At 45.1% G+C, this 135,408-nt stretch overlaps 3 protein-coding genes and 3 pseudogenes across 11 annotated transcripts; all 6 read left to right on the top strand.

Moving 5' to 3' along the window:
- The first annotated feature begins 2,537 nt into the window (after positions 1–2,537).
- Positions 2,538–15,312, top strand: LOC133381605 (zinc finger protein 660-like; annotated as a pseudogene).
- An 8,967-nt stretch (positions 15,313–24,279) lies between these two features.
- On the top strand, positions 24,280–50,820 carry LOC133381647 (zinc finger protein 436-like). The gene is made up of 6 exons (XM_061620993.1): positions 24,280–25,652; positions 25,849–25,930; positions 26,485–26,567; positions 28,544–28,670; positions 32,896–33,712; positions 48,737–50,820. Exons 1-6 carry the CDS (start codon positions 25,236–25,238, stop codon positions 49,536–49,538), a joined length of 2,328 nt encoding a protein of 775 aa, XP_061476977.1. The 5' UTR covers positions 24,280–25,235; the 3' UTR covers positions 49,539–50,820.
- Positions 26,049–26,163, top strand: LOC133382578 (5S ribosomal RNA; annotated as a pseudogene).
- Positions 50,821–57,845: 7,025 nt separating the features above from the next.
- LOC133381579 (zinc finger protein ZFP2-like) lies at positions 57,846–88,763 on the top strand (annotated as a pseudogene).
- Positions 88,764–95,630: 6,867 nt separating this feature from the next.
- Positions 95,631–123,576, top strand: LOC133381584 (gastrula zinc finger protein XlCGF26.1-like). 8 transcript variants are annotated; one of them, XM_061620886.1, is made up of 8 exons: positions 95,631–95,982; positions 100,120–100,539; positions 100,737–100,818; positions 101,108–101,190; positions 101,958–102,084; positions 104,419–105,321; positions 117,572–117,578; positions 120,324–123,576. In XM_061620886.1, the coding sequence occupies exons 2-8, from the start codon at positions 100,213–100,215 to the stop codon at positions 121,639–121,641; spliced, it is 2,847 nt and encodes a 948-aa protein (XP_061476870.1). In that variant the 5' UTR covers positions 95,631–95,982; positions 100,120–100,212; the 3' UTR covers positions 121,642–123,576. The 8 variants fall into 8 exon arrangements, with proteins under 8 accessions (XP_061476870.1, XP_061476865.1, XP_061476868.1 ...); XM_061620881.1 differs by lacking the exons at positions 95,631–95,982; positions 100,120–100,539; positions 100,737–100,818; ... (2 more) ...; positions 104,419–105,321; positions 117,572–117,578 and adding exons at positions 114,292–114,435; positions 115,785–116,312; positions 116,480–116,561; positions 116,861–116,940; positions 117,743–117,869 and having other exon boundaries at positions 120,167–123,576; XM_061620884.1 differs by lacking the exons at positions 95,631–95,982; positions 100,120–100,539; positions 100,737–100,818; ... (2 more) ...; positions 104,419–105,321; positions 117,572–117,578 and adding exons at positions 114,466–114,576; positions 115,785–116,312; positions 116,480–116,561; positions 116,861–116,940; positions 117,743–117,869 and having other exon boundaries at positions 120,170–123,576.
- A 1,616-nt stretch (positions 123,577–125,192) lies between these two features.
- On the top strand, positions 125,193–134,225 carry LOC133381607 (zinc finger protein 660-like). 2 transcript variants are annotated; one of them, XM_061620948.1, is made up of 6 exons: positions 125,193–125,263; positions 127,961–128,488; positions 128,680–128,761; positions 131,032–131,114; positions 131,917–132,025; positions 133,337–134,225. In XM_061620948.1, the coding sequence occupies exons 2-6, from the start codon at positions 128,072–128,074 to the stop codon at positions 134,212–134,214; spliced, it is 1,569 nt and encodes a 522-aa protein (XP_061476932.1). In that variant the 5' UTR covers positions 125,193–125,263; positions 127,961–128,071; the 3' UTR covers positions 134,215–134,225. The 2 variants fall into 2 exon arrangements, with proteins under 2 accessions (XP_061476932.1, XP_061476931.1); XM_061620947.1 differs by lacking the exon at positions 125,193–125,263 and adding an exon at positions 125,287–125,461.
- Positions 134,226–135,408: the final 1,183 nt, after the last annotated feature.

The following is a 135,408-nucleotide window of genomic DNA, read 5'->3' as shown; positions in this document are numbered from 1 at the left end:
ATTGTGGATGACTTCTCCAGATGTACACATGTGTTCTTATTGAAAAAGAAAAGTGAAGCAGAAGAGAAATTAAAGGCATTTATACAGAGGACAGAGACACAATATGGGGTTGTTATCAAAAATATCAGATCAGATCGGGGTGGAGAATTTACCAGTAATTCATTTAAAACATATTTGGAAAAGAAGGGAATAATACAGAGTCTCACTGCTCCCTTCAGCCCATCCTCCAACGGAACTGCAGAGAGGAGGAACCGGTCATTGCAGGATTCAATGAGAGCCATGCTAGCAGATGCAGATATGAATAACACTTATTGGGGTGAATGTATTGTGTACACTGTTTATATTCAGAACCGCCTCATGCACAGAACAATAGGCATGTCTCCCTATGAGAAACTGACTGGAAGAAAACCCAGGGTGAAACACATAGAACGTTTTGGGGCAAAATGCTGGGTACATGTTGCAAAACAGAAAAGGCATGGTAAATTAGGCTCAAGAGCTCAGGCAGGACGCATTTTGGGATTTCAGAATTCATACTATAGAGTTTGGTTGCCTGAGAAACAACAAGTAGTGTTAAGCAGAAGCATAAAGGTGATAGATAAACCTTGGAGAGACAGTCAAACAGTTATACTAGATAGTGCAAGCAAGCAGGAAGCAGCAGATGTTCCTTTTGGGCAGCAAATTCCATTAAGAACTGCGTTGACTGATCTAATACACGGTGGCAAACGTACTGTAAAAAGGCTGAGAAGTGAAGACATGGCAATGCAAGATACAGAAATGCCAAGTACAAGTGCAGACACAGGTGCAGGTCCAAGTAAAATAGAAAGTGAGGAAGAAATGGAAATAGATAATGTTAGAAGATCAGAAAGAAAAACAAAAGGTCAACCACCTCAGAGATTCACATTTAATGTTACACAACAGAATAATGAAACAGACATATATCCAGTAGAATGGGAAAAAGAAGGACCAATAGATAAAGAAACAATGGATCTCATGTGGAAATTTTGTGTTGAGGAATGAAATATAAATGTATTATCAAATAAAAGTGAACAAAATGAATCTGTGAAACTTGTGTGAATAAAGAAATAAAGAAACAAGAACTGAACTGAAAATGTAAATAGAAACTGTAAGAAAACAAACCATGTACTGATATGTATTGTAATGAAAAGTTAATATTGTAGAAATGTAATAATGAACAATTTGTAATCTGTGAATCTGTGAGTCTCAGGTGGGGGCTGTTGGTCAGTGAAGCATGCTGTGAGACTCACAGACAGGGTTTTTAGCAGAGAGAGTGAAACCTGAAGCAGAAGGGTTAAGCTGTGAGAACAGAGCGCCAGGTTTGCCAAGGTCAGTAGCTGGCTGGGAAAGCTGATAAGGTGGGAAGCTTGGAAAAACTGAGTGTGGGGGAAACTGTCTGTGGAGAGAACTGTGTCTAATGTCTTTGCCTAGTAAAGACTCTTACAAGAAACTTGCCTGGCCTAGCTTATTCCTGTTCTATGCGGCTCTTGGATTCCATCCTTGTATGATCTACACACGCACACACGCAACAAATATAGCATACCTGGGCTGCTGCCTTTTTGGTCTGAAAAAAGAAGGGATCATCCTGTCTCTGCAGAGACCAGCAGATCTTATAGTGCTCCTAGTGGGAAGAAGAGTAAACTGCAGCTATTCTCTAGCACCAAAAGCTACCTGTAGTTGCATACAATACTAGTATAGATGTATTATTGCATGGAACGTGGCTTATGTGGAAGTTTTGTGTCTTATTGCATGCATCCCATATAGTCATGTGGAAGTGGTGAATTTGGGAGGTCTGGCTCACTGGGAAGTCACTGTTCCGGGCTGTTGTTGCTCTCAAGTGTCTCTAACAATTTCTTTTATTAAGGGCTCATTCCAGCCTGTTCCGTTCCGGCTTTTACACCGTCCCGTTTAAAACTGCTTTGAAATTGTGTTTAGGTAAGAAAGTGATAGTTCAATGTTAGTAGGTAGATGCAGATGTGCTCAGACCTGATTTGTTCCAAAAATATTTTATCTCAAAGAACCATTAACATCAAAAGTATAAAGGGAGGGCCTGTTCAGATACCTTTAGCCAGAGTTACAGTAAGCTAGAAAAGTTTTGAGGGAGAATACGAGGTAGGGGTTAACAATGGGCAAAGGGAATGTTTTATTCTGGGGAAAGACATTATGTCTCATGCAGAGCTCGGAAAAGTTACATTTTTAAACTACAACTCCCATCAGCCCCAGCCAGCATGGCCACTGGATTGGGCTGATGGGAGATGTAGTTCAAAAAAGTAATTTTTTCAAGCTGGGAGGCAGGCATGGGAGGTAGTCGTATTGACCCCCCTTCCCACCCTTGCAACGAATAGGTTCATTTGGGAACCTGAAGTGTCGGAAGTCTTAGCAAGAGGCCAAATCTCCCCCCTCTGCGTGCAGCGCAATGTTGCTCTCCTGCTTGGAGAGCGACGCGGGGAGGGTTAAAAAGAAGTGGCCTAGACTCCTAGAGCGGAAGGGAGTTTAGGAGGAGGGGAGAAGGCGTATGGATCTCCCCATTCCCCTTAAATCGTCACTTCCTTTGGGAACCTGAAGTGTCCGGAGTCTCATCCAGAGGCCCAAACTCCCAACTCTGTGCGTGCAGTGCAAGATTCCTCTTTGGCTCCTCCTCTGAGAGCGACGCGGAGAGAGAGAGAGAGAGAGAGAGAGAGAGAGAGGAGGGATCCTGCCGCTTGGCTGTCTAGGGGTTAAAACTCGTTTCCTAGAGAGGAAGGGAGGGGGGATGAAGGGGCGGGGTCCTGCAGAAGAAGAAGAAGAAGAAAACACCTCCCTGCAAAGTCCTTTCCTTCCTGGCTTCTCACGTGCGGCTTGAAAGTGGCCTTTGCCTTTCCCGAGCGCTGCGTCGGTGGCCCCGTTGGGGATCTGGTGAGTCTCTCTCCCGCCCCGTGTTGTGCATTGGGGTGAATGGGGGTCCCAGGGCTGCAGGGGGCGGGTGCATAGAGGGCCTGCTCCGCTGATCCATCCGGGATCCGCTCCGTGGTTCCTTATCAAAGTGCCGGGAGGTAATGAGTGAAGTACCGCAGGGCTCAGTGGTGGGCCAAGTGCTCTTCAGTATTTTTATGAACGACTTGGATGAGGAGGTGCAGGAAATGCTTATCAAATTTGATGATGATACCCAATTGGGAGGGATAGTTAATACCTTAGAAGGCAGAAAGAAAATTCAAAGGGATCTTTACAGGTTGGAGCACTGGGCTGAAAATAACAGAATAAAATTTAACAGAGATAAGTGCAAAGTTCTACACCTTGGAAAAAGAAACCAAATGCACAGTTATAAGATGGGGGATACTTGGCTCAGCAATACTACGTGCGGGAAAGGGCTTGGAATGGTTATTGATCACAAGCTGAATGAGTCAACTACAACGTAGCTGCAGAAAAAAATGCTGTTTTAGACTGCACTGTATTGTTCCCAGATCACATTAAGTACTTGTTCCTCTCTGTATGACACTGGTTTGGTTTCATGCTGAGTATGGCATCCACTTCTGGATGCCACATTTAAAGAAGGATGCAGACAAACTGGAACAGGTTCAGAGAAGGGCAGCAAGGGTGATCGGGACTGGAAACAAAGCCCTGTTAGGAGAGACTGAAAGAACTGGGCATGTTTAGCCTGGAGAAGAGAAGACTGAGGGGAGATATGATAGCACTGTTCACGTACTTGAAAGGTTGTCACACAGAGGGGGGCCAGGATCTCTTCTCGAGCGTCCAGAGTGCAGGACATGGAATAATAGGCTCAAGTTGCAGGAAGCCAGATGTTGACTGAACATGTGGAACCACTTACCTTCAGAGGTGGTTTGTTCTCCAACACTGGAGGCATTCAAGAGCCAACTGTACAGAATGAAATTTAACAAGATAATTGCAAAGTTGTACACCCAGGAAAAAGAAACCATATGCACAATTATTAGATGGGGGATACTTGGCTCAGCAATACTACATGCGAGAAGGATATGAGCCAATAGTGCAATATAGCTGCAAAACAAAACAAATGCTATTTTAGGCTGCATTAAGTCTTGTTTCCAAATTGCTAATTACTAGTTCTCCTCTATTTGGCACTGGTTAGGCCTCATCTTGAGTACTGCATCGAGTTCCGGACACCACGTTTTAAGAAGGATGCAGACAAACTGGAACGGGTTCAGAGAAGGGCAACGAGGATGATCGGGGGACTGGAAAGAAAGCCCCATGAGGAGAGACTGAAAGAACTGGGCATGCTTAGCCTTGAGAGGACTGAGGGGAGATATGATAGCACTGTTCATGTACTTGAAAGGTTGTCACACAGAGGAGGGCCAGGATCTCTTCTCGAGCATCCCAGAGTGCAGGACATGGAATCCTGGGCTCAAGTTGCAGGAAGCCAGATGTTGATTGAACATCTGGAACCAATGACCTAGGGAGGTGATGAGCTGTCCAATACGAGCCATTCAATTGGCAGCTGGACAGCCACCTGTTGGCTATGGTTTATTTATTTTTATTTATGTATTTATTTATTCGATTTATTAGTCGCCCATCTGGCTGGATTAACCAGCCACTCTGAGCGACGTACAAAGCAAAAACATATAAAACATCAAAACATCAAAAAACTAGACAGTAGAAACTAAACAGTAAGGTAGAGGCAACTGAGTTTCAACAATAGGGCTTCTCGCCTCTATAGTCCGAAGGTGTAACTGCAGATGGAAGCTCCTGGTGTAAGTCTTCCCACATTGGCATAGAAACCAGTGTGGGTGATAGTCCGTTTGCAGGATCTAAAACGGCATCTTTCCCCCTCCCCGATCTTAGCGTCCAGCAACTCCAGCAGGGAGAGGGGCGGGACAAAGAGGCCCCTCAAAATCGAAACCAACAGGGCAGTTCTTCTCAAAGAAGCCAAGGCGAAGGAGCCAGGGTGCAAACGCAACCGGTATCAGGCAAAGTGGACGAGGCCATAAGGTAGGACGACCGCCGCTGCAGGGGCGCTTCCTAACCCTCAGAAGGCAAAAGATCTTCATAGCAAAGCGGCGTCTTCCAAGGACAGGCCGCAGCACCAGGCCCTCCGAGAGGCCGCAGCACAACTCCCATCAGCCTCAGCCAGCATCGCCAATGGTCAGGAAAGATGGGAGTTGTGGTCCAACAACATCTGGAGGCACACTGGTTAGGAAAGGCTGAGGTAGAGTATCACATCGCGTCCCTGGGTCATACCGATCGCTGGCGTCCAAGTCCAGGTCAAATATCGAGGGAGGCAGCATAGAGAAAGAGAGGGGGGACTCCACCACTCTGTGCGTTGTAGCCTTCAGCCGAGGGGGAATTACCCCGTAAAAGCCATCGGTGGTGGAGCTCCATCGCCCGTAGCTGTTGCCTCTACCGCCATCTTTATGCAACTTGGATACCTGCATTGAGCAGGGGGGTGGGCTCGATGGCCTTAGAGGCCCCTTCCAAATCTACTATTCTGTGATTCCAGAAACGCCCAAATCAGGGAGCAGATCTTCTTCCACTTGTCTGCCTCTCTGCAAAGCCAGGAGGCCCTTTTTGATATATATATATAGGGGGCTGGAGAGGATTTAAAGTAGGTCCGCAATGCTGATTTGATCTCATGGCAGTGAATCCTCAATTGCACTTCCCTTGGAATTCCTGCCTCCCCCCCATGATCAGACTGTGCTATTATCAGTCCTCCTGACTGACGCGCCCATTCAGACATGTAACCCCTGTGATGCTGTGGGGATATTTTGAGATTGGACAGAAAGCACTACTGAGAATAACTGGTGGTTTTTCATTCGAAGGAATCAAATTCAGGAGACCTCAAATGAAAGTAAATAAATGTAGCATTAATTGGACATGAAAACAAAGTAGATTATTATTATCATTCATTTGTATACTGTTTAATTGCCAACACGGCTTCTAAGTGTTTACAACTCTAAAAGCAATTCAAAAATATGAACAGACATATAAGTAAAAATAAAGTAAAAAAACACGGTAGAACATTTCATCCGAACTTAAGAGATAAACATCCACCATTGAAATGTACAATTAAGCCCATTAAAACAGCCCTTATTAAGAGAGGAACCAAACTGCGTCCACATCTGCAGATCAATCGTTCATGCTTGCTAGGGCAGAAAATAATTAGGAAAGGTACTGAAAATAAAACAGCCGATATCATAATGCCGTTGTATAAATCTATGGTGCGGCCGCATTTGGAATACTGTGTACAGTTCTGGTCGCCTCACCTCAAAAAGGATATTATAGAGTTGGAAAAGGTTCAGAAGAGGGCAACCAGAATGATCAAGGGGATGGAGCGACTCCCTTACGAGGAAAGGTTGCAGCATTTGGGGCTTTTTAGTTTAGAGAAAAGGCGGGTCAGAGGAGACATGATAGAAGTGTATAAAATTATGCATGGCATTGAGAAAGTGGATAGAGAAAAGTTCTTCTCCCTCTCTCATAATACTAGAACTCGTGGACATTTAAATAAGCTGAATGTTGGAAGATTCAGGACAGACAAAAGGAAGTACTTCTTTACTCAGCGCATAGTTAAACTATGGAATTTGCTCCCACAAGATGCAGTAATGGCCACCAGCTTGGATGGCTTTAAAAGAAGATTAGACAAATTCATGGAGGACAGGGCTATCAATGGCTACTAGCCATGATGGCTGTGCTCTGCCACCCTAGTCAGAGGCAGCATGCTTCTAAAGACCAGTTGCCGGAAGCCTCAGGAGGGGAGAGTGTTCTTGCACTCGGGTCCTGCTTGCGGGCTTTCCCCAGGCACCTGATTGGCCATTGTGAGAACAGGATGCTGGACTAGATGGGCTACTGGCCTGATCCAGCAGGCTCTTCTCATGTTCTTATGTTCTTAAAATACGGGGGACAGACAAAAGCCTTCTGCCTGCACTTTTGACATGTTGGGGTTTTGGATTGCAGCTTAAAGAAGGGAAGCAGGGTTCTAGAGGGTGGAAATGAAGCTTACAAAGCATACATGAGGACCCTCATAGTTGCTGATACATCTGTGTAACGGTGGAAGGCGACTTTTGGAGCACAGCTGGCTGGAGATGTGGCGTGTTTTTCTCTGTCCGTTGAGTCTGTGTAAGAGAATACAGAGAAAGGGAGGGGAATGAAAAGATGGAGAAGGTTCTGCCCCAATTAATGAAATAATTGGGTCACGGATATGCTAAATAGTTGGTGTGAGAGCAACATGAGTAGCTGTGTGGGGAATAAAACTTCCATATGCAGAAGCAGTATATCTGATCTCGGATCCAAGGAAGAAATGTTAATTTGTCTTCCAGCAAATACTGGCTGTTAGAGCTCATCTGGCCTTGTAGCAGGAGGCTGTGAGCAGTGAGGAATTCTGGGAAAGAACCATGCAGAAGGTCCCAGCTGAGGAGGACACCCTCAGCTCAGATGTGCACGGACTGCATTTCAGGCAGTTCTGCTACCAGGAGGCCGAGGGCCCCCGAGAAGTTTGTAACCGACTCCACAATCTCTGCTGTCTGTGGCTGAAGCCGGAGCGACACACAAAGAACCAAATCCTGGACCTGGTGATCCTGGAGCAGTTCTTGGCTGTCCTTCCACCGGAGATGGAGGACTGGGTGAGGGAATGTGGAGCAGAGACCAGTTCCCAGGCGGTGGCCCTGGCAGAAGGTTTCCTCCTGAGCCAGGCAGAGGACAAGAAACAGGCCAAGCAGCAGGTGAGAGCATTTCTTCAGATACTTTCAGGGGGCTCAAAATGTGAAGGAGGATATTCCAAAATTCTCTGCTAATTGCCCAGCTACCTTGGAAATCATCCAAGGAAGGATGTCCAATAACCTCCTAGGTTTGTGCCTCTGACATTCCTTTTCTAACCCTTTCCCCCAATTCCTGTTTTGACCCTTTGTTACTTTTTCAGGGAAAGGATCTCTTTGCAGAAACGGGCACCAATTTCCTTGATGCCGCAAAGCCTCCATCAGACACCATTCAGGGCCCATTGGGTAAGGATTATTGGGGTTTATCTCAGTTTGGTCCCCCTGTTTTAATTTTGGAGGACGGTTATCTCCAGCCTTTTCCAGAGTACACATTTGTTTACATTTCACTGATTTATAAATGGGGACCAACAGTTTGATTTGTGGAAAATGGCCCAAAGGGTAAAAGATGTGTTTTCATGCAACTGAAATATAAAATGTGTATAAACACTCAACAGATGACCTCTTCTGAGGCCCATGTGCAATAGTTAAACACAGTCATGTACTAATGGCTTCTCACCACCTTTGTCTCTCACAGGGAATGAAATGACACCAGGGAGACGACCTCAGCTGTCTCTCTATTCCGATGGAGGGGAAGCAGTTGCTGCGGAAGCAGATGAGGTAGGGGGCTGGATCAGTGGAGAGAGAAGGCTGGGGACAGCCTGAGTGCTTCTCTACTTGCTCACCTCTCTTGGTCTGAACAAAATCTGCCTCAACGAAGGCTTAAATCTTGATAATGGGGACCAGCCAAATCACTTTCATTATCCCTTTGGATATAGCTAGCGTTATTTATTAGTATGAAGATTCTTTTTAGTAGTGTTTATTAATTTTGCATACTCTTTAATGCCACAGTTAATGCCAAGTACAGAAAGATCAAAATAGAAACACCCATCATTGAAATAAAACAATTTCATTACAATATTAAAATCAATATCCATAGAGAATTGTGCTCACAAACAGCACAGCAACTAATAGTAGATCGTAGGGCTGTGCAGATTCCCTCTGACCTGCTCTGAGGCTATGATCCGAGGACCCCCTAACGGGCCAACCCGGGAACCACCCGCCCTGCATCCCATCCCCCATTAGTCTGGAGGTGGGGCTAATGTTTAATTCAGGATTTTTGAAAACCATTGTTAGACACATGGCTGGGAGGAGGAGGGGGAAGGAGAGTCTACATCTCTTCTGCCCGCCCCCCAGCCTCGAGCAAGGCAGTTCTGCATGGGGCCCCTTCACAAATGATCTCTTGATCCTGCGGGGCATCAGGCAGGAAGGAAAGTCAGGCGATGTTGCACTCCTGCTATCCAGTGGGGTAGAAATGCAGCCCTAGGAGATATTTGTGCTGCTTTCAATGAATTAATCTTTCCATTTTTAGCGTCCAGTGTCCCTTGAGGATGTGGCTGTGTCTTTCACGAAGGAGGAGTGGGCACTGTTGGATCCTGACCAGAAAGCTCTGCATAGGGAAGTCATGGAGGAAAATGGTGGGATTGTGGCCTTTCTCGGTAAGGCTCCCTGGTGGACCATAATATTTGGTTTGGAATTCAATTATTTATATCTGTGATGAACCCCAACATTACGGTTCACAAGCACCACCTACAGCATCTGACATTTTAAGCCCCCTGCCATCTACTCTTTGGTGTCTGAATATACGATCAGACTTTTGAAATACACGTTTTAGAGATGGTGTGGAAATGGAACTAGTTATTTCCTGGTTGGCCACTGGCATCAGAGATGGAGCAGGTCTCTTGATTGGGCCAAACATTCCACCTGAGAAAGGGGGCAGGCTGTACTAATCTTAGATTCCCATAAATATGTGAGGCTTTTGGTTTCCTGCAAACATCAGGTCAGGAGTCCAAAGAAGGAGTCTTTCAGAAGAAGCCTTTTGCCAGGAACTCTGCCATTGTTCTGAATTCCAAGACACTGTTCAGGCAGGTAACATTTAACTATCAAAGACAGATTGACTTTACTATTTTACTTGCAAACCCCTTTTTTGTGTCTGATGGTTGCACCCCCCTGTTTCTTCGCATATTCTCTTCTCCCTCAAAACAAAATTTTTATTGGTGTTTTGATACTTGGCCTCACTGTGTTTTATAGGAAGTTGCACATGGACTTCCAAGTGATGGATCTCAGTGGCCATCAGATGATCAGGTCTGAGAGCCCCTTTGAGAGCAATGTGAGGTTCCTGATGGGGAACTCCTCAATGCAGCCAATCCCAGCAGGGCTCCCTGTCAGGGCTGATCAACTGATGGGTACTGAGAGAAATCTCCGCTTGCCAAGCAACAATTAGGAGTGCACTTTAAGCTCCCAGTCATTTCTTTGCTGCCACATCTTTACCTGCCCACGCTGGAAGTCAGGTCTGGGGAAAACATCCTCACATGCTACATTAGGATGCTGGTGGGCCTAATGATTCCAGAGGGCCAGAGGTCCCCCATTGCTGCGTTAGCTGTAGAGTTTATCTATTGGCCGTGGGTTCTGCTGCATGCAAGGGATCTGACCTTTTTATCATACCTGTATATTTCCATTTGAAATAGACTGAACTGTCTCATTCTAGTGAATGCACAGGATCAAGGGTTCACATGAGTTTCCTTTGAACCTTATGGCCCTCCAGAATGCCACTTTTCAAATATTCTGCTAACCTAAGTGCACCCTGTCTCTGAGCATAGAAGATATCCATAGGGGCAGATGAAAAGAGGAAAATCCCATGTAAGACTAGGGACATCCACAAAAAATAATGGGACTTCATAGCGGAATAACTAATAATGTTTATTTCATACACACTGAATTCTTGGTTACATAAGTAAGATATATTCCTGGCTTTAGCCAGTATACTGAGTTAAATTCTCAAAAGTAAAGCAATATAATATGATATGTCAGGCTATTACACAAAGCCTGTTCAATTAAACATTTCTTAGCATTAATCAAGCTTTAAAGCATGTTGTGAACTTGTGATACTATGATATAGTCATATAAGTCCAGACATCCTATTAGTATCCATCAGGAAAAGGATGAATATTCTCACCTGCTAAGTTCCAAGGCAAAGCAGCAGCAATGATGAGTGACCTCGTCCAAAAGGACTGGTAAATTGAAAGGTAAGTGACCTCATCCAAAAGGACTGGTAGATTGGGAGCCTCAACACACACTTTTATAAGAAAATTGGGAGGGAGCATGAAATGATACTTTGGGAATTTCAGGAGCTTACCTGTCAGGCCCTCTAAATTCACATGGAGACACTCAGATGCACAGCACTAAAGGCGTCAGTCAATCCCCAGTTGGGAACAGGAAAAGCCATAAAAGGCACTCAAGGAGGAAAAGCCATGCATGGCCTGTCAGTCTGCTTACCTAGTGGACATGATATCCCTGAGAGCTTGACCGCCTTCCAAGAATTGGATGAAAAAAGTTGTACAATTAAAATAAAAGGAAAAACTGGTCTCTTTCAACCTGTGGGGCTTCTTTTTAACACTGAACTCTGATGGGAAACATATGTCTAATCAATATTCAGTAAGGGCAGCTTAGCCCATCACACATAGCTCCTAACAGCTCTGGAGAGAATGCAGTGTTGTTCCATTTATCTGCACAACTATCTTGTGAAGTAGGCTAGGCTGAGAGAGAGCATTGGCCCAAGATCAACCAGTGAGATTGATCCCTGAGTCGGAAGCTGAACCCTGGTCTCCATGTCCCAAAGCCAACAGTTTGTAGTATACCACCTGTCCATTAAAAAGAGTTAGTTCACTTTCATCTGCCTCCCACGTGAGTCTTTTCCGTTCTTCATGTATCAGAAGCATTCATTGGCATTGTTCAATAAGTTAGGGTACCATTTCTTCCTAAGGCTCCAGTTGTTTTCTTTCTTTGTTGCAGAAAGTGACAAATTGAAAACCAAGAATAAGAGAGACCGTGGCAAACTTCACACAGTTGGGGAGCGTGCAGAGAACTTAACTCCGAATTCCCAACACAGAATTCACACCGGGGTGAAACCATATAATTGCTTGGAAAGTGGAAAAAGTTTCAGTCTGAGCAGCCATCTCACTAACCATCAAAGAATTAATACAGGTCAGAAACCATATCATTGTGTGGAATGTGGAAAGAGTTTCAGTCGGAGAGACAGTTTTGCTTACCATGAAAAAGTTCACAGCGGGGAGAAACCATATCATTGCTTGGAATGTGGAAAGAGCTTTTGTGCAAGCACAAACCTTTATCGTCATCAAAGAATCCATAGAGGGGAGAAACCATATCATTGCTTCGAATGTGGAAAGAGTTTCAGTCAGAGCACCAATCTCACTTCCCATCAAAACGTTCATACAGGGGAGAAACCATATCACTGCTTGGAATGTGGAAAGAGCTTCAGTCAGAGCAGCAGTCTCACTTCACATCAAAAAGTTCATACAGGGGAGAAACCATACCACTGCTTGGAATGTGGGAAGAGCTTCAGTTGGAGAGACAGTCTCACTTCCCATGAAAAAATTCACAGCAGGAAGAAACCATATCAATGCTTGGAATGTGGAAAGAGCTTCAGCTGGAAGAAAAGTCTCATCTCCCATCAAAGAATTCATACAGGAGAGAAACCATATCAGTGCTTGGAATGTGGAAAGAGCTTCAGCTGGAAGAAAAGTCTCATCTCCCATCAAAGAATTCATGCAAGGCAGAAACCATAGAAATGCTTGGAATGTGGAAAGAGCTTCCGTCAAAGACACCATCTCACTTCCCATGAAAAAGTTCACAGTGGGAAGAAATCCTGTCAATGCTTGGAATGTGGAAAGAACTTCAGCCGGGAGGAAAATCTCACTTCCCATGAAAAAAATCACATAGGAGGGAAACCATAAATGCTGTGGCAGCTGGTGGTCACTGAGCCTGGCAGGGCTGCTAGGATGCCATGGAGACACAGCCAGTGAGGTCACAGAGGTTTAGGCAAGTTGGGAGGTGATTATATACTGATTATGGGGAAGGGTTCAGTCTCAGGATTCACGTGTACCTTTCTGTGCAGAATTGCTCTTTAATTGCTTTAATATATTTTTTAAAAAGTTTGTTTGTTTGGAAAAGGAAAGGAAAGGAAAGCACTGGAAGAAGAAAGTATAAGAATCCATTGCTCTGTTTCCTCAACACATGGTGTCTTAAGGACATCAAAAAATGGCTGCTCATTCACAGTCAAGGCAGGGGAAATACTGGCAATCGGAAGATATCAAGCTGCTTTTTCAATTTACTTCAGCCGAGGGAAGGGCAAGTGGAATTCTGGCCAGCACACCCTAATAAGCAGAACACTATTCTAGCACGTTTTACACACACGTCTTGAGGCAGGATATGTCTGGTCTCCAGGCAGGCCCACTCACGATTTAAATTGTATACAAACATTGTTTTAAAGTTATGCAGCGCCGTAGGGGGTGCCTGTGGCCAAGTCAAGGAGGTTCACATCCTCTGGGTTGCCGGGGGAAGCTGAGCTGAGCTGAGAGGACAGGAGGCCACCAGGTGTGCATCATGCCTTTACTTTCCTCATAGAATCAGAAGAATTAACTTTAGCATTCAGATATAGTAGAAAACCATTCCTTCAGACCATTCATTTTTGCAATGTAATTAAATTGGTAATTTTAATGTATTTATTGCAATATAAATAGTATTTCCTCTTTCTATTTCTGTTAGTGTGCGCTTCTGTGCCTGTAAGAGTTGTATTCAATGCTAGTTCTACTCAGAGTAGACCAACTGAAGTTAAAGGGCATGACTAATTTAGGTTCATTCATTTCAGTGGGTTAGGTGAATATGAATTCAACTGATCCATTGAATGCAACCCTAGGATACTGCAGATCTTAGCTTTTACATCATATAAAAACTAGGGAATGCCTTCTCTAATTTCCTTGGAGGCTTTTTTTGGCAAAGGACCAATCTATTCTAGCAACAAAGCGTTTTATTTAACTAATATATAATATTAATACCAAACTTTTATTATGTGTTTACTCTTTTTTTTAAGGTTCTCCTATGATGCTTTGCATTTCAATGTTATGTTGTTAGGCCAGGGCTCCTTTGGACAGCTGAATAATTTGTAGGGCTGTGCACAGGATTCGGCCGAATCACAAACCCAATCGGGTCGATTTGTGAAGTGTCCAGATTGAGTTGAAGCAGCTACAGATGTCTACCAAATTGATCAGCTGGTGTTGAATTATTTGTAGAGATTTGTACAGATCTATAGCTCAAAACAGTCTCTATTTAAGCCAGAAAGACAGTCATTGTACAACTTTCAGCGAATACGGAAGATGCCACTCTTCACTCTGGCCTTTGACACCTGAGATGTATATTTTTAGGATCCACCCTATTTTCTGTGATGTTGTTTAGGTTGTTTTAAACTGCTCTTAATCATTTGTTTTAAAATTGTTGTAAGCCGCCCTGGAACTCTGGGTGAAGGGCGGGAAATAAATCCTTATAATAATAATAGTCCACCAGCCTGTTTTCCTTTGGCTGGTTGTCGCCTGCCTGCCCATTTGCCTGCTTCTCGCCCTCACCCACCTTGCTGGCTTCAATCTCCCCACCCCTTTCTTGAGTTGTTGTCACTCTTCCCACCTCCTTTCCCTCAGGCAAGCAACCCATCTAAACACTGAGCCTTTCTCCATCTTGAGGACAAGACCCATTGGGAAGGAAAGGAGAAAGGTGCCCTGCTGCTGTCGTTGGGTGGTCCCCAGCCCCAGGGAAGGTCTGATGAATGGATGGGTGAATGATGGCCTCCCAGAGCAGCCACAGCAGTGGGGGGGCATAAGGTGGTGCTGTTGCCACCTCCTCCTCGTCGCCAGCTACTTTGCTGGTAGGGGTTGGTGGGTGGCACAGGTGAGGCAGCTTTGTGCCCCTGGCTTCCACCAGTACGCACTGCTACCACTGACCAAGAGAGGGAGGGGCGAGACGTGGGGACTTCAACGTGGTGGCAGCACAGCAGTGGGAGTGCTTGCTCTTCAGAAGCCAGGGAGCCTCAGGCACCGTGGGGCTGACACTGGGGTCTTGGGCTTCCCTCAGCCTGCTTTCATTGGGTGCACATACACACTCCATTGCCAGCGTGGTGACAGATGAGTACAAATGTACTGAGAGATCCACTGTTTTCATTGACTGTTTCTGTATCTGGGGTATCCCAGGTGCTCCCTGCTAGATGGCGTGTCCAGGATTCTGTGGCCGCCCACCCCATGGGGGAAAGGACAGGGAGAGAGACCCGGATGGAGAACTTTCACTCTGTATCAGAAGATGGGCTCAAGAGCAGGCAGCCTGCACAAGGATTCCCCACCCAGTATTGCAGGAGTGGGAACCTGGTTAGCTCCAAGGGCCACATTTTTGTCTTTGTGAAGTTGCCTGATTGTCAGGTGTGTTCTCCCTCCCAGCTATCAAGATGCCTTGTGCCAGGTTCCCAGGCATGCAACAGCTAGGTGGCTGTCGGGCGCTTTTGAACGACAGCGCAGGGGGCATCACCAGCCCTATGCCTAGGCAGTTTGGGAAGCTCCATGCACGGGGCTGGCAAAGTGCGGCTTTCTCCCCTCTTCATCAGGTGACAGGGAGAGAGAAGCAAGCCTGCATTTTCTTCCTTCTCAAACTGGGGGGGAAGTAACGATAATGGTTACACTGTCTACGAGAGGTGATGTTTCATTTTCTTTTAGGGTGTGGTGTCCTTTGAGGACGTGGCTGTGTATTTCACGGATGAGGAGTGGGCGCTTCTGGATCCTGACCAGAGGGCGCTGCATAATGAAGTCATGGAGGAGAACTGTCGGATTGTGGCCTCTCTCGGTGAGGCTCCCTGTTGAAACAGCCTGTTGTGAAATTCAGTTGTTTATGTGATAAACCTCAATATTCTGATGTAGCTGAACAGCGCCACCTACACCATCTGGGATTCTACCCCCCCTGCAGTTAAGCTTAAGTGGACAGCTATCTACTGTGTTGTCTCTGAACATGCTTCCTCCAGGTTTTACAAACCTGTGTTGCATTTTATTGTCCTTCCCCCCCCTTTCCTCACATTTTCTCCTCGCTCCCCCAAGCAAAATTATTTGTATTTTGATATTTGGCCTCACTGTGCTTTATAGGCAATTGCAGATGGACTTCAAAGTGATGGATCTCAGCAGCCATCATATGATCAGCTCTGAGAGCCCCATTGAGAGCACTGTGGAGTTCCTGATGGGGAACTCCCTAATGCAGCTGATCCCGGTGGAGGAATGCACTTTAAGCTGCCAGTCATCTGTTTGCTGCCACATGTTAACCTGCCCACATCGGAAATCCCAGGTCTGAGGAAAACAGCCTTGCACACCCCATTTTGACCCCTGCTGGGCCTAATTAGGCACATGGGACAAAGGTCCCCCACCGTTGCCTTAGCTGTAGAATTCAGGGATTGGCCTTGGGACCTTCTGCATGCAAATGACATCCTCTGCCAGTGAATGATGGGGTCTAACCTTTGTATTGTTCCATTGCTCCTAACGGTTCAGAAGGGAATACATGGTGTTGTTCCATTTATTTACACAACAACCTTGTGAAATAGGCTAGTCTGAGAGAGAAAGCAGGTGGTCCAAGACCATCCACTGGGCTTCATCCCTGAGTTGGAAGCAGAACCCAGGTCTCCACAGTCCACACCCAGCAATCTGCAGCACACCATCTGTCAGTTAATGCCAGTCAGCAGAGGCAGTTAACTCTGTAATAAGATCCGCCTCCCATCTAAGTCCCTTCAGTTCTTCCTTTATCACAAGGGTTCATTGGCATTGTTCGATAGTTCAGGGTTCCATTGCTTCCCAAGGCTTTAATCAGTTTCTCTCTTTGTTGCAGAAGGTGAGAAATTGCAAACTAGATTTATGGGAGACCACGACTATATTCACACAAATAGGGAGCCGTATAAATATATGGAGATTCGCGCCGGGGAGAAACCATATCAATGCCCTGAATGTGGAAAGAGGTTTAACAGAAGCACAAACTTCCGTCGCCATCAAAGTACTCACAGTGGGGAGAAACCATATCAGTGCCAGGAGTGTGGAAAGAGCTTTTTTCGGAAGTGTGATATGACTTCCCATCAAAGATTAATTTAATTTTTATTAATACAGCCAAAGGCCATTCATATACAACAATACAAAAATAAAAATATTATCAGAATCGGTGATTGACTCAAATCATTAAAATAATTAGCTTCAATTAAAATCATTAAACAGTTTGATTATCAGATAGGTGATTCGTTATTATTTTTCTGGTTTGGATAGCACCCGCAGAGAATTTGGCGACTGCAAAGGTCACCTCTGGTAAGTGGTCACTTAATAAATAGTCTACATAAAAAATTTGAGCCCTTCCTGGAAGAGGTCGTAAGATAGGTGCAATTAATTGGCTTCTCAAGTCCTTATAATGTGTACATCGAAGGAGAACATGCTCATTGGTTTCGGGTTCTTGAATATCACATGAGCACATTCTCTCTGAGTAGGGAGTTTTATTATATCTGCCAGTGAGGATGGCAGATGGTAAGATGTTAAGGCGCATTAAAGTAAATGCTCTGCGATAATTAGGGAGCTCTAGGGTCGACATATATGTCATTAGTGTACAGAACTTTGGGTTATATCTCTGCTTCTTGATGAGAAGTAAGTGAGTCTGGAAGTCGATGTCTTTCAGCCTTTGCTTAACTAGCTGGGTAGCAGATTCAAAACTCAATTGTAATATATAAGAAGGAGAGAGCCCTATACTTAATAATTTTTCATGGATCAATGTCACCCACAAAGAATGGTAATTGTCAAAGAGAACAAGGGGGGCCAGCCCTAAGGGGTTAAAACATAGCTTCAACCAGTATGCTATTCTCAACTTCCATATGTACGATTCTATAGATTGGAGGCCACATTCCAATCTTAGAATGTGGTTGGGTACACAGGTAGGCACTCCTAGAATAGCTCTTAAAAAGGGGTTTTGGGTAGCTTGCAGTTTTGTGAAATTTATAAATGTACTAATCTAAGAAGCAGTGGGCCCGTAAACATTACAGTTATGTAAATACAGTAATACCTCAGTTAACAAATTGTCCAGGAGAGCTCCTTCTAACAAAAAAAAAATTGGGGTGGTGTGGGCATGGGGGGTGTACACTCTGACATAGTCAGAAAGTGTCTACTTTTCTACTGAATGGCAGCTGCTGCAGGCAGTTCCCTCCCACGTGGCTGGAATGCACTCCTTGCCAGGTGACGCAGGCGCCTCCGCAGTAGACAATGCTTCAGGTGCCTTGGAAGCACTGCTTGGAAGGACGTGTCTGCTCGAGTGTAGGGGAGGATGACAGAGACAGAGACCAAGCACAGGGTGGTAGTGATAGTGGCTGCCCCTTGCCTGCCGGCTCGAGTGTATGGAGAGAACTGTGTCAAAGCTTTAGATTGCTATAGCAAGAGGCTGCATGATAAAAGAAAAAAGGCCAGGCAGGCATCCCTGGATGCGTTTTGGAAGAAGCCTTCAAGCGGTCTGTATGCAAGGCTTACCTGACCTGGTTGTTTCATTTCAGACATGTGTATTGTTAGTTTTGAATTAAAAGTTTGCTGAAATATGTGGAACTGCTCTTCTGTCTTGTGGTGTAGAAACCTATCCCTATTCCTTCCGCGTTATTCCTACCTCTGGTACCAAAGTTTCTGTTAAAGAAGTAATGTCCAGGAACGCATCTACTTCGTTAACTGAGGTATTACTGTATTTAGTATGCAGCTGTCTTACCTTGGTTCAGAATTGGTGTCACAATTTCTGTTATTATTTATTAAATTTATATCCTGCCTTTCCTCCCAGTAGGAGCCCAGGGTGGCAAACCAAAACACTAAAAGCACTCTAAAACATCATAAAAACAAACATATATTAGAACAAAACATCTTTAAAAACATTAAAAAAAAAAAAAGCTTTTAAAACATCTTAAAAAGCAATTCCAACACAGAAGCAGACTGGCATACAGTCTTGGCCTGTTGAAAGAGAAAAGTCTTCAGTAGGTGCCAAAAAGATAACAGAGACGGAGCCTGTCTAATATTTAAGGGGAGGGAAATCCAAAGGGTAGATGCCACTACACTAAACGACCATTTCCTATGTTGTGCAGAACGGACCTCCTGATAAGATGGTATCTGCAGGAGGCCGTCACTTGCAGAGCGCAGTGATCAACTGCGTATATAAGGGGTAAGACGGTCTTTCAGGTATCCTGGTCCCAAGCCGTGTAGGGCTTTGTACACCAAAACTGGAACCTTGAACTTGGCCTGGTAGCTAATTTCTAGGGTAGGTTCATGCCACAAGAACTACATTGCACAGAAGTAAGCACCGCTGCATTGTGTAGAGATTTCTCACTAATAAGTATGTACAGAATTGCAGACTGAACTCGTTAGCCTCAAATGTGATGCACAGGACTGTTAAGAAAGGTCTTCATAAATTTCCAGACCTATGGGAAAAGATTATTCCTCTCCCCCAGCTTATGAACATTTATGTCGTCTTTCCAGAATGGAATAAGATAGAAGGATATGAAGTGGATCTGGACCTGGGAGAGAAAAGGGGGAGGGATATAAATCTAATAAATAAATAAATATGGGGGGGAAAGCCACCCTAAAAATAAAATAATCTGGGACACAACCAGATATTCAGGCTTGCAAACATTGGACTTACAAGTAGGTCCTCAGCAAATCCAATTTACAGATGTCTATATATGTACCTAGCTCTCCACACTCTCTCCAACATGATAGATTTGTAGACGTAGTGATTTTGCTACGGGTGTGGGGAATTAGGTACTATCTATAATTTTATAAACTGTAATACAATTTTGTGTATAATAGAAAGTAAGCCTTTTGTCAGTGAATGAATTGTATAAAAATAAAGTCTCAAAGCTTGTTAATGCTCTTGTGGCCTGCGTTTTTACTGCTGATATAAATATACAATACGCAATATTTGGAGGATCTGAAACTGAGTGTAAGGGACTTCTTTAAACTTTCCTAGTGTTTGATAGCTAGTCAGTGGTGCCACCCGTGGGCCTGTGGGTGTGTATTGTGTAGGTTTGGCAGCCGCTGGAGATGTGTGTGACCATTATGCAAAAGTAGCATTGTGTCAGAGAAAGAAGCCCCCTGCCTGCAGCCAAGATAGACGAGCGGGTGAAAGCTGATAGCAGAGTGCATCTAGAGAAAACTGACCCAGATGGGGTTGCCAGGTGTCTAGTTTTTGCCCGGAGACTCTGGATTTTTGGGGTCCTCTCTGGACCTTCAGGTGAGTCACCTTAATCTCCGGACTCTCAGCTTTCTTTTTTTTTAAATTAAGTTACTAGGTGGTCTGGTTCACAAGGTATACACCAAAATGTCCGGGCAACCCCACATCTTCTGTGAAATGATCTCTTAGCAGACTGCGCTAACCCCACCCTGGCAGGTTTGTAGCCAATAAGTGAAGTCAGGGTTGTGATTGACAAGGGATTTCTTGGCCTCCAGGCAGTACCTAGACCCCATTGCAAAGGTAGAAACTTGTTTTTTTTCCTGTTTATCTGAACATCTCAAAAACTGAGTAAGTATATAGCTTTCAGCAGTCTTTTTTTTCTCTTGTGCGCAGGCATCAAACAAGTTGAAATGTTCCTGGGCTGTTGAAGATGGCAGTGTTTTGAAAACCTTCCCAATAACCTTTAATCCAGTACTTGCTTTTCTGGGAGTAAAGCTGCAATGCTAATCCCACATACCCAGAGTAAACCCCTTTGAATTCAATAGGACTTACTTTTGAGTAGACATGATTAGGATTGTGCTGTAAATTAATGGGACTTTTGAGTGAACATAGCAAAGAATTGTGTTTGTGTTGTAAATCTTTCTCTTCCCCCTCCAATCCTATTTTTAAAGCAATTAGGCAGGACTTACATAGGTATCACTGCTTTTATTATGTAGGAAACTAATACTGATCTTTTTTAAAAAAAAAAATGTTCTGCAATGCCCAACTGGTTTTGACAATAAACTATTATATGGGGTCTATGTATTTTTACATCTCCAGTGTGTGCATATATATGGAGTCTTCCCAACAACCCTGTGAGGTAGGGTTGGTGATCGGAAACCAAGGCAGCTCACAAGAAGAAATAAATCCCTTTAAAATCCAATAACCATAAAAGCAAATATAAACAGTTGCAAAACAGCTTAAAGTGGCATGATTTTGAATTTTGGGTTGGGTGAGTGAAGTTCCTTATCTCTTGAGGCTGCAGTTCCGTGCATGCTTCCCTGTTTGAGTAAGCCCTATTGAATACATTGGGATTTCCTTCTGAGTAAACAGTCATAGGATTGCACTACAAATTAGGGTTGCCAGGCTCAGGGCCTGAGAATGATTATCTTTAAGAGAAGAGAAAATTCAGCCAAGTGCAGGTGTTCTTGCAACACTGTAATGGGAAAAACCACAAGGTGAAATTCTCCCTTCCCCCTGCACAACTTTTAAAGATGCAGAAGACCTCTTGGTTGCCAGGCCCAGCCTCCCAGAGGTGTTCTGTATCTTTAAAAGTTGTGCAGGGGGAAGGGAGAATTTCACCTTGTGGTTTTTCCCATTACAGTGTTGCAAGAACACCTGCACTTGGCTGAATTTTCTCTTCTCTTAAAGATACAGAATCAATCTCAGGCCCTGAGCCTAGCAACCCTACTACACTGGTTGTGTAAATAATAAACATCTTTATATAAATATTTCTTCATACTATGTCCCAATAAATATCTGATTTCACACTATGATTCTACAATACTACTTCCTCTACATTTTAAGTGTGCCCTTCTTCCTTGGGGTGTTCATGGTTCCCCTCTGTTGTTTTCATTCTGAGGGGCAGATTAGGCTGAGAGATGGTGAGTCGCCCATGGCCACCCAGTAAACTTTATAGTTCATTTCCATTTGAAATTAATTAAAATGATTTACATGCAGGCAATGTTTATTAAGTAGATCCACACAATCCATTTAAAGCACATCCACCTTGTATTTAAAGCACATGACTTCCCCCCAAAGAATTCTGGGAAATGTAGTTTCCCCCTCACAGTTACGGTTCCCACCACCCTTAACAAACGACAGTTCCCATGATTCTGTGGTGGGATTCATGTGCTTCAATATTTGTTTAATGTGCTTGAAATGAATGGTGTGGATCCGCCCTAGGTATGCTGTGCATTCATTAGTGAATTGAAAAGAACAAATTTAAAAGATCCTTTTTTTAAATGGGAAAGGCTGTAGATCAGTGCCAGGGCATATGCTTTGCATGCAAAGGTCCAAAATTCAATTTCTAGGAAAAGACTATTGCCTGGAATCATAGAGAGCCTATGCTAGTCCATGTGAGCTACATGGTACCAAATGGCCTGAGCCGGTACAAGGCAGATTCTTTTGTTTCTAAAAGTGGAAAGAGACTCAAGGGCCACAGTGACTTCACAATTTATTTATGTATTTTATTTACAAAATGTATATACCGCTTTATGGTACAAAAAAATCTCAAAGCAGTTTACAGAAGGAATTAAAACAAAATTATTGGCAAAAACAGTTAAAGACAGCTATTTAAAACATTCAAAATAATAAAAACCAACCATGAGTTAAAAACAGATAAAAAAACACAACAGCTTCTACCTGCCTGGGTAGGTTTGCCTAAACAAAATGTTTTTAGCAGGTGCTGAAAAGAGTACGATGAAGGCGTCTGCCTAATGTCAATAGGCAGGGAGTTCCAAAGTGTAGGTGCTGCCACACTAAAGGACCGATTTCTTACAAGAGCAGAACAAGTACTATGTGACATCCGTAACATGGAAAGCACACCTTGATCTTGGCCTGGTAGCAAATTGGCAACCAGTGCAGATTTCAGAGCAGAATTATTACGTGTTGATAGGGTCTCACTCATGCCAGCAATCGTGCTACAGCATGCTGCCTTAATTGCAGCCTCCAGGTCAGGCTATTTCTGTGACCTTGTGCTGCAGGGGATTTCTGTGACCTTGGCTAACTGGCTGCCGGGATTTTTTATTTGTGGGTTTTGGTTAGGAATCCTGACTGGTTGTGAGATGCTGAGTTTTCTGCCTTACTCATAGGAATCTTGTGGTTGGTATGGTATTGCTTTTAGGAAATCATCACTGTCTTTCGTTTTTCTATTTGCATTTCATTTATGTTTAACCTCACTCCCTGACATCTATGGAAGCAACAACAGTGTTTCCGTGCGCTCAGCTTAACCCCCTTAATCCCACTGATGATGCACCTTGTTGGTTGCATGCCGGCTTGTTTCTTGTGCAATAGTGGTAAAAGAGGATTCACATACTGGGAAGTGTGGTTGCAATTGCTGTTGGTCCTAAGCTGCTGTCTGTGAAGGTAGACCAAACCATACATTTTTTCTCTCTGTCAATTATTACTCACTGGAATTGGGTTGGCTGTCAAAGTTTATAGCAGCCCACAGGGTAGACAAAAAAGGGTGGAGAATCTTCTTACTCTTATTCTTTTCTCAAACCTCTTTATGAAGTAGGGTTGCCAGGTTCAGGGCCTGAGACTGATCCTGTATCTTTAGGAGAACAGAAAGTCAGCCAAGTGCAGGCGTTCTTGCAACACTGTAATGGGAAAAACCACACGGTGGAATTCTCCTTTCCCCCTGCACAACTTTTAAAGATACAGAAGACCTCTTGGTTGGTTGCCAGGCCCAGCCTCCAAGAGGTCTTCTGTATCTTTAAAAGTTGTGGAGGCAGAAGGGAGAATTCCACCTTGTGGTTTTTCCCGTTACAGTGTTCCAAGAACACCTGCACTTGGCTGAATTTTCTCTTCTCCTAAAGATACAGGATCAGGATCAGGCCCTGAGCCTGGCAACCCTATTCTGAAGTGAAGGGTCAAATCTGTAAAGAAGTTTGGAGCAGCCATGTTAAAAGGGCAGGGCATTCCAAGCAGGGGGTTGCCAACTCTGCTTGGATATGGATATCTTTGCAGAGGATCCCTACTCAAGCCTTACCAACAGCGCACACCAAACCATATCTGCTCAAAAGTAAATCCTGTTGAGTTCTATGGGCTTAATCCCTTAGCAAGTGTGTTCAGAACTGCAGTTTTCAGGAGCATCCATCTTTACTCCTGAGTGCTCCCATGTAACATCTACACAACACTAGGCTCCTTTCTTCCTACAATGGCCTTCTGGTGACTGGGCTGGCCTGAGGGCACTTAAATCCTTCTTGCCAGAATTAAGTAGGCTAGATTAAATGTTCTCTACCCAGGCTCTATGTTTCAACTAAGATTTCTATCTTAATTTCCAATCAGAGAAATGTTTTTGTTTGCGTGGTGTGCTCCAAGCAACTGTGGTTGATGCTTAACGTATCATGCTTATTGACATCATTTGGGCCTGCCCCTGTGACAGCACTGACTCACCTCCTTGCACTCTGATTGGCTCCAATCATCAGGAAAGGACAAGGAAGCATGTGAGAAGACTCTTTTCAGTGGCTAACACACTCCCATTTCATGCTGATCGGCTGGTAGGATGCTGGAGACATACCCTGGCCCAGGACGACTACACCCTAGTCAAGGGTGGGGCAGCAATACTAGCTTGGAGACCAAGATGCGTATGCAGCGCCTGATTCCTGTTTGGCTCCTGCTTTGAGAGAGAGAGAGAGAGATTGTCATAGAGAGAGAGGTGGTCCTACTGTGCAGCATGCTAAGGGTTAAAATGAACTGAACTAGACTCCTAGAGAGGAAGGGAATTGGGGGAGGAGGAAGAGGAGGGGGAAGAATCCAACAGGGCAAAAGCACCTCCCTGCAAAGTCCCTTCCTTCCTGGCTTCTCGTTTGGGGGGGTTGGGGGGAGAAAGTGGCCTTTGTTTCTCCCAAGCGCTTCTGGAATCTGGTGAGCCTCTCCCCACCTCCACCCCAGTTTTGTGCATTTGATTCAAACGGTGCCCCAGGGCTGCAGCGGGAGCACAGGAGGCCTGCTCAGCTGATCCATCCGGGATCTACTGCAACACCCAAATCAGGAAGCGGTGGATCTTCTTCCACCCCTCCTCTCTGCAAAGCCAGAAGACTCCTTTTGAGAGGGGGGGGGGCTTCCTGGCTTTGAGAGAGAGAGAGAGAGATGGGGGAGGGGTTTAAACTAGACCCGCAGTGCTGCTTTGATCTCATGGACCTGCGTCCCTAATCGTGCACCTGGAATCACTTCCTCCCTGCCCCCCACTTAGCCAGGCACAACAGTGTTGTCAGTGCTGCACCACTGAGCCGGGGCCCTCAAGACTCTGAAGGGCTGCCACTGGGAGCGTCGTCCGGCGAGGGAGGGTGCCCCAGCAGGGAAGGAGTGTTAAGGCGCAGACCAGTAGTCCAGATGCTCTACCTTCTCTCTATCAGATTGAAAAAATAGATTCATGGCCCTCACAAGGAGGGACCTGACCCACTCCCCTCCCGCCCACTTTTTGTTTGATTGTCTACAGTCACAAGTGTTTTGTTCTGGGAGAGGACCCGGTTGCTAGCCAGACTTTTTCCTCTCTCCTGATTGTGTAATAATTTCATCACAGAGCAGTATCTTGGCTTTGCAGGACTCGGTAGCACCTGTAATCAGGATAGTCTTAGCCTTCAGACAGAAATTAGAAGACGGGGGGAACAAGGAGTTCATTCACTCCTGTTGGATGATTCTGCAGTGCAGAGATCAAAGATGGAAGAGCAAGGCTCAGCTGGCCCCAAAGCAAGAAGAGGTCCCCACATCACCCAGGCAGGGAGCAGTGGGGGATTCTGGGGAAGAACTGTGCAGAAGGCCCTGAGTGAGGAGGACACCCTCAGCTCAGATGCGCAGCGCCAGCTCTTAAGGCAGTTTTGCTACCAGGATGCTGAGGGCCCCCGAGAGGTCTGCAGCCGACTCCACCACCTTTACCGTCAGTGGCTGAAGCCAGAACAGCACACGAAAGCTCAGATTCTCGACCTGGTGATCCTGGAGCAGTTCTTGACTATCCTTCCAGCGGAGATAGAGAGCTGGGTGAGGGAATGTGGAGCGGAGACCAGTTCCCAGGCGGTGGCCCTGGCAGAAGGTTTCCTCCTGAGCCAGGCAGAGGACAAGAAGCCAGCAAAGCAGAAGGTGAGAGAGAGTTTCATCTGGATAGTCCCAAGGGGCAAAAAATGTAAGGGAGTGTATCCCCCAAAAAACAGTGTAACTAATTGCTAGTCTGTTTGGTAAGCATGCAGGGAAGGATATCCCAACCCCCTGAGGCTTTTGCCCCTTTATTCCTTTTCTAATCCTCATTTGACATTCTAAATCCTCATTACACTTTCAGGTAAAGGATCTGTTTGCAGAAATGGGCACTGATTCCCCTAAGGCAGAGAAGACTCCATCGGACACCGGTCAGAGGCCACTGGGTAAGGATTAAGAGAATGCATCTCAATTTGGTCTCCCTCGGTAATTTTGAAATACATGCTTTAATCTTTCCTATGAAGACACTTCTCTCCAACAGTATGCATTTATTTACATTTCACTTTATACTCGCCATACTACCCTGAACACTCCCGATCTGATCTCAGAAGCTAAGCAGGGTCAGGCCTGGTTAGTACTTGGATGGGAGACTGCCTGGGAATACCAGGTACCGTAGGTTTAGAGGAAGGCAATGGTAAACCTGCTCTGAATACCTCTTACCTTGCAAACCCTAAGAATACATCCAAAAAAGATTCATAGGGTCGCCATAAGTCGTAATCGACTTGAAGGCATATAACAACAAACTTTATACATGGGGACCAGCCCTTTGATTTGTGGCCAAGAGCTCAAAGGGGGGAGGAAGATGCATTTTTCACACAACTGAAATATAAAATGTGTACAAACATGATCAATAGATAAGACTTCTTCTGAGGCCCTTGTGTCGCTGACTCTCTGAGAAGATCACATGCTAATGGCTTCCCACTACCTCTGTCTCTTGCAGGAGATGAAATGATTCTGGCAAGATCTCCTCAGCCCTCTCATCTTCGTGATGGAGGGGAATCAGCTGCTGTGGAGCCAGATCAGGTAGGGGGCTGGATCAGTGGGGAGAGAAGGCTGGGGGCAGCCTGAGTGCGTCTATACTTGCTCAGCTCCCTCAGTGCTTGGAATGTGGAAAGGCTTCGAAGGCCACTCAAGGCCGGCTTAAATCTTGATGATAATAATGACCAGCCACCGCACTTCAACTAGCCTTTTGGATATAGCTAGTGTTATTTATTACTATGAAGATTTTTTTTCAGTATTGTTTGTAAACTTTGTGCATGGTTTAATGCCTCAATATGACCCTCCGTGGTGCAGAGTGGTAAGCGGCATTAACGCAGCCGAAGCTCTGCTCACGGCCGGAGTTTGATTCCAACAGAAGGAGGAAGCCGAATCTCCGGTAAAAGGGGTTGAGGTCCACTCAGCCTTCCATCCATCCGTGGTCGGTAAAATGAGTACCCGGCATATGCTGGGGGGTAAAGAAAGGCCAGGGAAGGAACCGCCAATCCCACCCCATATATACGGTCTGCCTAGTAAACGTCACAAGACGTCACCCTAAGAGTCGGAAACGACTCGCACTATAAGTGCGGGGACACCTTTTTTTAATGCCGCAATGAGCTTCTAAGCCAAATATAGAAACCACTTCCACAAAGATTAAAATCGAAACACCCATCGTTAAAAGAAAACAATTTCATTACAATATTAAAAACAACATCCATAAATAACTGTGCACCAAAACAACCCCATAAAAACAACACAGCAATTAGTAGTAGATATTAGGGCTGTGCAGATTCCCTTCGACCTGCCCTGAAGCTCCAACCTGAGGACCCCCTAACGGGCCAACCGGGGACCACCCACCCTGCATCCCATCCCCAATTAGTCTGGAGATTGGGCTAATGTTTAATTCAGGATTTTTGAAAACCATTTGTAGACGCATGGCTGGGAGGAGGGCGAAGGAGAGTTTACGTCTCTTTCACGCACACACCCCGGGCCTAGAGTAAGGGGGTTCTTCGGGGTGCTCCTGTTGGCTTGTGTGCGTAGTTGTGTGAAACAGCATACATTACGTTGGAGTTAAGTTGAACAAGAAGACTTCTTCAGAGCATGTTAAGAGTCTTTATTGCAAGACATTAAGGCCAGAGGCTTAAGAGTAAATACATGTGGAGATTCTTCTCACCCCCCTTCTGGTACATCTCTCTCCATAGATAAACACAAAGACACAGCCTCTCAGCTCAGAGGCATAATTCAGAAGAACAACAACTCACATAGACTCTGTTACAACTTTCCCAGCTGTTATCAGATGGCTACCATAGCAACGACCCTGGCCGTCCGTTCCCAGACAGGACATAGACATAACTCCCCCTTAACAGTTACGTCTTCACACTTGCAGGCTTCATGGAAAACTACTAGAGACAGTAATGCCTACTGGTCACCAGCCCAACAGCTTCCCTTTTTTCCATTAAGACTGCAAAATACACATGAAATACATCTCCATAATACATAATCATACAGCCATACATTTCTACAATACCTCTTGCAATACATTTCAGTACATTGCATTTTCAGTTCAGTACAGTTCAAAACTTTATTCACTCACACTTTGGTTCATTCCAAGCCTTGTCACCAGTTTGCCAAATTTCTCCTCACACAAAGGCTTGGTCATTATGTCAGCCACCATGTTGTTAGTGTCACAAAATGTTAGGTTAACAAACCCCTGCTGCACACAATCCCTTACGTGAAAGTATCTGACACTAATATGTTTTGTTCTCTTGGTATGAGCTTCTGATGTGGCTATCTTAATGCAGGTCTGATTGTCTTCATATACAGTAATCGGAAATTGCATATCAATTAGTAAGGGGGTTCTTCGGGGTGCTCCTTCACAAGTGGTCTCTTGATCCTAAAGGGCATCAAGCAGGAAGGAAAGTCAGGCGATGTCGGGCTTCTACTATTCAATGCGGTAGACATGCAGCCCTAGGAGATAATATTTATGCTGTCTATGAAGAGCTAATGTTTCCATTTCCTTTTAGGGCCCAGTGTCCTTTGAGGATGTGGCTGTGTCTTTCACGGAGGAGGAGTGGGCACTGTTGGATCCTGACCAGAAAGCTCTGCATACGGAAGTCATGGAGGAAAATTGTGGGATCGTGGCCTTTCTCGGTAAGGCTCCCTGGTGGACCATAATATCTGCTTTGGAATTCAGTTATTTATATCTGTGAGGAATCCCAACGTTCTGGTTCACAAGCACCACCTACAGCATCTGGGATTCTAACCCCCTGCAGTTAACCTTGAGCTATGGACTGTTTACTGTCTGAATACGTGATCAGACTTTTGAAATAAACATTTTAGAGAAGGTGGGGAGATGAAACTAGTTACTTTCTGGTTGCCCACTGGCATCAGAGATGGAGCAGGTCTCTTGATTCCACCTGGAAAGGGGGCAGGCTGTACTAATCTTAGATCCCCATAAATATGTGAGGCTTTTGGTTTCCTGCAAACATCAGGTCAGGAGTCCAAAGATGCTCTTTCAGAAGAAGCCTTTTGCCAGGAACTCTGCCACTGTTCTGAAATCCAAGTCTCTGTTCAGGCAGGTAACATTTAACCAGCAATGGTAGATTGACTGTTATTTTACTTGCAAACCTGTGTTGCGTTTGATGGTTGCCCCCCTGTTTCTTCCCATTTTCTTTTCCCCCCCAAAAAAACATTTTTATTGGTATTTTGATAGTTGACCTCACTGTGTTTTACAGGCAGTTGCAAATTTCATTTATTTATTTATTTATTTATTAAATTTATATACCGCCCCATAGCCGTAGCTCTCTGGACGGTTCAGAACAAACAAAACCAGTAACATACAATTAAAAACCACATATCATCAATTAAAATAGGTTAATTATACAAAAGTTAAGACATAATTAAACACATATTAAATGCATATTAAATACTAAAATCCAGGAATGTTAGAATGCTAAAATGCTAAAAATGCTAAAATGCCTGGGAGAAGAGGAAGGTTTTTACCTGGCGCCGGAAAGATAGTAATGTTGGCGCCAGGCGTATCTCATCAGGAAGAGTATTCCATAATTCGGGGGCCACCACTGAGAAGGCCCTTTTTCTTGTCGTCATCTTCCGGGCTTCTCTCTGAGTAGGCACCCAGAGGAGGGCCTTCGATGCTGAGCGTAGTGTACGGGTAGGTTCATATCGGAAGAGGCGCTGCCTCAGGTATTGTGGTCCCATGCCGTGCAAGGCTTTATAGGTTAAGACCAGCACCTTGAATCGAGCCCGGAAACATATAGGCAACCAGTGCAAGCGGGCCAGAATCGGTGTTATATGTTCGGACCGTCTGGTCCCAGTAATCAGTCTGGCAAATGGACTTCCAAGTGATGGATCTCAGTGGCCATCAGATGATAAGGTCTGAGAGCCCCTTTGAGAGCAATGTGAGGTTCCTGATGGGGAACTCCTCAATGCAGCCAATCCCAGTGGGGCTCCCTGTCAGGGCTGATCAACTGATGGGTACTGAGAGAAAGCTCCGCTTGCCGAGGAACAATTAGGAGTGCACTTTAAGCTCCCAATCATTTCTTTGCTGCCACATCTTTACCTGCCCACGCTGGAAATCAGAGGTCTGGGGAAAACATCCTCACACACTACATTAGGATGCTGGTGGGCCTAATGATTCCTGAGGGCCAGAGGGCCCCCATTGCTGTGTTACCTGTAGAGTTTATCTATTGGCCGTGGGATCTGCTGCATGCCAATGAAATCCTCTGCCAGTGACTGATGGGGTCTACCTTCTTATCATATTTGTATATTTCCATTTGAAATAGTCAGAAGTACCTCATTCTAGTGAATGCACAGGATTGGGGGTTGACATGACTTCCCTTTGAACCTTATGGCCCCCCAGAGCTCCACTTGTCAAACGTTGTGCTCACCTAAGCGCACCCTGTCTCTGAGCATAGAAGATATCCATAGGGGCAGATCAAAAGAGGAAAATCCCCAAGACTAGGGACATCGAGCCTCTGCTTAAAAGCCTCTACAGGAAGGGGAGACCGCTAGTTTCTGAAGCAGCCCACGCTACACATTTCAACCCGGATCACTCCCCTTTCAACAACATTCATGGCTTCCCTGAACCAGAATCCCAGGAGCCATAGTTTGTGAGGGGTGCTGGGAGTTGTTTAGAGACCGACCCATCGTCCCCTCCCAGAGCTACAATTCCCAGAGCTCCTTGGGAAGACTGTCTGTTTTTGGAGATAAATAAATAACTTTTCTCTCTGCTGTTCCTCCCTTTTCCCTGCTTTTTCAGGCAGGCAGGCAGGCAGGCCTGACAATAAAATAAATGATGAAATTCATTTGCTCTCACTAGTGGGTCGTCTAAAGTGTTGACTAATTTAATAATTAAACCAGAACTTGCAGACACAGATAACGTTTAAAAATGTTGTGTAAATTTGTATAACTATTGGCAGAGAACGTCAATGGTCTGAGATGCGTGTGTGCCAGTGTGTGCGTTTACCGAAGTGGCAGGTTTTTATCAGTTCAAGGGGGCACAAAAAAAGGCGAGAGGCCAGGATTTTTTTCTGCAATAAATGTCATTCTTTGTTTTTTGGAAAAATATTTAGGGTGGCCAGAAACATTTTAGGGGGTCATGGCCCACCAACCCCCTCCTACGTTTCTAGTCCCCCCATCAAAATGTTCCTCTTGACCTATCTCTGGGGAAGCCTTGAAGTTCCCCTGAACTCTCCTGCAGGTTGAGAGAGAAGCAAAGAGGGTGGTGGGAAGCCAGGCCAGATGTTGCTGCCCCTCCTGTTCTGCTGGGGGGGGCATTTGAGCAGAATGACCGTTGCTGGAACCGGAGTGTGTCCTGTGACGGGAAGGTGGGGCTGGGGGCTCCAAACCAGACTCAGCTGCTGCTTCTCACTCTGGACTACCTTATCGCAAGCGACAGCATCCCCCCTCCAATATTGATTTATTTTTCCATTAATACCCCCCACTTTCCTCCCAAGAGCTCCAGGGGGTGTGCATGGGTCTGTCCTTCCCCCATTTTATCATCACAAGAACCCTGTGATGTAGCTTAGGCTGAGAGGAGGTGACTGGCCCTCAATATCAGTTAGTGTGGAAGATTTGAACCCGGGACTTCCAGGTCACAGTTCAGCTCTCTAACCACTATGCCATACTGTCTCTCCATGGGGAGAATGGAGTGTAGGTTGATATTCTCAGCTGGTTGAAAACTAAAATGTAAAATAAGCCTCAAGTTAGAAAGAGATTTCCTCTAAATATCAACAGGCCCAAAGTCACAGAACAAGACCTTAGAAGCCTAGAGACAAACGCATCAGAAGGAGAAATAAGAAACACAATTCAGGCACTGGGAAATTAAAAAGCTCCTGGTCCAGATGGATTAATGAGGGAATTCTAAAATATTTGCAGAACTATTAACACCACACTACTTAATAATGATAAGGACCCATTAGGACCCAGGCGTCTGATGGATCCAGATGGATTCCTGAATGCGCTTGGGGATTCTCTGGAGCAGGCCCCCGGCCGCTCGGTTGAGACCCTGGTGGAGGGGTGGAATGGGGTGGAATGCTACAATCACCGGGGCATTACACCAGGTGGCTCCAAAACGCCCTCTCCCCCCTGAATAGAGCTGAGACAGCACCATGGTATACTCCACGGTTGCGAACTCTGAGGTGGGAAGTGAGAAGGCTGTTCCAAGCGGTCCGGAGCCTGGTCAGTCCAGTTGCCCCGGAACTGATGGATCATGTTAAGGCCTCCTGTGATGAGTTTCTCAGATGTGATGGCATCCACCCGAGAGTTCTCAGAGAACTCAAATGTGAAATTACTGATCTGCTAACTCGAACTTTGACAGTTAAACTCTGATATCAACAGAGCTCCCAGAAATATGTTTTCAAAGTACAAATCATGATATAACGATACCTTGCGGAACGCCTCTTCCGATATCAACCGGCCCGTACACTACGTTCTAGTACGAAAGCCCTCCTCCGGGTTCCAACTCATAGGGAGGCCTGGAGGGTGGTGACAAGATCTAGGGCCTTCTCAGTGGTGGCCCCCGAACTATGGAACAGTCTCCCCAAGGAAGTGTGCCTGGCGCCGACTCTGTTCTCTTTTCGGCGCCAGGTTAAAGCCTTCCTATTCTCTGAAGCATTTTAATCTAATTTGATTTAATATTAAAAATGTTATTGTATTGATTTTAGACTGTATTATTTTGTATTATATTGTGTCATTTATTGTATTTCCTATGTTATTCTATTTCTATGTTCACCGCCCAGAGAGCTATTGCTAGTCGGGCGGTATATAAATTTAATAAATAATAATATAATAATAATAATAATATTCACAGGATTTCTCGACAGCATTTTATCTCCTTTCCTTTTCATTCCCTCAGGATACATCTGGGGGGTCAAGGCTGAGGGAGAACCATCTGAAGTATCACTGGAAAAAGCTGAGGAGCAAGTGCAGGAGCAGAAACGGAGGAGTCAAGATGGAGGAAAGAGACAAGAGGAGAGACAGACTCACACAGGGGACGAACCTTATCAATGCTTGGAGTGTGGAAAGATGTTCAGGTGGAGTAGCAACCATATAGTGCATCAAAGAACTCACAGACAGGACAGACCTTATCAATGCTTGGAGTATGGGAAGCGCTTTAGTCAAAATAGCACTCCTAATTCGCATCAAATATGTCACACAGTGGACAAACCTTATAAATGTTTGGAGTGTGGAAAGAGCTTCAGTCAGAGTGGCCCCCTTACTTCGCATCAAAGAACTCACACAGGGGACAAACCTTATACATGCTTGGAGTGTGGAAAGATGTTCAGGTGGAGTAGTGCCCTTACTTCGCATCAAAGAACTCACACAGGGGACAAACCTTATCAATGCTTGGAGTGTGGAAAGAGCTTCAGTCAGAGTAGCACCCTTAGTAAACATGAAAGAACTCACACAGGGGACAAACCTTATCAATGCTTCAAGTGTGGGAAGAGCTTCAGTCAGAGTGGCACCCTTAGTGAACATGAAAGAACTCACACAGGGGGCAAACCTTATCAATGCTTGGAGTGTGGAAAGAGCTTCAGTCGGAGTAGCAACCTTACTTCGCATCAAAGAACTCACACAGGGGACAAACCTCATAAATGCTTGGAGTGTGGAGAGAGCTTCAGTCAGAGTAGCACCCTTACTTCGCATCAAAGAACTCACACATTTCTTTGGAGGTATTTGTCGGCAAAGGACTAATTTCTAGCAACAAATCATAATATAAATACCAAACTTTTATTATGTGTTTACTCTTTTTTTAAGGTACTCCTATAATGCTTTGCTTTTCAATGTTATGTTGTTAGGCCAGGGCTCCTTTGGACAGCTGAATAATTTGTAGGGCTGTGCACAGGATTTGGCCGAATCACAAACCCAATCGGGTCGATTTGTGAAGTGTCCAGATTGAGTTGAAGCAGCTACAGATGTCTACCGAATTGATCAGCTGGTGTTGAATTATTTGTAGAGATTTGTACAGATCTATAGCTCAAAACAGTCTCTATTTAAGCCAGAAAGACAGTCATTGTACAACTTTCAGCGAATACGGAAGATGCCACTCTTCACTCTGGCCTTTGACACCTGAGATGTATATTTTTAGGATCCACCCTATTTTCTGTGATGTTGTTTAGGTTGTTTTAAACTGCTCTTAATCATTTGTTTTAAAATTGTTGTAAACCGCCCTGGAACTCTGGGTGAAGGGCGGGAAATAAATCCTTATAATAATAATAGTCCACCAGCCTGTTTTCCTTTGGCTGGTTGTCGCCTGCCTGCCCATTTGCCTGCTTCTCGCCCTCACCCATCTGGCTGGCTTCAATCTCCCCACCCCTTTCTTGAGTTGTTGTCACTCTTCCCACCTCCTTTCCCTCAGGCAAGCAACCCATCTAAACACTGAGCCTTTCTCCATCTTGAGGACAAGACCCATTGGGAAGGAAAGGAGAAAGGTGCCCTGCTGCTGTCGTTGGGTGGTCCCCAGCCCCAGGGAAGGTCTGATGAATGGATGGGTGAATGATGGCCTCCCAGAGCAGCCACAGCAGTGGGGGGGCATAAGGTGGTGCTGTTGCCACCTCCTCCTCGTCGCCAGCTACTTTGCTGGTAGGGGTTGGTGGGTGGCACAGGTGAGGCAGCTTTGTGCCCCTGGCTTCCACCAGTACGCACTGCTACCACTGACCAAGAGAGGGAGGGGCGAGACGTGGGGACTTCAACGTGGTGGCAGCACAGCAGTGGGAGTGCTTGCTCTTCAGAAGCCAGGGAGCCTCAGGCACCGTGGGGCTGACACTGGGGTCTTGGGCTTCCCTCAACCTGCTTTCATTGGGTGCACATACACACTCCATTGCCAGCGTGGTGACAGATGAGTACAAATGTACTGAGAGATCCACTGTTTTCATTGACTGTTTCTGTATCTGGGGTATCCCAGGTGCTCCCTGCTAGATGGCGTGTCCAGGATTCTGTGGCCGCCCACCCCATGGGGGAAAGGACAGGGAGAGAGACCCGGATGGAGAACTTTCACTCTGTATCAGAAGATGGGCTCAAGAGCAGGCAGCCTGCACAAGGATTCCCCACCCAGTATTGCAGGAGTGGGAACCTGGTTAGCTCCAAGGGCCACATTTTTGTCTTTGTGAAGTTGCCTGATTGTCAGGTGTGTTCTCCCTCCCAGCTATCAAGATGCCTTGTGCCAGGTTCCCAGGCATGCAACAGCTAGGTGGCTGTCGGGCGCTTTTGAACGACAGCGCAGGGGGCATCACCAGCCCTATGCCTAGGCAGTTTGGGAAGCTCCATGCACGGGGCTGGCAAAGTGCGGCTTTCTCCCCTCTTCATCAGGTGACAGGGAGAGAGAAGCAAGCCTGCATTTTCTTCCTTCTCAAACTGGGGGGGGGAAGTAACGAGCCCAGTGCCCTTCAACATTTTTATGAATGGCTTGGATGAGATGCCGGGAATGCTTATCAGATCTGCAGATGATACAAAATTGGGAGGTATAGCTAATGCCCTGGAGGGCACAAGCAAAATTCATATGGATCTTGATAGGGTGGAGCACTGGGCTGAAAACAACAGGATGAAATTTAACAGGGATAAAGTTCTACAGGTAGGAAAAAGAAATGAATTGGAGAAGAAAACGCTAAAGACAAGTGTCTTCCCCTAAAAGATTAAATGAGCCCATAATGATTTCATAATCGATGGAGGGAGACCAAATTGAGATACATCCCATCAATCCTTACTCAGTGGCTTGGTGAGATCTGATTCATTTCTGAAAATATTTTACCTCAGTATTTTACATCAGGTATATAAACGGAGGGCCCGTTCAAATACCTTTAGCCAGAGTTAACAGTAAACTGGAGAGGTTTTGAGGGAATGTAAAAGGTAGGGGTTAACAATGGGCAAAGGGAATGTTTTATTCTGGGGAAAGAAATTATGTCTCATGGGAGACAGGTATACATTCTCACCAGTTCCCTGAAAGAAACAATGGAGAAAACGAGTGTTGGCTGAGAAAAATGAGACCTGTAACAGTATGACAGAAGTAAATACTCCATTCAATCTGTTGCCTAGCAACCAGGGAGAGGCCCAGTTTTTTGATACAATAGCCTTAGTGCCTTCTAAAGCCCCAGCTCAAGTAGACAGAGAGTTTAAGGTGTCATGGAGGTGGGAAATAGAGTAGGAAAGGGAGGGGAAAAGATTAAAGCTCCCCTACAGCTATTGCCCTTAATTGGGAAAACCTTTTCTAGAGTGGCTGTGCATATATAGTAGGTCCATTCACAGAACCTACTCAGAGTGGGAAACATTTTGTGATTAAAGTGGTTGATTTTGCAACTTGTTTCCCAGATGCTGAAGCTCTCAGAAACATTGGTGCTATGTCAGTGACATAGGCCCTCTTAAAAATATTCTCTCGTTTAGGAACTCATTCACTAGTAGGCAAAAAACCTTGCGGTTTAAGAATGTACCTATAGCCCACAGATATTTCTATCAAACTTTAAAAAAGCAGGGAAATTGGGCAGCTATAGTGAATGCACCAGGGGAGCAGGAGACCTGACCTCTTTTGAGATATTGGACTGCCCTACAAAGTTGTCAAAATGCAAACAATTTGGGTTGGTCTTGCTGTGTAGCTTGGAAGAATTTGGTAACTCTGAGCATTAGGAAGGAATAAAGCATCCAGTAGCCTATATTAGTAAAAAATGGAAAGAGAAAAAAATTACGCTTCCATACAAAAAGAGTGCTTAGCAGTCATCTGGGCACTAGAGAAGATCCAGCCTTACATCTGGAGCCAGAGGTTCCTCATACAGGCAGATCATCACACTCTTCTATGAAGAAGAATCCCAATGAAGAATCCAAATCAAGACTAAATACTGGTTAAAAATACTCTTTTCACCTGTGGGTCTGGCCCTGCCCGTATTGTCAGACGTTTTCCAGTCAAGATGGAAGAAAGCCCTAACTACGAAGCTTACAAGTCTGGGATTCTCCTACTCCGCTATGGTTATGCTAGGCTTTTCAAAAGCGCAGATGACCATTCGTCAACGAATCTTAGACGTTGATTACCAGAACCATCTCACCCTAGCTGCCGCTAAGCCCGATCTCAGATTCAACACAGTGGCTTTTACACCTGCGCATTACTTGGCTTCTCTTTCTACCCCCAGATTTAGAAAATCATTCACGCCAGCCAAGTTTAATGTATTACCATCAGCACTCTTAGACGGCAGATATAAAAAAAACCCATTTGCTGAGCGTGTATGCCCCTGCGAGGCGGGTGCAGTTGAATCCGTGAACCGTGTCCTACTGGATGCCTCATTTTATGTCAGCTATCTGACTAAATCCCCCAAGTCTCATCCAAGGTTGCGAGTTTTTGTGCTGCAGCTATTATATGTAGAAGAGCACTGTTAACCGAACAGCCCACACAAACTTGAGAATTGATTTTTAACTGAGCTTATTTTACCATGTAAAATGTTTACTCTGTATTAATGCTTTTAAGATGATTGTGATTTTTTACTTTCATGCTGGTCTATGACCGTAATAAACCAATTCAGTTCAATTCAACTACTGCAAGTTGGGTCCTGGAAGCTGCAAGGATACCAAGCAGACATTCAACATGAAGCAGGAAAGGCAAATGTCATTGCAGATGGATTGTCCAAAAGGGAGATTGTAAATTCTACAATCAAGTAAGATTCTTCAATCAGCTCAGGACTGAGTACTGGTATCTGGGACTGTGGTACAGGTTTGGGTTTGGAGCAGGGTTTTTTTCCCCTTTTACAATGGATCATCTTACTATCAAGGACTTCTGTTAAGGACTGTTGTCTTTGTTGAGAGATTGGACTCTCTTGCAAACCCTACGGATAGAACTTGGTGGGGTTAAGTTTAGTTACAAGTCAAAACTATATATATATATGCTTAAAACTCTTTTGAAATTGTGTTCAGGTAAGAAAGTGTCAATACAACGTTAGTAGGTGCAGATGAGGTATGACTGACAGGTGGGAGGTGGGTGGGAGTGAGAATTCCAAGGGGAGTTTTAAAAAGAAAAATGTTGGGGCTTGGCAGTTGTTGGTTGGGGGAGTTCGGATTAGGGATCAAGAAGAGAACATCTATTCAGAAGGGATTGGGTTTGGGGGGAGGTTTTCATTGGGATTAGTGGGGTAAGACAGTAGGTAGAATAGGGACATTAACAACTTATTTATTATAACACTTAACATCTTATATATATTCAAGTTCATTTGTTTGATTCAAACCCCAAGTTTCCTCTTGGTCAGGAGTGTTACCAAACTAAGGTCCTATTCTACATCTTTGCGTATACCAATCTTACAGACAGATTACACCTGTGGTCACCTTTTTAGGAGAAGGTGGTGGGGCTGAAGCTGGTGGATCAGAGGGCCTATCTGACCTAGGTGGAGGCGTGCTTCCTGGGGATTTCCTGATCCAGGTGCTTGGGAATTAGGAGGCGGTAATCCCAACATACAGGAACATCACAGTGTCCATTTCTGCAAAGAGATCCTTTCCCCGAAAAAATCATGAGGATTGAAAACGGAATGGCAGAGTCTATCCTTCCTTGGATGCTTTCAAGGGAGCTTGGGCAATCAGTAGAGTACTTGGGGATAGCCTCCATCATATTTTGAACCATAAAGGACAATAATGGCAAATGAATTCTCACTTGCAGACACTCATTCCGATTCTTCTGTGCCTGGTTTCTTCTGTGTGATCAGATGGATGACTTGTATCAAGAGTGGGACAGGGTAAATGCATCTCTTCTGTTACCTGTTTCTGTGGCTTTTGATACTGTTGACGATGGTATGCTCCTGGACCAGATCTGTGGAGTGGATATTGGGAGCACTGTTTGATGGTAGTTCTGTTCCTACCTGCAGGGTCATGACCAGAGAATAGCACTGGGGGATTCAGGATCATGTCTTGGCCCTATGATCTTTGTGCTATCCTGTCACCTTTGTGGTATCTTTGGGCACAATCCTGTCACCAGTGCTGTTTAACTTCTGCATGACTCCATTGGGAGCTCTCAGGAGGATTTTGGAGGCAAAGTGTCATCACTGTCTTGATGATGTACAGGGATAGCCTGGCTGTGGTGATTCATGCATTTATAACCTTGATTATCGCAATGCACTCTATGTGGGGCTACCCTTGCACCTGCCCCAGAAGCTCCAGCTGGTGCAAAATGCTGCAGCTAGACTGTGGATAGGGGCACACTACTACCAGCACATAACTCCAGTGTTTAAAAGTTTGCTCTGACTGCACATATGTTATGGTACCAGGTTCAAGATTCTTGAATTAATTTACAAGGCCCTTAACAACCAGGATTTCTTCAGGACCATCTGAACCCTTATATCCCAGCCTGACCACTGAGATCTTTGCGGGAGTCTCTGTTGGTGCCCCCCATGGCTCACATGCATGGCTCGTAAGAACTAGAAGCTGTGCTTTCAGTGTAGCAGGTCCAAGCCTGTGGAACTTCCTCCCAAGTGGGATCACACAGATACCATCTGTGTTGAACTTCAGGGGCACGTCTATGACTCCCTGGTTCCAGCAAGCATTTTATGGTAGTGTTTGGTTTTATGTTTTTATGTACATCACTTCAATATTGATTGATTGATTGATTTGATTTGATTTATATCCCGCCCTTCCTCCCAGCAGGATCCCAGGGCAGCAAAAGATATATAAAGCTTTCAATAAATAAATAAATAGATAAGCAGTAGGATAATCTCTGTCTAAGCAGGAGCCAAAGAAGAACCATGGACTGCACACACAGAGGGGAGTTTTGGCCTCTCCTGGCCTGGTGGGACTCCTGCCACTTCAGCTTCCCACAGGAACCTGGCAGTGTGGAGGGGCAAGTACAGATGACAGCAATTGACACAGCCTGAGCAAAGGCTGCCTACACATCTCCCCCACCCCGAATCCTGGGAACTGTAGTTTACCCCTCTCAGATCTACAATTCCCAGCACACTTAACGAACTGCAGTCCCTGGGATTTCCCCCCCCCCGGGGGGGGGAAGCGCATTAAAGGCATGCTGTGTACGAACCAGAGACCAAAGAAGCGTTGAGCCAGAGCTGCCCCACTCCCCAAACTGGACATAGTAGACCACAGCATGCAAATGGAAACCTGAAGTAGAGTGCTGTTTTCCTTGGGCAAAAGATGGAGACAGCAAAGAGTTAAAAGCGGTGCTGTGGGGCAGGGAAGGAAAATCTCCCGAAGGTCCCTTTCAGCATCTGAGGGCTTCTACATGCAGCCCAATGCAAAGAGGGCACCCAGACTCCGCAGTCCCCGTTGCAGGAATCTCCGCGAATCTCCTAGTGAGGGAATTTGGGAGGAGGGGAGAAGTCGATCAGAACTCCTCTCCCACATTTGCATGGCTAGGTTCGTTTGGGAACCTGACGTGTCGGAAGTCTTAGCAAGAGGCCAAACCTCCCATCTAGGTGTGCAATGCAGGTTTCCTCTTTGGATCCTGCTTTGAGAGCGACGGGGGAGAGATGAGGGTTCCTGCAGCTTGGCTGCCTAGGGGTTAAAACTAGATTCCTAGAGAGGGGCGTGGTCCTGCAGAAGAAGAAGGAAACACCTTCCAGCAAAGTCGTTCTTTCCTGGGTTCTCACGGGGGGCGGGGGGGAGTGGCCTTGCTTTGACCCTCCCAAGCGCTGTATCGGTGGCCCTTTGGGGATCTGGCGAGTCTCTTTCCTCCCCCTGTTTTGTGCATTGGGGTGAAAGGAAGGGGTCCCAGGGCTGCAGGGGGAGAGTGCCGCCCCAGGCTCCTGCTGAGAGGAAGGGCAGGATATAAATCGATTGACCGATTGATAGAGGGTTTGCTCAGCTTATCCATCCGGGATCCACTCCAACAATGGTTCCTTCTCAAACTGGGGGGAGGTAAGGAGGGGGGCACTGCAGGGCACGGTCCTGGGTGCAGGGATCTTTAATATTTTTATTAATAACTTGGATGAAATAACTTTCAATCGGGTAACAACAAAATATTTTATGCAGGAAATGAGTAATTAAGAAGAAATGGGGTTGCTGCTTTAATAGTGAGAAGTGATGTAGCAAAAACAATTACTGAAGTACTTGAAGAGTGCTATCATATCTCCCCTCGGCCATCTCTTCTCAAGGCTAAATGTGCCCACTTCTTTCAGTATCTCCTCACAGGGCTTTGTTTCCAGTCCCCTGGTCATCCTCATTTCCCATCCATTCCTGTTTGTCTGCAACCTTCTTAAAATGCGGCATCCAGAACTCGATGCAGTCCTCAAGATGAGGCCTAACCAATGTCGAGCAGAAGGGAACAAGTATTTAATATGATTTGGAAACAATGCTTAATGCAGCCTAAAACAGCATTTGCCTTTTTTTTGCAGCTACATTGCACTGTTGACTCATATTCAGCTTGCTATCAACAACTATTCCAAGATCTTTTTTACATGTAGCATTCCTGAGCCAAGTGCTGTTGTTGTTATGTGCCTTCAAGTCGATCATGACTTATGGCGACTCTTGAATCAGTGACCTCCAAGAGCATCTGTCATGAACCACCCTGTTCAGATCTTGTAAGTTCAGGTCTGTGGCTTCCTTTATGGAATTAATCCATCTCTTGTTTGGCCTTCCTCTTTTTCTATTCCCTTCTCTTTTTCCCAGCATTATTGTCTTTTCTAGTGAATCATGTCTTCTCATTATGTGTCCAAAGTATGATAACCTCAATTTCATCATTTTAGATTCTAAAGATAGCTGTAGTTTAATTTATCTTTTTCGCAGTCCACGGTATCCTCAAAGCTCTCCTCCAACACATTTTCAAATTAGAGGGAGTGTGCACGGCAGGAAAGGAGTGGTAAGTCAAAGGGCAGTAGGGCAGATGCTGCACCTTCTGACTCTTGACTGCTTTAACCTGCGGCCCTCACATGAAGGAATGTGGCCCCCCCGTGCTAGCCAGACACATCCACACTTTTTCCTGTCCTGAAAGTGTAATCATTCTATAACAGAACAATGTCTTGGCTTTGCAGGACTGGGAAGCACCTCTAATTAGGAGATTCGTAGGCTTGAGACAGAAATCGGCATAAGACAGAGGAGTTCCTTCAGTCCTGTTGGGGGCTTCCTTCATGCACAGATAAAAGATGGAAGAGGAAGACGCATCTGGCCATGAAGCAGGAAGATGCTCCTATACCACCAAGGCTGGCAGCAGTGAGGAATTCTGGGAAAGAACCATACAGCAAGGCCTGGGTGAGGAGGACACCCTCAGCTCAGATGTGCACGGACTGCATTTCAGGCAGTTCTGCTACCAGGAGGCCAAGGGCCCCCGAGAATTTTGTAACCGACTCCACAATCTCTGCTGTCTGTGGCTGAAGCCGGAGCGACACACAAAGAACCAGATCCTGGACCTGGTGATCCTGGAGCAATTCTTGGCTGTCCTTCCAGCAGAGATGGAGAGCTGGGTGAGGAAATGTGGAGTGGAGACCAGTTCCCAGGCGGTGGCCCTCGCAGAAGGTTTCCTCCTGAGCCGAGCAGAAGACAAGAAACAGGCCAAGCAGCAGGTGAGAGCATTTCTTCAGATACTTTCAGGGGACAAGTTACATATTTTAGTTAGCAGATCAGCAATTTCACCTTTGAGTTCTTTGAGAACTCTCGGGTGGATGCCATCCGGGCCCGGTGATTTGTCAGTTTTTATATTGTCCATTAAGCTTAGAACTTCCTCTCTCGTTACCACTATTTGTCTTAGTTCCTCAGAATCCCTTCCTGCAAATGTTAGTTCAGGTTCAGGGATCTGCCCTATATCTTCCACTGTGAAGACAGATGCAAAGAATTCATTTAGCTTCTCTGCAATCTCCTTATCGTTCTTTAGTACACCTTTGACTCCCTTATCATCCAAGGGTCCAATTGTCTCCCTAGATGGTCTCCTGCTTTGAATGTATTTATAGAATTTTTTGTTGTTGGTTTTTATGTTCTTAGCAATGTGCTCCTCAAATTCTTTTTTAGCATCCCTTATTGTCTTCTTGCATTTCTTTTGCCAGAGTTTGTGTTGTTTTTTATTTTCTTCATTCTAATAAAACAGGAATTATTACCAGTCTCGCCTCTGTTTCCATTGACGTGCTCTGGACAGGACAATACCATGGACTGCGAAAAGGACAAACAATTGGGCGTTAGAACAAATTAAACCAGAACTGTCACTAGAAGGTAAAATGATGAAACTGAGGTTATCCTTCTTTGGACACATAATGAGAAGACATGATTCACTAGAAAAGACAATAATGCTGGGAAAAACAGAAGGGAGTAGAAAAAGAGGAAGACCAAACAAGAGATGGATTGATTCCATAAAGGAAGCCACAGACCTGAACTTACAAGATCTGAACAGGGTGGTTCATGACAGATGCTTTTGGAGGTCGCTGATGTTGGTCAGTGAAGCATGCTGTGAGACTCACAGACAGGGTTTTTAGTGAGAGAGTGAAACCTGAAGCAGAAGGGTTAAGCTGGAAGGACAGAGCGCCAGGTTTGCCAAGGTCAGCAGCTGGCTGGCAAGCAGATAAGGAGGGATTCTTGCAAAAGCTCAGTGTGGGGGAATAGTCGTTTGTGGAGAGAACTGTGTCTAATGTCTTTTGCTAAGTAAAGACTCTTACAAGAAACTTGCCTGGCCTGGCTTATTTACTGTTCTATGCGACACTTGGATTTCTTCCTTGTATGATCTATATATGCACACGCCAACAGGGGTTATGGGCCCAGCTTATCATACAAGGTAACGGGTTCGAGAGTCGTTGACGTGACGTTGTTGCAGAGAGAAAAGAAAGTGCAAGAAAGAGGCAAGTAAGAGTGGACAACATGGCTGTAAACCTGTCATCCGGGATGCCGATGGAGAGACTGAATGCTGTAAACTACTCCAGCTGGAAGTGGAGAATGAGAGCAGTTCTGATTATAGAGGATTTGAATGATGTCGTAGAAAACCCCCCTCCGGCAGCTCCTTCAGCAGCGTGGTTGAAGAAAGATGAGAAAGCGAAGGCTTTTATTACTCTGGGGCTGTCTGATTCACAACTGTTGCTGGTGAGTAATGAGCCGACAGCTAATCAAATGTGGGAGAAGCTAAGAGCCGCTCATGTGCAGCAAACTGCAGGGAGCAGGCTGTGTTTAGCACGGAAACTTTATCAGATGCGTTTTACAGATGAAGTGACTATGACAGAGCATCTGGCTGAATTTCGTAGATTAAATGCTGAGCTGCAAGATAGAGGAGTGCATCATAGTGACATTCAGATGGTCTATATACTGTTATCTTCATTTGATCAAAAATGGGACGTCATGGTCTCAAGTCTGGAAAGTTTACCAGACGGAAATCTAAATTTGGACTTTGTAGAACAGAAACTTCAACAAGAGTGGAATAGAAGACAAGAAAATAAGAAAACTGAGTTAAAAGAGACTGTGGCTGTACAACAACAACAATATCAAAGAAACAGGCAAGAGAATAAAATATGTTACTTTTGTGGGTCCCGTGGACATATACAGAGACATTGTTTAAGTAAGAAGAGAAATAACAGGGACTTTGGAAGTCAGAGAACAAGCGTGAACTTTGTTACTAAGGAGGACAATAAACTAATTAACTCTAAGTGGCTTCTCGACAGCGGAGCGTCTAATTGCCTAATCACAGACTCTAGTTTATTTTACACTTCAAAGCCAGTGCAGGAGAAGATTTATCTGGCTGACGGATCGACTCAGGACGCAATTGAAAGAGGCACGCTCAGGTTGAGTACTTTGGGAACTATATTGACAGATGTGTTATTGGTTTCTGGTTTAAAATATAACATTCTATCAGTAAGAAAATTGGCTCAAATAGGTTGTAAAATTACATTTGAAGGGGATAGATGTGTTGTGAGAAAGGATGGTGAAATATGTATGCAAGGGAAATTACAGAACCAAATGTTTATGGTTGAGTGCACTCTTGATAAACCCACGTGTGCCTGGATAGGAGTTAATAAAAATAAACATGAAAATTGTTTACATGAATGGCACAGAAAATTGGCACAAGCACATTTTGAAAAGGTGAAAAACACCCCAAAACATAGTCAAGATTTGAAATTAACACATTGTGAGCATGTGGATGAATGTGAGGTATGCTATAAAACAAAAATGACTGTGACTCCGGTAAATAAGAGCTGTGAAAGCACGACCACTAAACCCTATCAGCTCATACATGTGGATTTGGCTGGACCTTTCCAGTGCTCAAAAGGTGGAGCAAGGTTTTATTTAGTGATTGTGGATGATTTCTCCAGATTTACACATGTATTCTTATTGAAAAAGAAAAGTGAAGCAGAAGAGAAATTAAAGGCATTTATACAGAGGACAGAGACACAATATGGGGTTGTTATCAAGAATATTAAATCAGATCAAGGTGGGGAATTTACCAGTAATTCATTTAAAACATATTTGGAAAAGAAGGGAATAATACAGAGTCTCACTGCTCCCTTCAGCCCATCCTCCAACGGAACTGCAGAGAGGAGGAACCGGTCATTGCAGGATTCAATGAGAGCCATGCTAGCAGATGCAGATATGAATAACACTTATTGGGGTGAATGTATTCTGTACACTGTTTATATTCAGAACCGTCTTGTGCACAGAGTGATAGGCATGTCTCCATATGAGACGTTGACTGGAAGAAAGCCCAGGGTGAAACACATAGAGTGTTTTGGGGCAAAATGCTGGGTACATATTGCAAAACAGAAAAGGCATGGGAAATTAGGCTCAAGAGCTCAGGCAGGACGCATTTTGGGATTTCAGAATTCATATTATAGAGTTTGGTTGCCTGAGAAACAACAATTAGTGTTAAGCAGAAGCATAAAGGTGATAGATAAACCTTGGAGAGACAGTCAAACAGTTATCCTTGAGGGTGCAAACAAGCAGGAAGCAGCAGATGTTCCTTTTGGGCAGCAAATTCCATTAAGAACTGCATTGACTGATCTAATACACGGTGGCAAACGTACTGTAAAAAGGCTGAGAAGTGAAGACATGGCAATGCAAGATACAGAAGTGCCAAGTACAAGTGCAGACACAGGTGCAGGTCCAAGTAAAATTGAGAGTGAGGAAGAAATGGAAATAGATAATGTTAGGAGGTCAGAAAGAAAAACAAAAGGACAACCACCTCAGAGATTCACATTTAATGTTACACATAAGAATGATGAGACAGATGAATATCCGGTAGAATGGGAAAAAGAAAGGCCAATAGATAAAGAAACAATGGATCTCATGTGGAAATTTTGTATTGAGGAATGAAATATAAATGTATTATCAAATAAAAGTGAACAAAAATGACTCTGTGAAACTTGTGTGAATAAAGGAATAAAGAAACAAAAACTGAACTGAAAATGTAAATAGAAACTGTAAGGAAACAAACCATGTACTGATATGTATTGTAATGAAAAGTTAATATTGTAGAAATGTAATAATGAACAAGTAAGTTTTGTAATCTGTGAGTCTCAGGTGGGGGCTGTTGGTCAGTGAAGCATGCTGTGAGACTCACAGACAGGGTTTTTAGCAGAGAGAGTGAAACCTGAAGCAGAAGGGTTAAGCTGGAAGGACAGAGCGCCAGGTTTGCCAAGGTCAGCAGCTGGCTGGCAAGCAGGTAAGGAGGGATTCTTGCAAAAGCTCAGTGTGGGGATAGTCGTTTGTGGAGAGAACTGTGTCTAATGTCTTTTGCTAAGTAAAGACTCTTACAAGAAACTTGCCTGGCCTGGCTTATTTACTGTTCTATGCGACACTTGGATTTCTTCCTTGTATGATCTATATACGCACACGCCAACAGCTGATTCATAGGGTCGCCATAAGTCATAATCGACTTGAAGGCACATAACAACTGCCATTGTTCTGAAATCCAAGACTCTGTTCAAGCAGGTAACATTTAACTAGCAAAGATAGTTTGACTTATTTTACTTGCAAACCTGTGTTGCATTTGATGGTTGCTCCCGTTTGTTCCCATTTTCTTTTCGCCAAAAAAACAACATTTTTATTGGTCTTTTGATAGTTGACCTCACTGTGTTTTACAGGCAGTTGCAAATGGACTTCCAAGTGATGGATCCCAGTGGCCATCAGATGATCAGGTCTGAGAGCCCCTTTGAGAGCAATGTGAGGTTCCTGATGGGGAACTCCTCAATGCAGCCAATCCCAGTGGGGCTCCCTGTCAGGGCTGATCAACTGATGGGTACTGAGAGAAAGCTCCGCTTGCCGAGGAACAATTAGGAGTGCACTTTAAGCTCCCAGTCATTTCTTTGCTGCCACATCTTTACCTGCCCACGCTGGAAGTCAGAGGTCTGGGGAAAACATCCTCACACACTACATTAGGATGCTGGTGGGCCTAATGATTACTGAGGGCCAGAGGGCCCCCATTGCTGTGTTACCTGTAGAGTTTATCTATTGGCCGTGGGATCTGCTGCATGCCAATGAAATCCTCTGCCAGTGCTGATGGGGTCTACCTTCTTATCATATTTGTATATTTCCATTTGAAATAGTCAGAAGTACCTCATTCTAGTGAATGCACAGGATTGGGGGTTGACATGACTTTCCTTTGAACCTTATGGCCCCCCAGAGCTCCACTTGTCAAACGTTGTGCTCACTTAAGTGCACCCTGTCTCTGAGCATAGAAGATATCCATAGGGGCAGATCAAAAGAGGAAAATCCCCAAGACTAGGGACATCCACAAAAAATAATGGGACTTCACAGCGGAATAACTAATAATGTTTATTTCATACACACTGAATTCTTGGTTACATAATAACATACATTCCTTGCTTTAGCCACTTTTGTTGTTGTTATGTGCCTTCCAGTCGACTACAACATATGGTGACCCTATGAATCAGCAACCTCCAGCAGCATCTGTCGTGAACCACCCTGTTCATATTTTGTAAATTCATGTCCGTGGCTTCCTTTATGGAATCAATCCATCTCTTGTTTGGCATTCCTCTTTTTCTACTTCCTTCTGTTTTTCCCAGCATTATTGTCTTTTCTAGTGAATCTCAAAAGTAAAGCAATATAGTATGATATGTCAGGCTGTTACACAAAGGCTGTTCAATAAAACATCAGTTAGCATTAATCAAGCTTCAAAGCATGTTGTTATGCTATAATATAGTCATATATCAGAATTCCCAGAATTGGATGAAAAAACTGCTCTCTTTAAACCTATGGGGCTTCTTTTTAACACATAGTACTCTGATGAGAAACCTGTTTCTAATCAATACTCAGTAAGAGCATCTTAGGCCGTCACACATAGCTTCTAACAGCTCTGGAGAGAATGCAGCATTGTTCCGTTTATCTGCACAACAATCTTGTGAAGTAGGCTAGGCTGAGAGAGAGCGATTGGTCCAAGACCATCCAGTGAGATTGATCTCTGAGCCGGAAGCTGAACCCAGGTCTTCATGGTCCAAATGCAACAGCTTGTAGCATACCAGCTGTCCATTAAATAGAGGCAGTTAACTCTCTAGTTAGATTAGTCTCCCATCTGAGTCCTTTCCATTCGTTCTTTATCACAAGTGTTCATTGGCATAGTTCAATAATTCAGGGTACCATTTCTTCCTACCGCTGCAATCGTTTTCTTTCTTTGTTGCAGAAAGTGACAAATTGAAAACCAAGAATAAGAGAGACCATGACAAAGTTAACACAGTTGGGGAGTGTGGAGAGAACTTAACTCAGAATTCCAAAAACAGAATTCATACCAGGGTGAAACCATATGAATGCTTGGAATGTGGACAGAGCTTCTATCAGAAGAATAAGATGACTTCCCATCAAATAATTCACAAAAGAGTGAAACCTTATCAGTGCTTGGAATGTGGAAAGAGCTTCCATCAGAGACACCATCTCACTTCCCATGAAAAAGTTCACAGCGAGGAGAAACCGTATCAATGCTTGGAATGTGGAAAGAACTTCCGCTGGAAGGAAACTCTCACATCCCATCAAAGAAGTCATACAGGAGAGAAACCGTATAAATGCTTCGAATGTGGAAAGAGCTTCAGTCGCAGCTCCGGTCTCACATCCCATCAAAGAATTCACACAGGAGAGAAACCGCATCAGTGCTTGGAATGTGGAAAGAGCTTCAATCACAGCTCCCATCTCACTTCCCATCAAAGAGTTCATACAGGGGAGAGACCATATCAGTGCTTGGAGTGTACAAAGAGCTTCAGTCGGAGAGACAGTCTCACTTCCCATGAAAAATTTCATAGCAGGGAGAAACCATATCACTGCTTGGAATGTGGAAAGAACTTCAGTCGGAGATATCATCTCACTTGCCATGAAAAAGTTCACAGTGGGAAGAAATCATATCAATGCTTGGAATGTGGAAAGAACTTCAGCCGGAAGGGAAGTCTCATCTCCCATCAAAGCATTCATACAGGAGTGAAAGCGTATCAGTGCTTGGAATGTGGAAAGAGCTTCCATCAGAGACGCCATCTCACTTCCCACGAAAAAGTTCACAGTGAGGAGAAACCATATCAGTGCTTGGAATGTGGTAAGAGGTTCAGCTGCAAGAGAAATCTCATTTCACATCAAAGAATTCATACAGGGGAGAAACCATACCAATGCTTCAAATATGGAAAGAGCTTCAATTAAAGCTCCGATCTCACATCCCATCAAAGAATTCACACAGGAGAGAAACCGTATCAGTTCTTGGAATATGGATAGAGCTTCAATCAGAGCTTCCATCTCACATCCCATCAAAGAATTCATACAGGGGAGAAACCATATAAATGCTTTGAATGTGGAGAGAGCTTCATTCACAGCCAGCATCTCACTTCCCATCAAATAATTCACACAGGGGAGAAACCATATAACTGCTTGGAATGTGGAAAGAGCTTCAGTCAGAGAAACCATCTCACTAACCATGAAACAGTTCACAGCGGGGGGAAACTCTATCAGTGCTTGGAATGTGGAAAGAACTTCGGCTGGAAGGAAAGTCTCACTTCCCACCAAAAAAACTCATGCAGGAGGGAAATGATAAATACTGTGGCAGCTGGTGGTCACTGGGCCTGGCAGGGCTGTTATGAGGCCATGGAGGCACCTCCAATGAGGTCACAGAGGTTTAGGCACGTTGTGGGGTGGTTATATACTGATTATGAAGAAGGGTTCAGTCTCAGGGTTCACTTGTACCTTTGTGTGCAGAATTGCTCTTTAATTGCTTTAATATTAAAAATTACCAGTTTGCTTGTTTGGAAAAGCAAAGGAAAGCACAGGAAGAAGAGGTGCTGGAACAAGAAAGTATAAAAAATTGTTGTTTTGTTTCCTCAAAACATTGTGCCTTAAGGACATAAAAAAATGGCTGCTTATTTGCAGTCCAGGAAGGGGAAATACTGGCAATCAGAGGAGATAAGGTGCTTTTTCAGTTTTTTTCAGCTGAGGGAAGGCAAGTGGAAATCTGGCAAGCAAACCCTAATAAGCGCAACGCTATTCTGGCATGTTTCACACAAATGTCTTGAGGCAGGATATGTCTGGTCTCCAGGCCAGGCCCACTCACAATTTAAGTTATATATAAACATATATTTGAAGTTGTTCAGCGCCATAGGGGGTGCCTCTGGCCAACTCAAGGAGGTTCACATCCTCTGGGTTGCCAGGGGAAGCTGAGACGAGAGAACAGGAAGAATTAACCTTAGCATTCTTATATAGTAGAAAATTGTTCCTTCACACCATTCTGTGTTGCAGTGTAATTTTAATGTAGTATTTTTTGCAATGTAGATATTATTTCCTCTTTCTGTTCCTGTTAGTGTGCACTTCCGTGCCTGTAAGAGTGGTGTTCAATGCTAATTCTACTCAGAGTAGACCAATTGAAGTTAAAGGACACAACTAACTTAGGTTCATTGATTTCAATGGGTTAGTTGAATATGAATTCAGCTGATCCATTGAATGCAACCCTTGGATTTTGCATATGTTAGCTTTTACATCATATAAAAACTAGGCAATGCCTTTCCTAATTTCCTTGGAGGCATTTGTTGGCAAAGGACTAACCTATTGTAGCAATAAAGGGTTTTTAAAACTAATATATAATATTAATACCAAACTTTTATTATGTGTTTACTCTTTTTTTTAAGGTTCTCCTATGATGCTTTGCATTTCAGTGTTATGTTGTTAGGCCAGGGCTCCTTTGCACAGCTGAATAATTTGTAGGGCTGTGCACAGGATTCTGGTGAATCACAAACCCAATCGTGTCGATCTGTGATGTGTCCAGATTGAGTTGAAGCAGCTACAGATGTCTACCAAATTGAACACCTAGTCTTGATTCATTTGTAGAGATTTGTACAGATCTATAGCTCAAAACGGTCTCTATTTAAGCCAGAAAGAGAGTCTCAGCAATGTAGCAATTACAACACCATGTAAGGGGAATTCCAGGATATGGAAAGGTTGAGAAGGTTAGAATGCTGTGACCAATCTCCAATCACAGTGCTTGGGTGTGTGTGTGTGTGAAGGCTAAAAATGCAGAAATGTTTTGTAAGTTCTGCCTCTTAGAAATGTTTGGTGGGAGTTTGGTGGCAGTTGTTCAGTTTGTATATGTTTTATATTTTTTCCTAATCAGTTCCAAACCCATTCATTTACATATGTTTTCTATCTGATTTTTAAAAATTTTATTCCCATTGCTAAGAATTCTTATTACTCTTAGTGGGCATCCTTAGCCACAGCTTTCTGAATTCAGTATTATTGTTATTTTCCTGTTGCTAACCACACAAACAATAAAAAGCAGCCAGCTTGTGTGGTTACACAATTTTTTATTATTTTTAGCCAGCCAGCCAATCTTTGTGGGCAAATTAGCCATCATTCTGAGTACAAAATCATCATCATCATCATCATGGAAATGAGAAGCTATGGTCAGATCACTGGTCCATCGGGCGCATTATTATCTACACTGACTGGCAGCTGCTCTCTAGTCTTTCAGGTAGGAGACTTTCCCACCCCTACCTGGAGATGGTGGAGATTGAACTTGGGGCCTTCTGCATGCAAGACAGATGCTCTGCCACTGAGCTGTGGCCCTTCCCCCAATTGCTACTCAGTGAATATTATTAAAATGAAATCATATCTTATTTTTCCCTCACTCTTTACTGCTGTTGACAGTCTCCCCCATATATATCTGAGGTTCTAACAAAATCTGGCTTGGCAAAATTGAATTGTAGAGGTGGCTAGCCCCTGGAGTTACCCCACCTGAAAATTTGGCATATTATCTTAATGATGCTGCCAACTCATGCCTGCCTAATGCTTACCTGTGTCTAGTATTTCAAACTTTTTTTAAAAAAAAAAAAGCCCTCATTTTTCTTTCAAAATCATGCAGAAAGGAACAGGGGAAACACAGGAGTATGAGAATTGGCACGATGGAGCATTCACAGTCTATTTTGGTATTTTGCTGCTTCAGAGATGGTGTCATATTGGAAGAAGTGTAGAAGGACATTTGGGGGGGTGCCTGGGAGCTCCCTCTGCGATCCACAGCAGGGTTAGGCCCGCACTGCCTGTATGGGTGTGGGCTTGGGCTAAAGTGCCATGGTCCCAGGGCAGACTGGTGCCCAACGTACCAGTCATGCCTGGCGCCAGCTTCTGGCCAAGGTGCGTCTGTCAACTTCATTGTGCAACTTTCAGCGAATACTGAAGACGGCACTCTTTACTCTGGCCTTTGGCAGTTGAGATGTATATTTTTAGGATCCACCCTATTTTCTATGGTGTTGTTTGTTTTTAATCATGTATTTTAAAATTGTTGTAAACCGCCCTGGGAACTCTGGGTGAAGGGTGGGTAATAAATTCTAAAATAATAGTCCACAGTCTATTTGGGCATTTCACTGCTTCAGAGAGGTGATGTCAGATAGGAAGAAGAATAGAAGGACATTTTGGAGTGGTGGAAAAGGCTAGAGACGAGTGTCTTCCCCCAAAAGATTAAATGAGTCCATACTTTGATTTCATGATTGACATAGGAGACCAAACTGAGATGCATCCTATCAATCCTTACCCAGTGGCTTCTGTCCGGTGTCCAATGGAGGCCTCAGGGGAATCAGTGCCTGTAATGAAATCAAAATTATATATATTTAAAACTGTTCTGAAATTGAGAACGTTGGTAGGTGCAGATGCGCTCAGATTTGATTCATTCCAAAAATATTTTACCTCAAAGAACCATTAACATCAAATGTATAAAGGGAGGGCCTGTTCAGATATCTTTAGCCAGAGTTACAGTAAACTGGAGAGGTTTTGAGGGAGAATATGAGGTAGGGGTTAACAATGGGCAAAGTGAATGTGAGTGTTGGCTGAGAAAAAGTCACCTGTAACAGTATGTCAGAAGTAAATATGCCATTCAATCTGTTGCCTAGCAACCAGGGAGAGGACCAGTTTTTTGATAAAATTGCCCATGTGCCTTTTGAAGCCCCAACTCAAGTAGACAGAGAGTTTAAAAATGCTACTTTGAGTGGTGAGAGCTTACAATCTCTATGATCCCTGGCACAGAGGAAAGAAAGCTCTTTTAATGAATCCCAAAGAGAACATATCTGCAGGGGAATCGCTTATTGTATAGAAAATGGCTGTCCGCTAACAGAAATGGGAGTTGGGATGCTGGAAAACACCAAATAATTCCAAAGACATACAGACTTTAGCTGGTGAAGTTGGCCCATTATGTACCTGTGGCTGGACATATGGCAATTAGGAAAACTCATAGGCATTCAGCAGTCAATTTCTATTGGCCAAATACCTCTAAAGATGTTACCGAGTACTGTAAATTTTGTGAGGTGTGTCGAAGAGTGGGAAAGGGAGGGGGAAAGATTAAAGCTCCCTTACAGCTATTGCCCTTGATTGGGAAAACCTTTTCTAGAGTGGCTGTGGATATAGTACGTCCATTCACAAAACCTACTCAGAATGGAAAATATTTTGTGATTACAGTGGTTGATTTTGCAACTCGTTTCCCAGATGCTGCAGCTCTCAGAAACACTGATGTTATGTCAGTGGCATAGGCCCTGTTAAAAATATTCTCTCGTTTAAGATTTCCCCAGGAACTCATATTGCATAGGGGAATTGTATTCTTGTCAGATGTAATCCAATTTTGTGGAGGTGTTGTGGTATAAAGCACTTCACATCTACAGCATTCATCCCCAAACAAGTGACCTGGTTGAAAAATATAATAGTACTCTGAAAAAAATGATTAAATCTTATGTAGCGGAACATCCACACAATTGGGACAAAAGAATGCCTTTGATGATATTTGCAAAGAGCCCCAGGATTCAACTGGTCTTTTTCACCTTTTGAATTATTGTTTGGAAGAAGGGGGAGAGGTCCATTCGACCTAATGAGAGAAAGTTGGGAAGGTCTAGTTTCTGAGGAGAAAGTGGCAGTAGTAAAATATATAATGGAGCTCCAGCAAAGGTTAAAGGAAACAATGGAATTGGCTGGTGCAAATTTGGTCATGGCACAACAAAAGCAAAAACAGTGGTATGATCAAAAAGCCAGAACTAGAAGCTTTGAGATAGGAGGCGAGGTTATAGTCTTCCAGCCTAGGAAGCATAATAAGTTGGAAGCTGGATGGGAAGGGCCTTATGTAGTCAGAGATAAATATGACCGTACGACCTATACAGTCTCGAAAGTGGAAGGCAGAAAGTGGTATCTATTAACATTCTGAACCCATATGGTACCAGAGAGGCTCCTGTATACCATCTATTTTACCATGAGAGGACTATAAAACAGAGCAAGAGTTATTACAAGAAAGCAAAGAGGGGGAGTCCTTGACCAAATTAAGTGGGCTTAAGTTATTCCTAAAGATACCCAAAAAGCCATTCTTGAAGTCCTGCAACCATTTTCATACCTTTTCAGTTCTAAACCTGGGAGAACCAACCTCCTAAGGCATGTTATTAACATCGGGGTCATGCTCCCATACAAACAGCTGCTTCAGGAAGGTGCTTGCAGATACAAGAGATGCTGGAGTTGTGTGTCATCAGAGAGTCTAATGTTCCATGGCCCTCACCAATAGTATCGGTCAATAAGCCAGATAGATCAATTAGATTCTCTGTAGACTATAGAAAACTGAGCAGAATCACAGCTATGGTGGCCTATCCTGTGCCACTGACAGACACTTTATTAGATCTATTGAGTTCAGCCTCTGTGTCATCTACCATAGACCTTTGTAAGGGGTTCTGGCAGATGAATTTAGAAGGAAAGTCTGCCAGATGGACTTTTTGACGTTCATGGTGCTCCCTTTGATAAATAAATCAGTCGCTCCGCTTCCTTTTAGAGACTACTTAATGAAGTGCTCAGAGGAATGTCAGGTTATACATTGGCATATATTGATGAAATAGCCATTTATAGTGCAACATTCAGGAGCATCTTCAACATCTGCTAAATGTGTTAACTGCCATTGGGAAAGCAGGTTTAACCATAAAAGCTTTTAAGTGCCAGTTTGGCAAAAGAGAAGTGGTTTATTTTGGGCACAAGGTGGGGAGTGGCACTTTAGCCCCACTAGACGATAAGCTGGAATCTATAAAAAATTGGCCCACACCTGCATCCAAACAAAGTTGGGGCTTTATCAGGACTTACGAGTTATCACAGATTTCTTTCAAAGTGGAGAGACGGAATCTCTGCTGCATGAGCTAACTAAAAACTATAGTCCTGAAATAGTAAAATGGAAGGAGGGTTGTCAGCTTGTTTTTGAACAACTAAAGCAAACTTTGTGTAAATTCTTATGGCTCCTAAGTTTGACAGACCATTCATACTAACCGCAGAAATAGGTCCTTGAGCTGTTTTACTCCAAGAAAAAGAAAGAATAAAACACCCAGTAGCCTATTTTAGTACAAGGTTAGTGGAAAGAGGGGAAAAAATCACTCTTCCATACAAAAAGAGTGCTCAGCAGTCATCTGAGAAGATCCAGCCTTACGTCTGGGGCGAGAGGTTCCTCATACAGGCAGATCATCACGCTCTTCTACGGCTTCAAATGATGAAGAATCAAAACCAATTACTGCAAGGAAGCTGCAAGAATACCAAGCATTTAGCATGAAGCAGGAAATGCAAATGTCATTGTGGATGGATTGTCCAAAAAGGAGGTTGCAAGTTCTACAGTCAACTCAGGACTGAGAACTGGTATCCTGGACTGTGGTGCAGGTTTTGGGTTTGGGGCAGGGTGTTTTTTCCTCCTTTTACAGGGGATCATCTTGCCATTAAGGACTTTTGTTAAGGACTGTTGTCTTTGTTGAGAGATTGAACTCTCTTGCACACCATACGGATAGAACTTGGTGGGGTTAAGTTCCACTCTCTGGATTTATAATGAGGGGAAGGAGTTTTAACTAAATCAAAACTATATATATATATATGCTTAAAACTCATTTGAAATTGTGTTCAGGTAAGAAAGTGTTAATACAACATTAGTAGGTGCAGATGAGGAATGACTGACAGGTGGGAGAGTGGGTGGAAGTGAGAATTCCGAGGGGAGTTTTAAAAAGAAAAGAATATTGGGGCTTGGCAGTTATTTTGGGGGGAGTTAGGATTAGGGATCAAGAAGAGAACATCTCTTTAGAAGGGATTGGGTTTGAGGGGAGATTTTCTTTGGGATTAGTTGGGTAAGATAGTAGGCAAAATAGGGACACGTAACTAAATAACATTCAACATCTTATATACAAGTTTATTTGTTTGATTCAAAATCCCAAGTGTCAGATGGTCAAGAGTACTGCCAAACTAAGGTCCTGTTCCACACCTTTACCTATATCACCTTTACAGACAGATTACAACAGTGGTCACCTTTTGTGGACAAGGTGGTGGGGCTGAAGCTGGTGGATCAGAGGGCATATCTGACCTAGGTTGTTATGTGCCTTCAACTTGATTACGACTTATGGCAACCCTATGAATCAGCAACCTCCAAGAGCATCTGTCATGAACCACCCTGTTCAGATCTTGTAAGTTCAGGTCTGTGGCTTCCTTTATGGAATCAAGCCATCTCTTGTTTGGTCTTCCTCTTTTTCTATTCCCTTCTGTTTTCCCCAGCATTATTGTCTTTTCTAGTGAATCATGGGGGGGGGGATGGCACACATTCATAGCCCATAAAAACTAGAAGCTGTGCTTCCAGTGTAGTGGGTCCAAGCCTGTGGAACTTCCTCCCAAGTGACTTTCTTGTTCCAGCAGGCATTTTAAGGTAGTGTTTGGTTTTACAATGTTTTTATGTACATCAGTATTTATTTATTTGATTTAGGAGCCCATTAGGAGCCCAGGGCGGTAAAAGATATATAAAGTCTGCATTAAATAAATAAATAGATAAGCAGTAGGATAATCTCTGTCTAAGCAGGAGCCAAAGAAGAACCATGGATTGCACACACAGAGGGGAGTTTTGGCCTCTCCTGGCCTGGTGGGACTCCTGCCACTTCAGCTTCCCACAGGAACCTGGCAGTGTGGAGGGGCAAGTACAGATGACAGCAATTGACACAGCCTGAGCAAAGGATGCCTACACATCCCCCCCACCCCGAATTCTGGGAACTGTAGTTTACCCCTCTCAGATCTACAATTCCCAGCACCCTTAACGAATTGCAGTCCCTGGGGTTTTTTTTCGCCCGAGGACGGGGGGGGGTGCGCTTTAAAGGCATGCTGTTTACGCCACCAGAGACCAAAGAAGCGTTGAGCCAAAGCTGTCCCACCCCCCAAACTGGGCATAGTGACAGCATGCAAATGGAAACCTGAAGTAGAGTGCAGGAGATGTTGAGAGCAAAGAGTCTTGTGGGCCGGGAAGGAAAATCTCCCGTAGGGCTTTTCAGCTTCTGGGGGCTTCTCCATGCAGCCCAATGCAAAGGGGGCAGCCAGACTCCGCAGTCCCCGTTGCAGGAACCTCAGCGAACCTCCTAGTGAGGGAATTTGGGAGGAGGGGAGAAGTCGATCAGAACTCCTCTCCCACCCTTGCATGGCCAGGTCCGCTTGGGAACCTGAAGTGTCGGAAGTCATAGCAAGAGGCCCAAACTCCCAAGTCTGTCCGTGCAGCGCAATGTTCCTCTCCTGCTTTGAGAGCGACGGGGGGGGGGCGGAGAGAGAGAGAGAGCGGGGAGCTTAATGTTGGCACGCTATGGGTTGAACTGAACTATATTCCTAGAGAGGCAGGGAATTTGGGTCGGTGCAGGAGAAGGGGGAGTGGTTCCCCAGAGCAAAAGCGCCTCCATCGTTCCGGCTTCTGGCCAGTGGAGCGAAAGCGGCCTTTGACCCTCCGCAGCGCTGCGTCCGTGGCCCCTTTTGGGATCTGGTGAGTCTCTCCCAGCCCCCGTTTTCTGCATTTGGCTGCAGGGGGGGGGTCACAGGGCTGCAGGGGGGGGTCACAGGGCTGCAGGGGGAGGGTGCATAGAGGGCCTGCTCAGCTGATCCATCCAGGATCCACTGCAACAATGGTTCCTTCTCAAACTGAAGGGAGGTAAGGAGCAGGGGCCTGGGCCCAGTGCTGTTCACTATTTTTATAATTTTTAAAAAATATTCTTATTAATTACTTGGATGAGGAGGTGCAGGAAATGCTTATCAAATCTGCAGATGATACCAAATTGGGAGGGATAACTAATACTTTGGAAGACAGAAACAAAATTCAAAGGGATCTTGATAGGGAGGTGCACTGGGCTGAAAACAACGGAATGGCGTTTGAATGGGGCTTAGTGCAAATTTTTCCACCTAGGAAAAAGAAATCAAACACCGTTATTATATGTGGGATACTTAGCTCAGCAATACTACGTGCCAAAAATATCTTGGAATTGCTGTTGATTGCAAGCTGAATACGAATGAACAGTGCAGTATAGCTGCAAAAAAAAGAAAAGAAAAAGCCAAATGCTGTTTTAGGCTACATTAAGTTTGTTGTTGTTATGTTCCTTCAAGTGGATTATGACTTTTGGCGACCCTATGAATCAGTGACCTCCAAGAGCATCTGTCACGAGCTACCCTGTTCAGATCTTGTAAGTTCAGGTCTGTGGCTTCCTTTATGGAATCAATCCATTTCTTGTTTGGCCTTCCTCTTTTTCTGCTCCCTTCTGTTTTTCCCAACATTATTGGCTTTTCTAGTGAATCATGTCTTCTCATGATGTGTCCAAAGATGGTTTCCAAATCACATGACGTACTTGTTCCCCTCTATTTGACACTGGTTAGGCCTCATTTTGAGTACTGTATCCAGTTCTGGATGCTACATTTTAACAAGGATGGGAACAAACTGGAACATGCTCAGAGAAGGGCAACGAGGATGATCAGGGGCAGGAAACAAAGCCCTATGAGGAGAGACTGAAAGAACGGGGCACGTTCACCCTGGAGAAGGCTGAGGGGAGATATGTTAGCGCTTCTCAAATACTTGAAAGGTTGTGACAGAGCGCAGGACACGGAATAATGGGCTCAAGTTGCAGGAAGTGAGATGTCGACTGATCATCTGGAACCAATTACCTACAGAGGTGGTGGGTTCTCCAACACTGGAGGCATTCAAGAGCCAACTGTACAGCCCAGTGTCAGGTATGCAGGTATTCCTGCATTGAACAGGGGGATAGACTTGATGGGCTTAGAGGCCCTTTCCAAATCCACTATTCTGTGATTCTGTGAACCCCAAATCAGGGGGTGGATCTTCTACCACTCATCCACCTCTCTGCAAAGCCAGGAGGCCCTTTTAAATATATATATGGGGGTGGGGTGGGGATTTAAAGTAGTTCTGCAGTGTTGATTTGATCTCATGGCAGCGAATCCTCAACTGAACTTCCCTTGGAATTCTTCCCCCCCCCCATTATCAGACTGTGGTATTTTTGATCCTCCTGACTGACGCGCCCATTCAGACATATAACCCTGTGATGCTGTGGGGATCTTTTGAGATTGGATAGAAAGCACTATTGAGAACGACTGGTGGTTTTTCGTTTGAAAGAATCAAATTCAGGAGACCTGAAATGAAAGTAACCAATGTGTGATATTACTTTATTATTTATTTATTAATATAATATATATTTATAGAGAGAGAGATTTATCCTCCCAGTAGGAGTCTAGGGAGGACATGAAAACAAAATAGATTATCATTCATTTATATGCTGCTTAATTGCCAACATGGCTTCTAAGCAGTTTACAACTCTAAAACCAATTCAAAAAATATAAGCAGAGATATAATTAAAATTAAAGGAAGATTTCACAATAGAACATTTCATTAGAATGTAAAAGATAAACACCATTAAAATGTACAATTAAACAAGCCCATTGAAACAGCCCTTATTAAGAGAGGAACCTGCTCCACGAGCTAGAGGGAGCCCCAGCTGACAAAGCGTCAAGGCGAGTTAAGCAGCAGAGCAAAAAGAGGGTAAGTAGCTCCCATTTATTCCATTATTTAATTGAAGTAAAACAGCTCAGAGCAATAAGTAATAAGGGCAGCCCAAGGTCACCCTGAGCTAGGAGCCAAATCCTGAAAGAACCTATATCTTAGGAGACAGATCCTAGGAGAAGGAAGCCTATAGAAAGCTAGTTTTCAACACCACCCTAGCAGGAAGGCTTCAGGGGACACTGTAAACAAGGCTAAATTCCAGTCGGAGAGAAGGGGAAAAAGGAAACTCCACCGATACATACAGGGAGAGAGTCAGCTCAGTCCTTGCTAAAAAGGGCAGCTTTAGCCTTCCTGAAACACAACCACAAGCTCTGTTTCCCTAGGTTAAAGAAAGGTCAGGCTGTTCTAGGTGGGAAAACAACAAACACAAAAGACTTGCCTGGAAGTCGCAGCCCCTTGCTGAGATTAAAAGCAGCCAAAAGCTTAAACAGCCCCGCCCCTCGCTCAGGAAGGAAGCCTGCCTTCCTGCCTTCAAAGGAAGGAAGCCTGAGATAATCCTAAAGAGTTAAGCCCCAGCTGATAGTGGAGCCATCAGCCTCAAGTAACACATCATTGGCTGGCAGCAGTAGCTGGGAGGAACCAGCCACACATATAAAGTCAGAGCACCCTATCGAGGGAGCCTGCTCCACGAGCTAGAGGGAGCCCCAGCTGATGAAGCGTCAAGGCCCCAGCTGACAAAGCATCAAGGCGAGTTAAGCAGCAGAGCGAAAAGAGAGTAAGTAGCTCCCATATATTCCATTATTTAATTGAATTAAAACAGCTCAGAGCAATAAGTAATAAGGGCAGCCTAAGGTCACCCTGACCTAGGAGCCAAATCCTGAAAGAGCCTATATCTTAGGAGACAGATCCTAGGAGAAGGAAGCCTATAGAAAGCTAGTGTTCAACACCACCCTAGCAGGAAAGCTTCAGGGGACACTGTAAACAAGGTTAAATTCCAGTCGGAGAGAAGGGGAAAAAGGAAACTCCACCGATACATACAGGGAGAGATTAAGTGTCAAGGCCCCAGCTGACAAAGCGTCAAGGCGAGTTAAGCAGCAGAGCGAGTTCGGCAGCAGGGCGAGGAGGCCAGGGCCCCCCACTCTGCCCGTCTGTTCCATAACCTCAACTAAACCACAGTCTCCAACCCATTGACGTAATAAACCTTAAACAAAACTATGCAGGTAAGAAGCCAGCAGGGGTGTGGGGGCTTTCCATTGTTTTGCACCGCCTGCAGCATGTACGACTATCTGCCTGTTGGACAGAAGTCGTGGGTGTGCTCTCGGTGCAATGAGCTCCTGGCTCTCCGGGAACGACTTCATTTCCTTGAGGCCAAGGTGGCGGACCTGGAAAAGCTGAGAGAGGCAGAGAGTTGTGTGGAGGAGGCCTTCAGGGGCGTTATAGCTGTGTCCCACTCCAACGATGATAGCTCTCCTGCTATCATGGAGAACGATGGTCTCGGGGAAGGAGAGCATCTAGCTGAGGAAGAGGGAAACGATCCCTTAGAAGGGACCCATTCCTTGGGGGATGAGCAGCTATCCTCTCGTGCTGAGGATTTATCTCCAGGGGGTGGAGGGATCCTTGTAGTGGGTGATTCAATAATTAGGAACATAGACAGTGGGATGTGTGATGGGCGTGTAGACCGCACGGTGTTTTGCCTGCCTGGTGCGAAGGTTGTGGATATCGCCCGTCGTTTAGATAGTTTGGTAGACAATGCTGGGGAGGAGTCAGTGGTCGTGGTGCACGTTGGCACCAACGACATGGGGAAATGCAGCCGTGAGGTCCTGGAAGCAAAATTTAGGTTGCTAGGTAGGATGGTGAAGCCAGGACCTCCAAGGTGGCTTTCTCTGAAATGCTACCGGTTCCACGCGCAGGACCAGCCAGACAGGCCCAGCTTTGCAGTCTCAATGCGTGGATGAGACGATGGTGTCGGGTGGAAGGGTTTGGATTTGTTAGGCACTGGGGAACATTTTGGGACAAACCGGGCCTGTACAAAAGTGATGGGCTCCACTTGAACCAGAATGGAACCAGACTGCTGGCACTTAAAATTAAAAAGGTAGCAGAGCAGCTTTTAAACTGACTGAGGGGGGAAACCCGACAGGAGCTGAGAAAGGTCCGGTTCGGAATAAACCTCCCCCCGGGATAAAAACCAAAGAAATGATGAAATTTTAAAAGGGGTAGGCCTAGAAGTAGGCATTGTGAGAGCAGGGGCACAGGATATAAATTCAGAAGAGTAAAATTACCACAGGCCAAACCACAAGTGCCAAAGACACTTGAAGAGAGACACTGCTTACAAGTGCCGGTACACTAATCCTAGGAGCTTCCAAACCAAGATGGGAGAACTGGAGTGCTTGGTCTTAGAGGAGAGCATTGATATAGTGAGCATAACGGAGACTTGGTGGAATGGAGAAAACCAGTGGGATACGGTTATCCCTGGATATAAACTATATCGGAAGGACAGGGAAGGACGTATTGGTGGCGGAGTCGCTCTATACGTGAAAGAAGGCATTGAATCCAGCAAGCTCGAAACCCCAAAAGAGGCAGACTCCTCCACAGAATCGTTGTAGGTGGTGATACCATGCCCCAGGAGGGACTTAATACTGGGAACGTTCTATCTTCCCCCTGATCAAAATGCTCAGGGAGACCTTGAGATGAGATATGAAATTGAGGAAGCATCCAAACTAGGAAATGTCGTAGTAATGGGTGACTTCAACTACCCGGACATAGACTGGCCGCATATGTGTTCCAGTCATGACAAAGAAGCAAAGTTGCTAGATATTCTAAATGACTATTCCCTAGACCAGTTGGTCATGGAACCGACCAGAGGGATGGCAACCCTGGACTTAATCCTCATTGGGGACCGGGACCTGGTGCGTGATGTAAGTGTTGTTGAACCGATTGGGAGCAGTGACCACAGTGCTATTAAATTAAACATACATGTAACTGGCCAATTGCCAAGAAAATCCAACACGGTCACATTTGACTTCAAAAGAGGAAACTTCACAAAAATGAGGGGATTGGTAAAAAGAAAGCTGAAAAACAAAGTCCAGAGGGTCACATCACTCGAAAATGCTTGGAAGTTGTTTAAAAACACTATATTAGAAGCTCAACTGGAGTGCATACCGCAGATCAGAAAAGGTACCACCAGGGCCAAGAAGATGCCAGCATGGTTAACGAGCAAAGTCAAGGAAGCTCTTAGAGGCAAAAAGTCTTCCTTCAGAAAATGGAAGTCTTGTCCGAATGAAGAAAATAAAAAAGAACACAAACTCTGGCAAAAGAAATGCAAGAAGATAATAAGGGATGCTAAAAAAGAATTTGAGGAGCACATTGCTAAGAACATAAAAACCAACAAGAAAACATTCAAAGCAGTAGACCATCTAGGGAGGCGATTGGACCTTTGGATGATAAGGGAGTCAAAGGTGTACTAAAGAATGATAGGGAGATTGCAGAGAAGCTAAACGAATTCTTTGCATCTGTCTTCACAGTGGAAGATATAGGGCAGATCCCTGAACCTGAACTAACATTTGCAGGAAGGGATTCTGAGGAACTGAGACAAATAGTGGTAACGTGAGAGGAAGTTCTAAGCTTAATGGACAATATAAAAACTGACAAATCACCGGGCCCGGATGGCATCCACCCGAGAGTTCTCAAAGAACTCAAATGTGAAATTGCTGATCTGCTAACTAAAATATGTAACTTGTCCCTCGGGTCCTCCTCCATGCCTGAGGACTGGAAAGTGGCAAATGTAACGCCAATCTTCAAAAAGGGATCCAGAGGGGATCCCGGAAATTACAGGCCAGTTAGCTTAACTTCTGTCCCTGGAAAACTGGTAGAAAGTATTATTAAAGCGAGATTAACTAAGCACATAGAAGAACAAGCCTTGCTGAAGCAGAGCCAGCATGGCTTCTGCAAGGGAAAGTCCTGTCTCAGTAACCTATTAGAATTCTTTGAGAGTGTCAACAAGCATATAGATAGAGGTGATCTAGTGGACATAGTGTACTTAGACTTTCAAAAAGCGTTTGACAAGGTACCTCACCAAAGACTTCTGAGGAAGCTTAGCAGTCATGGAATAAGAGGAGAGGTCCTCTTGTGGATAAGGAATTGGTGAAGAGGCAGAAAGCAGAGAGTAGGAATAAACGGACAGATCTCCCAATGGAGGGCTGTAGAAAGTGGAGTCCCTCAAGGATCGGTATTGGGACCTGTACTTTTCATTAATGACCTAGAATTAGGAGTGAGCAGTGAAGTGGCCAAGTTTGCTGACGACACTAAGTTATTCAGGGTTGTTAAAACAAAGAAGGATTGCGAAGAGCTCCAAAAAGACCTCTCCAAACTGAGTGAATGGGTGGGAAAATGGCAAATGCAATTCAATATAAATAAGTGTAAAATTATGCATATTGGAGCAAAAAATCTGAATTTCACATATATGCTCATGGGGTCTGAACTGGTGGTGACCGACCAGGAGAGAGACCTCGGGGTTGTAGTGGACAGCACAATGAAAATGTCGACCCAGTGTGCGGCAGCTGTGAAAAAGGCAAATTCCATGCTAGCGATCATTAGGAAAGGTATTGAAAATAAAACAGCCGATATAATGCCGTTGTATAAATCTATGGTGCGGCCGCATTTGGAATACTGTGTACAGTTCTGGTTGCCTCATCTCAAAAAGGATATTATAGAGTTGGAGAAGGTTCAGAGGAGGGCAACCAGAATGATCAAGGGGATGGAGCGACTCCCTTACGAGGAAAGGTTGCAGCATTTGGGGCTTTTTAGTTTAGAGAAAAGACGGGTCAGAGGAGACATGATAGAAGTGTATAAAATTATGCATATCATTGAGACAGTGGACAGAGAAAAGTTTTTCTCCCTCATAATACTAGAACTTGTGGACATTCAAAGAAGCTGAATGTTGGAAGATTCAGGACAGACAAAAGGAAGTACTTCTTTACTCAGCGCATAGTTAAACTATGGAATTTGCTCCCACAAGATGCAGTAATGGCCACCAGCTTGGATGGCTTTAAAAGAAGATTAGACAAATTCATGGAGGACAGGGCTATCAATGGCTACTAGCCGTGATGGCTGTGCTCTGCCACCCTAGTCAGAGGCAGCATGCTTCTGAAAACCAGTTGCCGGAAGCCTCAGGAGGGTAGAGTGTTCTTGCATTCGGGTCCTGCTTGCGGGCTTCCCCCAGGCACCTGGTTGGCCACTGTGAGAACAGGATGCTGGACTAGATGGGCCACTGGCCTGATCCAGCAGGCTCTTCTTATGTTCTTATGTTCTAACCCAAACTGCGTCCACATCTGCAGATCCATCGTTCATGCTTGCTAGGGCAGAAAATACGGGGAACAGACAAAAGCTTTCTGCCTGTACTTGTGACATGTTGGGGTTTTGGTTTGCAGCTTAAAGTCTTAAGGGAAGCAGGGATCTACAGGGTGGAAATGGAGCTTACAAACCATAGGTGAGGACCCTCCTAGTTGCTGATACATCTATGTAACGGTGAAAGGCTACATTTGGAGGAGTGCTGGCTGGAGATGTGGTATGTTTTTCTCTGGCCGATGAGTCTGTCTAAGAGTAGCTGTGTGGGGAATAAAACTTACATATGCAGAAGCAGTATATCTGATCTCAGATGCAAGGAAGAAATATTTTGTTTTACAGTAAATACTTAAAGATAATTCTGCATAGCGTTAACGTGGTGAGGGCGTTTGAGAGTGTTGAAGAAGCTAAGAGCAATGCCGGCCGAAGTCTAGACCAAGAGGCTAGTCTCCTAGCAGGGGCACCCACAGCGGAACGGTCAAAGCTGAGACACCAGACTAAGATGTATCCAAACTCACAGGAAGGCAGTGGTAAACCACTTCTGAATATCTCTTACCACGAAAGAGGAAATGAGAAATTAAGAAGAAATGGGGTTGCTTTAATAGTGAGAAGTGATGTAGCAAAAGCAATTAGGAGTTATAACGCAAGGTCTGAGTGAGTGATATCAATGAGATTAAACGGGAAAGCTATTAACATAACCATTATCCAAGTCTATGCTCCAACGACAAACACAAAAGAGGAGGAATTGGAGAGAATTTATGCAGAAGTACAGGAAGAAATTGATCACACACCAAAACAGGTTGTGCTGAAACTGAGGTTATCATACTTTGGACACATCATGAGAAGACATGATTCACTAGAGAAGACAATAATGCTGGGAAAAACAAGGGAGAAGAAAAAGAGGAAGGCCAAACAAGAGATGGATCGATTCCATAAAGGAAGCCACAGACCTGAACTTACAAGTTCTGAACAGGGTGGCTCATGACAGATGCTCTTGGAGGTCGCTGCTTCATAGGTCGCCATAAGTCGTAATCGACTTGAAGGCACATAACAACAACAATTCTGCATAAAGGAAAAGAGGCAGGGATAATTCTACATAAAAGGATGAGGCAGGCTAAGAGAGGGAGTGTGCACGGCAGGGAAGGAGTGGTAAGGCAAAGGGCAGTAGGGCAGATGCTGCACCTTCTGACTCTGAACTAAATTGAATGCTTTAATCTGCGGCCCTCACATGGAGGAATGTGGCCCCCCCGTGCTAGCCAGACACATCCACACTTTTTCCTGTCTTGAAAGTGTAATAATTCTGTAACAGAACAATGTCTTTGCTTTTCAGGACGTGGTAGCACCTCTGATTAGGAGATTCGTAGGCTTGAGACAGAAATCGGCATAAGACAAAGGAGTTCCTTCAGTCCTGTTGGGGGCTTCCTTGGTGCACAGATAAAAGATGGAAGAGGAAGACGCATCTGGCCGTGAAGCAGGAAGATGCTGCTATACCACCAAGGCTGGCAGCAGTGAGGAATTCTGGGAAAGAACCATACAGCAAGGCCTGGGTAAAGAGAACACCCTCAGTTCAGATGTGCACCGACTGCATTTCAGGCAGTTCTGCTACCAGGAGGCCGAGGGCCCCCGAGAAGTTTGTAACCGACTCCACAATCTCTGCTGTCTGTGGCTGAAGCCGGAGCAACACACAAAGAACCAGATCCTGGACCTGGTGATCCTAGAGCAGTTCTTGGCTGTCCTTCCACCGGAGATGGAGAACTGGGTGAGGGAATGTGGAGTGGAGACCAGTTCCCAGGCGGTGGCCCTGGTAGAAGGTTTCCTCCTGAGTCAGGCAGAGGACAAGAAGCAGACAGAGCAGCAGGTGAGAGCATTTCTTGAGATACTTTCAGGGGGCTCTGAATGTGGAGAATATCCCAAAATCCTCTGCTAATTGCCCAGCTGCCTTGGAAATCATCCAAGGAAGGATGTCCAATAACCCCCTAGGTTTGTGCCTCTGACATTCCTTTTCTAACTCTTCTCACCGATTCCTGTTTTAACCCTTCGTTACTCTTTCAGGGAAAGGATCTCTTTCCAGAATTGGGCACTGATTTCCTTGATGCTGCAAAGACTCCATCAGACACCATCCAGGGTCCACTGGGTAAGCATTAGTGGGGCTTATCTCAGTTCGTTCCCCTGTTTCAATTTTGGAGACAGTCATCTCCAGCCTTTTCCACAGTACACATTGGTTTACATTTCACTGATTTATACGTGGGGACTAGCACTTTGATTTGTGGACAACGGCCCAAAGGAGGAGATATGTGTTTTCACGCAACTGAAATATAAAATGTGTATAAACACTCAACAGATAAGACCTCTTCTGAGGCCCATGTGCAGTAGTTAAACATGCATCAGGGAATCTCTGAGACAATCACGTGCTAATGGCTTCCCACCACCTTTGTCTCCCACAGGGAATGAAATGACACCAGGAAGAACTCCTCGGCCGTCTCTCTTTCGTGACAGAGGGAAAGCAGCTGCTGTGGAACCAGATGAGGTAGGGGGCTGGATCAGTGGGGAGAGAAGGCTGGGGATAGCCTGAGTGCTTCTATACTTGCTCACCTCTCTTGGTCTGAACGAAATCTCCCTCAACGATGGCTTTGTAGACCACTCAATGAAGGCTTAAATCTTGATAATGGTGACCAGCCAAATCACTTTAATTATCCCTTTGGATATAGCTAGTGTTATTTATTAGTATGAAGATTCTTTTCAGTAGTGTTTATTAATTTTGCATACTCTTTAATGCCACAGTTAATGCCAAGTATAGAAACCACTTACTCAAAGATCAAAATAGAAACACCCATCATTAAAATAAAACACTTTCATTGCAATATTAAAATCAACATCCATACATAATTGTGCTCAAAAACAACCCCATATAAACAACACATCAATAGTAGATATTAGGGCTGTGCAGATTCCCTCTGACCTACTCTGAGGCTATGATCCGAGGACCCCCTAATGGGCCAACCCGGGGACCACCCGCCCTGCATCCCATCCTCAATTAGTCTGGAGGTGGGGCTAATGTTTAATTCAGGATTTTTAAAACACCCATGTTAGACACATGGCTGGGAGGAGGAGGGGGAAGGAGAGTTTATGTCTCTTTCACCCCGCCTCTCCCAGCCTACAGCAAGGGTGCTCCTTCACAAGTGGTCTCTTGATCCTAAAGGGCATCAAGCAGGAAGGAAAGTCAGGCAATGTCGGGCTCCTGCTATCCAATTGGGTAGACATGCAGCCCTAGGAGATAATATTTATGCTGTTTACAATGAATTAATCTTTCCGTTTTTAGCATCCTGTGTCCTTTGAGGATGTGGCTGTGTCTTTCACGGAGGAGGAGTGGGCACTGTTGGATCCTGACCAGAAAGCTCTGCATACGGAAGTCATGGAGGAAAATTGTGGGATCGTGGCCTCTCTCGGTAAGACTCACTGGCGGACCATAATATTTGGTTTGGAATTCAATTATTTATATCTGTGAGGAATCCCAACGTTCTGGTTCACAAGCACCACCTACAGCATCTGGGATTCTAACCCCCTGCAGTTAACCTTGAGCTATGGACTGTTTGCTGTCTCAATACGTGATCAGACTTATGAAATAAACATTTTAGAGAAGGTGGGGAGACGAAACTAGTTACTTTCTGGTTGCCCACTGGCATCAGAGATGGAGCAGGTCTCTTGATTGGGCCAAACATTCCACCTCAGAAAGGGGGAGGCTGTACCAATATTAGATCCCCATAAATATGTGAGTCTTTTGGTTTCATGCAAACATCAGGTCAGGAGTCCAAAGATGCTCTTTCAGAAGAAGCCTTTTGCCAGGAACTCTGCCACTGTTCTGAAATCCAAGTCTCTGTTCAGGCAGGTAACATTTAACCAGCAATGGTAGATTGACTGTTATTTTACTTGCAATCCTGTGTTGCGTTTGATGGTTGCCCCCCTGTTTCTTCCCATTTTCTTTTCCCCGCCAAAAAAACATTTTAATTGGTATTTTGATAGTTGACCTCACTGTGTTTTACAGGCAGTTGCAAATGGACTTCCAAGTGATGGATCTCAGTGGCCATCAGATGATCAGGTCTGAGAGCCCCTTTGAGAGCAATGTGAGGTTCCTGATGGGGAACTTCTCAATGCAGCCAATCCCAGTGGGGCTCCCTGTCAGGGCTGGATCAACTGATGGGTACTGAGAGAAAGCTCCGCTTGCCGAGGAACAATTAGGAGTGCACTTTAAGCTCCCAATCATTTCTTTGCTGCCACATCTTTACCTGCCCACGCTGGAAATCAGAGGTCTGGGGAAAACATCCTCACACACTACATTAGGATGCTGGTGGGCCTAATGATTCCTGAGGGCCAGAGGGCCCCATTGCTGTGTTACCTGTAGAGTTTATCTATTGGCCGTGGGATCTGCTGCATGCCAATGAAATCCTCTGCCAGTGACTGATGGGGTCTACCTTCTTATCATATTTGTATATTTCCATTTGAAATAGTCAGAAGTACCTCATTCTAGTGAATGCACAGGATTGGGGGTTGACATGACTTCCCTTTGAACCTTATGGCCCCCCAGAGCTCCACTTGTCAAACGTTGTGCTCACCTAAGCGCACCCTGTCTCTGAGCATAGAAGATATCCATAGGGGCAGATCAAAAGAGGAAAATCCCCAAGACTAGGGACATCGAGCCTCTGCTTAAAAGCCTCTACAGGAAGGGGAGACTGCTAGATTCTGAAGCAGCCCATGCTACACATTTCAACCCGGATCACTCCCCTTTCAACAACATTCATGGCTTCCCTGAACCAGAATCCCAGGAGCCATAGTTTGTGAGGGGTGCTGGGAGTTGTTTAGAGACCGACCCATTGTCCCCTCCCAGAGCTACAATTCCCAGAGCTCCTTGGGAAGACTGTTTGTTTTTGGAGATAAATAAATAACTTTTCTCTCTGCTGTTCCTCCCTTTTCCCTCCTGTTTCAGGCAGGCAGGCAGGCAGGCACAGGCAGGCAGGCAGGCAGGCCGGCGATAAAATAAATGATGAAATTCATTTGCTCTCACTAGTGGGTCGTCTAAAGTGTTGACTAATTTAATAATTAAACCAGAACTTGCAGACACAGATAACGTTTAAATATGTTGTGTAAATTTGTATAACTATTGGCAGAGAACGTCAGTGGTCTGAGATGCGTGTGTGCCAGTGTGTGCGTTTACCGAAGTGGCAGGTTTTTATCCTGCATTGAGATCACGGAGACTTAAGACTTAGTAAGAAAAGAAAAGCTACTTTATTTATAGAAATACATAGTAGATAGAAAGGCAGACCTAGTTCTAACTAACTAACTAAGTTGGCGGCGCAACGCCCAGGCTTGGGAGTTGCCCTCATGGCTCAGGAGGGAGAAGAGAAGAAAGGAAGGGCAGAAAGGAGGAGGGGCAGATAAGCTCCCTAAGATGTATCTGTCTAACAATGGAAGGAAGTCAGTCAGAGCATCACAGGTAGAGCTAGTCAGGCCGGTCCATCTGGAGGACCCTCGCTCCATCTCCCTTCGGGAACATGAACAAAAGAACAAAACAGGAGTTGCTCTTGCCCCACTTCCAACACCCACCCCTTTCTGAGGCACTCTCTGTTCCCCGCATGCATGGAGCCAGCCTAACAGTTCAAGGGGGCACAAAAAAAGGCGAGAGGCCAGGATTTTTTTCTGCAATAAATGTCATTCTTTGTTTTTTGGAAAAATATTTAGGGCGGCCAGAAACATTTTAGGGGGTCATGGCCCACCAACCCCCTCCTACGTTTCTAGTCCCCCCATCAAAATGTTCCTCTTGACCTATCTCTGGGGAAGCCTTGAAGTTCCCCTGAACTCTCCTGCAGGTTGGGAGAGAAGCAAAGAGGGTGGTGGGAAGCCAGGCCAGATGTTGCTGCCCCTCCAGTTCTGCTGGGGGGGGGGGCATTTGAGCAGAATGACCGTTGCTGGAACCGGAGTGTGTCCTGTGACGGGAAGGTGGGGCTGGGGACTCCAAACCAGACTCAGCTGCTGCTTCTCACTCTGGACTACCTTATCGCAAGCGACAGCATCCCCCCTCCAATATTGATTTATTTTTACATTAATACCTCCCACTTTCCTCCCAAGAGCTCCAGGGGGTGTGCATGGGTCTGTCCTTCCCCCATTTTATCATCACAGGAACCCTGTGATGTAGCTTAGGCTGAGAGGAGGTGACTGGCCCTCAATATCAGTTAGTGTGGAAGATTTGAACCCGGGACTTCCAGGTCACAGTTCAGCTCTCTAACCACTATGCCATACTGTCTCTCCGTGGGGAGAATGGAGTGTAGGTTGATATTCTCAGCTGGTTGAAAACTAAAATGTAAAATAAGCCTCAAGTTAGAAAGAGATTTCCTCTAAATATCAACAGGCCCAAAGTCACAGAACAAGACCTTAGAAGCCTAGAGACAAACGCATCAGAAGGAGAAATAAGAAACAATTCAGGCACTGGGAAATTAAAAAGCTCCTGGTCCAGATGGATTAATGAGGGAATTCTAAAATATTTGCAGAACTATTAACACCACACTACTTAATAATGATAAGGACCCATTAGGACCCAGGCGTCTGATGGATCCAGATGGATTCCTGAATGCGCTTGGGGATTCTCTGGAGCAGGCCCCCGGCCACTCGGTTGAGACCCTGGTGGAGGGGTGGAATGCTGCAATCACCGGGGCATTACACCGGGTGGCTCCGAAACGCCCTCTCCCCCCTGAATAGAGCTCAGACAGCACCATGGTATACTCCGCGGTTGCGAACTCTGAGGCGGGAAGTGAGAAGGCTAGAGCGCCGGTGGCGGAAATCTCGCTCTGATGACGATCGGACATTGGCTAGAGCAGCTGCAGCAGCCTACCATGTGGCGATAAGGGCAGCAAAGAAGGATTTTAATGCTGCCTCTATTGCGTCCGCAGAGTGTTGTCCCAGGAGGCTGTTCCAAGCGGTCCAGGGCCTGGTCAGTCCAGTTGCCCCGGAACTGATGGAACATGTTAAGGCCTCCTGTGATGAGTTTCTCGGATGTGATGGCATCCACCCGAGAGTTCTCAAAGAACTCAAAGGTGAAATTGCTGATCTGCTAACTAAAATATGTAACTTGTCCCTCAGGTCCTCCTCCGTGCCTGAGGACTGGAAAGTGGCAAATGTAACACCAATCTTCAAAAAGGGATCCAGAGGGGATCCCGGAAATTACAGGCCAGTTAGCTTAACTTCTGTCCCTGGAAAACTGGTAGAAAGTATTATTAAAGCTAGATTAACTAAGCACATAGAAGAACAAGCCTTGCTGAAGCAGAGCCAGCATGGCTTCTGCAAGGGAAAGTCCTGTCTCAGTAACCTATTAGAATTCTTTGAGAGTGTCAACAAGCATATAGATAGAGGTGATCCAGTGGACATAGTGAACTTAGACTTTCAAAAAGCGTTTGACAAGGTACCTCACCAAAGACTTCTGAGGAAGCTTAGCAGTCATGGAATAAGAGGAGAAGTCCTCTTGTGGATAATTCATTCATTCATTCATTCATTCATTCATTCATTCATTCATTCATTCATTCATTCATTCATTCATTCATTCATTCATTTATTTATTTATTTATTTATTATATTTCTATACCGCCCCATAGCCGAAGCTCTCTGGGCGGTTCACAACATAGAAACATCTAATATACAATTAAAAACATATATCAAACATCTTAAAACAATATACCAAAAAGAAGAAACTAAACATAATAAACACATAGACAAGTACAAACACAGTCCTAAAAATGTTAAATATAAAAACGCATTAAATCAGTTAAAAGTATTAAGATGTTAAGATGCGAATATTAAAATTACTAAAATATTAAGATCGTAAGTGTTGAATGTAGGTGTTAAAAGTAGGTGTTAAAACACGGCATGGGACCGCAATATCTTGTGGAACGCCTCTCCCGCTATGAACCTACCTGGTCACTTCGCTCAGCATCTAAGGCCCTCCTCCGGGTACCAACCCATCGGGAAGCCCGGAGGACAGTTACTAGATCTAGGGTCTTTTCTGTAGTGGCCCCCGAACTGTGGAACAGCCTCCCCGAAGAAGTACGCCTGGCGCCTACGCTTCTATCTTTCCGGCACCAGGTTAAGACCTGGCTATGCTCCCAGGCATTTTAAGCGTTTAATGTTATAACCTTAATTTTTTTTATTTTCTTTTGTTGCTGCTTGTGTTCATTGTTTGTAGGCTGATTTTATTGTGATATTTTGTATTTTAACCTTTTTGTACACCGCCCAGAGAGCTACTCGCTATGGGCGGTTTATACCGTATTTTCCGGCATATAAGACGACTTTTTAACCCAGGAAAATCTTCTCAAAAGTTGGGGGTCGTCTTATACGCCGGGTGTCGTCTTATAGGGCGGGTGCTGAAACTTCCGAGCCGGACTGGAGAATCTGCGGTCGCCGCATATGGTGGGGGGAGCTCAAAAACGGCTCCACCAGCAAGAAGAAAGAAATATGAAGCCAGTTTCAAACTTAAAGTTGTAAACTTTGCCATGGAACATAATAACTGCGCTGCTGCAAGACAATATGGAGTAACAGAAAAGATGGTTCGGGACTGGAAAGCAAATGAAAAAGCATTAAAGAGTATGCCAAGGGGTAAGTGTGCATTAAGAAGAGGCACCCCACATTGGCCAGAACTCGAAAAACATGTAGCAGACATGGTGAATGAGCATCGCCAAAACGGTTATGTAGTGACACGAAATAAAATACGTTTGTTTGCACTTCAGTGGGCCAAATCTAACCCAGATCACAGCAACAGATTTAAGGCCACTGTATCCTGGTGTACTAGATTCATGGGAAGGCATAATATGGTACTGAGGCAAAAGACGAAAGTTGCCCAAAAATTACCTGCAGATCTTGATAGCAAAGTAAATAGTTTCCATCGATACGTAATACAACAGCGCACTAAACATGGCTATGCGTTAAGTAGTATTGGAAATATGGATGAAACTCCAATGAATTTTGATATGGTTGGAAATAAAACTGTCCATCAAAAAAGTGAAAAAACAATTTTAATTAAAACAACAGGACATGAGAAGTCCAGTTTTACAGTGGTATTAGGATGCACAGCTGATGGCGCCAAACTGAGACCAATGATTATTTTTAAAAGAAAAACAATGCCGAAACTCAAGTTCCCTGTTGGTTGTTTTGTACATGTGAATGAAAAAGGCTGGATGGATGAAGAAGGGGTAAAGCTATGGCTTGATAATGTATGGAGCAGGCGACCAGGTGGACTTATTCAAAAACGTAGTCTACTGGTGTGGGATATGTTCAGGGCTCATTTAACTCCCAGCACCAAGCAAAGGCTTGCAAGACTAAACACAGATGCGGCAGTTATTCCTGCAGGATTGACATCGTTGGTACAGCCACTGGATGTGTGCCTAAACAAGCCATTTAAAGATCGCATTCGAGAACAATGGAATGAATGGATGGTTAGCGACGAAAAGTCATTCACAAAAGGAGGAAACATGCGTGCTCCACAGTTGGATGTTTTGTGCAAGTTTGTCATAAAAGCCTGGAATGATATTGATGCAGAAACAGTAATCAAGTCTTTCAAGAAGTGTGGCATATCAAATTCATTAGATGGTACGGAGGACGACTACTTGTGGCAAGATGAAGAGGAAGCCGAAGCTGAGACCACACCATCTGATACGGAATTCGATCCATACGATGACTGCCTTACAAATGTATCACAAGATGTCATTGATGTACTTATTGTATCAGATGACGAACAGGAGGATTTTGAAGGCTTTTAAAGGGAAACTGTCACGCCAGCAAAACCTGTAAAAATACCGTAGCTTGCAGTTATGATGGGCGTTGCTAACTCGCCAGGGACTTGCCCGGCACTTGCTCTCTCTCTATTGTTTGTTATCTTCCTCCTATCATCATCAGTTCCAGTTTGGTTGTCAGCTTAGAAAACAAACTGCATGGCAGCTCCCATGGGTTTATTGTCTTATCCTTCCTTTCAGCTTTAGAGTGAATTAGGAAAAGTTTAATCCACTTGCACTGTTTTATGTTTACATGTTTGATAACAAACAGCCTTATGTTTATAAGTGACAGTTTTCCTGCTAAGTACCTGCATGTCATAAGCAGGGGTAGTCTTATACGGCGAGTATATCCCAAACTATATTTTAACTGGAAAAGTTGGGGGTCGTCTTATATGCCCAGTCATCTTATACGCCGGAATATACGGTAAATGAAACAAATAAAATAAATAAAAATAAAAAGCCTGGGAGAACAAAAAGGGTTTTACCTGGCGTCGAAAGGATAACAATGTTGGTGCTAGGCGTTCCTCATCAGGGAGAGAGTTCCATAATTCGGGGGCCACCACAGAGAAAGCTCGTTTTCTCGTTGCCACCTTCCGGGCTTCTCTCTGGGTGGGCCCCCGAAGGAGGCCCTTTGATGTTGAACGCAGTGTACGGGTAGGTTCATATCGGGAGAGGCGTTCCATCAAGTATTGTGGTCCCAAGCCGTGTAAGGCTTTATAAGTCAAAACCAGCACTTTGAATTGAGCGCAGAAGCATATAGGCAGCCAGTGCAAGCGGGTCAGAATCGGTGTTATATGTTCACATCTCCGAGTCCCTGTCAACAATCTGGCTGCTGCATTTTGCACGAGCTGCAGCTTCCGAACCATCTTCAAAGGCAGCCCCACGTAGAGTGCATTGCAGTAGTCCAATTTTGAGGTTACCAGTGCATGTATGACTGAAGCAAGGTTTTCCCTGTCCAGATAGGGACGTAGTTGGGCCACCAACCGAAGTTGATAGAAAGCACTCCGTGCCACCGAGGCTACCTGTGCCTCTAGTGACAGGGATGGTTCTAAAAGAACTCCCAAACTACGGACCTGCTCCTTCAGTGGGAGTGCAACCCCGTCCAAGACAGGTTGAACCTCTCCCATCTGGTCAGGAGAACCACCCACTAACAGCAGTCTTATCTGGATTGAGCTTCAATTTATTCGCTCTCATCCAGTCCATTACCGCACCCAGGCATCGGTTCAGCACCTTGACAGCCTCACCTGAAAAAAATGAACAGGAGAAGTAGAGCTGCGTGTTATCAGCATACTGGTGGCAGCGCACTCCAAAACTCCTGGTGTTAAAAAGCATGGGGGATAGTACTGACCCCTGTGGAATTCAATATTTGAGGACCCAGGGTGCCGAGCAAAACTCCCCAAGCACTACCTTCTGGAGGCGACCCGCCAGATAGGAGCAGAACCACTGCCAAGCAGTGCCTCCAACTCCCAGATCAGCGAGTCTCCCCAGAAGGATACCATAGTCGATGGTATCAAAAGCCGCTGAGAGATGAAGGAGAATCAACAGGGTTACACTCCCCCTGTCTTTCTCCTGACAAAGGTCATCATACAGGGCGACCAAGGCCATCTGCGTGCCAAAACCGGGCCTGAACCCCCATTGAAATGGATCTAGATAATCGGTCTCATCCAAGAGTGCCTGGAGCTGGTCCGCAACCTCTCTTTCTAGGACCTTGCCCAAGAATGGAACATTCGCTACCGGCCTGTAATTGTTAAGAGTTTCTGGGTCCAAGGAAGATTTTTTCAGAAGTGGCCTCACCACTGCCTCCTTCAGACAACCAGGGACCACTCCCTCTTGCAATGAGGCATTAATCACTTCCATGGCCCAGCCAGCGGTTCCAACCCTGCTAGCTTTTATCAGCCAAGAGGGGCAAGGATCCAGTGTAGAAGTGGTTGCACGCACCTGTCCAAGCACCTTGTCAACGTCCTTGAGCTGTACCAATTGAAACTCATCCAACAAAACATGACCAGACTGTGCTCTGGATACCTCATTTAAATCCACTGCTATAACATTGGAGTCGAAGTCCTGATGGATGCCAGAAATTTTGTCCTGGAAGTGCCTAGCAAATTCATTACAGCGGGCTTCAGATGGATCTATCATGTCCTTAGGGCCAGAATGTAACAGCCCTCGGACAATCTTAAAAAGCTCCGCCGGCCGGCAAATAGAAGATTGAATAGTAGCAGCCAAGTGTTGTTTTTTTGCAGCCCGCACTGCTACTAAATACAACTTGGTATAGGCACTTACCAGTGCAAAACTGCATTCATCAGGAGTTCGTCTCCATCTGCACTCAAGCCGTCTCCTATGCTGTTTCATCGCTCTCAGCTCTGGAGTGTACCATGCAGCTGTATGAGCTCTACCCAGGAGAGGGCGCTCAGGGGTGATTGTGTCAACTGCCCGGGTCATTTCATTGTGCCACAGTTCGACCAGGGCTTCGACAGGAGCGCCAGTCTTATCAGCCGGAAACCCACCCCCCCCAGAAAACCATCCGGATTCATTAGTCTCCGGGGGCGGACCATCTTAACAGGTCCCCCACCCCTGCAGAGGGGGAAAGTCGCTGTCAGTCTAAACTTCAGCAAGTGGTGATCTATCCATGACAAAGGGGCTGATGTAAGACACCCTACCTTCAGATCACCTTCATCCTGTCCAGTTGCAAAAATCAGGTCTAGAGTATGCCCTGCCACATGCGTTGGGCCAATAGCATATTGGGACAGCCCCATGGTTGTCATGGAGACCATGAAGTCCTGAGCTGCCCCAGATAAGGTGGCCTCGGCATGGATGTTGACATCCCCCAGCACCAAAAGTCTAGGGGATCTCAACAGTACATCCGAGACCACCTTCGTCAGCTCAGTTAGGGAGTCTGTTGGGCAGCGGGGTGGGCGGTACACCAACAGAATCCCCAATCTGTCCCGTTGACCCAACACAAGGTGCAAACACTCCAGGCCAGTAGCTAAATGGGCAGGATGCTTGGAGAGAAAGATGGAACTCCTATAGACCACAGCAACCCCCCCTCCCCGGCCCTCAGACCTACCCTGATGCTGAACCAAATACCCAGGTGGGCACAGCTGGGAGAGACTAGCTCCACCCTGTTCACCCACCCAGGTTTCGGTTATACATGCCAGATCAGCCCCCTCATCCACGATTAAATCGTGAATGAGAGAGATCTTCTTATGGACTGATCTGGCATTTAAAAGCAGCATCCGGAGATCTGAGGGCTGGCTGATAGGGCAACCAGCAATCCCGTGGGTGCATGGAGGACCGGAACACAGCACAGCTATTAATTGTCTGGGTCGTGTTCCCCTCACCTGGCAAGTCCTCCGCACAAGGCCATATCTCCCTTTACCCGTCACTACGTTAATTGGAACCTCCAGAAATCCTCCCAGTCGATTTTGACTCCTCTCTCCCAGGCATATATTACAAACTCACACATACACACACACTCACAACCATACACTCCCCACAAACCCACACAAAGCAGTCGTCACTACAGGTCACTCCTTCTCCAGTGCAGCTTTCGTTGTTAAAAATATCAAGCCGCCTTCCGTAAGAAAGTCATTGGTTAAGAGGCAGAAAGCAGAGAGTAGGAATAAATGGACAGTTCTCCCAATGGAGGGCTGTAGAAAGTGGAGTCCCTCAGGGATCGGTATTGGGACCTGTACTTTTCAACTGGTTCATTAATGACCTAGAGTTAGGAGTGAGCAGTGAAGTGGCCAAGTTTGCTGATGACACTAAATTGTTCAGGGTTGTTAAAACAAAGAAGGATTGCGAAGAGCTCCAAAAAGACCTCTCCAAACTGAGTGAATGGGCGGAAAAATGGCAAATGCAATTCAATATAAACAAGTGTAAAATTATGCATATTGGAGCAAAAAATCTTCATTTCACATATACGCTCATGGGGTCTGAACTGGCGGTGACCGACCAGGAGAGAGACCTCGGGGTTGTAGTGGACAGCACGATGAAAATGTCGACCCAGTGTGCGGCAGCTGTGAAAAAGGCAAATTCCATGCTAGGGATCATTAGGAAAGGCATTGAAAATAAAACAGCCGATATCATAATGCCGTTGTATAAATCTATGGTGCGACCGCATTTGGAATACTGTGTACAGTTCTGGTTGCCTCATCTCAAAAAAGATATTATAGAGTTGGAAAAGGTTCAGAAGAGGGCAACCAGAATGATCAAGGGGATGGAGCGACTCCCTTACGAGGAAAGGTTGCAGCATTGGGGGCTTTTTAGTTTAGAGAAAAGGCGGGTCAGAGGAGACATGATAGAAGTGTATAAAATTATGCATGGCATTGAGAAAGTGGATAGAGAAAAGTTTTTCTCCCTCTCTCATAATACTAGAACTTTTGGACATTCAAAGAAGCTGAATGTTGGAAGATTCAGGACAGACAAAAGGAAGTATTATTATTATTATAAGAACATAACATAAGAACATAAGAAGAGCCTGCTGGATCAGGCCAGTGGCCCATCTAGTCCAGCATCCTGTTCTCACAGTGGCCAACCAGGTGCCTGGGGGAAGCCCGCAAACAGGACCCGAGTGCAAGAACACTCTCCCCTCCTGTGGCTTCCGGCAACTGGTTTTCAGAAGCATGCTGCCTCTGACTAGGGTGGCAGAGCACAGCCATCATGGCTAGTAGCCATTGATAGCCCTGTCCTCCATGAATTTGTCTAATCTTCTTTTAAAGCCATCCAAGCTGGTGGCCATTACTGCATCTTGTGGGAGCAAATTCCATAGTTTAACTATGCGCTGAGTAAAGAAGTACTTCCTTTTGTCTGTCCTGAATCTTCCAACATCCAGCTTCTTTGAATGTCCACGAGTTCTAGTATTATGAGAGAGGGAGAAGAACTTTTCTCTATCCACTTTCTCAATGCCATGCATAATTTTATACACTTCTATCATGTCTCCTCTGACCCGCCTTTTCTCTAAACTCAAAAGCCCCAAATGCTGCAACCTTTCCTCGTAAGGGAGTCGCTCCATCCCCTTGATCATTCTGGTTGCCCTTTTCTGAACCTTTTCCAACTCTATAATATCCTTTTTGAGATGAGGCGACCAGAACTGTACACAATATTCCAAATGCGGCCGCACCATAGATTTATACAACGGCATTATGATATTGGCTGTTTTATTTTCAATACCTTTCCTAATTATCGCTAGCATGGAATTTGCCTTTTTCACAGCTGCCGCACACTGGGTCGACATTTTCATCGTGCTGTTCACTACAACCCCGAGGTCTCTCTCCTGGTCGGTCACCGCCAGTTCAGACCCCATGAGCGTATATGTGAAATGAAGATTTTTTGCTCCAATATGCATAATTTTACACTTGTTTATATTGAATTGCATTTGCCATTTTTCCGCCCATTCACTCAGTTTGGAGAGGTCTTTTTGGAGCTCTTCGCAATCCCTTTTTGTTTTAACAACCCTGAACAATTTAGTGTCGTTAGCAAACTTGGCCACTTCACTGCTCACTCCTAATTCTAGGTCATTAATGAACAAGTTGAAAAGTACAGGTCCCAATACCGATCCTTGAGGGACTCCACTTTCTACAGCCCTCCATTGGGAGAACTGTCCGTTTATTCCTACTCTCTGCTTTCTGCTTCTTAACCAATTCCTTATCCACAAGAGGATCTCTCCTCTTATTCCATGACTGCTAAGCTTCCTCAGAAGCCTTTGGTGAGGTACCTTGTCAAATGCTTTTTGAAAGTCTAATTATCTTTATTTATACCCCGCCCTTTTTCCAAACTGGAACTCAAGGCGGCTTCCAGATAAAAACAAGTACATATCATTAAGAACCTATAAAAATATAAAACATATAAACATATAAAATCAGCATGAAAACAGGATTAAACTATTAAGATGTTAAAACCAATTAGATATACACTTAAAATACTGCAACCCAGTTTAGGAGCATACAAGTAAAACAATAACAATCAGCATCCTCTTCAGTCGCTACCCTTAAAGCCTTCAGTTCCAAAGGCCTGCCAGAAGAAAAAAGTCTTTAGCTGTCGGCGGAAGGACTGCACAGAGGAGGCCATTCTTGCCTCCCTAGGGAGGGAGTTCCAGAGCCATGGGGCAGCCACCGAAAAGGCCCTATCTCGTGTCCCCACCAGTCGCACTTGTGAAGGTGTTGGGATGGTGAGAAGGGTCTCTCCTGAAAATCTCAGGGCCTCGGCAGGTTCATATAGGGAGATACGGTCTGACAAATAGCCTGGACCTAAGCCGTATAGGACTTTATAGGTCATAACCAGCACTTTGAATTGTGTTCGGAAACAGACTGGCAGCCAGCGGAGCTGTTGCAGCAGGGGAGTTGTATGGTCCCTGAAACCAGCCCCAGTTAACATTCTGGCTGCAGCTTGTTGCACCAACCGAAGTTTCCGAACAGTCTTCAAAGGCAGCCCCACATAGAGCGCGTTACAGTAGTCTAAGTGGGATGTAACTAAGGCATGTTTCACCGTAGCCAGATCAGACGACTCCAGTAAAATACTTCTTTACTCAGCGCATAGTTAAACTATGGAATTTGCTCCCACAAGACGCAGTAACGGCCACCAGCTTGGATGGCTTTAAAAGAAGATTAGACAAATTCATGGAGGACAGGGCTACTCCTACGCCTTTCCCTGGGGTAACCAGGGGTGCCAAACTGCCAAGAGGATTTTCTGGGCCCGGTCCACTGCATGTGGATCACACCCTCTGCTGCACTCGCAGACGATGACACAAATGTACATCCCCTTCACATCATGAGCGAACGTGCACCCTCTTTTGCAGATGGAGGGGGGAGGAGTGCCCAGAGATAAATCGGGAGTCACACACAAATAACAAGATGCCTGACAAATACAATATCCAACAGGTGAAGCTTTCCCCATAATTTTAGTTCTGGGCTAGAAAAGGCTTACTCTGCTTAATATCTGCCTGCCACTCAGCTGTTAAAGGCATGAGAGCCCTACTCTCCTTCAGCGCCAACACATGTCAACTCAACACAGGTAAAGGAAACAGGGTTTAGGCTAACCTAAGCTGTTCCCTCGAAGCCTTTTTTTAAAAACGTGCATGGCACTTTTATTTTTAAAATGGGGAAGGGTCACCGGCCAGAAAGGGGCTTCCTGCCTCCCCTCTCTCTCTGTGCGAAGCAGCCGAGGAACTTCAGCCACTTTGCTCCTTAAGGGTTAACAAAGGACAACAGAGCGGAGGAGGGAAAGAGCGAACGAGGGACTTCCCCTTCCTGCCCCGCCTCTCGGCAGAAATGCAGGCTGGAAGCGCTCAGAGCCCCTCTTCGTGCGCTGCGATGCTGGCGAGCGGGGTTGCGCGGAGGGAGCCTCGAAACAGAAGTATGCAATTGGGGGAGAGGGGAGGGTGGGAGAGGGCGAGGCCCCCCTTAAGCGCCCCCTCCCCGCAGACCCTCCAGATCGGAGGCTGCAGCTCTGCCCCGTCCCGTCCGCCTCTCCCCTGAGCTGGGTTGGCTGAGTTGGGCCGGATCGTAGCATCTCTGGGAACATCTGTGGTCCTGATGATGGATTTCGTGGCCTTCAGCTTGGAGATGGAGGCGCCCCATAGTTGGAGCAGAGCTAAGGAGACAAGTGAGCTAAATGGGCCGCTTCTTCGTGTGTCCTGTCCTTTGGCTCAGCTGCGATAGTTGAATAGGGAGGCTCTTCTTTCAATACTTCTACTCTGCCAGCCCTCCCCAGTTTCCTAGTCTGTTAGAATTAAGGTCGCCGCCTAATTCAGGGAAGCAGGAACGTGGCCCTGCCCTCCTTGTTTTAGGGTAGCCTGGCAGACCAACCGTTTTTAGCGTGTGAGGTTTTTCCTGAAATGGGTGCAAACAGGTGGGCGCTACTTCCCTCCCTCTTCCTACATGCCAGATGCAAGTTCCCTACTACATCAGAGGGTATTGTCCAGTTTCTCCACACCACGCACCTTCATGGCAGATCCACCGTGAACATTGAAAGCATATGGTTTCCTCCAAAGAGTCCTGGAAGTTGTAGTTTATGAAGGGTGCTGGGAATATAGCATAGTGAGGAAAAACTCTTATCCAGGATTCATTGGGGGAAGGCATGTGCTTTGCATTTGTGTTGCATGTGCTTTAAATGTCTGGTGTGATCATACGCTTCTATCGTGTCTCCTCTAAGCTTTTTTTCTACAGCAAAAATCCCCAAATGTTGCCATCCTTGAGTAGTTTGGTTGCCCATTTCTCTACCTCTTCCACCTCTAGAATGCTATTTTTGCGGTCAGGCAACTAGAACTGTAGACAGTATTCACTAATAGGCCACCACTCACCATATGCTCAGAGGCACATGTTAACAAATTCTTCCAAGATACACAGGAAATGGCTTGGACTGTGAAGTACCACGCCAAAGTGTTTGCATTTTGACAGATTTGTAGGGCAGTCCAATACCTCAGAGAGAAGGTCAGGTCTCCTGCTCCCCTGGTGCATTCACTATAGCTGCCCAATTTCCCTGCTTTTTAAAGTTTGATAGAAATATCTGTTGGCTATAGGTATGTTCTTAAAGTGCAAGGTTTTTTTGCCTATTAGTTAATTTCTCTGCTTTTTAATCCGGGAGGTAAGAAATGGAATGCTGTGCAAGTTTGCTGAGAATGGATTGATGATTTGCATGCTTATTGAGTTCAGTGGGATTTACTCCCGTGCAATCATGCTTAGGATAGGTGAAACTGACTACAGGGGATAGGAAGAGGGGGAGAGGGGAGGAGAGGGATGGGAGCAGGACAGGTTTGATCATTTACATGTTTATTGAGTTCACTGGGATTTACTCCTATGCAATCATGCTTAGGATAGGTAAAACTGATGGGGGGGCGGAAGGAGGGCTGGAGTGGACAGGGGAGGAGGAAGAAGGAAGAGGGGAGGGGAGGAGGAAGGGAGAGGAGAGGGGAAGGATGGGAAAGGCAGGTCTGATAATTTGCGTGCTTATTGAATTCAATGGGATTTACTCCTATACAATCATGGTTAGGATAGCTAAAACTGACCATGGAAGTGGAGTAGGGGGAGGGTTGGGGGAGGGCAAAGGAAGTGGGAGGGGAGGGCAGGTTTGGTCATATGCTTGCTTATTGGGTTCAGTGGGATTTACTCCCGTGCAATCATGCTTAAGATAGGTAAAACTGACGAGGGGGAGGGAGAGGGGAGGAGGAGATTGGGTGGGTGGGCCCTGGGCAGAGGGGAAGCCCCTTTCCTTTCCAAAAGGAAAACATTGTGAACAGTATTGTTGTGAGTTAGGGTTGATCGCCAATGCAAAATGCAATGTGAGTTTGGGGGGTTGAGTTGGATAATTCCTATGAGTCCCCTTCCAGCCTCTGATTTGGAGACTGGCGCCTGGGGTGTGTGGGAGAATCTCGCTCTGCTGGTCAGATGAGTTTTTGTTACACTAATGGAGTTGCTAGGTGGGCTAATGTGTCTATCAGGTGCCCATGGACAGGTGAATGGGCCAGGGAGACCCTTTTGTCATTGAAACTCTTGGAAGAGCGCCCCCCCCCCTCCTGGCACTGAGGAGAGGCTTGTGTTTTTAGTGTATGTCAGAGAAAGGCTGGGACTGGAGGCAGGCAGAGAGACTGGCTTTCTGCACCATGGTGTTTGGGGTGCCTCCTGTAACATTGATGGGAAAGCTGAATATTGGATGCTGATGCATTGAACCCCTCCATCTTAAGCTCAGTTTGGAATGTGTGTAAATAAATAAACCATATTTCATAAAGACACCGCAGTCTCCGCTGACCTTCTTCCCAAGGAAACCAAACCCTGGGCAAGCGCAGGGACCCCTGGAAATCACACCACTTAGAGACTGGGGTGGTGCGCAACAGTATCATTGCTTTTCAGCATTTCCCCAACTTCTTTATTTATAGTTAGTGAAGGGTGCTCAGAGTTGCAAGGAGACGCCCTGTTCCCCTCGCAGACTTCAATTAGAGTGGCTGACTGTTAAACCACTTGACTGTGCCAAGGTGTTGATAATTCTTGATAAGTTCAATGTCCTCATTGTCAACTTTAAATTTACACAAATCTTCTGTTGTCATTACTTTAGTCTTCTTGACGTTCAGCTGTAGTCCTGCTTTTGTGCTTTCCTCTTTAACTTTCATCAGCATTCGTTTCAAATTATTACTGGTTTCTGCTAGTAGTATGGTATCGTCTGCATATCTTAAATGACTGATATTTCTCCCTCCAATTTTCACACCTCCTTCATCTTGGTCCAATCCCGCTTTCCGTATATGTTCTGCATATAGATTAAACAAATAGGGTGATAAAATACACCCCTGTCTCACACCCTTTCTGATGGGGAACCAATCGGTTTCTCCATTGTCTGTCCTTACAGTAGCCTCTTGTCCAGAGTATAGGTTGCGCATCAGGACAATCAGATGCTGCGGCACCCCCATTTCTTTTAAAGCATTCCATAGTTTCTCATGATCTACACAGTCAAAGGCTTTGCTGTAATCTGGCACTTCTCGCTTTGCTTTACTTGCATGTATTTGCCATTGAAGCATAGACTTGGTTGATAGTTCTGTTTCCCATTAAATCTCATTAATATCACTCAGTCAGACTTTGCATAATAGCTCCTAGTTGCTTTTGCTACATGACTTCTCACTATTAAAGCAACACCTTTTCTTCTTAATTTCACATTTCCCGCATAAAATATTTTGTAGTTGTCTGAATGATAATGTCCCATTTCCATCCATTTTAATTCACTCACGCCAAGTAATGTAATGCTGATATGTTCCATTTCTTGCTTGACAATTTCTAACTTTCCCTGGTTCATACTTCTCACATTCCATGTTCCTATTGTGTGCGTCGCACAACTCCAGACTCTCCTTTTGCATCTGTGCGCATCAGCCTCTGGGCTTCCTTTCGGCTTGGACCCGGCTGCGTCATTAGTCACAGCGCTACTCGTACTTATTTATTTATTTATTTATGAAGAGGAAAGTCTTCAAAACGAGCCGAAAAGATAGTAGAGATGGTGCCTGCCTAATATTCAAAGGGAGGGAATTCCACAGGGTAGGTGCTGTCTGTTGTTCTTTCCCAGTAGCTTTGTGAGTGTCTTCTGACCCGGCGTCTCATCTTCCAGCACTGTCTTGAGTTGCAGGTAACAGGGCTAACATTTTGGGAGGGAAGGGATGTGAGCTGCCTTCTGGCAGTGGAAAGGGACATGTTCCTGTCAGACAGGATCCATCCTAGGTTTGTAAATTCCAGCTGTGCATAAGTACTGGGCTGTCCACCTTAAATGGAGGAACAAGAGAGCAGATTTTTGTTAAAATTGTCTCTCTCTGCATCTCTTTTCACAACCTGTTACCAAGCACCTACTGCTAAACTAACTCGGTACAAGGCCTCGAGCTTTGACAGTTAAACTCTGATATCAACAGAGCTCCCAGAAATATGTTTTCAAAGTACAAATCATAATATATTCACAGGATTTCTCGACAGCATTTTATCCCCTTTCCTTTTCATTCCATCAGGATACATCTGGGGGGTCAAGGCTGAGGGAGAACCATCTGAAGTATCACTGGAAAAAGCTGAGGAGCAGGTGCAGGAGCAGACACTGAGGAGTCAAGATGGAGCAAAGAAACAAGAGGAGAGACAGACTCACACAGGGGACAAACCTTATAAATGCTTGGAGTGTGGAAAGAGCTTCAGGTGGAGTAGCAACCTTACTTCGCATCAAAGAACTCACACAGGGGACAAACCTTATCAATGCTTGGAGTGTGGAAAGAGCTTCAGTCAGAGTAGCAGCCTTACTTTGCATCACAGAAGTCACACAGGGGACAAACCTTATCAATGCTTAGAGTGTGGAAAGAGCTTCAATCAGAGTGGCAGCCTTGCTTCGCATCAAAGAACTCACACAGGAGACAAACCTTATAAATGCTTGGAGTGTGGAAAGAGCTTCAGTCAGAGTAGCACCCTTAGTAAACATGAAAGAACTCACACAGGGGACAAACCTTATAAATGCTTGGAGTGTGGAAAGATGTTCAGGTGGAGTAGTGCCCTTATGATGCATCAAAGAACTCACACAGGGGAGAAACCTTATAAATGCTTGGAGTGTGGAAAGATGTTCAGGTGGAGTAGTGCCCTTACGATGCATCAAAGAACTCACACAGGGGACAAACCTTATCAATGCTTCGAGTGTGGAAAGAGCTTCAGTAGGAGTAGCAACCTTACTTTGCATCAAAGAACTCACACAGGGGACAAACCTTATCAATGCTTGGAGTGTGGAAAGAGCTTCAGTCAGAGTAGCACCCTTAGTAAACATGAAAGAACTCACACAGGGGGCAAACCTTATCAATGCTTGGAGTGTGGAAAGAGCTTCAGTCACAGTAGCACGCTTAGTAAACATGAAAGAAGTCACACAGGGGACAAAGCTTATAAATGCTTGGAGTGTGGAAAGAGCTTCAGTCAGAGTAGCACCCTTACTTCGCATCAAAGAACTCACACAGGGGACAAACCGTATAAATGCTTGGAGTGTGGAAAGAGCTTCAGTCAGAGTAGCACCCTTACTTCGCATCAAAGAACTCACACAGGGGACAAACCTCATAAATGCTTGGAGTGTGGAAAGAGCTTCAGTCAGAGTAGCCACCTTTCTTTGCATCACAGAACTCACACAGGGGACAAACCTCATCAATGCTTGGAGTGTGGAAAGAGCTTCAGTCAGAGTAGCACCCTTACTTCACATCAAAGAACTCACACAGGGGACAAACCTCATAAATGCTTGGAGTGTGGAAAGAGCTTCAATCAGAGTGGCCACCTTGCTTTGCATCAAAGAACTCACACGGGACAAACCTCATCAATGCTTGGAGTGTGGAAAGAGCTTCAGTCAGAGTGGCCACCTTGCTTGGCATCACAGAACTCACACAGGGGACAAACCTCATAAATGCTTGGAGTGTGGAAAGACCTTCAGTCGGAGTGACACCCTTAGTATGCATGAAAGAACTCACACGGGACAAACCTCATCAATGCTTGGAGTGTGGAAAGAGCTTCTGTTGGAGAGGCAACCTTGCTTCGCATCACAGAACTCACACAGGGGACAAACCTTACAAATGCTTTGAGTGTGGAAAGACCTTCAGTCAGAGTAGCACCCTTACTTCACATCAAAGATGTCACACGGGACGAACCTTATAAATGCTTGGAGTGTGGAAAAAGCAAAAATGAGATGCCTCTGACACAAGCACTAAGTTCCCCTTCTGACCCATTTTATGCCTCCTTCTATATCTTCACACCAGCCATGCAAGGTAGGTTAGGCTGAGAATTAGTGACTGGCCCAAGTTGGGAAGTGAGGAAAAAGAATAAGTGACTTTAAAATACAAAACTGCACATGCTCAGAGTATTTTCTTTTTGTTTAATAAGGTTGCTAAAATATTTTGTGTTTGTGTTTTGCTGAGAGTTGTGAAACTACATGCTCAGAGTATTTTTTGTAATCCATGAAAGTTTCTGTAATAATAAATGTGTTAGTCTTTAAGACACCTCAAGACCTATTTTCTGGTACCTTATCCCACACACTTCCTTTTGTGGGGAAATGGGGCCCCTATCTGGGGAACTCTATCAGGGCCCCCAACCACCTTAATCCAGCCATGGATTACAGCGATTTAAAAATACAACTTTGAAATCAGTTAATAGTCTGGGTTCTAAAAATATCTCTCTCAGGGCTTAAAGGGTGGAATGTGTGCCTTCAGCAAATCCCCAGCCGTGAAGACTTTGCAGGCTAAAACCAGCACCTTCAACTGGGCCCAGATTCAAACACAAGAATTTGGGCCGAGAGTCCATCACGTCTGACTCTGCCAGCCTGAACCACACAAGGCAGGCATGGATCCAGTTTAAAGAGAGTGGCCTTCCCAGCCTCAGGCATCCTATCCACATTGCCCAGGAAAGAAGACCCAAGTGATGCAAGAGGTTGATTCTGTAGCCACAGGGAGAGAAGAGCCTGCCTTCACTGCAGGGTCCATGTTGGGTCAAGTTTAGCAGGAAAATGCCATCAGGGTTGAGTAGCATATATGCCAGTCTTCCACTTCGGACTGGAGCCTCCATGGCCTGCACTGGGGGGGGGACTGTGCCTGGGGGAAAGGACTAGGCAGTTCAGCATGAAGCTCTTGAGGTTGGTCCGGAAGCTGCAGCTGGTGCAAAATGCAGCAGCGAGACTGCTCAGTGGGGCAGGATATCTCCAACATGACACCCCTGCTGCTGCTGAAAGAATTGCACTGGCTGCCCGTTTGCTACCAGGCCAAGTTCAAGGTTCTAGTTTTGGTGTACAAAGCCCTATACACCTTGAGACCAGGATACCTAAAAGACCGTCTTATCCCTTATATACCCAGCCGATCACTGCGCTTTGCAGGTGAGGGCCTCCTGCAGAGACCATCTTATGAGGAGGTCCGTTCTGCACAACGTAGGAAACGGACCTTTCGTGTGGCGGCACCTCCCTGTGGAATTCCCTCCCTTTGAATATTAGGCAGGCGCCATCTCTGCTATCTTTTTGGCGCCTTTTGAAGACTTTCCTCTTTCAACAAGCCTTTTAAGTAGAGGCCTATCCCAGTTTGTGTCTGTGTTGGAATGGCTTTTTAATATCTTTTTAAACCTTTGTTTAATAAAACAGATGTTTTTAAAGCTTTTTAAAGATATTTTTGAAGATGTTTTGTTTTAATTTGAAAGGATTCTAAATTCTGTTTTATGATGTTTTAAAGTGTTTTTAGTGCTTTTGTTTGCAGGCCTGGGCTCCTGCTAGGAGGAAGGGTGGGATATAAATGAATGAATGGATTCCTGGCCGGCCAGCCACCCGCAGTAGAACAAAATGTGATTGTTTAAAACAATAAGAAGGGGTGTGAAGGTGAACAGGGCCACCCCCAGAAGGCCCCTGCTGGCTCAGGGGCTGCCCTGAGGGGGTCTGTTGGCTGCTGCCACCCACCTGTCACTTGGGGTCATCTGGGGATGCAGGGCCTGGACTTTGGCCCAAAGAAGCTGCGCTGCCACTGCTGGCTTCATTTTGGCTTCCTGCAGCAGCACAATCCTGATCCTATGCAGTTACTCAGAAGTAACCCTCCCCCACAAGCTCAGTGGTTCTTCCCCTTCCCGACAGGGTGTGTCTGGAGGGAGAGATGCTTACAAGTGATGTGCTGCCCCTTTGGGGTTGGGATCTTCTGGGCCAGGAAGCCTGGCAGGAAAGCAAACCAAATGGGGCTCCCCCGGCTTCCCCCCGCTCACCTTCCCTCCCACTGACCTTCCCTCCCACTGCAGCCCCCCTCCACTCAGGGTCACCTGCACTATCTCTGCTGGGAACTCTCCCAGGGCATTCAGGAATCCAGTGGATTCCATTAGTCTCCGGAGGCGGACCATCTTAATCTGTCCACCACCCCTGCAGGGAAGGATCGGAGCCATAAGTTCACCCGGAAGTGCTCTGACCATGACAGTGGGGTGACATCCACCCTCCCATCTCCAAAGCACCCCTTCCTCCATCTGGAGCAAAAACCAAGTCGAGGGTGTGCCCTGCCCTATGTGTTGGGCCGGTAAAAACTTGAGACAGCCTCATGGTCATCATGGAGGGCATGAAGTCCTGAGCCGGAACACCAGAGGCAGCCTCAGCGTGGACAGTGAAATCACCCAGCACTATCGTTCTGCGCTCCTCCCACAGCCAAGATGGCCTCTGCCAGCTCAGTCAGAGAAGCTGCCGGGCAGCAGGGGGGACGGTAAGAACATAAGAACATAAGAAAAGCCTGCTGGATCAGGCCAGTGGCCCATCTAGTCCAGCATCCTGTTCTCACAGTGGCCAACCAGGTGCCTGGGGGAAGCCCGCAAGCAGGACCCGAATGCAAGAACACTCTACCCTCCTGAGGCTTCTGGCAACTGGTTTTCAGAAGCATGCTGCCTCTGTCTAGGGTGGCAGAGCACAGCCATCATGGCTAGTAGCCATTGATAGCCCTGTCCTCCATGAATTTGTCTAATCTTCTTTTAAAGCCGTTCAAGCTGGTGGCCATTACTGCATCTTGTGGGAGCAAATTCCATAGTTTAACTATGCGCTGAGTAAAGAAGTACTTCCTTTTGTCTGTCCTGAATCTTCCAACATTCAGCTGCTTTGAATGTCCACAAGTTCTAGTATTATGAGAGAGGGAGAAGAACTTTTCTCTATCCACTTTCTCAATGCCATGCATCATTTTATACACTTCTATCATGTCTCCTCTGACCCGCCTTTTCTCCAAACTCAAAAGCCCCAAATGCTGCAACCTTTCCTCGTAAGGGAGTCGCTCCATCCCCTTGATCATTCTGGTTGCCCTCTTCTGAACCTTTTCCAACTCTATAATATCCTTTTTGAGATGAGGCGACCAGAACTGTACACAGTATTCCAAATGTGGCCGCACCATAGATTTATACAACGGCATTATGATATCGGCTGTTTTATTTTCAATACCTTTCCTAATTATTGCTAGCATGAAATTTGCCTTTTTCACAGCTGCCGCACACTGGGTCGACATTTTCATCGTGCTGTCCACTACAACCCCGAGGTCTCTCTCCTGGTCGGTCACCGCCAGTTCAGACCCCATGAGCGTATATGTGAAATGAAGATTTTTTGCTCCAATATGCATAATTTTACACTTGTTTATATTGGTACACCAGCAGCACCCCTAGTTCGCTGTCTCCTCGGCCCAACACCAGGTGCAGGCCCTCACAGCCAGCTCCAAGACAGAGTGGTTTCCTGGGGACAGAGATGGAAGTTCTGTAGAACACACAGAGCAAATCTACTCCCCCGTCTCAGCCAGGGCGGACCAGCCTTCTGCCAGTCGCAGACTCTCACTCTGAAGGCATCCGGTGACTTTCTGCTATCATTCAGTTCACTGCACAGGCTCTCACCCTGCAGGGGAACTACACATGCGGCACACGCCCTCCCCACTACCTAATCTCCAGATTGGTTAGTAAAACGAAAGAAAGAAATAGATGAGGGCAGCGGCCCCGCCCTTGGGACTCCCCAAGGTGGGGCCCCTGCCGGTGGCAGACCTTCCGCCCAAGGGCAGCTGGGCTTTTACGCCTCCTGACCCAGCCAGAGGATGCCAGATTGACGGCAGCCTCTCTCTGGAGCCAGGCTCTTCTTCAGAGCCCCTCGTGCTATTTGGGGCCCCAAAGGCCAACGCCCACAAACGGGGGAGCCAATTGGGAGGCACTTCTCTCCCCCCTACCCCCGCCTTGCCCCGGGCTGCCTGGGGAGAAGGAGGGGCTGCAAGGCAAAGGCGGTCAGAGGGAGGTGAAGGAGAGCGCTCCGGAGCTCCAAGAGGGGCGCGAGGGCAGCCCAAGCAGCCTTCCTGGGTGCCCCACGGACAGCTCTGGTGCTTGTTCCTTCTGAGCAGGCTCGGTGAGGCTTGGGCAGCTGGAGGGGGAAGGTGGCCAGAGAGAGTTGGACGGGGGGGGCTCGGCCGGTTCCACCCCCAAGCGGGGGAGTGGGGGAGGTATTGGGGAGCCTGGAGCCAAACACCGGTTCCTCACCCCAGGAGAGGGGGGCAGCTGTGCTGACACTCTCCCCCTCCCCCACGTGCGCCGAAGCCAACGCCAGTTCTTGCATCTGGACACCTGGATTCCCTGCAGTGGCGGCCGCAGCTGCGCAGGGGAGGGGAGGGGCAGGTGGTGCTGACCGGACTCCCTCTCTCTCTCAATGAAATTCAAATTATATATATGTTTAAGACGGGATGGTGTGAAAGCCGGAACGGAACAGGCCGGAACGGACCCTTTATAAAAGAAATTGATGCCAAAAACACTGGGATGTGTTAGAGACACTTGAGAACAACATTTAGGAACAGAAACCATTCTGATAGGATTTTTATTAACCCTTTAACAACCAAAATGCCCTCTGGAATGAAATGAAACAGCCCGGAATGGCAACTTCCCAGCAAGCCAGACCTCCCAAATTCACCAGTCCCACATGACTACATGGGATGCATGCAATAAGACACAAAACCTCCACGAAAACCATGTTCCGATACCCGTTCCAGGCTATAATACGCTTTTATGTAAAACAGCCTGGAATGGCGACTTCCCAGCGAGCCAGACCTCCCAAATTCACCAGTCCCACATGACTACATGGGATGCATGCAATAAGACACAAAACCTCCACGAAAACCACGTTGCGATACCCATTCCGGGCTATAATACGCTTTTACGTAAAACAGCCTGGAATGGCGACTTCCCAGTGAGCCAGACCTCCCAAATTCACCAGTCCCACATGACTACATGGGATGCATGCAATAAGACACAAAACCTCCACAAAAACCACGTTCCGATACCCGTTCTGGGCTATAATACGTTTTTACGTAAAACAGCCTGGAATGGCGACTTCCCAGTGAGCCAGACCTCCCAAATTCACCAGTCCCACATGACTACATGGGATGCATGCAATAAGACACAAAACCTCCACGAAAACCACGTTCCGATACCCGTTCCGGGCTATAATACGCTTTTACGTAAAACAGCCTGGAATGGCGACTTCCCAGCAAGCCAGACCCACCAAATTCACCAACCACACATGTTGCTGCCTCTCCTTTTGTTGGGAAATGGGAGATAACACAGGATGACCCAGGAACCTCTGGGGTGATCAGCTGTTTGTAGGTCCACTAAGCAGCACTATTGGTGCCGCTACCAGGTTGCGAATGGCTGGTGAATTGGGGGGAGAGAGAGAGAGAGAGAGAGAGAGAGAGAGAGAGATTGGAGGGGCAAGTCGGCTGGCTTTTACTCATGGCTTTTCTGCTGCAGGTAATGAGAGAAGACACTGCTTGCTGCCACTGAGCCACCTCCCCAGTGTAAATATAGCATACCTGGGCTGCTGCCTTTTTGGTCTGAAAAAAGAAGGGATCATCCTGTCTCTGCAGAGACCAGCAGATCTTATAGTGCTCCTAGTGGGAAGAAGAGTAAACTGCAGCTATTCTCTAGCCCCAAAAGCTACCTGTAGTTGCATTCAATCCTGGTATAGCTTACTACAAAAACCTTGCTAGGAAAGAAAAACAAGAATATACTATATTGTTTTCACACACATACCTCATTAATCATTACTAGAGCTGCCAACTAAGTAATAATATTTATTGGAGCAATTTGTTTTGCAGTTAAATTTGCATACTATCAACTTTTCATTCAGGATGTTTTAAGTAGATGACTGTATAATTTATAACTAAACACTACCGCTCATTGTTGGAATGAAAGGTCATCTTTAATATAACAGTAACATAAGAGAATCCAAGTATTGACAAAAATACAGAAGTGTGCCCTTAACTTTCAGCAGTACCAAGTTAAATTTGACATCAAATGAAATTTGTCTCTGTTGTTAAATTAACTGAAGTTATATTTGGCTATATACCATTGAAAACAATTGGAGCACATAGCACCAATCTTTGCTTGTGTGTATGCAAGTGAAAGTGGTTGGTGTGAAAGCTTGTGGCCCAGAGCATTGACTCATACAGTTATGCATGACTGGTGCATTTGATTGACTTGGCTGGTTCAGATGTTGTTCTGGGCTCTGTTCAGAAAGATGTATTATTGCATGGAACGTGGCTTATGTGGAAGTTTTGTGTCTTATTGCATGCATCCCATATAGTCATGTGGAAGTGGTGAATTTGGGAGGTCTGGCTCACTGGGAAGTCGCCGCTCCGGGCTGTTGTTGTTCTCAAGTGTCTCTAACAATTTCTTTTATTAAGGGCCCGTTCTGGCCTGTTCCGTTCCGGCTTTTACACCGTCCCGTTTAAAACTGCTTTGAAATTGTGTTTAGGTAAGAAAGTGATAGTTCAATGTTAGTAGGTAGATGCAGATGTGCTCAGACCTGATTTGTTCCAAAAATATTTTAACTCAAAGAACCATTAACATCAAAAGTATGAAGGGAGGGCCTGTTCAGATACCTTTAGCCAGAGTTACAGTAAGCTAGAAAAGTTTTGAGGGAGAATACGAGGTAGGGGTTAACAATGGGCAAAGGGAATGTTTTATTCTGGGGAAAGACATTATGTCTCATGCAGAGCTCGGAAAAGTTACATTTTTAAACTACAACTCCCATCAGCCCCAGCCAGCATGGCCACTGGATTGGGCTGATGGGAGATGTAGTTCAAAAAAGTAACTTTTTCAAGCTGGGAGGCAGGCATGGGAGGTAGTCATATTGACCCCCCCCTTCCCACCCTTGCAACGAATAGGTTCATTGGGAACCTGAAGTGTCGGAAGTCTTAGCAAGAGGCCAAATCTCCCCCCTCTGCGTGCAGCGCAATGTTGCTCTCCTGCTTTGAGAGCGACGCGGGGAGGGTTAAAAAGAAGTGGCCTAGACTCCTAGAGCGGAAGGGAGTTTAGGAGGAGGGGAGAAGGCGTATGGATCTCCCCATTCCCCTTAAATCGTCACTTCCTTTGGGAACCTGAAGTGTCCGGAGTCTCATCCAGAGGCCCAAACTCCCAACTCTGTGCGTGCAGTGCAAGATTCCTCTTTGGCTCCTCCTCTGAGAGCGACGCGGAGAGAGAGAGAGAGAGAGAGAGGGAGGAGGGATCCTGCCGCTTGGCTGTCTAGGGGTTAAAACTCGTTTCCTAGAGAGGAAGGGAGGGGGGATGAAGGGGCGGGGTCCTGCAGAAGAAGAAGAAGAAAACACCTCCCTGCAAAGTCCTTTCCTTCCTGGCCTCTCACGTGCGGCTTGAAAGTGGCCTTTGTCTTTCCCAAGCCCTGCGTCGGTGGCCCCGTTGGGGATCTGGTGAGTCTCTCTCCCGCCCCGTTTTGTGCATTGGGGTGAATGGGGGTCCCAGGGCTGCAGGGGGCGGGTGCATAGAGGGCCTGCTCCGCTGATCCATCCGGGATCCGCTCCAACAGTGGTTCCTTATCAAAGTGCCGGGAGGTAATGAGTGAGGTACCGCAGGGCTCAGTGGTGGGCCAAGTGCTCTTCAGTATTTTTATGAACGACTTGGATGAGGAGGTGCAGGAAATGCTTATCAAATTTGATGATGATACCCAATTGGGAGGGATAGTTAATACCTTAGAAGGCAGAAAGAAAATTCAAAGGGATCTTTACAGGTTGGAGCACTGGGCTGAAAATAACAGAATAAAATTTAACAGAGATAAGTGCAAAGTTCTACACCTTGGAAAAAGAAACCAAATGCACAGTTATAAGATGGGGGATACTTGGCTCAGCAATACTACGTGCGGGAAAGGGCTTGGAATGGTTATTGATCACAAGCTGAATGAGTCAACTACAATGTAGCTGCAGAAAAAAATGCTGTTTTAGACTGCACTGTATTGTTCCCAGATCACATTAAGTACTTGTTCCTCTCTGTTTGACACTGGTTTGGTTTCATCCTGAGTATGGCATCCACTTCTGGATGCCACATTTAAAGAAGGATGCAGACAAACTGGAACAGGTTCAGAGGAGGGCAACAAGGATGATCGGGACTGGAAACAAAGCCCAGTTAGGAGAGACTGAAAGAACTGGGCATGTTTAGCCTGGAGAAGAGAAGACTGAGGGGAGATATGATAGCACTGTTCACGTACTTGAAAGGTTGTCACACAGAGGGGGGCCAGGATCTCTTCTCGAGCGTCCAGAGTGCAGGACATGGAATAATAGGCTCAAGTTGCAGGAAGCCAGATGTTGACTGAACATGTGGAACCACTTACCTTCAGAGGTGGTTTGTTCTCCAACACTGGAGGCATTCAAGAGCCAACTGTACAGAATGAAATTTAACAAGATAATTGCAAAGTTGTACACCCAGGAAAAAGAAACCATATGCACAATTATTAGATGGGGGATACGTGGCTCAGCAATACTACATGCGAGAAAGATATGAGCCAATAGTGCAATATAGCTGCAAAAGAAAACAAATGCTATTTTAGGCTGCATTAAGTCTTGTTTCCAAATTGCATTTAGTACTAGTTCTCCTCTATTTGGCACTGGTTAGGCCTCATCTTGAGTACTGCATCGAGTTCCGGACACCACATTTTAAGAAGGATGCAGACAAACTGGAACGGGTTCAGAGAAGGGCAACGAGGATGATCGGGGGACTGGAAACAAAGCCCTATGAGGAGAGACTGAAAGAACTGGGCATGCTTAGCCTTGAGAGGACTGAGGGGAGATATGATAGCACTGTTCATGTACTTGAAAGGTTGTCACACAGAGGAGGGCCAGGATCCCTTCTCGAGCATCCCAGAGTGCAGGACATGGAATACTGGGCTCAAGTTGCAGGAAGCCAGATGTTGATTGAACATCTGGAACCAATGACCTAGGGAGGTGATGAGCTGTCCAATACGAGCCATTCAATTGGCAGCTGGACAGCCACCTGTTGGCTATGGTTTATTTATTTTTATTTATGTATTTATTTATTCGATTTATTAGTTGCCCATCTGGCTGGATTAACCAGCCACTCTGAGCGACGTACAAAGCAAAAACATATAAAACATCAAAACATCAAAAAACTAGACAGTAGAAACTAAACAATAAGGTAGAGGCAACTGAGTTTCAACAATAGGGCTTCTCGCCTCTATAGTCCGAAGGTGTAACTGCAGATGGAAGCTCCTGGTGTAAGTCTTCCCACATTGGCATAGAAACCAGTGTGGGTGATAGTCCGTTTGCAGGATCTAAAACGGCATCTTCCCCCCTCCCCGATCTTAGCGTCCAGCAACTCCAGCAGGGAGAGGGGCGGGACAAAGAGGCCCCTCAAAATCGAAACCAACAGGGCAGTTCTTCTCAAAGAAGCCAAGGCGAAGGAGCCAGGGTGCAAACGCAACTGGTATCAGGCAAAGTGGACGAGGCCATAAGGTAGGACGACCGCCGCTGCAGGGGTGCTTCCTAACCCTCAGAAGGCAAAAGATCTTCATAGCAAAGCGGCGTCTTCCAAGGACAGGTCACAGCACCAGGCCCTCCGAGAGGCCGCAGCACAACTCCCATCAGCCTCAGCCAGCATCGCCAATGGTCAGGAAAGATGGGAGTTGTGGTCCAACAACATCTGGAGGCACACTGGTTAGGAAAGGCTGAGGTAGAGTATCACATCGCGTCCCTGGGTCATACCGATCGCTGGCGTCCAAGTCCAGGTCAAATATCGAGGGAGGCAGCACAGAGAAAGAGAGGGGGGACTCCACCACTCTGTGCGTTGTAGCCTTCAGCCGAGGGGGAATTACCCCGTAAAAGCCATCGGTGGTGGAGCTCCATCGCCTGTAGCTGTTGCCTCTACCGCCATCTTTATGCAACTTGGATACCTGCATTGAGCAGGGGGCTCAATTATGTGCTATTATCAATTGTGCTATTATCAGTCCTCCTGACTCACGCGCCCATTCAGACATGTAACCCCTGTGATGCTGTGGGGATATTTTGAGATTGGACAGAAAGCACTACTGAGAATAACTGGTGGTTTTTCATTCGAAGGAATCAAATTCAGGAGACCTCAAATGAAAGTAAATAAATGTAGCATTAATTGGACATGAAAACAAAGTAGATTATTATTATCATTCATTTATATACTGTTTAATTGCCAACACGGCTTCTAAGTGTTTACAACTCTAAAAGCAATTCAAAAATATGAACAGACATATAAGTAAAAATAAAGTAAAAAAACACAGTAGAACATTTCATCCGAACTTAAGAGATAAACATCCACCATTGAAATGTACAATTAAACAAGCCCATTAAAACAGCCCTTATTAAGAGAGGAACCCAAACTGCATCCACATCTGCAGATCCATCGTTCACGCTTGCTAGGGCAGAAAATAATTAGGAAAGGTATTGAAAATAAAACAGCCGATATCATAATGCCGTTGTATAAATCTATGGTGCGGCCGCATTTGGAATACTGTGTACAGTTCTAGTCGCCTCACCTCAAAAAGGATATTATAGAGTTGGAAAGGTTCAGAGGAGGGCAACCAGAATGATCAAGGGGATGGGGCGACTCCCTTACGAGGAAAGGTTGCAGCATTTGGGGCTTTTTAGTTTAGAGAAAAGGCGGGTCAGAGGAGACATGATAGAAGTGTATATGCATGGCATTGAGAAAGTGGACAGAGAAAAGTTTTTCTCCCTCTCTCATAATACTAGAACTCGTGGACATTCAAAGAAGCTGAATGTTGGAAGATTCAGGACAGACAAAAAGAAGTACTTCTTTACTCAGCGCATAGTTAAACTATGGAATTTGCTCCCACAAGATGCGGTAATGGCCACCAGCTTGGATGGCTTTAAAAGAAGATTAGACAAATTCTTGGAGGACAGGGCTATCAATGGCTACTAGCCGTGATGGCTGTGCTCTGCCACCCTAGTCAGAGGCAGCATGCTTCTGAAGCCCAGTTGCCGGAAGCCTCAGGAGGGGAGAGTGTTCTTGCACTCGGGTCCTGCTTGCGGGCTTTCCCCAGGCACCTGGTTGGCCACTGTGAGAACAGGATGCTGGACTAGATGGGCTACTGGCCTGATCCAGCAGGCTCTTCTCATGTTCTTAAAATACGGGGGACAGACAAAAGCCTTCTGCCTGCACTTTTGACATGTTGGGGTTTTGGATTGCAGCTTAAAGAAGGGAAGCAGGGTTCTAGAGGGTGGAAATGGAGCTTACAAAGCATACATGAGGACCCTCAGTTGCTGATACATCTGTGTAACGGTGGAAGGCAACTTTTGGAGCACAGCTGGCTGGAGATGTGGCGTGTTTTTCTCTGTCCGTTGAGTCTGTGTAAGAGAACACAGAGAAAGGGAGGGGAATGAAAAGATGGAGAAAGTTCTGCCCCAATTAATGAAATAATTGGGTCACGGATATGCTAAATAGTTGGTGTGAGAGCAACATGAGTAGCTGTGTGGGGAATAAAACTTCCATGTGCAGAAGCAGTATATCTGATCTCGGATGCAAGGAAGAAATGTTAATTTGTCTTCCAGCAAATACTGGATGTTAGAACTCATCTGGCCTTGTAGCAGGAAGATGTTCCTCTATCACCGAGGCTGTGAGCAGTGAGGAATTCTGGGAAAACCATGCAGAAGGTCCCAGCTGAGGAGGACACCCTCTGCTCAGATGTGCAGCGCCAACAGCTCAGGCATTTCCGCTACCAGGAAGCCAAGGGCCCCCGGGACATTTGCAACCAACTCCACCATCTCTGCCTACAGTGGCTGAAACCAGAGCGACACACAAAGAATGAGATCCTGGACCTGGTGATCTTGGAGCAGTTCTTAGCTGTCCTTCCACCGGAGATGGAGAACTGGGTGAGGGAATGTGGAGCAGAGACCAGTTCCCAGGTGGTGGCCCTGGCAGAAGGTTTCCTCCTGAGCCGGGCAGAAGACAAGAAACAGGCCAAGCAGCAGGTGAGAACATTTCTTCAGATACTTTCAGGGGGCTCAAAATGTGAAGGAGGATATTCCAAAATTCTCTGCTAATTGCCCAGCTACCTTGGAAATCATCCAAGGAAGGATGTCCAATAACCTCCTAGGTTTGTGCCTCTGACATTCCTTTTCTAACCCTTTTCCCCAATTCCTGTTTTGACCCTTTGTTACTTTTTCAGGTAAAGGATCTCTTTGCAGAAACGGGCACCAATTTCCTTGATGCCGCAAAGCCTCCATCAGACACCATTCAGGGCCCATTGGGTAAGGATTATTGGGGTTTATCTCAGTTTGGTCCCCCTGTTTTAATTTTGGAGGACGGTTATCTCCAGCCTTTTCCAGAGTACACATTTGTTTACATTTCACTGATTTATACATGGGGACCAACAGTTTGATTTGTGGGAAATGGCCCAAAGGGTAAGAGATGTGTTTTCATGCAACTGAAATATAAAACGTGTATAAACGCTCAACAGATGACCTCTTCTGAGGCCCATGTGCAATAGTTAAACACAGTCATGTACTAATGGCTTCTCACCACCTTTGTCTCTCACAGGGAATGAAATGACACCAGGGAGACCTCCTCAGCTGTCTCTCTATTCCGATGGAGGAGAAGCAGCTGCTGTGGAACCAGATGAGGTAGGGGGCTGGATCAGTGGGGAGAGAAGGCTGGGGACAGCCTGAGTGCTTCTCTACTTGCTCACCTCTCTTGGTCTGAACAAAATCTGCCTCAACGAAGGCTTAAATCTTGATAATGGGGACCAGCCAAATCACTTTCATTATCCCTTTGGATATAGCTAGCGTTATTTATTAGTGTGAAGATTCTTTTCAGTAGTGTTTATTAATTTTGCATACTCTTTAATGCCACAGTTAATGCCAAGTATAGAAACCAGTTACTCAAAGATCAAAATAGAAACACCCATCATTGAAATAAAACAATTTCATTACAATATTAAAATCAATATCCATAGAGAATTGTGCTCACAAACAACACAGCAACAAATAGTAGATACTAGGGCTGTGCAGATTCCCACTGACCTGCTCTGAGGCTATGATCCGAGGACCCCCTAACGGGCCAACCCGGGAACCACCCGCCCTGCATCCCATCCCCCATTAGTCTGGAGGTGGGGCTAATGTTTAATTCAGGATTTTTGAAAACCATTGTTAGACACATGGCTGGGAGGAGGAGGGGGAAGGAGAGTCTACATCTCTTCTGCCCGCCCCCCAGCCTCGAGCAAGGCAGTTCTGCATGGGGCCCCTTCACAAATGATCTCTTGATCCTGCGGGGCATCAGGCAGGAAGGAAAGTCAGGCGATGTTGGGCTCCTGCTATCCAGTGGGGTAGAAATGCAGCCCTAGGAGATAATATTTGTGCTGCTTTCAATGAATTAATCTTTCCATTTTTAGCGTCCAGTCTCCCTTGAGGATGTGGCTGTGTCTTTCACAGAGGAGGAGTGGGCACTGTTGGATCCTGACCAGAAAGCTCTGCATAGGGAAGTCATGGAGGAAAATGGTGGGCTCGTGGCCTTTCTCGGTAAGGCTCCCTGGTGGACCATAATATTTGGTTTGGAATTCAATTATTTATATCTGTGATGAACCCCAACATTACGGTTCACAAGCACCACCTACAGCATCTGACATTTTAAGCCCCCTGCCATCTACTCTTTGGTGTCTGAATATACGATCAGACTTTTGAAATATACGTTTTAGAGATGGTGGGGAAATGGAACTAGTTATTTCCTGGTTGGCCACTGGCATCAGAGATGGAGCAGGTCTCTTGATTGGGCCAAACATTCCACCTGAGAAAGGGGGCAGGCTGTACTAATCTTAGATTCCCATAAATATGTGAGGCTTTTGGTTTCCTGCAAACATCAGGTCAGGAGTCCAAAGATGCTCTTTCAGAAGAAGCCTTTTGCCAGGAACTCTGCCATTGTTCTGAATTCCAAGACACTGTTCAGGCAGGTAACATTTAACTATCAAAGACAGATTGACTTTACTATTTTACTTGCAAACCCCTTTTTGTGTCTGATGGTTGCACCCCCCTGTTTCTTCGCATATTCTCTTCTCCCTCAAAACAAAATTTTTATTGGTGTTTTGATACTTGGCCTCACTGTGTTTTACAGGCAGTTGCAAATGGACTTCCAAGTGATGGATCTCAGTGGCCATCAGATGATCAGGTCTGAGAGCCCCTTTGAGAGCAATGTGAGGTTCCTGATGGGGAACTCCTCAATGCAGCCAATCCCAGCAGGGCTCCCTGTCGGGGCTGATCAACTGATGGGTACTGAGAGAAATCTCCGCTTGCCAAGCAACAATTAGGAGTGCACTTTAAGCTCCCAGTCATTTCTTTGCTGCCACATCTTTACCTGCCCATGCTGGAAGTCAGAGGTCTGGGGAAAACATCCTCACACATTACATTAGGATGCTGGTGGGCCTAATGATTCCTGAGGGCCAGAGGTCCCCCATTGCTGCGTTAGCTGTAGAGTTTATCTATTGGCCGTGGGATCTGCTGCATGCCAATGAAATCCTCTGCCAGTGACTGATGGGGTCTACCTTCTTATCATATTTGTATATTTCCATTTGAAATAGTCAGAAGTACCTCATTCTAGTGAATGCACAGGATTGGGGGTTGACATGACTTTCCTTTGAACCTTATGGCCCCCCAGAGCTCCACTTGTCAAACATTGTGCTCACTTAAGCGCACCCTGTCTCTGAGCATAGAAGATATCCATAGGGGCAGATCAAAAGAAGAAAATCCCCAAGACTAGGGACATCCACAAAAAATAATGGGATTTTACAGCAGAATAACTAATAATGTTTATTTCATACCCACTGAATTCTTGGTTACATAAGTAACATATATTCCTGGCTTTAGCCAGTATACTGAGTTAAATTCTCAAAAGTAAAGCAATATAATATGATATGTCAGGCTATTATGCAATGCCTATTCAATTAAACATTTCTTAGCATTAATCAAGCTTCAAAGCATGTTGTTATACTATGATATAGTCATATAAATCCAGACATCTATAAGTATCCATCAGGGAAAGGATGAATATTCTCACCTACTAAGTTCCAAGGCAAGGCAAGCCTTGAACTTTCCAGCAGTAATGATGAGTGACCTCGTCCAAAAGGACTGGTAAATTGAAAGGTAAGTGACCTCATCCAAAAGGACTGGTAGATTGGGAGCCTCAACACACACTTTTATAAGAAAATTGGGAGGGAGCATGAAATGATACTTTGGGAATTTCAGGAGCTTACCTGTCAGGCCCTCTAAATTCACATGGAGACACTCAGATGCACAGCACTAAAGGCGTCAGTCAATCCCCAGTTGGGAACAGGAAAAGCCATAAAAGGCACTCAAGGGGAAAAAACCATGCATGGCCTGTCAGTCTGTTTATCTATCTTACATTATACTCCTGATATCTTGGCCGCCTGTTGTCTTTAAACCTGTGGGGCTATTTTTAACACTGAACTCTGATGGGAAACTTATTTCTAATCAATATTCAGTAAGGGCTGCTTAGCCCATCACACATTGCTCCTAACAGCTCTGGAGAGAATGCAGTGTTGTTCCGTTTATCTGTACAACAATCTTGTGAAGTAGGCTAGGCTGAGAGAGCGATTGGCCCAAGACCACCCAGTGAGATTGATCCCTGAGCTGGAAGCTAAACCCAGGGCTCCATGGCCAAATTCAACAGGTTGTAGTATACCAGCTGTCCATTAAATAGAGGCAGTTAACTCTCTAGTTAGATCTGTCTCCCGTGCGAGTCTTTTCCGCTCTTCATTTATCACAAACAGTCATTGGCATTGTTCAATAAGTTAGGGTACCATTTCTTCCTAAGGCTCCAATCGTTTTCTTTCTTTGTTGCAGAAAGTGATAAATTGAAAAGCAAGAATAAAAGAGACGGTGACAAAATTCACATAGTTGGGGAGTGTGGAGAGAACTTAACTCAGAATTCCCAAGACAGAATTCACACCAGGGTGAAACCATGTAAATGCTTGGAATGTGGAAAGAGCTTCAGTCGGAGCACCTGTCTCAGTAGGCATGAAATAGTTCACATTCGGAAGAAATATCAGTGCTTGCAATGTGGAAAGAGCTTTCATGCAAGCAGAGACCTTTGTTGTCATCGAAGAATTCATGCAGGGGAGACACCATATCCTTGCTTGGAATGTGGAAAGAGCTTCAGTCGGAGAGACAATCTCACTTCCCATCAAAGAACTCACACAGGAGAGAAACCATATCAGTGCTTGGAATGTGGAAAGAGCTTCAGTCGGAGATACAGTCTCACTTCCCATCAAAGAAGTCATACAGGGGAGAAACCATATCAGTGCTTCGAATGTGGAAAGAGCTTCAGACACAGTACCCACCTCACTTCCCATCGAAGAACTCACACAGGAGAGAGACCATATCAATGCTTGGAATGTGGAAAAAGCTTCAGACACAGTGGTCACCTCACTTCCCATCAAAGAACTCACACAGGAGAGAAACCATATCAGTGCTTGGAATGTGGAAAGAGCTTCAGTCAGAGAACCTATCTCACTTACCATCAAAGAAGTCATACAGGGGAGAAACCATATCAGTGCTTCGAATGTGGAAAGAGCTTCAGCTGGAAGGAAAATCTCATCTCCCATCAAAAAATTCATACAGGGGAGAAACCATATAAATGCTTCGAATGTGGAGAGATCTTCATTCACAGCCAGCATCTCACTTCCCATCAAAGAATTCATACAGGGGAGAAACCGTATAAGTGCTTGGAATGTGGTAAGAGCTTCAGTCGGAAATACCATCTCACCTCCCATGAAAAAGTTCACAGTGGGAAGAAATCCTATCAATGCTTGGAATGTGGAAAGAACTTCAGCCGGAAGGGAAGTCTCACTTCCCACCAAAAATCTCATGTAGGAGGGAACCCATAAATGCTGTGGCAGCTGGTGGTCACTGGACCTGGCAGGGCTGCTACGAGGCCCTGGAAGCACAGCCAGTGAGGTCACAGAGGTTTAGGCAAGTTGGGGGTGATAATCTACTGATTATGGGGAAGGGTTCAGTGTCAGGATTCCCGTGTACCTTTGTGTGCAGAATTGCTCTTTAATTGCTTTAATATTAAAAAACTCAGTTTGCTTCTTCAGAAAAGCAAAGGAAAGCACAGGAAGAAGAAAGTATAAAAATCTATTGTTTTGTTCCCTCAACACATGGTGATTTAAGGACATAAAAAGACGGCTGCTCATTCGCAGTCCAGGAAAGGGAAATACTGGCAATCAGAAGAGATCAAGCTGCTTTTTCGATTTATTTCAGCCGAGGGAAGGGCAAACGGAATTCTGGCCCGCACGCCGTAATAAGCAGAACACTATTCTGGCACATTTAACACAAACATCTTGAGGCAGGATATGTCTGGTCTCCAGGCCAGGCCCACTCACAATTTAAATCATATATAAACATTGTTTTAAAGTTATGCAGTGCCATAGAGGGTGCCTGTGGCCAACTCAAGGAGGTTCACATCTTCTGGGTTGCCAGAGGGAAGCTGAGCTGAGAGGACAGGAGGCCACCAGGTGTGCATCATGCCTTTACTTTCCTTATAGAATCTGAAGAATCAACTTTAGCATTCAGATCAATAGAAAATTGTTCCTTCAGACCATACTGTGTTGCAACATTATTTAATTTATAATATTAATGTAGTGATTGTGTTGTTATGTGCCTCCAAGTCGACTGCGACTTATGGCGACCCTATGAATCAGCGACCTCCAAGAGCATCTGTCATGGACCACCCTGCTCAGATCTTGTAAGTTCAGGTCTGTGGCTTCCTTTATGGAATCAATCCATCTCGTTCGGCCTTCCTCTTTTTCTACTCCCTTCTGTTTTTCCCAGCATTATTGTCTTTTCTAGTGAATCATGTCTTCTCATGATGTGTCCAAAGTACGATAACCTCAGTTTCACCATTTTAGCTTCTAGTGACAGTTCTGGTTTAATTTGTTCTAACACCCAACTATTTGTCTTTTTCGCAGTCCATGGTATCCGCAAAGCTCTCCTCCAACACCACATTTCAAAGGAGTTTATTTTTCTCTTATCCGCTTCTTTCACCATCCAACTTTCACATCCATACATAGAGATCGGAAATACCATGGTCTAAATGATCCTGACTTTAGTGTTCAGTGATACCTCTTTGCATCTGAGGACCTTTTCTAGTTCTCTCACAGCTACACTCCCCAGTCCTAGCCTTCTTCTGATTTCTTGACTATTGTCTCCATTTTGGTTAATGACTGTGTCGAGGTATTGATAATCCTTGACAAGTTCTATGTCCTCATTGTCAACTTTAAAGTTACATAAATCTTCTGTTGTCATTACTTTAGTCTTCTTGACGTTCAGCTGTAGTCCTGCTCTTGTGCTTTCCTCTTTAACTTTCATCAGCATTCGTTTCAAATCATTACTGGTTTCTGCTAGTAGTATGGTATCGTCTGCATATCTTAAATTATTGATATTTCTCCCTCCAGTTTTCACACCTCCTTCATCTTGGTCCAATCCTGCTTTCCGTATGATATGTTCTGCATATAGATTAAACAAATAGGGTGATAAAATACACCCCTGTCTCACACCCTTTCTGATGGGGAACCAGTCAGTTTCTCCATATTCTGTCCTTACAGTAGCCTCTTGTCCAGAATATAGATTGCGCATCAGGACAATCAGATGCTGTGGCACCCCCATTTCTTTTAAAGCATTCCATAGTTTTTCATGATCTACACAGTCAAAGGCTTTGCTGTAATCTATAAAGCACAGGGTGATTTTCTTCTGAAATTCCTTGCTCCGTTCCATTATCCAATGAATGTTTGCGATATGATCTCTGATACCTCTTCCCTTTGTAAATCCAGCTTGGATGTCTGGCATTTCTCGCTCCATATATAGTAAGAGCCTTTGTTGTAGAATCTTGAGTATTACTTTACTTGCATGGGATATTAAGGCAATAGTTCAATAATTACTGCATTCCCTGGGATCCCCTTTCTTTGGAATTGGGATGTATATGGAACGCTTCCAGTCTGTGGACCATTGTTTAATTTTCCATATTTCTTGACAGATTTTTGTCAAAATTTGGCCAGATTCAATCTCAGTAGCTTGTAGCAACTCTATTGGTATGCCATCTATTCCTGGTGATTTGTTTCTTCCAAGTATTTTAAGATTTCTGGTTCTTCATCATACGGTTCCTCCGTGAATGAATCTGTCATCCTTGCATCTCTTTTATAGAGTTCTTCAGTGTATTGCTTCCATCTTCCTTTTATTTCATCTCGGTCAGTCAGTGTGTTCCCCTGTTGATTAATCAACATCCCTACTCTTGGTTTAAATTTCCCTTTCATTTCTCTAATCTTTTGGAATAGGGCTCTTGTTCTACCCTTTTTGTTCTCTTCTATTTCTATACAGTAACTATTGTAATAGGTCTCTTTGTCCCTACGTACTAGTCGCTGTATTGTTGCATTTAGGGTTCTGACCGTGTTTCTATCTCCTTTTGCTTTTGTTTTCCTTCCCTCTTTAACCATCTTAAGAGTTTCTTCAGTCATCCATTGAGGTCTTTCTCTCTTTTTAACTATTGTCTTTTTGCATTCTTTCCTGATAATGTCTCTGACTTCATTCCATAGTTCTGGTTCTCTGTCAACTAAGTTTAAATCCTGAAACCTGTTCCTTATTTGATCTTTATATTCTTCTGGGATGTTATTTAGATTGTATGTTGGCATTATGATTGCTTGGTTCTTCTTCTTTAGCTTTACTCTGATTTTCGATACGACCAGTTCATGATCTGTACCGCAGTCTGCTCCTGGTCTTGTTTTCACATAAAGCATGGAACTTCTCCATCTTCTGCTACCAATTATATAATCAATTTGATTTCTATATAGACCATTTGGTGATGTCCATGTGTACAGTCATCTTTTTGGTTGATCAAAAAATGTGTTTGCAAGAAACAAATTATTGGCTTCACAGAATTCAATAAGTCTCCTGCTTCATTTCTGTCTCCTAGGCCCCATTTCCCCATAATTCCTAATTCTTCTCTGTTCCCTACTTTTGCATTCCAATCCCCCATGATTATCAGCACATCTTGTTTTGGTGTGTGATCAATTTCTTTCTCTATTTCTGCGTAAAATCTCTCCAGTTCCTCTTCTTCTGCGTTTGCCGTTGGAGCATAGACTTGGATGATGGTTATGTTGGTTGGTTTCCCATTTAATCTCATTGATATCATTCGCTCAGACCTTGCGTTGTAGCTCCTAATTGCTTTTGCTACATCACTTCTCACTATTAAAGCAACTCCATTTCTTCTTAATTTCTCAATTCCAGCATAAAATATTTTGTAGTTGCCTGATTCAAAACGTCCCATTCCCGTCCATTTTAGTTCTCTCATGCCAAGTATTGTAATGTTGATGCATTCCATTTCTTGCTTGACAATTTCTAACTTTCCCTGGTTCATGCTTCTCACATTCCATGTTCCTATTGTGCGCGTCATACAACTCTGGACACTCCTTTTGCATCAGTGCACATCAGCCTTTGGGCTTCCTTGCGGCTTTGACCCAGCTGCATCATTAGTCACAGTGCTACTCGTAGTCCTTTGTCTTCCCCAGTAGTTCAGTGAGTGCCTTCTGACCTGCAGGTCTCATCTTCCAGCACTATCTCGTGTTGCATTTTGGATACTCTGTTCATAGGGTTTTCGTGGTAAGAGGTATTCAGAGGTGGTTTACCATTGCCTTCCTCGTGAGTTTGGATGCATCTTAGTCTGGTGTCTCAGCTTTGACCGTTCTGCCTTGGGTGTCCATGCTAGGAATCTAGCCTCTTGGTCTAGACTCCTGACGGCATTGCTCTTAGCTTCTTCAGCGCTCTCAAACCCCCTCACCACGTTAAGGTGTGCATCCTAGAGTGATCATTGCAATGTAAATAGTATTTCCTCTTTGTCTTTCTGTTCGTGTGCTCGTCTCTGCCTGGAAGAGTGGTATTCAATGCTAATTCTACTCAGAGTAGACCAGTTGAAGTTAAAGGACACAACTAAGGTTCATTGATTTCAATGGGTTAGTTGAATATGAATTCAGCTGATCCATTGAATGCAACCCTTGGATATTGCATATATTAGCTTTTACATCATATAAAAACCAGGCAATGCCTTTCCTAATTTCCTTGGAGGCATTTGTTGGCAAACCTATTGTAGCAATAAAGGGTTTTTAAAACTAATATATAATATTAATACCAAACTTTTATTATGTGTTTACTCTTTTTTTTAAGGTTCTCCTATGATGCTCTGCATTTCAATGTTATGTTGTTAGGCAAGGGCTCCTTTGGACAGCTGAATAATTTGTAGGGCTATGCACAGGATTCGGGCGAATCACAAACCAAATCGGGTCGATTTGTGATGTGTCCAGATTGAGTTGAAGCAGCTACAGATGTCTGCCAAATTGAACAGCTAGTCTTGATTCATTTGTAGAGATTTGTACAGATCTATAGCTCAAAACAGTCTCTATTTAAGCCAGAAAGAGAGTCTCAGCAATGTAGCAATTACAACACCATGTAAGGGGAATTCCAGGATATGGAAAGGTTGAGAAGGTTAGAATGCTGTGACCAATCTCCAATCACAGTGCTTGGGTGTGTGTGTGTGTGAAGGCTAAAAATGCAGAAATGTTTTGTAAGTTCTGCCTCTCAGAAATGTTTGGTGGGAGTTTGGTGGCAGTTGTTCAGTTTGTATATGTTTTATATTTTTTCATAATCAATCCAAAACCAATTCATTTGCTTATGTTTTCTATCTGATTTTTTAAAATTTTATTCCCATTGCTAAGAATTCTTATTACTCTTAGTGGGCATCCTTAGCCACAGCTTTCTGAATTCAGTATTATTGTTATTTTCCTGTTGCTAACCACACAAACAATAAAAAGCAGCCAGCTTGTGTGGTTACACAATTTTTTATTATTTTTAGCCAGCCAGCCAATCTTTGTGGGCAAATTAGCCATCATTCTGAGTACAAAATCATCATCATCATCATCATCATGGAAACGAGAAGCTATGGTCAGATCACTGGTCTTATTTTTCCCTCACTCACTACTGCTGTTGACAGTCCTCCCAAAGTATAGTTGGGTCTTTAAAAAAAAAACTTGCTTGGCAAAATTGAATTTTAGAGGTGGCTAGCCTGAAAACCCCTGGAGTTACCCCACCTGAAGATTTGACAGGAATGATCCCCTCTGCAGGGGTGATCATGTCCCCAAATTTCATTTCCCTTTAGACATATCATCTCAATGATGCTGCCAACTCTTGCCTGCCTGATGCTACCTACCATGTCTAGTATTGCAAACCTATTTTAAAAAATCCCACCTCATTTTTCTTTCAAAATTGTGCAGGAAGGAACAGGGGAAACACAGGAGTATGGGAATTGGCATGACAGAGCACTCACAGTCTATTTTGGCATTTTGCCACTTCAGCTGTGTGGGTGCAGGCTTCAGCTATGGCACCGTGGGCCCGGGACAGGCTGGTGCCCAAGGGCCCAGTCATGCCTGGCACCACCCCTGCTTCTGACCAAGGTGTGTCTGGCAACTTCAGCAGATACTGAAGATGCCACTTTTTACTCTGGCCTTTGACACCTGAGATGTACATTTTTAGGATCAACCCTATTTTCTATGATGTTGTTTTAAACTTTTTAATCATGTGTTTTAAAATGGTTGTAAACCGCTCTGGGTGATGGGTGGGTAATAAATTCTAATATTTTGGCATTATTTCATGATCGACAGAGACTAAATTGAGATACATCCCATCAGTCCTTACCCAGTGGCTTCTGTCTGGTGTCCAATGGAGGTCTCATTCCTGTAATGAAATCAACATTATATATGTTTAAAACTTTTGAAATTGTGTTCAGGTAAGAAAGTGTTAATAGAATGTTAGTAGGTGCGGATGCACTCAGATCAGATCTGAGTCATTCCAAAAATATTTTACTTCAAAGAACCATTAACATCAAATGTATAAAGGGGAAAATGGAAATGGACTGCCTTCAAGTCGATTCCGACTTATGGCAACCTATGAATAGGGTTTTCATGGTAAGCGGTATTCAGAGAAGGTTTACCATTGCCTTCCTCTGAGGCTGAGAGGCAGTGACTGGCCCAAGGTCACCCAGTGAGCTTCATGGCTATAAGAGGAGGGCCCTGAAATAGCCAAGGGCAACCTGAGGGCACAGCGGTACTGCAAAATAAGATGAACCATAAAGGGCACTAATGGCAAATGAATTCTCCTTGGCAGACACACATTGTGATTCTTCTGTGCCTGGTTTCTATGACCTTGCGAAAAACATGGGAAGCTCTTTCCACGGAGTCAGACCATTGGGTCCATCTTGCTCAGCAGTGTCTACACTGACTGGCAGCAGCTCCCAGGGTTTCAGGCAGGAGGCACTCCCATTCCTGGAGAAGCCATGGATGTAACCTAGGACCTGCACTCAAAGTAGATGCTCTGCCACTGAACTACAGCCCTCCCACGGGTGCAGGGGTTGTAAAGAGCTAGATCAGAAGGAAGCCACATCTGTCCAAGCAGACTTGGTTTCTAATCTGTGGCTAAGTGGGGAATCACACCTCGGTTTCCCAGGTCATAGTCCAACACTCTAACCATTACACCACACTGTCTCTTTCTGCTCCTCTCCAGGAATCAAGTTCAGTTCATTCTACTTTAGCTGAATCTAGTTTAGTTGAATCTAGTTTAGTTTATTTTGGTTGAATCTTGTTTGGTTCATCTCTAGGAATCTAGTTCAGCATGCTAAACCCTCAGTGTGCTACCTGATGGAGTTGTACCTGCTGCTCTTGAACAAACAATAGTGCGTCCACTGCTGAAGAAGCCCACCCTAGACCCTGCAGTTGACAATCACTACCGCCCAGCCAGGGAAGGTGACGGAGGAGCAGTTGCAAGAATTTCAGGAGGATACGGACTATCTAGGTCCATTTCATTCTGGGTTCAGGCATGGTACCAGCCCTTGTTGACCTGATGGATGACTTGTATCAAGAGTGGGACAGGGTAAATGCATCTCTTCTGTTACCTGATGTTTCTGTGGCTTTTGATACTGTTGACGATGGTATGCTCCTGGACCAGATCTGTGGAGTGGATATTGGGGGCACTGTTGGATGGTGGTTCTGTTCCTACCTGCAGGGTCGTGACCAGAGAATAGCACTGGGGGATTCAGATTAATGTCTTGGCCCTATGATCTTTTGCTATGGTGTGCAAGAGGGCACAATCCTGTCACCACTTCTGTTTAACATCTGGATGACACCATTGAGAGCTGTTTGGGGGCAAAGTGTCATCAGTATCTTGATGAAGCACAGGTCCATAAACTGAGTCAAAAGGGGCTGAGCATGCTCTGGAACGTTGGATGCAGTTGTGGAATGAATGAGGGCTAATAAACGGAACTTGCAACCTGGGAAGACAGAAGCACTGTGGGTTGGTCGTGCCTGTGGCCGGGAGGTTGACCATTTGCCTGTTCTGGATGAAGTTCTTCTCCAGCAATGGCTGCTCTTGGACAGGGATAGCCTAGCTGTGGTGACTCATGCATTTATAACCTCCAGATGCGATTATCGCAATGCGCTTTATATGAGACTACCTTCCAGTTGCTGCAAAACACTGCAGCTGGACTGGTCATGGAGACAGACTACCACTAGCTCATAACTCCAGTGCTTTAAAGCGTGTGCTGGCTGCCAATATGTTACTGTGCCAGGTTCAAGATTCTTGAATTAATCTACAAGGCCCTTAACAACTTGGGTCCAGGAATTCTTCAGGGCCCACTGATCCCTTATATCCGAGCCTGACCACTGAGATCTTTTTGGGGGGTGTCTCTCTTGGTGGCCCCCTCCCCCATGGCTCACACGCATGGCTCATAAGAATCAGAAGCTATGCTTTCAGTGTGGTGGGTCCAAGCCTGTGGAACTCCCAAGTGAGATGGGAAAGGTACTGTCCTTGCTGAACCTCAGGTGCACAGCTAAGACTCTCTTGTTCCAGCAAGCATTTCAAGGTAGTGTTTGGTTTTATGTTTTTATGTGCATCACTTCGATAGTTTATTTATTTGATTTATATCCCGCCCTTTCTCCCAGTAGGAGCCCTGGGCAGTAAAAGATATATAAAGTCTTCATTAAATAAATAAATAGGTAAGCAGTAGGATCATCTCTAAGCAGGAGCCAAAGAAGAACCATGGATTGCACACACAGAGGGGAATTTTGGCCTCTCCTGGCCTGGTGCAACTCCTGCCACTAAAGGTTCCCACAGGAATCTGGCAGTGTGAAGGGGCAGGTACAGATGACACAGCCTGAGCAAAGGCTGCGTACACGTTCCCCTCACCCCGAATCCTGGGAACTGTAGGTTACCCCTCTCAGATCTACAATTCCCAGCACTCTTAACAAATTGCAGTCCCTGGGATTGTTTTTTCCCCGGAAGGGGGTGTGTGCTTTAAAGGCACGCTGTGTACGCCACCAGAGACCAAAGAGGTGTTGAGCTAGAGAAGCCCCACCCTCCAAATTGGCCATACTGGAGGACAGCATGCAAATAGAGACGTGAAGTAGAGAGCGGTTTTCCTAGGGCAGGAGATGAGGAGAGCAAAGAGTTAAAAGCGGTTTTGTGGAGCGGGGAAGCAAAATCTCCCAAAGGGCCCTTTCAGCATCTGAAGACTTCTCCATGTAGCCCAGTGCAAAGGGGGCAGCCAGACTCCACAGTCCCCGTTGCAGGAATCTCCGCGAGCCTCCTAGAGAGGGAATTTGGGAGGACGGGGAGAAGTCGATCGGAACTCCTCTCCCACCCTTGCATGGCCAGGTTCGCTTGGGAACCTGAAGTGTTCGGAGTGTCGGGAAGAAGCCAAAACTCCCCACTCTGTGCGTGCAGCGTAATGTTTCTCTCCTGCTTTGAGAACGACGCGGGGAGAGAGTGGTGAGCTTAATGTTTGGCCCGCTAAGGGTTAAAATGAACAGGACTAGAGTCCTAGAGCATCCTTCCTGGCTTCTGACCTGGGGAGCGAAAGTGGCCTTTGACCATCGCAAGCGTTGCGTCAGTGGCCCTTCTTGGGATCTAGTGAGTCTCTACCCCGCCCCCTTTTTCTGCATTTGGGTGAAGGGGGGGGGTCCCAGGGCTGCAGGGGGAGGATGCATGGAGGGCCTGCTCAGCTGATCCATCCGGGATCCACTCCAACAATGGTTCCTTCTCAAAGTGGGGGCAGGTAACGAGTGGGGTACTGCAGGGTTCGGTCCTGGGTGCAAGGATCTTCAATATTTTGATTAACGACTTGGACGAGGAGGTGCAGAGAATGCTTATCAAAGTTGCAGATGATACAGAATTGAGAGGGATAGTTAATACCTTGGAAGACAGATGTAAGATTTAAAGGGATCTTGATAGGGTGGAGCACTGGGCTGAAAACAACAGAATGAAATTTAACAAGATAAGTGCAAGTTGTACCCCCAGGAAAAAAACACCAAACACACAGTTATTAGAGGGGGTATACTTGGCTCAGCGATACTATATGTGAGAAAGATATGAGCCAACAGCGCAGTATAGCTGCAAAAATAGGCAAATGCTATTTTAGGCTTCATTAAGTCTTGTTTCCAAATTGCATTAAGTACTACTTCCCCTCTATTCGGCACTGGTTAGGCCTCATCTTGAATACTGCATCGAGTTTGGATGCCACATTTTAAGAAAGATGCAGACAAACTGGAATGGGTTCAGAGAAGGGCAACGAGGATGATCAGGGGACTGGAAACAAAGCCCTATGAGGAGAGATTGAAAGAACTGGGCATGTTTAGCCTTGAGAAGACTTCTCGAGCATCCCCGAGTGGAGGATATGGAATAATGGGCTCAAGTTGCAGGAAGCCAGATTTCGACTGAACATCTGGAACCAATGACCTAGGGAGGTGATGGTCTGTTCAACCCTGGAGGCATTCAAGATGCAGCTGGACAGCCACCTGTCGGGTATGGTTTAACTTGGACTCCTGCATTGAGCAGGGGGCTGGGCTCAATGGCCTTAGAGGCCCCTCCCAAATCTACCATTCTGTGATTCTAAAATCACTCAAATCAGGGAGCAGATCTTCTTCCACTTGTCTGCCTCTCTGCAAAGCTAGGAAGCCCTGGAGAGGATTTAAAGTAGGTCTGCAATGCTGATTTGATCTCATGGCAGTGAATCCTCAGTTGTACTTCGTGTGGCCCCCGTGCTAGCCAGACACATCCACGTTTTTTCCTGTCCTGAAAGTGTAATAATTCTGTAACAGAACAATGTCTTTGCTTTGCAGGACTTGGTAGCACCTCTGATTAGGAGATTCATAGACTTGAGACAGAAATTGGCATAAGACAAAGGAGTTCCTTCAGTCCTGTTGGGGGCTTCCTTGGTGCACAGATAAAAGATGGAAGAGGAAGACGCATCTGGCCATGAAGCAGGAAGATGCTCCTATACCACCAAGGCTGGCAGCAGTGAGGAATTCTGGGAAAGAACCATACAGCAAGGCCTGGGTGAGGAGGACACCCTCAGCTCAGATGTGCACCGACTGCATTTCAGGCAGTTCTGCTATCAGGAGGCCAAGGGCCCCCGAGAAGTTTGTAACCGACTCCACAATCTTTGCTGTCTGTGGCTGAAGCCAGAGCGACACACGAAGAACCAGATCCTGGACCTGGTGATCCTAGAGCAGTTCTTGGCTGTCCTTCCACCGGAGATGCAGAGCTGGGTGAGGGAATGTGGAGTGGAGACCAGTTCCCAGGCGGTGGCTCTGGCAGAAGGTTTCCTCCTGAGCCAGGAAGAGGACAAGAAGCAGACAGAGCAGCAGGTGTGAGAGAGTTTCATTGGGATATTCAAAATGGACAAAAAATGTGAGGGAGGGTGTCCCAAAATTCTTGACTAATTGCCGAACCTCTTTGGAAAGTGTCCAAGAAATGAACCTGTAATTTCATTTCTAATTCTCTTCCCTGTTTTGAATCCTCATGACTGTTTCAGGGAAATGATCTCTTTGCAGAAATGGGCAACAATTTCCTTGAGGCCAAGAAGACTCCATCAGACACCATTCAGGGTCCACTGGGTAAGGATTAATGGGATTTAGTCTCCCTGTTTCAGTTATCTCCAGCCTTTCCCACAGTACACATTGGTTTACATTTCACTACTTTATATGTACTTTATATGTGGGGACCAGCAGTTTGATTTGTGGGCAATGGCCCAAAGGGGGGAGATGTGTTTTCACGCAACTGAAGTATAAAATGTGTATAAACCCTTGATAGAGAAGACCTCTTCTGAGGCCCATGTGCAATAGTTAAACATGCATCAGGGAATCTCTGAGACAATCACGTGCTGATGTCTTCCTACCACCTTTGTCTCCCACAGGAGATGAAATGACACCAGGGAGAACTCAGCTGTCTCTCTTTCGTGACGGAGGGAAAGCAGCTGCTGTGGAACCAGATGAGGTAGGGGGCTGGATCTGTGGGGAGAGAAGGCTGGGGACAGCCTGAGTGCTTCTATACTTGCTCACCTTCCTTGGTCTGAACAAAATCTGCCTCAACGATGGCTTTGTAGACCACTCAACAAAGGCTTAAGTCTTGATAATGATGACCAGGCAAATCACTTTAACTGTCCTTTTAGCTAGTGTTATTTATGAATATGAAGATTCTTTTCAACATTGTTTGTTAATTTTGTATACCTGTTAATGCCGCAAAGGGCTTCTAACCCAAGTATAGAAACCACGAACCCAAAGATTAAAATGGAAACATCCATCATTAAAAGAAAACAATTTCATTACAATTTTAAAATCAACATCCGTAAATAACTGTGCACCAAAACAATCCCATAAAAACAACACAGCAGTTGTTAGTAGATATTAGGGCTGTGCAGATTCCCTTCGACCTGCCCTGAAGCTCCAGCCTGAGGACCCCCTAACGGGCCAACCCAGGGACCACCCACCCTGCATCCCATCCCCCATTAGTCTGGAGGTGGGGCTAATGTTTAATTCAGGATTTTTGCAAACCATTGTTAGACACATGGCTGGGAGGAGGAGGGGGAAGGAGAGTCTACGTCTCTTTCACCCCCCCCAGCCTAGAGCAAGGGGGTTCTGTAGGGTGCTCCTTCACAAGTGGTCTCTTGATCCTCCAGGGCATCAGGCAGGAAGGAAAGTCAGGCGATGACGGGCTCCTGCTATCCAATGGGGTAGACATGCAGCCCTAGGAGATAATATTTATGCTGTCTACAAAGAATTAATCTTTCCATTTTTAGTGTCCAGTGTCCTTTGAGGATGTGGCTGTGTCTTTCACGGAGGAGGAGTGGACGCTGCTGGATCCTGACCAGAAAGCTCTGCATAGGGAAGTCATGGAGGAGAATTGTGGGATTGTGGCCTTTCTCGGTAAGACTCACTGGTGGACCATAATATCCAGAGCTTGGAAAAGTTACTTTTTTGCACTACAACTCCCATCAGCCCAATCCAATGGCCATGCTAGCTGGGGCTGATGGGAGTTGTAGTGCAAAAAAGTAACTTTTCCAAGCTCTGATAATATCTGTTTTGGAATGCAGTTATTTATATCTGTGAGGAACCCCAACATTCTGGTTCACAAGCACCACCTACAGCATCAGGGATTTTAACCCTCCTGCTGTTAACCTTGAGCTATGGACTATTTGGTGTCTGAATACGCGATCAGACTTTTGAAATATACGTTTTAGAGATGGTGGGGTGATGGAACCAATTATTTTTTGGTTGGCCATTGGCATCAGAGATGAAACCACTGCGTCAGAGATATTTCTTGATGGAGCCGAACTACAGTAAACCTCAAAGAAGGGACAGGCTGCACTGATCTCAGATTCCCATATTAATGTGAGGCATTTGCCTTACTGGAATCATCAGGTCAGGAGTCCAAAGATGCTCTTTCAGAAGAAGCCTTTTGCCAGGAACTCTGCCATTGTTCTGAAATCCATAACTCTGTTCTTGGAGGTAACACTTAACTAGTAAAGATAGATGCCCTTTATTATTTTATTTGAAACCTGTGTTGTGTTTAGTTGTCGCCTGTCAGGATCCCACCTGCTGCCACCACTTGTCAGGCCCCTTCCTGTGGTCACCACCTTGTCACGATCTGACCTTAGGGTCCTGGTCTCTTAATGGTTCTCTTATTGGCTCTAGCAAAGATCTCTCAAGATCCCACTGCTAGGCAGCACCACCAGACACTCCCTGTAAACAATATTGCCTTGAGACTATGCCTTAGTCTCCTCCTGGCTTATTGCTACTTTGTGTCTGGGTGCACTTGCAGGCCACAACCTCCCTGTATCTTTGTCCCTCTAAAGATTACAGCCCTGGGTTGCTCTGGATACCTGAAGATGTTACACTATCTCTTCACCGCTGCCACCATTGATACTGTTTCCTAACCTTGGTATATGCCCTGCCCACTCTTCTGGTCTGTGTAACCCAGCCAAGGATCAGGCGTTCTGGTAAACCAAGAAATATTTATTTATATACACAGGGAATAACAAGATTATTTAAAGGTATTGTCAACAAGCGTGTGGTTTCATAAGTTGCATTACTCTTTATGTTTCTAGCCGTCAATAACCTGCCTCACTACCTGCCTAATCCAATCCAACCCACAAAACCAACTCCAACTTCCCTCAGAACTCCCACCAACAGAACTCTCTCCACCTACCACCAACCGCTCTGTCATTCTCATTTATACCTTCAGACACTCAACGCTCAGCCAATCATAACACAACATTCTCCAGCATTCCAGCCTGTGTACTCCCCCCTCTCACTCAGTCTACTTACCATATATACTCTAATAAACCCGCACTTACCATATTTACAGTATTATAAATACAGGAGCATCACATTGCCACACCCTTTCTTCCTATTTTCTCTTCCCCACAAATACAAAATTGTTTGTATTTTGATATTTGGCCTTACTGTGCTTTATAGGCAGTTGCAAATTGACTTCCAAGGCACACAACACAGCAGCCATCAGCTGCTCAGGTCTGAGAGTCCCTTTGAGAGTACTGTGGGGTTCCTGATGGGGAATTTCTCAAAGCAGCCATCCCAGCTAGGCTCGCTGTCAGGGCTGATCAGTTGATGGGTGCTGAGAGAAAGCCCTGCTTGTTGAGGAACAATTAGGAATTCACTTTAAACTCATCATTACCTGCCCACGCTGGAAGTCACAGGTCTGGGGAAAACATCCTCACAGACTACATTAGGATGCTGCTGGGCCTAATGATTCCTGAGGGCCAGAGGTCCCCTACTGCTGCCTTAAATGTAGAGTTTATTTATTGGCTTTGGGATCTTCTGCATGCTAATGAAATCCTCTGCCAGTGAATGATGGGGTCTAACCTTTTACTATATTTGTGTCTTATCTGCACAACAATCTTGTGAAGTAAGCTAGGCACTGAGAGAGAGTGATTGGCCGAAGACCACCCAGTGAGATTGATCCCTGAGCCGGAAGCTGAACCCAGGTCTCCATGGTCCAACCAGGTCTCTATGGTCCAGATCCAATCTGTAGCATACAACTGTCCATTAAATAGAGATAGTTAACGCTCTGCTTAGATCTGTCTCTCATTTGTGATAAAGGAAGAACTGAAAGGACTCAAAAGCATTCATTGCCATAGTTGGTATAGTTCAATAATTTAGAGTTTGGTTTCTTCCTAAGGCTCCAAATGTTTTCTTTGTTTCAGAAGGTGACAAATTGAAAACCAAGAAAAAGAGAGACCGTGACAAAATTCACACTGTTGGGGAGTGTGGAGAGAACTTAACTCAGAATTCCCAACACAGAATTTACACTGGGGTGAAAGCATATAAATGCTTGGAATGTGGAAAGCGCTTCAGTCGGAGCACCTATCTCACTCACCATCAAAGAATTCATACAGGGGAGAAACCATATCAATGCTTGGAATGTGGAAAGAGCTTTCGTGCAAGCACAAACTTCTGTCGTCATCAAAGAATCCATACAGGAGAGAAACCATATCAATGCTTGGAATGTGGAAAGAGTTTTAATGCAAGTACAGACTTCTGTCGTCATCAAAGAATCCATACAGGCGAGAAACCATATCAATGCTTGGAATGTGGAAAGAGCTTCAGTAGGAGGTCCAATCTCACATCCCATCAAAGAATTCACAGCAGCAAGAAACCATATCAATGCTTGGAATGTGGAAAGAGCTTCACCTGCAAAACAAGTCTCACTTCCCATCAAAGAATTCACACAGGGGAGAAACCATATCAGTGCTTGGAATGTGGAAAGACCTTCAGTTGGAAGGAAAGTCTCACCTCCCATCAAAGCATTCATACAGGGGAGAAACCATATCAATGCTTGGAATGTGGAAAGAACTTCACCACCAAAACAAATCTCACTTCCCATCAAAGAATTCACACAGGGGAGAAACCATATCAGTGCTTGGAATGTGGAAAGACCTTCAGTTGGAAGGAAAGTCTCACCTCCCATCAAATCATTCATACAGGGGAGAAACCATATCAATGCTTGGAATGTGGAAAGAGTTTCACCTCCAAAACAAGTCTCACTTCCCATCAAAGAATTCACACAGAGGAAAAACCATTTCAATGCCTGGACTGTGGAAAGACCTTCACCTGGAAGGAAAGTCTCAGCTCCCATCAAAGAATTCATACAGGAGAGAAACCATTTCAGTGCTTGGAATGCGGAAAGAGCTTTAATGCAAGTGCAGACTTTTGTCGTCATCGAAGAATTCATACAGGGGAGAAACAATATCAGTGCTTAGAATGTGGAAAGAGCTTCAGTTGGAAGGAAAGTCTCACCTCCCATCAAAGCATTCATACAGGGGAGAAACCACATAGATGCCTGGAATGTGGAAAGAGCTTTCGTTGCAACAAAAGCCTTACTATACATCACAGAAGCCACACAGGTGAAGAACCATATAAATGCTTGGAATGTGGAAAGAGCTTCAATCAGAGCTGCCATCTTACAACCCATCAAAGAATTCATACAGGGGAAAAACCATATAAATGCTTAGAATGTAGAAAGAGCTTCAGACAGAGTTCGCACCTCACTTCCCATCAAAGAATCCATACAGGGGAGAAACCATATCAATGCATGGAATGTGGAAAGAGCTTCCGTCGCAACACAAGCCTTGCTGTACATCACAGAAGCCACATGGATAACAACCATATCAATGCTTAGAATGTGGACACAGCTTCACCTCCAAGAGAAGTCTCACTTCCATTCAAAGAATTCATACAGGGGAGAAACCATATCAATGCTTGGAATGTGGAAAGAGCTTCAGGTGGAGAGATCATCTCACTTCCCATCAAAGAATTCATAGAGGGGAGAAACCATACAAGTGCTTGGAATGTGGAAAGACCTTTCATGTAAGCACAGACTTTTTAAAAGATAATATTTATTAGGGTTTTAACAATAGTAAGAAGAACAAAAAACATCAACAAATACCAAGTACAATAATGGAGACATGCAGTGTGCAGTAAAACATGGGGGGGGAAGAGAGGCATAAGAGAGTTAGGTTAAAATTTCAGAAAGGCAGTTCTAAGGCTACATAGTGCAGAGTCATCTGATAGAATCTTTCCAGCAGGAGAACTGAGTTACCGGGGGATGTACTCCTGTTTGGTACCAGAGCTTGGAAAAGTTACTTTTTTGAACTACAACTCCCATCAGCCCCAGCCAGCGTGGCCACTGGATTGATGGGAGTTGTAGTTCAAAAAGAGTAACTTTTCCAAGCTCTGTTTTGGACATATTAATAAAGTTTATGAAGGGGAACCAGACTGCCTCAAATGTTTCAGGTTTGGACTGACTCTTTCGTAACCTGAGGTTGTGAATTGGCTTTTCAGCAAGCACAATACGCCATAAACGTCTGTACCATTCGCTTAGGGAGAAATCCACAGAGGTTTTCAGCCAGCTGAGATAGTCATTTGAGCGGCTACTAGTAAGAAAACAACGTTCCACTGTAGCAATTTATAGCCAACATTGATGGAAAGGTGGTCAATGGACAGAGTCTTCTGAATCTGCTGTTTGGTGATCTTCGACATATGTTTGAAAACCAAATGTAGACACATGGAGACAAAACCACCACATATGCATGAAGTAACCCCATTCATCGCATCCTCCCCAACATTTGGGCGATAGAGTACTCTTCATATAACTCACTGGAGTGGGGTACTATCAGTGCGCAACTTTGAGAGAGGCTTCTCTGATGGTTGCAGATACTGTTGGGAAAAGAGCATTTTTCCAGTAATTGTCCCAGATAGAATTTGGGATTGTAATCCCTAAATCTGCTTCCCAAATTCGCTTCAGTCATTGGTAAACCCTAGGTGGAGAGTTAAGGATATCATAAATTCCAGAGACCAAAGCTGAGATTCGCCATAGTTTACTTCTAAACCCATGGCTTGTTGAAAATCAGATAATTCTTTCTTTAGTGCCCTCAGATGGGTTAGATAGGATAACCAGAGCATTGTTGGTGAAAAGGCTCACAGTATTTCCTGATCGCCCATGTGGATCCCCTTGATCTCTTCATCTGCTCTGATGTGGGCTGCTAGAGCCTCAATCCCGAGTGTGAACGAAAGAGGAGACAAGGGTTACCCTTGTTTAGTCCCCCTTCCCAAAATTCTCCACCCTGGGCTCCTACTGGGAGGAAGGGTGGGATATAATTCTAATAATAAATCTACTAATGGAACACCTCTCCCGATACGAACCAACCCGTACACTACGCTCCACATCAAAGACCCTCCTCCGGGTGCCTACTCCGAGGGAAGCTCGGAGGGTGGCAACAAGGGAGAGGGCCTTCTCAGTGGTGGCCCCCAAATTATGGAATTATATCCCTGACGAGGTGCGCCTGGCACCATCACTGTTAACTTTTCGGCGCCAGGTCAAGACTTTCCTTTTCTCCCAGGCATTTCAGCATGTGTTTTTGAATTGTTTTAAATGTTTAAATTGTGTTTTAAATTGTTTTTAAAAGATGTGTTTTAAATTTGTATATGTGTTTTTAGGTACTGCAAACCGCCCAGAGAGCTTCGGCTATGGGGCGGTATATAAATACAATAAATAAATAAATAATAAACAAACAAACATTCTCTGTATAATTAACGCAGTACAATTGTATGCATGTCTACTCAGAAGTGGGAATCTTTTTGTATATTGTGCCTAACTCCAAATAAGTTAAAGTGGGTACAGGGTTGTAGTAATCAGGCCACATTACAATTGGTTGAAGACTTGGAGACCCCAAAAATGTGGTTCTTTGTAGTACCCTGGGAAAACGGAAGCACTGTGGTCGGGTTGTGCCAGTGTCTGGGAGATTGCCAATTTGCCTGGTCTGGATGAAGTTCCTCTCCAGCTATGGCCATTCTTGGACAGGGATAGCCTCGTTGTGGGGATTCATGCATTCATAACGTCAAGACTTGATTATCGCAATGCGCTCTATGTGGGGCTACCCTCCAGGTGGTGCAAAATGCTGCAGCTAGACTGTTGATGGAGACAGACTACGGCCAGCATATAACTCCAGTGCTTAAAGGTTTGCGCTGGCTATGCATATGTTACTATGCCAAGTTCAAGATTCTTGCATTAATTTACAAGGCCCTTAACAACCAGGATTTCTTCAGGACCCCCTGATTTCTTACATCCTAGCCCGACCACTGAGATCTTTGGGGGAGTCTTTGTTGGTGCCCCCCATGGCTCACATGCATGGCTAGTAAGAACCAGAAGCTGTGCTTTCAGTGTAGTGGATCCAAGCCTGTGGAACTCCCTCCCAAGTGAGATCAGACAGATATCGTCCTTGTTGAACCTCAAGTGCAAGGCTAAGACTCTGGTTCCAGCAGGCATTTTAAGGTAGTGTTTGGTTTTATGATGTTTTTATGTACACTATTTCAAAATGCAAATGATATATAAAGTCTTGAATAAATAAACAGCAGTAGGATCAACATCGAGAGCCAGTGTGGTGTAGTGGTTAAGGTGTCGGACTACGACCTGGGAGACCAGGGTTCGAATCCCCACACAGCCACGAAGCTCACTGGGTGACCTTGGGCCAGTCACTGCCTCTCAGCCTCTGATGGTAAACCACCTGTGAATACGACTTACCATGAAAACCCCATTCATAGGGTTGCCATAAGCTGAAATCGACTTGAAGGCAGTAATTTACATTTCTCATCTCTCTCAAAGCAGGAGCCAAAGAAGAAGCATGCACTGCACACACAGAGGGGAGTTTGGGCCTCTCCTGGCCTGGTGGGACTCCTGACGCTTCAGGTTCACGAAGGAACCTGGCAATACGGGGGAGGGGCAGGTATAGACAACAGCAATTGAAACAGTCTGGGCAGAGGCTACATACACATACATTTAAAACACACACACCCAACCCTGAATCATGGGAACTGTAGTTTACCCCTCTCAGATCTACAATTCCCAGCACCCTTAACGAATTGCAATCCCCAGGATTGTTTTTTTCCCGAGGAGGGGTGTGTGTGTGTGTGTGTACTGCCTTCAAGTCGATTCCGACTTATGGCGACCCTACCCCCCCAGATTGGCCATAGTGCAAATGGAGACCTGAAGTAGAGTGCTGTTTTCCTTGGGCAGGAGATGGGGAGAGCAAAGAGTTAAGGAAGGAAAATCTTCCGAAGGGCGGAGGGAATTTGGGAAGAGTGGAAGAACTCGTTGGGAGCCCCTCTCCCGCCCTTGCATGGCCGGGTTCGTTTGGGAACCGGAAGGGTCGGACGTCTTATGAAGCGTCCAAAACTCCCAACTCTGTGCGTGTAGCGCAAGGTTCCTCTTTGTCTCTTGGTATGAGAGCGATGCGAGGAGAGGGGTGAGCCTTCTGCTCGGCACCCTAAGGGTTAAGATAAACTGGACTAGACTCCTAGAGTGGAAGGGAATTTGGGGAGGGAGTAAGGGGGCCTCTAAAGCAAAAGCGTATCCAACCTTCCGGGTTCCTCATTGGGGGGGGGGGATGAAAGTGGCCTTTGACCCTCCCAAGCGCTGCATCGGTGGCCCCTTTTGGGATCTGGTGAGTCTCCCTCCCCCACCCGTTTTGTGTATTTGGGTGAAGGGGGGGTCCCAGGGCTGCAGGGGGCAGGTGCATAGAAGATCTGCTCAGCTGATCCATCTGGGATCCACTGCAATAGTGGTTCTTTCTCAAACTGGGGGGAGATAATGAGTGAGGTACCATCGGGCTCAGTGGTGAGCCAAGTGCTCTTCAATATTTTTATTAATGACTTGGATGAGGAGGTGCAGGGAATGCTTATCAAATTTGGAAAGGATACAACATTGGGGGGGATAGCTAATGCCCTGAAGGCCAGAAACAAAATTCAAAGTGATCTTGGACTGAAAACAACGTAATGAATTTTAACAGGAATGTTCTACACCTATGAAAAAGAAAGTAAATGCACAGTTATAAGATGGGAGATACGTGGCTCAGCAACACTACATGCAAGAAGGATCTTGGGATTGTTGTTGACCACAAGCTGAATATGAGCCAACAGTGTGATGCGGCTGCAAAAAAAGGCAAAAGCCATTTTAGGCTGCATTAAGTATAGTTTCCAAATTGTGTGAAGTACTAGTTCCCATGTTAGGCCCCATCTTGAGTACTGTGTCCAGTTCTGGACACCGCACTAGTGAAAAACACTACTGAAAACAACTGCAGGCCATTCATTTAAAGGAATCAAATTCAGGAGACCTAAGTGAAAGTAAACAAACATGTTAAATTAAACGGACATGAAAACAACATAGATTGTTATCATTCATTTATGTGCTGCTTAATTGCCAACATGGCAGAAATAGAAAAGACATAATTTTTAAAAAGTAACATGCACAACATTTCATCAGAACATCAGAGATAAACCACCATTAAAATGTACAATTAAACAACCCCATTAAAACAGCACTTATTAAGATTGGAATCCAAACCATGTCCAAATCTGCAGATCCGTCATTCACGCTTAGTAGGGTAGAAGATGGGGGTCAGACAAAAGCCTTCTGCCTGCACTTTTGACATGTTGGGGTTTTAGACTGCAGCTTAAGGTCTTAAGGGAAGCAGGGATCTACAGGGCGGAAATGGAGCTTACAAACCATAGGTGAGGACCCTCCTAGTTGCTGATACATCTGTGTAACGGTGGAAGGTGACTTTTGGAGGAGCTGTGGCTGGAGATGTGGTATGTTTTTCTGTGGCCAATGAGTCTGTCTAAGAGAAAATGGACAGAAAAAGGGAAGGGAATGAAAAGATGGAGGTCTTTGTCTAATCAGAGAAATATTGGGGGCATGGATATGTGAGACTAGTGTGAGTTCCTGTGAGGAGAATAAAACTTCCATATGCAGTAGCAGTGTATCAGATCTCGGATGCAAGGAAGAAATGTTATTTTGTTTTCCAGTAAATACTTAAAGTTATTTATTTTTATTTTATTTCATTCCATTTCTATACCGCCCTTAGCCAATGGCTCTCTGGGCGGTTCACAGCAAGGAATAAAATACAATACAGTAAAATAAAAATCAGATAAAATCACTAAAAACATACAGATGATTCTGCATAAAGGAAAAGTGTACAATCAGACAATGAACTAAGATTTCTTCAGCTGAGTGACAGCCTTTATTTAACACAGACCATGAATTACCATAATCTGTCTGGGAGGGAATATAATGCTGCCCTGGGCGCCTGCTGGGAAGAAGGGCGGGATATAAATCAAAGAAATAAAGAAATAAATAAAATAACGAGTACCTGTGACCCCTTGCATCAGTGATTTTCTCAGCAGTGTCCTTTTGCATATTGTCAGCTCCACACACACGTTATTCTTTCTCTAAGGTGTTGTTTTGGCTATCTGGCAGGTTTGTACCAACTTCTTTTCAGAAACTCTTCTCTGGAAATAGAAAGTGAAATGTGGAACATCTGACATCTTAAAAAACCTGAATGTAAAGCATGTAGAATATAGCTACAAGGATCAATTCTATCCCATCCGCCAGAAAAAGTTCTCTTCATTTCGTAAGGTTTGCTGCTGAGCAAATAGAACCGGGGAAATTGTATCCAGTAAAGGTGGATGCACAGGCCAAAGAATAAAATTGGCAGTGGATGCATGGGCCTGCATTGGATCTACTAATTTTGACTTTTAGGACCTAATTTACAATTGGCAGCACCTCTCCAGGGTTTCAGGCAAGAGATGCCCTCAGCATGACCTGGAGATGGCAGGGAGCGTTGAGTGAAGAAGGAATGTGGAAGGCCAAGGAGGGAGTGGGCACGGCGGGGAAGGAGTGGTAAAACATAGGCCAGTAGGGCAGATGCTGCACCTTCTGACACTCAGTCAGACTGAAGGCTTTAAACCATGGCCCTCATGTAGAGGAATGTTACCTTCCCACCCCCCCACCCCACAGACATATATACCTCCACTTTCTCTTTTGAGTATTCAATAGGCTTTCGTTCTGGAAGAAGAACTGATCGCTAGGTAGACTCATCCACATGTTTTCCTGTCCTTCTGACAGTGCAATAATTCTATAACAGAACAATGTCTTGGCTTTGCAGGACTCGGTGGCACCTCTAATGTGGACAGGCTTAGCCTTGAGACACAAATCGGCATAAGACGAAGGAGGTCCTTCAGTCCTGTTGGGGGCTTCTTTGGTGTGCAGATAAAAGATGGAAGAGGAAGACGCATCTGGCCATGAAGCAGGAAGATGCTCCCATACCACCAAGACTGGCAGCAGTGAGGAATTCTGGGAAAGAACCATGCAGAAGGCCCTAGGTGAGGAGGATACCTTCAGCTCAGATGTGCACCCACTGCATTTCAGGCAGTTCTGCTACCTGGAGGCCGAGGGGCCCCGAGAAGTTTGTAACCGACTCCACAATCTCTGCCGTCTGTGGCTGAAGCCTGAGCAACACGCAAAGAACAAGATCCTGGACCTGGTGATCCTGGAGCAATTCTTGGCTGTCCTTCCACCGGAGATGGAGAGCTGGGTGAAGGAATGTGAAGCCGAGACCAGTTGCCAGGCGGTGGCCCTGGCTGAAGGTTTGCTCCTGAGCCAGGCAGTGGAGAAGAAGCAGGCAGACCAGCAGGTGAGAGGGTTTCATCGAGATAGGGGCACAGAATGTGAGGGAGGGTATCCCTAAAATTCTTGACTAATTGCCCAACTTTTTTGGAAAGCATCCAAGAAGATTATCCAATAATCCTCTAGGTTTCTGCCTCTGTCATTTCTTTCCTAATCCTTTTCCCCATTCCCCGTTTTGAATCCTCATGACCGTTTCAGGGAAAGGATCGCTTTGCAGAAATGGGCACCGATTTCCTTGAGGCCGAGAAGATTCTATCAGACATCGTTCACAGACCAACGGGTAAGGATGAATGGGATTTATCTCAATTCGATTTCCGTTTCAGTTTTGGAGGACAATTATCTCCAGCCTTTTCCACAGTACACATTTATTTACATTTCACTACTTTATACGTGGCCAATAGCCCAAAGGGTAAGAAATGCATTTTCACACAACTGAAATATAAAATGTGTATAAACACTCAACAGATAAGACCTCTTCTGAGGCCCATGTGCAGTAGTTAAACATGCATCAGGGAATCTCTGAGACAAAAAGAACACAAACTCTGGCAAAAGAAATGCAAGAAGACAATAAGGGATGCTAAAAAAGAATTTGAGGAGCACATTGCTAAGAACATAAAAACCAACAACAAAAAATTCTATAAATACATTCAAAGCAGGAGACCATCTAGGGAGACAATTGGACCCTTGGATGATAAGGGAGTCAAAGGTGTACTAAAGAACGATAAGGAGATTGCAGAGAAGCTAAATGAATTCTTTGCATCTGTCTTCACAGTGGAAGATATAGGGCAGATCCCTGAACCTGAACTAACATTTGCAGGAAGGGATTCTGAGGAACTAAGACAAATAGTGGTAACGAGAGAGGAAGTTCTAAGCTTAATGGACAATATAAAAACTGACAAATCACCGGGCCCGGATGGCATCCACCCAAGAGTTCTCAAAGAACTCAAAGGTGAAATTGCTGATCTGCTAACTAAAATATGTAACTTGTCCCTCGGGTCCTCCTCTGTGCCTGAGGACTGGAAAGTGGCAAATGTAACACCAATCTTCAAAAAGGGATCCAGAGGGGATCCCGGAAATTACAGGCCAGTTAGCTTAACTTCTGTCCCTGGAAAACTGGTAGAAAGTATTATTAAAGCTAGATTAACCAAGCACATAGAAGAACAAGCCTTGCTGAAGCAGAGCCAGCATGGCTTCTGCAAGGGAAAGTCCTGTCTCAGTAACCTATTCGAATTCTTTGAGAGTGTCAACAAGCATATAGATAGAGGTGGACATAGTGTACTTAGACTTTCAAAAAGCGTTTGACAAGGTACCTCACCAAAGGCTTCTGAGGAAGCTTAGCAGTCATGGAATAAGAGGAGAGGTCCTCTTGTGGATAAGGAATTGGTTAAGAAGCAGAAAGCAGAGAGTAGGAATAAACGGACAGTTCTCCCAATGGAGGGCTGTAGAAAGTGGAGTCCCTCAAGGATCGGTATTGGGACCTGTACTTTTCAACTTGTTCATTAATGACCTAGAATTAGGAGTGAGCAGTGAAAACAAAAAGGGATTGCGAAGAGCTCCAAAAAGACCTCTCCAGACTGAGTGAATGGGCGGAAAAATGGCAAATGCAATTCAATATAAACAAGTGTAAAATTATGCATATTGGAGCAAAAAATCTGAATTTCACATATACGCTCATGGGGTCTGAACTGGCGGTGACCGACCAGGAGAGAGACCTCGGGGTTGTAGTGGACAGCACAATGAAAATGTCGACCCAGTGTGCGGCAGCTGTGAAAAGGCAAATTCCATGCTAGGGATCATTAGGAAAGGTATTGAAAATAAAACAGCCGATATCATAATGCCGTTGTATAAATCTATGGTGCGGCCGCATTTGGAATACTGTGTACAGTTCTGGTCGCCTCATCTCAAAAAGGATATTATAGAGTTGGAAAAGGTTCAGAAGAGGGCAACCAGAATGATCAAGGGGATGGAGCAACTCCCTTACGAGGAAAGGTTGCAGCATTTGGGGCTTTTTAGTTTAGAGAAAAGGCGGGTCAGAGGAGACATGATAGAAGTGTATAAAATTATGCATGGCCTTGAGAAAGTGGATAGAGAAAAGTTCTTCTCCCTCTCTCATAATACTAGAACTCGTGGACATTCAAAGAAGCTGAATGTTGGAAGATTCAGGACAGACAAAAGGAAGTACTTCTTTACTCAGCGCATAGTTAAACTATGGAATTTGCTCCCACAAGATGCAGTAATGGCCACCAGCTTGGATGGCTTTAAAAGAAGATTAGACAAATTCATGGAGGACAGGGCTATCAATGGCTACTAGCCATGATGGCTGTGCTCTGCCACCCTAGTCAGAGGCAGCATGCTTCTGAAAACCAGTTGCCGGAAGCCTCAGGAGGGGAGAGTGTTCTTGCACTCGGGTCCTGCTTGCGGGCTTCCCCCAGGCACCTGGTTGGCCACTGTGAGAACAGGATGCTGGACTAGATGGGCCACTGGCCTGATCCAGCAGGCTCTTCTTATGTTCTTATGCTAATGGCTTCCCACCACCTTTATCTCCCACAGGGGATGAAATGACACCAGGAAGAACTCCTCAGCTGTCTCTCTATTCCGATGGAGGGGAAGCAGGTGCTGTGGAAGCAGATCAGGTAGGGGGCTGGATCAGTGGGGAGAGAAGGCTGGGGACAGCCTGAGTGCTTCTATACTTGCTCACCTGTCTTGGTCTGAACGAAATCTCCCTCAACGATGGCTTTGTAGACCACTCAATGAAGGCTTAAATCTTGATAATGATGACCAACCAAATCCCTTTAATTATCCCTTTGGATATAGCTAGCGTTATTTATTACTATGAAGATTCTTTTCAGCATTGTTTGTTAATTTTGTATACTTTTTAATGCTACAATGGGCTTCTAATCCAAGTATAGAAACCACAAACCCAAAGATTAAAATGGAAGCATCCATCATTAAAAGAAAACAATTTCATTACAATTTTAAAATCAACATCCATAAATAACTGCACCAAAAAAATCCCATAGAAACAACACAGAAATTGGTATTAGATATTAGTGTAGAGTCCCTCTGACCTGGGGACCCCATTACAGGCCAACCCATCCTGGGTCACTCCTGTATCCCGTCCCCATTTAGTTTGGAGGTGGGGCAAATGTTTAATTCAGGATTTTTGCAAACCCTTGTTAAACACTTGGCTAGGAGGAGGAGGGGGAAGGAGAGTTTATGTCTCTTTTGCCCCCCCCCAGCCTAGAGTAAGGGGGTTCTTCGGGGTGCTCCTTCACAAGTGGTCTCTTGATCCTCCAGGGCATCAGGCAGGAAGGAAAGTCAGGCAATGACGGGCTCCTGCTATCCAATGGGGTAGACATGCAGCCCTAGGAGATAATATTTATGCTGTCTACAAAGAATTAATCTTTCCATTTTTATCATCCTATGTCCTTTGAGGATGTGGCTGTGTCTTTCACGGAGGAGGAGTGGGGCCTGCTGGATCCTGACCAGAAAGCTCTGCATACAGAAGTCATGGAGGAAAATTGTGGAATCGTGGCCTTTCTCGGTAAGACTCACTGGTGGACCATAATATCTGTTTTGGAATGCAGTTGTTTATATCTGTGAGGAACCCCAACGTTCTGGTTCACAAGCACCACCTACAGCATCTGGGATTCTAACCCCCTGCAGTTAACCTTGAGCTATGGACTGCTTAGTATCTGAATACGCGATCAGACTTTTGACATATACTTGTAAGAGATGGTAGGGAGATGGAACTAGTTGTTTTCTGGTTGGCCACTGGCATCAGAGACGGAGCGGATCTTTTCATTGGGCCAAACTTTCCATGTCAGAAAAGGGGCAGGCTGCACTAATCTTAGATTCTCATAAATATGTGAGGTTTTTGCCTTCCTGGAAATGTTAGCTCAGGCATCCAAATATGCTCTTTCAGAACAAGCCTTTTGCAAGGAACTCCGCCATCGTCCTGAATTCCAAGACTCTGTTCTTGGAGGTAACACTTAATTGGTAGATAAATGGGCTTTATTGTTTATTTGCAAGCCTGTGTTGTGTTTGATTGTTGCCACACCCTTTCTTCCTATTTTCTCCACAAATACAAATTTATTTGTATTTTGATATTTGGCCTCACTGTGCTTTATAGGCAGTTGCAAATGGACTTCCAAGTGATGGAACTCTGTGGTCATCAGCTGATCAGGTCTGAGAGCCCCTTTGAGTGCACTGTGGAGTTCCTGACGGGGAATTCCTCAAAGCAGCCAACCCCAGTTGGGCTCCCTGTCAGGACCGATCAACTGATGGGTGCTGAGAGAAAGGCCCGCTTGCCAAGGAACAATTAGGAATTCACTTTAAGCTTATCTTTACCTGCCCACGCTGGAAGTCACACATCTGGGGGAAACATTGTCACAGACCACATTAGGACATTCCCCATCGCTGCCTTAGCTATAGAGGTCAGGTATTGGCCTTGGGACCTTGTGCATGCCAATGAAATCCTCTGCCAGTGAATGATGGGGTCTAAACTTTTTATCGTATTTATATCTTTCCGTTGCTCCTTACAGTTTGGAATAGGATGCACTGCGTTCTGTTTATCTGCACAACATTTGTGTGAAGTAGGCTAGGCACTGAGAGAGAGCGATTGGCCCAAGACCACCTAGTGAGATTGATCCCTGATCCAGAAACTGAACCCAGGTCTCCGTGGTCCAAATCCAACATTCTGTAGTGTACCAGCTGTCCATTAAATAGAGACAGTTAACTGTCTAGTTGGATTTGTCTCCCATCTGAGTCTTTTCAGTTCTTTTATCAGAAGCGTTCATTGGCATTCCATTCCATTCCTTCGTAAGGCTCCAATCGTTTTCTTTCTTTGTTGCAGAAGGTGACAAATTGGAAACCAAGAATAAGAGAGACCGTGACAAAATTCACACTGTTGAGGAGTGTGGAGAGAACTTAACTCAGAATTCCCAACACAGAATTCATACCGGGATGAAAGCATATAAATGCTTGGAATGTGGAAAGAGCTTCAGTCGGAGGACCTATCTCACTTACCATCAGAGAATTCATACAGGGGAGCAACCATATCAGTGCTTGGAATGTGGGAAGAGGTTCACCTCCAAACCAAGTCTCACATCCCATCAAAGAATTCACACAGGGGAGAAACCATATCAGTGCTTGGAATGTGGGAAGAGTTTTAATGCAAGTGCAGACTTTTGTCGTCATCAAAGAATTCATACAGGGGAGAAACCGTATCAGTGCTTGGAATGTGGAAAGAGCTTCAATCGGAGGTCCAATCTCACATCCCATCAAAGAATTCACAGCAGTGAGAAACCATATCAATGCTTGGAATGTGGAAAGAGGTTCACCTCCAAACCAAGTCTCACATCCCATCAAAGTATCCACACAGGGGAGAAACCATATCAGTGCTTGGAATGTGGAAAGACCTTCATCTGGAAGGAAAGTCTCACCTCCCATCAAAGCATTCATACAGGGGAGAAACCATATCAATGTTTGGAATGTGGAAAGAGCTTCAGTTGGAGAGATAATCTCACTCGCCATCAAAGAATTCATAGAGGGGAGAAACCATATAAGTGCTTGGAATGTGGAAAGAGCTTTCGTGCAAGCACAAACCTTTGTCGTCATCAAAGGATTCATACAGGGGAGAAACCATATCAATGCTTGGAATGTGTAAAGAGCTTTAGTCGGAGCACCTATCTCACTCACCATCAAAGAATTCATACAGGTGAGAAACCATAACAAGTGCTTGGAATGTGGAAAGAGCTTTTGTGCAAGCACAAACTTGTTGTCATCAAAGCATTCATACCAGGGAGAAACTATGTCAATGCTTGGAATGTGGAAAGACCATCAGCTGGAGGAAAAATCAAACCTCCCATCAAATAATTCATATAAGGAAGAAACCATTTCAGTGCATGGAATGTGGAAAGAGCTTCAGTTGGAAGGAAAGTCTCACCTCCCATCAATGCATTCATACAGAGGAGAAACCATATCAGTGCCTGGAATGTGGAATGAGCTTCTGTTGCAACAAGACCCTTAATATACATCGCAAAAGCCACACAGGTGAAGAACAATATAAATGCTTGGAATGTGGAAAGAGCTTTAATCAGAGCTGCCATCTTACAACCCATCAAAGAATTCATACAGGCGAGAAACCATATCAATGCATGGAATATAGAAAGAGCTTCCGTCGCAACAAAAGCCTTGCTGTACATCACAGAAGCCACATGGATAACAACCATATCAATGCTTAGAATGTGGACACAACTTCACCTCCAAGAGAAGTCTCACTTCCATTCAAAGAATTCATACAGGGTAGAAACCCATACAAGTGCTTTGAATAAAAAGTTTGCTGAAATATGTTGAACTGTTCTTATTTTTCATGGTATAGGAACCTATCCCTATTCTTTTCATGTTATTCCTATCTCTGGTACTAAAGTTTCTGTTAAGGAAGTAATGTCCAGGAACTCATGTAGTTCGTTAACTGAGGTATTACTGTAATTACATTTTTTATCTCCTCCGCAGAGACAGGCCTATTTAGAAGCATTCTGTGATCATCTGAAAGCAGAAGAATGGAGAGAGTGCATAAATATGCAACAGTGGCTGAGTCCTCACGATTGTGGATGGAATACAACTTTTTGAAAAATTTGGCAAAGAGTTGAGTGACATCTGCCATAGTACAACACAGTTTCCCCCTGCAATTCTTAATACCCGAGACTAGATTTTTTGTGTGCATTTTTTCTGTATTGCTCTTGCTAGTTGTTTCAAATTTTTGTTACTAAACTCATAGTGACACCTATCAAGATAGATAAATTGAAATCTTATCCACATCTAGGGCCTCAAGTTCTGCTCATCCCCAAAAGAGCTCTAAGCGATCTAAGGGATTGTTGATCACAAGCTGAATATGAGCCAATGGTGTGATGTGGCTGCAAAAAA

This window comes from Rhineura floridana, chromosome 3 (assembly GCF_030035675.1).
Source record: "Rhineura floridana isolate rRhiFlo1 chromosome 3, rRhiFlo1.hap2, whole genome shotgun sequence".
NCBI classification, from domain to species: Eukaryota; Metazoa; Chordata; class Lepidosauria; order Squamata; family Rhineuridae; genus Rhineura; species Rhineura floridana.
This window is presented reverse-complemented; position numbering and strand designations above follow the sequence as displayed.

What these genes read in the sequence shown, in the direction of transcription:
- LOC133381607 (XM_061620948.1), top strand. Translation starts at nt 128,072, where the DNA reads ATGGAAGAGGAAGACGCATCTGGCCATGAAGCAGGAAGATGCTCCCAT. An exon ending in AGAAGCAGGCAGACCAGCAG is followed by an intron (nt 128,489 to 128,679) that starts GTGAGAGGGTTT and finishes TGACCGTTTCAG; the next exon opens with GGAAAGGATCGCTTTGCAGA. An exon ending in CATCGTTCACAGACCAACGG is followed by an intron (nt 128,762 to 131,031) that starts GTAAGGATGAAT and finishes TATCTCCCACAG; the next exon opens with GGGATGAAATGACACCAGGA.
- LOC133381647 (XM_061620993.1), top strand. Translation starts at nt 25,236, where the DNA reads ATGGAAGAGCAAGGCTCAGCTGGCCCCAAAGCAAGAAGAGGTCCCCAC. An exon ending in AGAAGCCAGCAAAGCAGAAG is followed by an intron (nt 25,653 to 25,848) that starts GTGAGAGAGAGT and finishes TTACACTTTCAG; the next exon opens with GTAAAGGATCTGTTTGCAGA. An exon ending in ACTCACACATTTCTTTGGAG is followed by an intron (nt 33,713 to 48,736) that starts GTATTTGTCGGC and finishes AATTCACAAAAG; the next exon opens with AGTGAAACCTTATCAGTGCT.
- LOC133381584 (XM_061620886.1), top strand. Translation starts at nt 100,213, where the DNA reads ATGCAGAAGGTCCCAGCTGAGGAGGACACCCTCTGCTCAGATGTGCAG. An exon ending in CACCATTCAGGGCCCATTGG is followed by an intron (nt 100,819 to 101,107) that starts GTAAGGATTATT and finishes TGTCTCTCACAG; the next exon opens with GGAATGAAATGACACCAGGG. An exon ending in TGGGCTCGTGGCCTTTCTCG is followed by an intron (nt 102,085 to 104,418) that starts GTAAGGCTCCCT and finishes TCTTTGTTGCAG; the next exon opens with AAAGTGATAAATTGAAAAGC.